The sequence below is a fragment of the Antedon mediterranea genome, chromosome 3 (assembly GCF_964355755.1).
Source record: "Antedon mediterranea chromosome 3, ecAntMedi1.1, whole genome shotgun sequence".
In the NCBI taxonomy this organism is placed as follows: Eukaryota; Metazoa; Echinodermata; class Crinoidea; order Comatulida; family Antedonidae; genus Antedon; species Antedon mediterranea.
In genome coordinates this window covers 20,042,956-20,187,134 of record NC_092672.1, presented here as the reverse complement: position 1 = coordinate 20,187,134, position 144,179 = coordinate 20,042,956, and the positions used below count along the sequence as shown (strand labels likewise).

Genomic DNA, 144,179 nt, shown 5'->3' with positions numbered 1-144,179 from the left:
GAGCACCTGCTGAAGAAAATCCGAAGAAAGAGCCTCGTTCATTCGGTATGTCGTGAACCCCCTCGATGCAAGTTGATTATTACATATCAAACTTAAATCATAATTTTTACTATGATGAAATCTTCACAAATTTTAAACAGTTACATATTATGAAAGTGCATACTTTCAAGTTTTATATATTAACATGTAAAGAAAAAAGATAAGCGTTATGTTTATTGTTTTGCTCTTTGAATATGTTTATGTTAGTTTGATGATAATTATTTCAAAAATTACATTTAATATGCAAATAATGTAGCTATCAAACACTTTTTAACATTCAAGACTATAATAAATTAGACCTATGATTAATACACTGCAAGAAAATAAAATAAAAAATGGGGGTAACCTTGCATTCTGATGAACTGTTTCATTTTTAAAAGTAGACATATTTTGCAACATTTTCACAATTTGTTGACGTTTTCGTGCGCAACCTGTCATGTTTAACGTGCTCGTAGAACGCCATTTCAAGTTGAAAAGTGAATAAAATAACGTAAAATTGTTAACCGAAGATTTAAAAACACAAAACGTGCAAAAGAAATGTTCATACGTGTTCCCTGCGTCGTGCGCGCGTAAAAATGATACAGTTCATCAGAATGCAAGGTTACCCCTATTTTTTATTTTATTTTCTTGCAGTGTATGAATCATAGGTCTGATTTATTATAGTCTTGAATGTTAAAAAGTGTTTGATGGCTACATTATTTGCATATTAAATGTTATGTTTGAAATAATTATCATCAAATAAACATAAACTTATTCAAAGAGCAAAACAAAAAACATAACGTTTATCTTTTTTCTTTACATGTTAATATATAAAACTTGAAAGTATGCACTTTCATAATATGTAACTGTTTAAAATTTGTGAAGCTTTCATCATAGTAAAAATTATGATTTAAGTTCATTATGCAATAATCAACTTGCATCGAGGGGGGTTCACGACATACCGAATGAACGAAGACTCTTTCTTCGGATTTTCTTCAGCAGGTGCTCATATGGATCGATGTGTAGTGCAACCGACTTTGGTATCAGAGGTACCGGGTTCGAATCCCATCACGGGAAAACAATTCATTAAAAGGATTTATTTGGTTATTACACTTAAAGGGCAGTTTTAATTTTGAATAGGCTACTTTTTTTGGAAAAGTCATAACTTAGAAGTACTTGAATACGCAAGATACGTTTTATTGCTGGCGGATAACAAAACTCGTCCTCAAGTGACGAGTTTAAGTTCTAGTTGTAAGAGTTTTTTAAATATGCTCTATTTTTCTCAGATTTTGTGTTCAGCCTTTCTCTGCAACGTGTTAACATAACAGGTTGTAACTTGGTCAACATATAGACATTTAACTGAAGATGTGCAGCCAAGCTTTTGGACGCTGTCAGATCCGCGTAGCGTAAGTCACGCGCGATTTTCTGAAAATCTTAAATCGGTCATAACTTCGAAACCGATAAATATTTGTTAACGAAATTTTCAGCCACGTTTTCTTCACATCAATGGCTATCTTTTGGAATGTTTTTTGAAAGGGCAGTTTTATTTTTGAATAGCCTACTTTTTTTGGAAAAATCATAACTTAGAAGTACTTGAATACGCAAGATACGTTTTGTTGCTGGCGGATAACCAAACTCGTCCTCAAGTGACGAGTTTAAATCTAGTTATTCTTCTTTCTTTCCGCCACTTTTGTACGCGACGTTTCTCTGCAACGTGTTAACATAACATGTTGTAACTTGGTAAACCTTTAGACATTTAATTGAAGATGTGCAGCCAAGCTTTTGGACGCTGTCAGAGCCGCGTAGCGTAAGTTACGCGCGATTTTCTGAAAATCTTAAATTGATCATAACTTCGAAACCGATAAATATTTTTTAACGTAACTTGCAACCACGTTTTCTTCACATCAATGGCTAACTTTTTCAATCTTTAGAACATTTTTGGACACTAGAAAGTTTGCGCGTAAATTGCGTTTGAAATTTTTAAAATGCTCCAAATTTGTACACGCTGTTTCTCTGCAACGCGTTAACATAACATGTTGTAACTTGGTCAACATATAGACATTTAATTGAATATGTGCAGCCAAGCTTTTGGACGCTGTCAGAGGCACGTATCGTAAGTTACGCGCGATTTTCTGAAAATCTTAAATTGATCATAACTTTGAAACAGATAAATATTTTTGAACGTCATTTTCAGCCACGTTTGCTTTACATTAATTGTTAACTTTTTTATCCCTACCGAATTTTGTAACATTAGAAAGTGCGTGCGTAAACGGTGTTTGAAATTTTAAAATGCTTCAAATCAATTTCTGATTAAATTAGAGCACGTTTCAGGTCATTTTAAGGGTTTAAAAATTGCCACTGGTGCACACATTTTTACGCGCGCACGGCGCAGGGAACGCGTATAAGCTTTTCTTTTACATGCATTGTGTTTTTCAAACTTAGGTTAACAATTTTACGTTATCTTATTCACTTTTCAACTTGAAATGGCGTTCTACGAGCACGTTAAACATGACTGGTTGCGCACGAAAACGTCAACAGATTGTGAAAATGTTGCAAAATATGTCTACTTTTAAAAGTGATACAGTTCATCAGAATGCAAGGTTACCCCCATTTTTTTTATTTTATTTTCTTGCAGTGTATGAATCATAGGTCTGATTTATTATAGTGTCGAATGTTAAAACGTGTTTGGTGGCTACATTATTTGCATATTAAATATAATTTTCGAAATTGTTATCATCAAACAAACAATAACATATTCAAAGAGTAAAACAATAAACATAACGTTTATCTTTTTTCTTTACATGTTAATATATAAAACTTGAAAGTATGCACTTTTCTAATATGACACTGTTTAAAATTTGTGAAGATTTCATCATAGTAAAATTTATGATTTAAGTTCAATATGTAATAATCAACTTGCATCGACGGGAATCTATGTTGCGAAAAGTACGAAAGAACGGAAATAACAAAGTAATGTAGTGATTTTTTGCAAAAAAAAGGAACCAGGTGCGTAGAGATATCAAACGTGCAAAAGCAGAGTATTTTAGAAAACAACTAGAGAATAACAAAGACAACCCAAAAAAGTTATGGGCACATCTAAAAACAGTTGGCTATGACGAGAAAACTTAAAAAATCGCCCCAAATTCTATTGAACATAGACAACAAGGTCTGCTCTAATAATAAAAAAAATGCTAACCATTTTAATACTATTTTGACTAACGTATCTAAAAATCTGAACAGTAAAACTTCTTAAAGGAAATGCAGAAGTTTTTAAGAACTTTTATGAAAGTAAAGGAGTGGCCAAAAAATGTATTCGTCAATAAATAATTATCTAACTCAACTTAATTAGTAGGCCTAATGGTTTTCAATTGCTGGTAAAATTTATTACGAAAAGTATGAACCCACTTTCTAAAGCATTGAGAAAAAGGTCATGCGTGATTTACTGAAATGTCCTTAATACGAATACGAATAAAACTAAAATACGTCCTATAAAAACCTACATCATTAGTAAATGTATTCATACGCGGTTGCAATTGCCCAGATGGCTCTCGAATACAGGAACTTTGTCGTTAATAACTGGAAATTATAAAAATGAACATAGAGAGAATACAGTTAAACATGATGTAATATGTAACCAAATATAATTGCCATCTTGAGATACTTTAAAATGAAAACAAAATAAACTTTAGACTTGAATTGTCTGTAGGCCTATTGCATGGTATCTGCCTGCCTGCTATATTTCTATCTCATTATTTTATGATGGAGTGGTATCTTCATATTTATAAATTCGTATCAAACATGGATTGTTTTCATACGATGACGTCTTACAATATTATATATAATATATATTGTTTGTACACTACTGTACATCTACTGGTATTAGCATTTTCAGTGTTACTTTATAATTATATATTTTAACTGTCAATAGAAATAAGAAGTACTGGCTTTACAACGCTACTCATGACATTAAGGAGGAGGGGTGGTGGTTGAACTGCAACGTTCAGTTGATGTACAGATATTCCACCTCTGCTGCCAAGATTAAACAAAAGAAATGACATACTGTTACAACGATCAACGTCAAGTGATACGTGTCTGTAAATAAAGAGTTGCGAATGAGTTGCCTATTTTCACCTGAAAAATAAACACATTTTGGTCCCTGGATGTAACATGATATTGACGTGTGTATCGTACTCATACAGCGAGCTTGGCCACGAACTATTTGTACAAAAGACACCGCGAGACAACCACGTAGGCCTACCGTCAAAATGGAACACCGTGTGGCTATATAGTATAGTGTATCATCATCATAGAGGATATGTTAATAATAATAATACACTAACTATGGTAACTGTGTACTGTAGTTTACATTAGCTACCAATTTTGTTTTCTAGGCCACCCACCGATACATACTCAACTGTATCAACACCTATTTATATTGATATATTTAATTTCCCCAACAAATTTATGTAAAAAAATATTGAGCTATAATAAGCATTGCATTTTGAGCTTTTTTCGGGGCTTAATACCTCTAGATGCACAAAATACTGAGTGAATGAAATCGGCCAAAAAATGTTATCCTCCTTTAATTAGTTACGTGTGTTTATTGGAGGGAAAAAGTATGATCGTTTTGCTCATTGGAAGCATGCTAGCTACATGAGAGTGCCATTTCTGACCATCTAGAGGTGTTATATTTTCAAATGTTTGTGTGGACACTCTACAGTTTGGCCACAACACCACACCCCCGTCCCACCCCCCTTCACAAAATCCTGGATCTTCCCCTGCCTTTTATGATAATTTTTTTTAATAGCTGAAAACCGCTCGAGTACAGCATCAAAATGTTGAAGGCTGATTTTCTTTAAAAAATACTATTTTGATAGATTTAATATACGTTTATATAAATGTATTGATTTGCCAAGAAGGGAACATTCCAATATAACTATTTAGTTCAACACGTTAAAGTACCTGTAGGTAAATTTATGGGCCTTTGTGTTATAAACCCAAAAACCTTTAGATATAGTATTGCAATACATTACTGTAAATACGTATTAACCATTTTTGGTCGTCCTTTGAATCGCAATTGTTTTTACTGTGTTTTCCTTTTTTCGCTCTATTTTATCATTTTTATACTTTTTAAATATATTAAAAAAAATAATGAATGAATGTGCTAAGTACCTTTATTTGGTGATTTGAATTAGCTCCTTTTTTAATAAGGGCCAAGCAGACTTCCTGTAAACCTGTATATGCAGCTTCAGTCAGAGGTGTTGATCCATTCTAAAAATAATAATTTCATACAAATACTTTCAAATAAACTTTTTTTAAGTGGTATTTAATATCAATTTGCAGATTGATTTTTTTTAAATGACACGTTGTAAATACATCTTGCATTGAAAATTCACCCTGCTGACTTCTCATTTTCATTATCAAACCTCATTAGGCATATTGCAATCAATATCATTAAATTAATTCAAATTAACTTTATATTTGTATTATTTTTAATATTTATTTTGAAAAGTACAGTAACACCATATTCAGTTAACATTAACTGTTAACATGAATGCTCTATAATTGTTGACAACACTCGATTCATGTATTATTGTATCAATGATTTAAAAAAATCCAGATACAATTTTAAGTATTACTACATCATATATTTAATTATTACAAAGTTCCACACCTATTGTTAGAAAATTATACAAATATGAGAAAATTATTAAATACATTATCTAATCAATATATTTATGATTAATTATTAGATATACTTAAGCAACCTTGTACTGAAAAAAATGAAGGATACTTGAACCTTTGATATAAGTATACTGATAATGCACTAGAATTGCATAGCTAGTAATTAATATACTGTACAGTATTATTCAGAGACAAAGAAGATAAATAGTGTGGTTCAGAACAGATTAAGTATGCAACATATTTTTCAGTATTAAACAACAGTCATTAGGCCTAGATGGATACATGAAAAAAGGAAAAAGCCAGCAACAACAAAAATATGTAATGAATGATTTTTTATGCAAAGTTTCATTAACATACTTATTAGTGGTGAGTGAAATGTGTACAGAAATAGATTTAAATTGCCTGTGAAGTAATATTAAAAGCACTAAAATGAAGTGAATGTACAGTATGGTAGTTGTAGTGTAATGTGTATAATATGTGTGTACTCTAAATTATTTTTAATCCTACATTTGCTTAATAAAAAAAGCATCTTATTAGGGTTTGATCAGGGCATTGCTAAATAAGACCCAGTCTTGCCGCACAAACTCAGAGGGACCTAAGGTCTACTGTACTGGAGGTAGTGTTACTTTGTCGTGTCTCAGCAACCCAAAATAGCTTTCATGTCAGAGATTACATTGAAAAATAACTGCTTTTAATTTTGTTTTAAATATAAGTTTATATTGTTGGTTTATTTTTTTTTTCAAATAATTTAAAATGGTCTGTAAAAAATAAGAAAAATGGTGAAATACCAAACTAAAGCAATTTACCGGATTTTATAGCAAAATACTCTTTATGTCAACATAAAACTACTTACATAAAAAGACATACAGGGACCAAAATAGGACAAAGTCACGGACTATCAGAATTGTTGATTAACATTTGGTTTCCAAATAATGAGTTGTAATGAGTAGGCCTAAATGTAATTTTTAAAATTGCCAATGAATGCAATCACCATTAAGTTGTTTTGGTAGGACTAAGTTTTGAATAGTTTTTATTACAGTTACATGGCTTAGGCAATTTGTTTAAATAACATGGCTGACCATCTATGTCTACGATCGTTGTCAATGCACTAGATTGATCTGGACTCAGGAAATTGAGAATTGAAAATTGAGTAAAAACCAACGTTTCACCAATATAAACTGTGAATGGAGAGGAAGATCATAACTATTATAATATCCATTTTTGTTAACATTAATAACAATATATATGGATATAATATTTTGGTCTTTTTTGTTGGTTTTGCGATGGAAAAAATGAGATACAGTTCATGTATAGTAAGTCGGTAAAATAACTTGTGTGTCAAGGCAGTTTTGTCAAGCTGTCAGCTAGACTTTGTCAGTTGTGTGTTACGATGCAGATTGGAGACCAGTCATAAATATGACAGTTGGTTGGCGCCCTCTGTTCATCGTTTTATCCGGTTTCCTTTTAATAATAATAATAATAACTGGTACTTGATATAGCGCATTATGCTGAAAGCCTCAATGCGCTTTACAAAGACAGAAAATTTAGAAAAAATTACAAATTAAAAAGGTGGGTTTTGAGGAGAGATTTGAAGACACTGGTGGAAGTAGCCTGACGGATTTCAATAGGCAACGCATACCATAGAGAAACGGATGCCGAAGAAAATGAACGATTTCCATAAAACTTAGTGGAATGATGAAATATATGGGCAAGAAGAGACTCAGATCTAGATCTCAGAGACCGCTTAGGAACATAAGGTTGAATAAGTTCAGAAATGAACTTAGATGAAGAATTATGAAGAGCTTTGAAAACAAATAGCAGGATCTTGAAGGTAATTCTTTGTGTTACTGGAAGCCAATGAAGCTGTCTCAGCACAGGTGGGATATGTTGCCTTATGGGGCTTTGAACGACCAATCGGGCAGCTGTGTTCTGGACTCGCTGAATTTTAGAGATATCCTTTGCTGGTAAGCCATAAAGTAATGAGTCACAACAGTCTAGTCTTGATGTAACAAAGGCGTGAACAAGAATCTCTGTTGATCTTGAATCCAGGTACTTCCAGCTTTTAAATGCTAATTGATTCTTTTGGTGTTGTCATCAATGTGTTATATTCTTTTATTCTTGTTTTGAGTGCTCCTACTCGTTTCTTTAATGCAAACTATTTTACAATTGGTACATCCTGCTCTATATACTACTCTATATTTCTTCTGCATGATTTATCTTTAGTTCGGACAATTACGTTTTAAATTTTATAAAATGGTTTAAATTATGTGCATACGCTGTAGTTTTTTAGTGTTTTCCTGCGTCTCCAATAGGCCATAAACATATGCGATGGTTACTGACCCTCTCATGTCTTCCTCTTTTTCGAAGTTTTAGTGAAGTTTGTATTGTAGTAGGCATGTTAAGGTGCATATTTTAGGCAAATCCTTCAAATTGTGATAATATTTTGAAACTTTGCACAGTTATTCATTGGGGTGTCAAAAACGTGAAATGGAAGGGTTGCACAAAATTTGTCAGGAGAAAGCAGCCATTTTGGATTTCAAAATGGCGGACCCCAAATGTTCACTTTTCAGGTACGGTATATCTCTGTTAAAAAGGCACAGAGTTCTGATTTTAGGTGCAAATTATATGGTAATGGGGTCACCAAACATATTGGTATAACTAACATTTTGATTGCATGGCGGCCATGTTGGATTTCAAAATTGCGGACTTCAAATTTTCACTTTTTAGGTATATCTCTGCCGGCTAAAAGGGCACCCAGAGTTCTGATTTTAGGTGAAAATTATATGGTAGTGGGGTCACCAAACATATTGGTATAACTATCATTTTGATTGCATGGCGGCCATATTGGATTTCAAAATGGCAGACTTCAAATTTTCACTTTTTAGGTATATCTCTGCCGGCTAAAAAAGCACCCAGAGTTCAGATTTTAGGTGCAAATTATATGGTAATGGGGTCACCAAAAATATTGGTATAACTAACATTTTGATTGCATGATGGCCATTTTGGATTTCAAAATGGCGGACCCCAAATTTTCACTTTTCAGGTATATCTCCGCTAAAAAGGCACATAGAGTTCTGAATCTAGATGCAAATTATATGGTAATGGGTCACCAAACATAATTATTGGTATTTAACTAACATTTTTTCTGGCGGCCATTTTGAATTTCAAAATGGCGAACTCAAAATGTTTCAGTAGGGTACCTACTGTTAATTTTAGGTACAAAGTATAATATGGTATTGAGGTCAACAAACATATTGGTATAACGTCTTTGATTGCATGGCGGCCATTTTGAATGTTCAAACCGTACTGGCTTTACACTATTTGTTTATGTTTATAGTTACATGCATTTAACACGGACACAATTATTGTAGGTCACATTTTTCCTGCCAACCACACAGCTCTGTACATCGTAAATCACTCTTTCTGCATTTACAGCATCCAAGATCACAGTGAATTAAAACCTGTCGTTCCGGCAATAAACTCCAAACTGGACTAAATTTGTTGCCGTCCTTCCTCCATCCCCAGTTCACTGGGCCCTGTTCAACCCTGAAGGCATCTAGACAGTTGTACCACTTCCTGGCTTGTAGAACAAGCACATGTTCTCTTAATGCCGCAGATGTTGGGGGGATATTTTCAATAGTCTTTCCTCTTGTTGTAAAAAGATATCGTTTTGCATCATTTACCTTCTTTCCATTAAATGTTCTGCAGTACATAGTTACAACAAACTGTTCTAGATAATCTGTGTCTGTTTTACTAATATCCCCTACAGACAATGACATCCTCTTGAAAATTGGAGTCATACATGGCAGTCTTGTTAAATGTAGCTTTCCTTGAACAGATGAAGTTGTATCACAACCGCTAAAGGAATTAAAGAAAAGGTAAGCGGCTGATGCTTGTGGTCCAAGAGAAGAAGCAATCTCGTGTATTGGGATGTACTTCAAGTGCTTCCCCACTTCAAACTCCATCCAAAGCTTGTCCTAATTCCAACATTTGAAATGAATACAAACAGTAACATAGTAACCACACAACAAGTATTTATTTTAAAAAGGGTAAATATTAAATAAATCAATAGTCCTCCTACAGAATAGAGAATAGTGCATACAAATTCAGTTTTATCTGCTATATACTGACTGTACATAAAGGAACAGGTCTCCTTTGCAAATAATTGTCTTGATTTTTGTTATCTTTCAGACTGATTCTCGGAGAAGAATAATGCAAAAGTAGAAGCGAGTTGCTTGAACAACAAATAAAAAATAAATAAAAGTTTGAATAGATGAACTTATAAACAATTAATTAAACACGGTAGGGTATGTGGGACATAAGATCTTAGCGAGGTAACATCCTTACCCCCCATTAGATGATAAATGAAGCATCTTATTAATATATCAAAACAATTAAAGTAAAAAAGGGTTGTACTTTTTGTACGAATATTGTGTTGAATTGCCTTTTATTTTAGGTTCTAGTTTAACATCATAACATACTGTACAGTAGTCTGATGAGAGTTTTAACTTGTTTTGTTGCAATCCTGAATTCCTATTACAATACTGTAGCGTAATGCTATGTAGCATTTCCCTGCTAACATGTAATTTGCTCACTAGTTTGCATAGTATTAGTGTAGCATTCACCCACTAGCATTCCAATGCTAGTGTAGCATTCACCCACTACCATTCGAATGCTAGTGTAGAATTCACCCACTAGCTTTCGAATGCTAGTGTAGCATTCACCCACTAGCATTCGAATGCTAGTGTAGCATTCACCCACTAGCATTCGAATGCTAGTGCTAACCATTCGCATGCAAGCTCATTTAAATAATTCGGCTCCCTGGAAGGCTTAGCGAATGCTAAGAAGCATTAGAAGGCTAAATTCAGTTATTGAATGCTTATATACCACTAGTATTCAAATGCTAAGTATTAGCCCTTCGAATGCCAATAATAGCATTCCAGGAGTAGCATTCGAATGCTTTGTGAATGGTAAGCGAAGGCATTCAGCTTTGGTAAGGGATAGTATTATGCGCTGTTTAAACACTGTAATCATGTTGGATAAGGTATTCAGATTAAAGTGTAGTAAATAATGCTGTATTCAGGTTGATAAGGTATTCAGATTAAAGTGTAGTATAATAATGCTGTATTCATGTTGATATGGTATTCAGATTAAAGTGTAGTATAATAATGCTGTATTCAGGTTGATAAGGTATTCAGATTAAAGTGTAGTATAATAATGCTGTATTCATGTTGATAAGGTATTCAGATTAAAGTGTAGTATAATAATGCTGTATTCAGGTTGATAAGGTATTCAGATTAAAGTGTAGTATAATCAGGGAGTAATGCTGTATTCAGGTTGATAAGGTATTCAGATTAAAGTATAGTATAATAATGCTGTATTCATGTTGATAAGGTATTCAGATTAAAGTGTAGTATAATAATGCTGTATTCATGTTGATAAGGTATTCAGATTAAAGTGTAGTATAATAATGCTGTATTCATGTTAAATAAGGTATTCAGATTAAAGTGTAGTATAATAATGCTGTATTCAGGTTGGATAAGGTATTCAGATTAAAGTGTAGTATAATAATGCTGTATTCAGGTTGGATAAGGTATTCAGATTAAGGTGTTTGACATTCAGATGGGTAGTGTAAATCCCAAATTATTTGTTAAAGCAATTTATAATTATAGAAACTACTAATTCATTTTTTTTTCAATTTTATTTATAAATATATGTTTGATGTTCTTCTGAATTCAGTTTTGTGAGCATAAACTAATATCATGACTTGTTTTTGTATGCAATGTGTGACAATGCTCTATTAACACACGTACCCAATTAATGAAAAGGGCGTTGCAAACTACAGAAAACCACTAATCACTTCTCTGTATTGACATCATGCTCTTTAGTCTGGGTTCCAGACGGAGTTTTGTCTTAATATTAGTAAAAAGATAAATAGTTTGGCACATATGGCGTTTCATACGTATACTACTTGATTTTGGATACTCCGTCTGGGGAAACACGCACAAGTCACGTGGTTTGACACCAAGAATTCTTGGTGCATACGATTATCCAGTTGACTAGTTTCAGCTGCATGCGATTGGCTACTCACTCGTACTCCGTTTTAATATTCATATTTCAGAATTTCAAAGACTCAACAACTAAGATGATGCGCATGCGCTATGTTACGTTTAGACAATGTGTACTTGGGTACATTTATGAAAGTTTCTGAAGGCTGGAAATTGTTTATATGCCTAGCAGCCTAGTAGTCTGGTAAACATTTTATGGAATTTTTCCCAAGAACATGAAAACTAGTCTTGATGATAGGCTAGCAAATCCGCAAATCAAACATTGAATGGATCATTTATTACGCGGAGATAATTTTGATTTAATTCCCACCCAGACCCTGTCCTGCTGTGTGGTGGTGTGTAGACCTGTTGTGTGCTGGTGGTGGTATGTAGGACTACTTTATTGGCGTTTTATTAGGCAGGTCATACGTGCGAATTCAGAAGGACCTACGAAAGAGGCCTAGGCCAAGGACTAAACAATTAATAAACAAAACAACTTGGCATTACGATTTTATATTTCAACAGTCTCGATCGTACATTCAGCACTGCACGTACTCGATCTTTTTCATTTTGAAACAAAATGATCATTGGTTGATTCGAAATCCATATTTACATACCGCCCGCCCCATATAGCCAAATACGGTATGATAACTTACGTCATTCTTATCGGATGTTTGCGATGTCTGCAAATCGATTTCTATACGTGTTTCACAAGTCTGTATTTTCAGACAAAAATTGCGGTCGAAATAAAAACAAATAGATAAAAAAAAAGATAATACAGACTTGGGGAAAGTCTACATGCTCTTATACTCTTTCATGGTTTTATACTTTATGCACTTTGTCATTCTCTTATACACGATGCACCAGGGTTCTAGCACTGGTTTTTTTTTCTCTTTTGTGGCTTGAACCAGCACTTTTGTTCATTCATTCAATGACATGATTAATACAAGTTAATCAGTAATATGTAATACAGTAGTTGTTTTAAATCTACAATCTTCATAATCTATTTGATCATTGTTGTCAAATATAATCTTCCTTTTTTTGTCATTGTTGTATATCGTTATCCATATAATATTTTAAAAAAGAGACACAATTCAATCCGCAATATTTGTTGTTGTTCTAAATATTGCATCTTTATAATCTGTTTAAATTGTTATTATCCAATATAATTCTTCCCTTTTCTTTCTTTTTTTGTGTATTCTTTAACCTTTTTATCCATGTATAATAATGTGTATCCAAAACATTGAAAACAGCTGTAATTATTTAAAAAAAGCATTGTATAATATAAACATTAAAAAGGCGTTAGCATATAGGAATGCTAAATTGTGTAAGTCATTGATAATCGACTTAAATAGTATCCAGAAGTTTTTGCACACTGGCTGAATATTTAATTCAGATGGTATCGTAATATCATGTATAGTATGTCCTGTATGAAGAACAAAAGGGTATTTTGTGTTCTTCATAAGTAAGCTTTTCTCGAGCAATTATATGCAGAGCGTTGTCTCCATTCTTGAAAAAAATGAAAAAAAACCAAGTGCATAAGCTGTACTAATACTGTGAATATTATATTTTGATTGTACATACAACCCTTTAGTAAAAACTCTCCAATTTCATTTACGAAACATGGATTATTTACAAATGATATAATCAAAACCTATTGAATGTTTACCATTAATTATCTATCATTTGATTGATTATATTGATTGATTATATTTACTGAATACAAAAAGAGCATATTTATTTAGCAAGATATCTGGAGAGAAAAAACCTTTTCATTTAAAGGACAAAGTTCTTTAGTGAAATTTCAATATACTTTGCAGACGATATAAATGGTATACTTGGATATCAGTTATAATACTTTATGATTGATTCACCTTACAATTTTATTCATTATAATGCTAATATAAAAGCTTCTTGTCAGCTTTTTAAACTATTTTACATCAAATCTTTTTGAATCAAAAGATAAAATATTTGGTTTTATCTCAATATCTCTATGGTTTTATATATTTTTTGCTTTAAGATTCAATAAATAGGTTGGTGAATTTACAGTGGAATCAATAATACCTACAATAATATCATGGCACCAGCCAGGTACAGATATAGGAAGTTTGCATAGAGTGTGGTACACAAATAGAATGCACTAATTTGAGGATAACAAATATAGGCCTAAAGAACATTTAACATTCAGGATTGAATGGTGGTAGCTGATCAACTTGGATTATAATATGGTTAAAAAAATCCAGATTATTCTGTCCTAGTGATGGAGCGAAATGGTGAGGGGGTAGGTGCAGCAAATAGTATAATCCTCAGAGTATTGTAAAAAATATACCTGCATACACTGTGATATTTACAATACGATGCAATAATACATGCATAATTATATGAAATTACTAGATATACTGTGTATACAACTTACTTTGTTTTGTTGGTTCACATTACAACCAGCATCAACTAATGTCATACAGGAAGCAGTGTGACCATTGCCTGCAGCTAACAAGAGTGGTGAATATCCATTCTAAAAAAAATAGATTATAATACTGTATGTCATACAACAAACCTCTTTAGCAAAGCACAGTAGAAGCATGACCATTAATAATTGTGGTATAATTAAAAATAGTTTTTAATATATATATATTGTTGATTATTTAATTCAATCATGATCTTAATAAAAGGTGTACACAGTGAAGATATACTATTGAATATTTTGAATGTTAAATGTTCTTTAGGCCTATATTTATTATTTTTTATCAATATTTTAATGTTTATTGTGCAAACATGATGTTTTTCACCGCTATTATATTGTAACTATCTATATATTTTGGTATTAATATGTTATAAGTAGTAGTATAAATAATCAAAACACATATGACCATTGTAAAACTTTTGATGAAGTTTTATAAATTGCATTTACACACAACACAAATAGGTTAAGGTTTCCAAGTTTATTCACAGTATACATATTTAACAATACATAATATTTATTACTACTGATACTGTACAAGCAATGCTAAACTACTAAAGCTTAATAATAAACTACATTTTGGCCTCTTGGGGGCCACCACTCATATGACATCACTGTATTAAAGGTCCATTGTGTTGTCACAGGAGCCAGTAAATCAAATGGTTGTTATTAAGTATATTGGTAAGGATGTCAGTGACATCCGTTAGGGAAATTGTGGAATTTGGGGGAAAAATAATTCCCCAGAATTATACCAGCCAAATGAGCGAATAAAATGAGTAGGCCCCCAAAGACAGTATTTTAGTTATAATAATGTATTTTATTTATTGTTGCTATTATGGATGAGACCGGAGACATGGAGGGTATTCGTGGAACATGCGCTCCCCTAGGGAGACCCAGATAATTGGATGAAGATCCAATGGAAAGGAAAGCGCACCCCTAGCCGAACATGTGTATTTGGATGAAGATCCATTTTTTTTCCAAAATGAAGCACCAGCAGGGAGGCCAGGATAATTGGATGAAGATGAAGCATGACCATTAATAAATGTGGTATAATTAAAATTATTTTTAATATATATATTGTTAGATTATTTAATTCAATCATGATCATAATAAAAAGTTTACACAGTGAAGATATACTATTGAATATTTTTAATGTTAAATGTTCTTTAGGCCTATATTTATTATTTTTTCAAAAATAAACATATTTTAATGTTTATTGTGCAAACATGATGTTTTTCACCGCTATTATATTGTAACTATCTATATATTTTGGTATAAATATGTTATAAGTAATATAACTAAGTATTAAATAGGCTGTGTACATCATAAGTTAACAGTTTTTAGTCTCATTGAGCTTTATACTGTAGCGCCATGATTTGGTAGACTGCAATTGTATTTTAAGAACAGCACAAAAATATAAATACAATTGAACGTTTTTAATGTAAATGATTTTAATTAAGATAATTTACATTGTCAGATCTCACTCTGAATACATTTAACCATTTCACATAAACATCAGTGTGGTAAAAGACCTACTTGACAAACAATAAATTATATGGACACATTTAATATTAAAAACTCATTATAATCCAGCATTTGAGCAGAGAAATGTTATTGAGAAAGGTTTTCATTTAATTTTCTCCCTGTCACCTTATTCAAGCTGTGAAAATTGTATTTATTTTTTAAATAAAAACGATCTGATCCTATCACAATGCACTTTTATATGATGATCTACCGAACTCAATAGAATAATATAGGTGGTTTCTTGTGTCTAGTTTGAATGGAATGAAACTATGTTATGGAATGAATCTATAAAGGCATAGTATTATTCGCTGTTTAAACACTGTATTCATGTTGGATAAGGTATTCAGATTAAGGTGTATGTATATTCAGATAGTAGTGTAAATCCCATATTATTTTTTTTTAAGCAATTTAATAATTATAGAAACTACTAATTCATTTTGTTTCAGTTTTATTTAGAAATATATGTTTGATGTTCTTCTGAATTCAGTTTTGTGAGCATAAAATAATATCATGACTTGTTTTTGTATGCAATGTGTGACAATGCTCTATTATCACATAAAATAAAATTTCAATTGAAAACTTTGCTCTACAAAACATTTTTCACCATCTCAAGAGTTTATTCTACCCTATTTCCTATCCAGAGGATTTTATCTCATTTAAAAATAAAAGATAGCACCTTGATAATACAATAATTTCTTAATAGTTAATAGTAATTTATTCATTCATTTCAAGTAACATTTATTATTTCTTCTTTCAAATAAAACGTTAACATTTGACAAAAATAAAGAATTAAAATGAATAATTATATGTCTGCTTAAAAAAATAAACATGAAATTTTAAAAAATGCTAAAAAGAAGAGGCTAGAGCACTATAAGTTATTCATCAATTGGATTACTCCAAGTGACACTTGTGGCGGGCAACCAGGGACAATAAATGTAAAAAATTGTGTGAGGTCCTAGTATCGTAACAGTGGATTTCCGAGTTTGTTAAGAAAATTTAAGAAGTTTGGTTTTTTGTTAGTGACATGTTTAAAAACGAAAATACACTGTTGGAGTTTATAAATATTATCATAAACAGTTAAAAGTTTAGAGTTAAAATAACAGACACACATAACACCAATACAATATTAAAAACAGTAAAAGCCTAAAGAAACATTTGAGTACAGAGATTTTGATTGTTCACCAGATGGTGCAACAACATAAGTACACAGTGGCGCAGTTTGGTTTTTTGTTAGTGACATGTTTAAAAACGAAAATACACTGTTAGAGTTTATTAATATTATCATAAACAGTTAAACGTTTAGAGTTAAAATAACAGACACACATAACACCAATACAATATTAAAAACAGTAAAAGCCTAAAGAAACATTTGAGTACAGAGATTTTGATTGTTTACCAGATGGTGCAACAACATAAGTACACAGTGGCGGATCTAGGTGAATAGGGTGGCTAGCCAACACACTTAATTCTCAAAAAAAAAAAAAAAAAAAGATGCAACCTACTCGAGATTGACCGTCGCTAGACGTGCATTAATCTTTTAATTAAGAAGAGTAGGCCTAGCTAGGCCCTACTAGAGGTAGGGTTAGCAATAATTGCTGTGTGTAAATAGGCCTACACAGTGAAAGAGCTAAGAGTTCAAATACTATTATGAATTCAAGAGTTTAAAAAGAAAACACGATTTACAATCTTCGGAAAATACCCATTTTCAAAACACACGCACTCCAAAAACTACCAGCGTCACGTCATCACTCTCCGAAATACACCATTTTCCATTGCAGTTAATTTCCGCCGCCATGGTCCGTGTGTGCAAGCGTTAGCGTGGTATATTTACACCCCTGAGTGGAGTGTAATATCGGGAACTTTTTTCTTGCGCATTAAGGTTTTTTTTGTATAATATTATGGTATGCAGTATAAAACGATAAATATAAACGAGAAACATGGTGTTCTTTTATTATTTTATAGGCACAAAATAAACATGAAATGTCTTGTATGTACACGGGACAGCTGAAAAAAGTATGTATTATAGACACGGCAATTACTGCAATCATTGTATACCAAATTACATTGAGTTATTCACCCGGCTGTAGGGTATATATCTGAGGTTAACAGACCACCAAAACATGGTACACAACCAAAGAATATATATCACAAGAATGAGTATTCCGCGATTTTTGCATGAGAAATTTGTAACAGAGAGCTCCAGTGAGTGTTGCCCGCCCTCATAAGGGCGGATGTATACATACTAAATAAGACTTGATTTAATAGATATTATACATGTCACATTAAATAGAATTATGATAATAGTTTTTGAAATTGTAAACTATTTTATAATACATATTAATTAATAAACTAGTTTGCATTCACTTTTAAAAACAATTATTTACTATCATGATAAGTTAGTTCACAAAAAAGGCCTAACACAGCAACACCAAGAATCAACGAATCGTTACTCACACGGCCTATTCTTTACCATTGCCGTGTACTACTCTACGCCCGGTAAATTAAGTATTGTTTTTATGATATAAATTAAAATAAAATACATGTTATTAATAGGACAAAATGTTAAATGTCATTAACATTTATTTGTTTTACCAGAAACAAGTTAAATATAGGAATATTATTAAACTATCCTTTGTGAAAACGCGTAAACACCAACACGCCCGGTCACGCTATCGTAGCGCCCGGTTGATAAAGCAAACTGTTTATACGGCAGTTTTTACTAAATAAATTGCATAAAACGAACAATTAAATATCCAAATAGTATTTAACATGATGTTGGCATGTAGTTGATAACATTTTTTATCATGAAAATACTACCGGTGGTGCAGCCTTTGATTAGTGAAACCGTCACAAAAAGTTGTATACATCCCAGATACATCCACACTTATGGCGGCGCCCTACCACATGGACAATATTACTGTAACAGGGAAAATCGCGGATTACTCATTCTTGTGATATATATTCTTTGACACAACACATGCACTATGGAAACCCCATATAAACTGCATCTCAAATAAAATCGCTAAATCCATTGGTATCATCTACAAGGTAAAACACGTCTTTCCTAAACATATTCTTTTAAATTTGTACAATGCGTTTAGCTTACCACACCTCTATTACTGCAATATAATATGGGGAAATGAATATCCAACAAACTTAGAAAAAAATACATAAATTACAAAAACGTATAGCTAGAATGATTACAAACTCACCGATGAGAACAGCCTCCAAACCACTTTTAATACAAAGTTTAAAAATGTTAAATATATACGATATAAATAAAATTCAAATTGCATGCTTTATGTTCAAATATCATCTCCAGGAACTTCCCATCCCTATAAACAACTTGATTGATTTAAACCCTAAAACTGATCGCTTAAAGACATTAAGAAACGCAAATAAGTTATATATTCCACACAGTAGACTAGAAATTAATAAAAGATCAATTTTTATTGAAGGACCAACATACTGGAATAAACTCCAGTCTACCCTTTAGAACAAAATCACATGACCTCACTCCCTATGCTAAAGTACAATATTAAAAAGATGATATTTGAAACATATTGCTAGCTACTATTGCTACTGCAAAATTGGGGTTGTAAATATTTAGCTTAATATCACTTTGTTGTGTTTGTGTTTTTTTTTTGTTTTTTTTGTTTTTTTTCTTTTTCTGTCTCAAAATGTCATTTTTTGTAAATGTAATGCGTCCGTATAATATGTTTTATGTTTATGCTTAGGACTACAAAGACAAGCCACTTTGGCTTCTGTGTATCTTAACCCATAAACTTTGTAAAATATTGAATATTGAATAAATGTTGTTGCACTTAAAAAAAAAAAAAAAAAAACTATCGAGACATTTTTGGAGTAACGCATTACCAAATGTTAATTTTGTTTGAAAGTTTTTCGATCAAAGTTTGTTACTAGTTCGTCGAAAAAGATCCGTACAGTATTTAGGAAGGATTTATTTAAATTTACATTATGTAATATTTGTTATTAAGTCTGATGGAAGCAGTTTCTCTAGCCTATTAAACAGTGTGTAAGCATCTATTTTTTCAAACATTTTCGGAGCCTCGGGAGGGAGACACTTCCTCCAAAACCCTCCCCCGCTCGGTGCTACGCACCTGGTTTGCCACTTTTATTACAAAATATTATCAGAGTTATTATTGAAAAAAGAACTACTGTATATGTGATTCGCTTTTTATAAATCAATAAAACAAACTATAATTGGCTTTATTTACAAGTCAACAATAACACGGAACATTTTGCTGTTATTATAAATTAATTGTTTTCAAGATTTAAATCATAAAGATTTTGTAATATTGTGGGAGAATTTACTATTGTTTTAATCAAATTTAATAAGCATAATTAGTAATTATTTTTTATCAACTATTGTACGTTTTTCCCTACGACTGATGACAATTAAAAAAAAAAATGCAGAACTTATTGATTATTTTTACACAAACCATAGGCCTACCAATTTTGATATTTATCGGGTATTACAATTCAGACATCTCTGATCATTTACCTATTTAAAAAATAATAGAAAATGAATGCATTTTTTGTTTGGCTAGCAACCATGCAGCGCCCTCTATCATTGTGACGTCACACCATGATACTCTATAGGCCTACAAATTTTGATATTTTATCAGGTATTACAATTCAGACATCTCTGATCATTTACCTATTTAAAAAATAATTGATTAACTTTCAATAAGGTTGACGTTCTTGACCATTGATACTGAATTACAGATATAGGTGCATTTTGCTTTAATCTTTCTCAAACTGATTTGTCTAAACTGTACAGTTAATCCTAATGTTGGATACATTTTTTTATATACTTTTTGAAGTTAAAAAAAAACCAAAACACTAAAACAACTATTGATGACACCCTCTACCCACTCCACCTAAATAAATTTAGTAAACATTAGCATAAACTTTTAAAAATTCATAAAAGTTCAAATATTTCAAGATATAAAAAGTATAGCCACATTTGTAAAACTCTGTAATTCTATAATATTCTAAAATGGCAAAGACATAATCTCTTAATTACCACCTCCCATATAGCCTCTCATTTATATCTGAAACAGAAGTGCTTAATATAATTAATAATTTGAATTCTAGTAAAGGTTCAGAGCATGATTCTTAAAAAGGTTGCTCCATTAATTATAAGCCATCTCACATACGCCATTAGTTAATTAATCATTCATGATGGGTTCTGTACCTAATCATATTAAATGTAAATCCTGTATTTAAAAACGGATACTTTTATACCAATCTTAATTTTACCCATTTTTTCCAAAAAATAATGAAAAATGTATGCATACAATACCACTTGTCATGCTTTTCTTGAACTCACTAATTCTGTTAATACTGCATTTGAAAGTACTTTTCTAAATTTATCAAAAACATTTGATGTTGTTAACCATGATATTTTCAAGTTGTTTTGTTATGGTATTTCTTTCTTAGGTTGGTTTAAAAGATATTTTACAGATCGAAATCATTATTTCAAATTAATAATTAGTAAATCTTTCAGACAAATTTTTTTATGCAGATAATACAACTTTATATTTTAATAACAATATTGTCTTGTTGAACTTTTTAAATTTAAAGTTAAGTAAGTTAGTAAATTGTTCACTACAAACTAATTATTAATTAATACGACTAAAACTAATTGTATTAGTGAACTTACACACAACAATTGATATATTTTTTTAATGGAAAATTAATTGAAAAAAGTGAAGTATCATTCCTTGGTCTTTTAATTAGATTATTGGCTGCCAAAAATTTTTATCAAATAAAATATCTAAATACATTAGTATTGTAAAGAAACTAAAATAAAATGTTTTACTTATACATTATTGTAACATTGTTTGGGGCGGTGAAGGTTTAGCAATATTGTTTTTAAACCAAAAAATGATACTTAACCACAAAATTAAGTATTTAACAAAAATATATTTAAATTTGTTAATTGACAAACCAAGTGAGTTGTACACTACTGATTCTATCACTTTTATGTTGGTTAAATGAGGTTTGCTATGTTTTTTGGATGATTGCAGAGTTTGGCAATTATTTTAAACAAAAAATAATGTTTTACCCCAAATATAGGTGGAATTGTCTTGATTCAACCCTTTTTTCTAATCAGAAAGACTTTTGTATAATAATTGAAAATCATTATCTCTCCAACTACTTTTCTGATAAAATAATATGCTATTGTCTATATTTCTTTTGATTTTATTTATTTATTTTAAGTTTTGGTTCCTGTATAGTTACCTTTATTCATGTATTTTATTTTATGTTTTCATGTTACTTTTTAAAGAAATTAATGTAACCTAAATATATTTTCTGTTTTGTATTCATTTGACCATTACAAAAAAAAATTGTTTTGAACTTTAACTTGATAATATTGTTATTTGATTTTAAACTCATCACAAGCCCTCAAAATGAGTGCTTATGTTTTTCATATGTACATTTGGATAAAAAGAAAAAGCCAGTATACAATCTAAATTAATAGTTGTGCATTAAATCAGGGTAATTATTAAATAAGTCAATGTACATTTTATTTTGATTTCAAATCTCAGGGAATAATTAATTTATGTGTGAAATTATAGGACAATTCTCAATAAAAAAACATTATAACAATACTGCTTGAACATTAGATGAAGGAGAAACTTCAATCACTGAATGTCAGTAATTCTTAAATAATTGACAGAAGGTGAAAAGGTGTAAAACTAATCATTTAACATTACAAGAAATAATTCAGAAACAGAAGGACTTGATTGTTCCATAGTTTTGTACAACAATACTGTAAATGAAATTCTGTATTTACCTAAATTAATACAAGGAATAGGTAAAAGGAAAATCAACATTTAGTGCATATTTTATTAATTTTTTAACAAAAATACTACATAGTGTAAATTTTAGTTTATTTAAAACATTAAATAATTCAGTGTTTGAACTATCAAGAACTATTGGTGGTTGGACATTATTGTTGGACACAGATACCTGGGTCTTTATACATGCTGATATAGAGAGTAGAAGGCATGGAACCACATTAGCACTATTTAGTCCGTGAAATCAACTAGTAGCCACATGCTAGAAAGATAACCTATTCACGCTGCCGTGCTGTTCAAGGATATTTTACGAAGATGTGGGTACAATAAGTATCTATTAATTGGACTGCATAGCATTCGCTGGGTTGGTGTTACCTTAGCCGCTAACGCAGGGGTTTAAGGTAGGTTGTTAAAAAGCATGTTTAAGGTTTCCCAATTGTTGGGCTTATAGTAATGTTGTTATATGCATTCAGCCATATGTGTACTGTGAATAAAGTGTATGTAGACAAGCAATTTTATGTCTCTTGTCTGTTATTTAACATTCTTGATACGGTGCTCTACTACAGGGGAAGGGAAGTTGAACTATTCTGTCTTAAAAAGGGTGGAAATGGGAAGATAAATTTAGTTTACTACTAAACTATAGCACAAAAATAAAAATTTGAAGTTGCACAAAAACACCAGAAATGTATTAAAACGTTATATTACATATATTTAGTCATCTGATAATGTTTTTTCCCGCACCGTTTATTTTTCCTTTATTGTAACACAATAAAATCCAAAACAATTATGAAACATAAATTATTAGAATGTATGATCAATAGAAATGTATTGCCAATTAGGACTTTATATTGGTACCATGAGAGAATTCAACTAGTTAAAGCCATAAAAAAAGTAAATAACTGAATTACTTAATGAGGTATTGTAGTTGTAAAATAAACATTTTCTATGCATATTATTAGTTAAAAAATGAAAAAAATATTGCTAAATGTGTATGAAATTGGTCTGAATCAAATCAATAAACTAAGAATAATTCCATCTATTTATTCATAGGAAAATTGTTATTGGATATAGTTTTATTGAATTTAATTTTAAAGGAGATAAATCTTAATTTACTCTGTGAACATGAATGTAATTCTATTGAAAAGATAGGACCATCAACTGAAACAAGGATGAACCAAGGTCAATATTAGTTTTAAAAAAAGGTTGTACTGAAATAGAATCTACAACAATTAAAGGGGGATTCTGGGTTTAAATTTGCTTTTAAATATCGTTTATTTATTAAATAAAAAACATCATAACAATATAGACATGTCAGAATGAAGAAGTAATAACGAGAAATTAAAAAATTTAATTTCATATACATTTTAGGGTAAATTCATGGAAAGTCTGTTTTTCAGCAGCTTAGGGAAGGTCATTAATATTCATGAGATATTCACAAAATCACGTCATCAGTGGATTCCAAACTTGCGACGTCATGTACGTTGTGTTTGTTAACTAATTTCCCCTGTCAAACGACGACCGCCCGATCATTGTGAAATACATTTTTTGTAGATTTTCTAAGCTAGGCCTAAAGTGTAATAATAACAGCAGTAGCATATATTTATTTGACATTTAGTAATATAAAAAAGGTTACGGAGTCTTAAATTATATACTATTTTTATACCTCGAATAGTACAGATCGTATTATCGGCTTCACATACTACTAGGCTAGGCCTAGCCTAAATCATTTTTTTTTTCATGGGTGTTGAGAGCCATTCTGACTTGGGATTCCATGCCACAATGGCTACGTTAAAACATTGGGGCCCATCATGGGCCTAGCTAGCCTACTAAACGATTGGCCCATAAATAACACAACTCAGTGGATTCCAAACCTATCCTATCAACCAAACTCCTAAAACAATCTAAACCTAAAACATTCTACAAAATCGGCTGTAAATATTGAGGCAAAACAAGGTCCGATCGCCGTCCGCACGTATGGTGTCCCGATCGTCTACTAAGTAGGCCTAAAATAGGCCTAGTTTACTCTCCAAAAAAGCAGATACTGCATCAAGCAAGTAGACCAGGTAGTAGGAAGGAGACCTAGCCGATTCGGCCCAGTTAAAAATTGAGCTAGCTAGTGTAGAGTAGACCCTATGCGAATTGATACTACCAGGCCTTTTACTATAGGCTACACTTGTTAAAATTAGCAATATATATTCCAACTCTCTCATTCGAGCTATATTATCTATACCATTCCGGTAGGTCAAGTCGACCTTCAACCAAATACTGTACATCGTTCATGTTGTGATTATAGACGGGGTATACTCGACCGACCAGTTTGGTATTGTATACTGTATCTGCTTATCACCTGACGATGCCAGGCATGGGCAGAGAGAGCACGTGTATCGTCGTCTCGCTCTCCTAGCTCAGCTAGCAGGAATGTATACGTTACGCTTCATTGATTTTGAAGGCTTTCCCTAAGTCAGTGCGAAAATCGGCAAACGTAAAGTGCAAACATAACTAATTTTTCACTGTTTTGATGAATTTTCATAGAAAATTGACTTTATAAATGGGAAGACCGACTAAAATTACATTAGATAAGTATAATTTTACAAAAGTAATTGATATGGTTAATGATAACCAGTCGTCGGAAGATTGACCATTTCACGAATTTCCTATTCTGTAACACAGTGTCATATCGCCGTAGCTGCACTTGTAATCTGGCCTCATTTCACAGCCTTCGTTCTGCTTCACTGGGCGCTTATATAAATTGAAACTTTTACCGTTCAAGAGACAAACAAATATATTTTACATTTTTTACTATTCATTTTAAACCCGGAACCTCCTTTAAGAGTTTATAAACAATTGTAATACATTTATATAATGCAAAGTCATTTACATCCATTGATTAAAATATAAAGTTATGCTACAATAACTTGGCATATATTTTTTTTAAATTGTTAAATAGCTTAATGTACTGAAAATTGAAATTATAATATAAGTTCTTTTAAAAGTAATCTTTTAACATTAATGTTAGAAAATGTTAAACTTTTTAAAATTATTAAAGTTGAACCTTACATATAGCTACTGTATGTTATCCTAAAAAAATAAATATCAATGAATAAAACATGATATAAAGTGCAACTGAAGAGTTTGCGAAGCACTGGTGATCACCATTGTCAGTGGTCTAAAATATGTCATAATGTTAAATGTTGGATACACTCTGAACTTGTTACAGTTGTGTAGAACATTTAAGAGCCATTGTCTGTAAAAATCAAAGATTTGGTGGCAGATGTAAAAAAATGGATTTCTCTCAAATTTTTACCATGAATAGACATTTCAATAAAAAGCATATCTACAACATTCATTTCAATTTTTAGCCTCCGTTGCCATGACAACGGTCAATTATCCAAATTTTGATGTTTTTGCCATTTTTCACAGATTTTCTATAGTGAAAAAGTACAAACTTGTATACTTATTTTAACCAAAAATACTTACAGTATACAGTTTTTGTTTATAGCAGTGTAAACAACATGTATTGAGTTCCATTTAATGTAGAAAAAAAATAAATTACAAAATGGAGTTTGGTTGATACCATTATTTTAAAAAGGGGTGTTTTTAAAAAATATTTTTTTTATAAAAGTATACCTCAAAAACGTACCAATAACTTCCAAAGTGGTGTTTTTAAATCAATGAGGTTTTTTAATTTGATAGTCAATAGGTTTGTCAACAATAATCACAAAAAAAACACTGGGGTAATTTTTGTACATAGGTTTTGTGTTGCCAGGAAAATAAGAAAAATACAAAAAATATAACAAAAAATCAACAAACAAAACACATGAAACACAATTTAAATATGGCTAATCCAATAATAAAATGTATATGTGGCTTGTCATAATGCTACTAGAGTCATACGAATATTTTAGATAAAATAGGAGAATATGTTGCCAGGTTTATTTCAATTAATTGCCAGAAAAACAGTATTTTGCATTGAAATATGAAGTTGATGGAAAATAATGTTTAAAAACTTGGAAATAATTGCGTCAATGGTTTTTATAAATTTTTAAATATATTTTGTGTAAAGAGATACAGAAAGACCTCCCAAAAAAATCTGACCTTGTAAATAGGTCATTTGAGGTCAAAAGGGGTCAGAATGCAAAACAGGACAGGTCCCCACTTTACTATAACTATTAATGTTTGATCAAAATTTACAAGATAGTTCATAACAATTCTCAAAAATTTTCTTATTTTACCTATAGTGTTACCTTAGCAACCATTTCTATGTGTAACTAAGGAAAGTAATTTTTTTTTAAACGTAAAAAATGGCGTTTTTATAAATACAAAGAATTGATTGCATTTGGAATTTTTCTAAATTTTACTTCTACTGCATTCCATTAATGACAAACTTGACCTTGTAAATTCATTCATTTTGAGGTCAACATTTTACTTTAAATACTGAATCCTAATAATCTCAGAAAGAAAGTATTGACGAATCTGAATAAAGGTAAAAAAATGACCTTTAGTGTTATCTTAAACCTGTTTACGTAACAAATGATATTTAAAAAAAAAAATTAAATATGGAGTTTCATGAAAAAAAAAATGTTTACATATTGAGGTCAAATGACATCAACATTTTACCTATAGTGTATTGTAGCAACTGTTTCTATACGTAACTAAGTACAATATTTTTAATAATAATATGGGGTTTCATGACTACAAACAATTGATTACATAGCTTTACTACCTTTTCCCAAATTTACTTATCTACTGAATCCCAGAAAATGTCTGACCTTGTGAAAGGGTCATTTGTTGGGTCAAGTTATGTCAAAATGTATTATTTATGTTATCTTAGAACCTGTTTCTATGCATAACTAAGGATAATTGTTTTTTTAAATACAGTTGAACCTCCCGTAATTGGCCACCCTCGGGACCTGGAAAAGTGGCCGCTTACGGGCGGTGACCCCTTACGGGAGGTTCTGCCGATAAAGGGCCAAAATCACTTATTATGGCTATATACGATATTCTTAACGAAACGAGCCTCTCAATTTTCCAGCTAATTGTAGGCCTATTATTATTTATAATCAAGTGGTTTAGTATTTTTTAGCATTTTCAGACAAATTAAAAAAACTTTTATTATATGAAAAATTGTCGGTCAAAATCTGTGTAGTTTTCTCATCTCTTCACAGTAATGTTTTTAAAACCTCTTCAAAATGAAGCTAATATATAAAGAAATACAATAAACATGCACCTCTAATTCCATGCAATAAGTATCGCATTTTTTGATTGGCCGCTTACAAAAAATCTCATTGTTAGTATAAAAAGGTGCCCGCAGCTGCTTACGGTAAGCACCAAATGCACTAATTAGATAGGAAGAACAAACAGGCTTTTCAAAGTGCGTCCGTTAAGGGAGGTGGCCGCTGTAAATAAAATATGGGGTTTTCATGAATAAAATTAATCACAGAAGAAAGTGCTTACGAATATGACCTTGTGAAACGGTAATTTGAAAATGCAAATAAGGCATGCCTGCTAATAATCTACAAATTTAAATTTGTATGAGATAAATATGCAAAATCTAAAGAATATCTCATTTGTAGTTACCATAGTAACTGTTGCTATGCATAACTAAGGGAAATTAAATAATTATCAGATAATTATTAATTAATAATTAATACTGAATCCAACCATCACAGTAAAAAAAATATAGAATTTAAAACCAATATTTAATAATAAAGTGTGATATTTTACATGCTGACCTTAAATGAAATGAAATTTCAAATCAGGGCTTCAATATTTGTTATAATGTAGCATTAACATACCTGAGTATGTTAATGCTACATTATAACAAATATTGAAGCCCTGATTTGAAGCCCTGATTTGAAATATATCATTGACTTTTGATTGGTTCTATTTTGGGGATGGGAAAGTGGTGGATCCAGGACTTTTAAATAGTTAGGGGGTTGAAGGCGAGGGTCTAAAAACTTAACTTTATGTCCTATCTTTTGCATTGCAATTTTTAACTTGGGGTGGGTGGGGCTTGGAGAAAGGGGGAGGGGATGGGATGGAGGAGTTTGAATCCGTCTATTCATTGGGGCGATAGTAGCGGCAGTGTGGGTGGTGCTTGAATGCATGCATTTGACACTCTATAATGGATGATCGACCAAAGTGTTGCAGTTTATCTTTTTGTGGTTATAGTTGGTCGGGGTGGGTAGGCCGAAAGTGGTGGTGGATGGGCATGCGGGATCTGCTTAGGTTAGCAAATAAAAGAAGTAAACAAATGAAAGAGGAGCTTCAAAATAAGAGAGGAGTAATCTGTTGCAAAGATTAAAATTCACAACGATCTGATAATTTATTCAAATTTCCAGAGGATATAACCTATAAAATGACATTAAAACTGGGAATTACAGAATCTATAATAAAAATTAATTTTTTTTTCTCACAACACAACTAGAACTATATAAAACATTAAGAATTTTTCTGACCAATGAGTTTCAAATCAAATAATCAAAGAAAATAAAATGTTTTTACTAATACACCATGTTTTTTTTTTTATAAAAATGCCTATGTTTCTCGCAACACTGCCTGTAGATTTTAAATTTACCCCAGTATTTTATTTTAGAAATAAATTATTAAACATTAGAGCTACCTATTTGTAATAAATCAGCTAAAAAAATACACCACTTTGGGCGTTATGGTGAAGTAAAGTTTAGTTGCATTGAACAATTTAAAAAAAGTGAAAAACACCCCTTTTTAAATAAATGGTATCTCCCAAGGTATGAAATAAAAAAAAATAAAAAATTTGAAACAGGTACACAATGCATTCTTATTATGCATACACTAATTATTTTTTATAATTAAATGAACAACACAAAAATATCGTTCATCAAAGTAGTACCAATATCCATTTTAAAGACCCCTTCCCTGCAATTTTGGACGTTTTTTGGAAAATAATACATATATATCACTTTAAAAACATTAAACCATGTCGTTTCTTGTCTTAAATGTACGTTTTATGGTAAATTATGATAAAAAGTGAGAAACAATGCACTACCTAAGTAGCTCGCGGCGATCGACCTCTCGTGGACGGTCTTAGGCCTAGCCTAGCTAGGCTTAGTTTTGTAGGCCTAGCTGGTAAACATCGGTAACGTACGAACATCGTACGCGAGCTATATACCTAGCCTGACGTTGTATAGTTGCTGCATTAATTGTCTTTCTATTTTTGCCAGACTCAGTTGATACAAATTGGGGAAAACCCGGTATTTTCGCTGAAAAGTTAGGAGTCTTCCATTTGTTTTGGCCTCACGATCGATCGAAAAGTGGGCGAATTACAGGTGAAAAACAAAAATATCAATCCGCGCGCAATGCATTTTGGGATTTATAGCGGGCCACTATAATTATTAGAATCGACTTATTTTTCACATTTTTAACCGTTTAAAGACGAAAAAAGTTATCGCAATAGGACGATATAGTATTATTTTTACATTAAATATAGTTTGTGATCTTAAATTAGATCAAAAAACGTAAGGAATGGGGCTTTAAAAAACCTTAAAAAAGGACAAAATTTGTCAAAAACACAAATTTGGCCGTTGCCATGGAAATATACGTGTGAAATAAAAAATACTTCATATTTGATTTCTCTCAACACATATATAGCCATGTGTAAAATTTGAAAGAAATCCATTTTTTTGAGTCTGCCACTCTTTTTGATATTTCTTTGATTCTTACAGACAATGGCTCTTAAGTCTAAGTTCAGCTTTCTTGTGTTTCTTAGTGGTATTTCACCTCTAATGTAGGTTGTTTAGTGTTAAACAATTTCCATTTATTTTTTGTTTACTATAATTTACTATGTGTGTATGTATATCTAAATAAATTTTAAGAAATAAACATTTTTTTAAATAGACTAAAAATATTGCTATGGATCAATCATCACCTAGTTATGCTAATGATGATTTGTTTATTTTAAATTACATTTTGTATGACATTGTAATGGTGGTTTGATACTGTAATTATTATGTAAGGTGATTTGTTAAAAACTAGGTACGGTAAATAACTTACTAAATTATATTTGTGCCGCTATTTCAGTTTTATTTATGTTTGTTAATCCTGAGTATAAAGAAAGAATAAATGTGGCAGATATACTATCTGTATCTTATATTGTATATGGAAAAAATAATTACAACCTAATAACAAAGAACTATAATTGTGGTGTGTATTAAAAGATCACTTTAGCTCTCAACCAAATTCTGCATCATCATTCTTGGGATTGGTGGTGGTGACTATAACCAGGAGGTGGTTGGAGTTGGTGGTGATGTTGTTGAAAGGAATAAAGGAGAGTATGGCGGAGAGTATGGCAAATGAGTATGATAATAATTATAAAATAAATGAATACAGTCTATATGTCTATCAACTAGCATCTTTGATCATTTGTACCTCTGTGATATATAGGTAGAATCATAGTGTTTCAAAAGTTATTAAACAGTTTTGTGAAAATGAACTAAAAAAAATTGAAATTTTGTGTAATAGAAGTGTACATAATTCCGACTTAATTACTGTATATCTACACTTTGGAATAAGGATTATATTTCAATAGTATGTTGCTGTAGTTTTCATTGTTTTATAAAGAGTTCAATGGAAATGTTTAAACATAACAAAATGTATAGTGTCATAGCAATTTTTATGACTAAATATCAGAGAAAAAAATATATTGAAAAACTTCAAATAATGCCAATTCTAGCATCAATACAGTTAAATAAAAACATTAAATAGCATTATAACATGCAGATATTGTTACTCAAAAGATCATTATATTTAAAATACAAAATATCAAAAAATATGACTATGAAAGAATGTATAACTTACTCTGTCTTGGATATTGATGTCTGACCCTGCATCAACCAGCAGGTTACAGCAGTCTGAGTGACCTCCCGTAGCTGCCACATGCAAAGCTGAGCGTCCAACCTAAAATATTAAATCATACAAGTTACATCTTTTACATATTTATTAGTTAATTAATATTTTATATAATTATACATCCATTAAGTGTCAATTTTCAAATTCAATTTGTAACTTGTATTTGCTGTGTGATCATCTATATATAAATTTACGTAAGGGCAAAATTCGGTAAAACGCGCGTTATTTCTAGAATGTTTACTCGATGGTATATAAAGTTGGTTCGTACTTTTGGTACTGATTTTAACCACCTGATGTAACCCTGTTTACTAATTAAATTGAGTTCGATAATTAGTTATTGACGATTAAAACGAATTTAGGTTCAACGATTTGCCCCAAATAGGGGTGTTTTTCGATCGTGGTATACACTGTCTAATGGATGTCCGTCTTGATAAATACCTGCAGACAATAATGCGAGGATGCTTCGCATTTTCCTATCTCCTCCTACGATAATTGTTTTTAATGGCTGAAAACCGGTTGAACAGCTCGAGTACAGCATCATAATGTTGAAGACAGGCCGATTTTCTTTAAAAAATACTATTTTGATAGAATTAATATACGTTTATACAAATGTATTGATTTGCGATGAATGGAACATTCCAATCTCTGTTCCACAAGCGTCTATTCCCTCAGGCGTCGTAAAGGCAAGTACTGTATACTCATAACAGAATTTTTTTTTTTCAATCTGTGCTGCAGAGGTTGGATATAATTTTTTTTTAACGGATAATGAGCTAGCGTTTTCACTCGCCGTATATTATGTACACATCTTTATTATTGCAGTTAAACCACCCACATCATCACCCTTCCCTCACTGGCATGAGTAGCGTTGTAAAACCAGTAGAGGATAGGCCTACGGTACATCACATTCCCTAAACGCAGAACAACTTTGGTGGGTAGGGTAGGAACCAACTTAAGTATGAATTGGCTCTAGGAAACAATTGAAAACCTTTAGGCCTACTAATTAAGTTGAGTTAGATAATTTAATATTTATAAATAAAAATAAATAAATACTGTACTATTTCAATCGACTAGGACGGTGATAGTTTCAACAAAGTATTAAATCGCAATGTTTTACTGTGTGTAGTGGTATATTATTTGTAAAACATGAAAACAATTAATATTTCGTTACTAAATGGATAAAGAATATATTTAAAAAGTGTTCCTCTTTGCACCCATCCTCTTCCCCATCCCTCAACCCTAATTTTACATACAAAACACAAATAAGTTTGTTTAAATTTGACTTAAACAATTGGTCTCATTTTGTGACAAGTTTCTCTTTCAGAAATAATTCCCAGGGTGCTAATTTTAGTTGAGTACATAAATCAGTGTCTATTTATTCGTTCCTGTAAACGACATGTATTATTGTCCTGCGGTACGTACATTTGAAATCGCCAGTTTTTTAACGCTGAAATTATTATGTATTCGAGAACCATCTGTGGGCACGACCTAGATGGTACGCGAGCGAAGCGAGCGTACCATCTAGTATACACAATGCAAATGCTATCAAATTAGCTTTTTAAAATTTTATTTCTACTTTTGTATACATTTTTATTATTATTCCAGTTTTTAAATAAAAATGCTGTTGCCTTGTATTTTAATTATTTAACTTTTTTTTAAATTTAATATTGTTTAAATATTAAATTACTAGATTGGTTTAGTGTACCAACTTTTACTTTCAGGAGCATGTTTAAAACTTCATATTTAAATTATTTTTTGTGCGATCATAGAGCAAAGAAATAGTTCATTGCTCTATGGTGTGATGGTGGCATTAGCTAGTACAAGTTATTGTGAGTGTAGCATATCCTATTTATCGATTGCTTTTGTACTTTCATTTCAATTGGAAGCCTTGCACATGGTTATTATTTTGTATGTAATGCAAATCTATTATTTTATATTATCAGAGATAATGGCCTGCACTATTCTAAAGAAAGATTTGTTAGTGTACCAACAAAAAATTGTCCGTCTTGAGAGGTTTGACATACACACATTAGTTTAAATATTGATTGTAACAATATTAATGTTGAGTTTAATCTGATAAAAAACAAGGCCATATACATGGCTGCAGTCGTGTGCGCAAATTTGAGTTAGTGTTTACCGACCGACCAACATAGTGAGCTGTAGAGTCACGTTGCACACGACTAAAATAGATAAACAAGTTAATTGTAGACATCTTTTTGAACCACATAATAACAGATATATGTATAAACATGTTTTCATTTTTTAAATTTGTTAGATCAAATGGACAGTTTTTAGAAATACCATGACCATTTTCATACCTCCCTGGATAGCTCAAGCCTGTCTTTAAAATGGGTGAAGATTTGGCTGATGCCAGAATACTACCAAGAACCAAACAAATCATATCAATGTAAAACATATTAAAATTTATACATTTTAATAGATTTTATAACATCTTTATTATTAGTGTTTTATATTTATTGAATTGACTTATTAAAATTATTAAAATTTACACCAAAAAAAATGTTATATTCTTTTTATTTCAAGGATATAACAAAAACAATCACTGGAAATAAGACATTATACAGTAATTATAAAAGAAATAATAAACATTATTTATTCATATGTATACATACTGACATTTCAAACAAATTTAATGCAACTAACAATTATCTAATAAAAAATTATATAAATCCTATATAACTAATTTAAAACAAAAATAAATAATCTGATATTAATATATTATTTTGATGAACATTGAAGACAAAAAGTTCAATATATTGTGTATAGGATGTGAATAATATTCACTGAGGCTAAAACTTTCATAGTAGACCATGCTCACCAGGAGTATACCAATAAACAAATAAAGTGCTGTATGTTCCATAAACATTGCTTATCCCATCAACATTTTTTATACTTCAGTAAATAAAATAAATAAAAAAAGTTAATTTTCAAAAGTAAGCAATAATTTTCGCACCAGTCCTTTAGGCAGTTACATTCAAGAGAACGGAAGCATTAGCCATGCACAAGCTTATAATAGATTACTAAGGCTGAAAAAATGGGTATTTAGAAACACAAACTGGGCATAAGCACACCCCAAAGCACGTCTGGTAAGAAAGTCTAAATGGGAATTTGTAAACTCAAACTGGGCATGTGCACAGAGGGTCTTTGAGATATGTACAGTATGCAGACATTAGTTTGTAAGACCTATGTTCAATAACAATGACTTTGTTTTGGCTGTCAACATAGAGGCCATGTAATAATTACCGTCAGATATATCATTGAATAATGGTCAAAACGATCCTTCCTCTATGATAAATATTTTTGCCAAATGGGGTGTATATAGATGAAAATTGTTTGATTAGTGTGTATGTTTGTCGGCTGCTGCTGTACAACGAAGGCTCATGGAAAATTAGAAATGTTTTGTTTACTTTTTTGTTTGGGGATAAGCGGGTCACTTCAACCTTAGAGGTTAATGCCTCTAACTCAGAATATGCATAGTACTATAGTCTATAGTAATTCAAACTATATTTATGTTACACAAAATGTTTAATACTGATTTTTAAACAAAAATAATTGATAATAAATCTTTATTTCTTAAATTATTAGGAGAGCCAGTCACTAAAAATCAAACATTAGGTGGCAAGGGTCAAAACTTCGAATTGGCACATAGTTTTCACATATGGTAGACCTTGATGTAAGTAAACCTGATGTGTAGTTTTTTGGTAAAATATCGCTTAGTTTTCGAGAAAATCGAAAAATAACGATTTTCGGCCAATTTTGTTAATTTTTGGTGTATAATTTACATTAAGTTTAACAGCCTCTGGAAGCCAAATATTTTAGACTTACATTAACTAGCATCTTGATAATAATTTATTACAAACAATCACTGGAAATAAGACCTTATACAGTAATTATAAAAGAAATAATAAACATTATTTATTCATATGTATACATACTGACATTTCAAAACAAATTTAATGCAACTAACAATTATCTAATAAAAAATTATATAAATCCTATATAACTAATGATTTTAAAACAAAAATAAATAATCTGATATTAATATATTATTTTGATGAACATTGAAGACAAAAAGTTCAATACATTGTGTATAGGATGTGAATAATATTCACTGAGGCTAAAACTTTCATAGTAGACCATGCTCACCAGGAGTATACCAATAAACAAATAAAGTGCTGTATGTTCCATAATCATTGCTTATCCCATCAACATTTTTTATACTTCAGTAAATAAAATAAATAAAAAAAGTTAATTTTCAAAAGTAAACAATAATTTTCGCACCAGTCCTTTAGGCAGTTACATTCAAGAGAACGGAAGCATTAGCCATGCACAAGCTTATAATAGATTACTAAGGCTGAAAAAATGGGTATTTAGAAACACAAACTGGGCATGAGCACACCCCAAAGCACGTCTGGTAAGAAAGTCTAAATGGGAATTTGTAAACTCAAACTGGGCATGTGCACAGAGGGTCTTTGAGATATGTACAGTATGCAGACATTAGTTTGTAAGACCTATTTTCAATAACAATGACTTTGTTTTGGCTGTCAACATAGAGGCCATGTAATAATTACCGTCAGATAATCATTGAATAATGGTCAAAACGATCCTTCCTCATATAGATGACAATTGTTTGATTAGTGTGTATGTTTGTCGGCTGCTGCTGTACAACGAATGCTCATGGAAAATTAGAAATGTTTTGTTTACTTTTTTGTTTGGGGATAAGTGGGTTACTTCAACCTTAGAGGTTAATGCCTCTAACTCATAATATGCATAGTACTATAGTCTATAGTAATTCAAACTATATTTATGTTACACAAAATGTTTAATACTGATTTGGCAAGGGTCACAATTTTGAATTGGCACATAGTTTCCACATATGGTAGACCTTGATGTAAGTAAACCTGATGTGTAGTTTTTTGGTAAAATATCGCTTAGTTTTCGAGAAAATCGAAAAATAACGATTTTCGGCCAATTTTGTTAATTTTTGGTGTATAATTTACATTAAGTTTAACAGCCTCTGGAAGCCAAATATTTTAGACTTACATTAACTAGCAATGTTGATAATAATTTATTAAAGTTTCAAAAAATTTGATGAAATTCTAAGATTTTTATTAATTAATTACTAAATAGCATATATAAAACTCTTAAAAAGTAGGGTAAAAACAAACAAGTTTTTTTTCATGTGCGACAAATTTTTTTAAATAAAAAATCATCAATTTGAAGTATAGATACTAATATTTATGAATCAAGTAAAACAAAATTGGGGAAACCATTATGCGCTCCGCACCAGAGCCACAAAGTTGTAAAGAATTCAAAGATTTTATCTGTCGGCAAGATCAATTAAATCTACCTATTGTTCTCTATTTAGGAATCTAAGTCGCTTTGAGCCAAACTTTTATTACGAGAAACAAACTTGAAAGATAAACTGAAAGTTCATGAACTAATTTTGAATTAAGTTTCAATTTAAACACAAACTAAAATACGTTTCTTTTAAAATTTCAATTACTAACCAATATACAAAATTAAGCAATTAACTAAAAATCACTGGCTTATGCTTTGTCAAACCATATTATTATAAATCAATCCATCCTCTCGTAGTTTATAGCATAAAACTGAAAAACACATTTGTTTTAACTTGTTATCGTTTTCCTGTTTGTCGAACCTGGTCGAACTTACTCAACAAGAATGTTTCAAAACATTAACCACAGTAGACAAAACACTTTACTGCGTATATTCGATAGACAACGATATCTTCATTGACGTTGACAAAGGAACTGATTTGTTTTCCATTTTAGTTTATGTCTTACAATGTAAAGACGTGTTGAAAATAATTCTTATATATATAATTATTGTCTGATGGGTTTAAGTTCAAACAACATGGAGATTTCATGTTCTTTTAAATCGGTTGTTGGCGGAGCTTGTGGATTTGATAGAAAAGACCGCAAACAGAGCACTGAAGTCCTACCTTTACAAGCATGCCAGAAGGAAATCGCTGCACACAGATCCATGTTTAGGTTTACGGGCATCGATAGTGAGGTAGACCTAATTCTTAGTCGAGCAGCCATATTTTAGATCCATTAACCAAGACGCTGCACGACATGATATTTTAGGAGATTTGACGTTTAGGCGATGAAGTTTGTACCACGTAAATATCGCGAAAGCCAAAGAGACTGGTTTGGAAAGCGTGGACTTCCGTGGCACATAACAGTCTTGACGAAAAAGAATAAAGATAGAGAGGTACAGATGCTTACGTTTGTGCATATATTTAAATCTTGCAGTCAAGAAAGTACTACTGTTGTGTCAATCATCAACGATGTGTTGAGGCAGCTTCCATCTATAGCACCCTAGATAATGCAGGATGCTACCACTCTGCCCTAACATTACTCTCGTTACCAAAGATAGCGAAAGAAACTAAGATCAAAATCCGACGTATTGATTTTTTTTGGGGGGGGGGGGAGGGGGGGGAGGGTGCATGTGACCGCAAGGCAGCCAGTATAAAAAATCACATGAATAAATATCTTAATTCAGGAAAGATAATCCAGAGCAGATGAAGGCAGCAATTGAGTCCTTTGGAGGCATTCCTGGAGTGAAAGTCATAGTTTGTGCTTTACCTACTGGTACTATTTGTGCAGCAGGGAAATGTAAAGGCGTGAGTCACATCAACAACATAGAGTATGGAAGCAGGTCCATGAAGGTGTGGATGGCGTATGGTATTGGTGCAAGTCAAAATCTACTTTTGAGTAAATTCTGTGTTCCCTCGAAACTACCCAATTTAATTAATAACAAGGATACAACGTCTGATCAAAATCAAGTATCATTTATTACAGTAAAAGCAAGAATACAAGCCAAGACATCTCACGAAGAACAAGCTAATATAAATGACGACGACCAAATAGAAAGTGAAGAAAGTCCTGGCACCTCCATCAAACTGTTCTTTTGTCGCGAACAAGGTTGCATTAGGTCATATCAGAGGTACTCTTCCCTAGAGAAACACTTCAGACAGGACAGAAACCTGATCCATGTGATGTCTTACGAGAGATGAGATCGACCAGACACAGCAAGAGTGAATTTTTAACTGCATAGCAGATAGCAAGTTTTTTTCTCACGCTTGGCTAAAAAAAAAGGACAGATGCAGCCGTTCATGATGAAGATGACGATGATTACGATAGTCATGAAGATGGTGACGAAGTCGAAGAAAATGGAGACGATTTAAAAACGGAAAAAGAAAGAGAAATTCAACTTTTGTCGCAAAAACCGTACTGGACACAATAGGCAGGGAAAGCTGGTTTCCACGTGCAGTTGCTCGATTGATTGAGGTAGCAACGAAGGTAAAACTGTGTCTGTGAGAATTCTTTAAAATAACAATTTAATATGTGGGCCGATTCTGTTGTCTAAATTTTTAGTATTTTAAATCGCGTTCTGTAAATTTTTAATAAAGCGGAGGGGTGAAAGAATGGTAAAACAATGACGTCAACATTCTACTCATTTGCATAACAACGGAGTTCAGCGAAGAGTTGCGTTAACGTACTTGCTCGTTTTGATTTCGCGCTTCGACGGGAAGTGTAGCGCATGCAACATACGCCACTCTTATTAAAACAAATCATGGAATACCTTGGGTTTAGAGACTAAGCCTAGGTATGTTTAATCATGTTTCGGTTAACGTTTTTCATTGACGCTATTTTTCAGAAATAAGGTTCTCGATGCACGTAACTAAAGTTTTTCGTAATACTTGCGCACACACAGATCAAGTTGTTAACAAAGTGGGTGGAGCTTGGAAAATAGCGTTATGTTTAACGTTTACGTGCTCGTGCGAAAACTTCCTATATGAGAAGATAAGAACATTATGTTGTAAAGCCTTCTTTCCACTAGGCGAAATTATTATTATTATTATTACTTGTATAGCGCACATTTATACAACATTTAATTATAATCAGCGGCGCTTCACATCAATTAGTATCGTAACATTCTTTGAAATATAGTGCTTTTAAATGTTTTTTAAACTGATTATAGTCGTCTAAGTGCTTAATGTGACTTGGTAATCTGTTCCAAATTTTGGGTCCTGCTACGGCGAACGAACGGTCAGCAAATGTCTTTCGTTTAGTTTGTGGGATTGACTAGAAATTATTCCCACAAATCAAACATTTTCGCGTATACGCACGCCCTATGGAAAACTTTATTAACAAAAATAAACTGCGCATGCGCGCGTATACGCAAAAATGTTCAATTCGCGCGAATAAATTCACCTTGTGAAAAACATAACAGGCTCGATGAAGCTAAGCTATATTGTTGAGCTCAGATAGTAATTGCTTAATTTCATCATGCGTTAGTCGTTAAAATTTGACTAGAAATTTACTTTTAGTTTGTATTTATATTAAATCATAATTCCAAATTATTCATGACCTTTCAGTTTACCTTTAAATTTTGTTCTTTGTAGTAAAGTTTGCCTTAAATCCGTAAATAGAGAACAATAGGTACATCTGATTTGATCTTGTCGACAGATAAAATCTTTGAATTTCTTACAACTTTGAGGATCTGGCGCGGAGCGTAAAATAGTTTCCCCATTTTTCTTTTACTTGATTCATAGATATTAGTATCTATACTTTAGATTAATGATTTTTTTATTTAAAAAAAAAATTCGTCGCACATGAAAAAAAAACGAGTTTATCTTTACCATACTTTTTAAGAGTTTTATATGCTAATCAGTAATTAAAATCTTAGAATTTCATCAAATTTTTTGAAACTATACTAAATTGTTGACAAGATGCTAGTTAACGTAAGTGTAAAATATTAAAACGCTAGGTTGCTACGTTTGGCTTCCAGAGGCTGTAAAACTTAATGTAAATTATACACCAAAAATTAACAAAATTGACGGAAAATCGATATTTTTCGATTTTCTCGAAACCTAAGCGATATTTTACCAAACAAACTACATATCTGTTTTCCTTACATTAAGGTCTACCAATGTACAAAATATGAGCAAATTCGAAATTTTGGCCCTTGCCACTAAATTACGAATATGTCTGATTTTTGGTGACAAGCACTCTTAAATAGAATATCAATTTAAAAAATAGCATTTAATGAAGAAAGAACAATAATTAAAACTGTTATCTCAGAAAGTCTTTTTTATGGTAAAAATTTGATGTTTTTTTTTTTTATTTGTATTCATTGTTGTCTGTATTATTGGAATTGATAAAGTTATTAGCAGCAGCAGTTACTGACAGTACCAGTATAATGTAGTGAAACAGAAAGATGTGGGCCAGTATGCGTACCAATTTGTCTGGCCAATTTATCTATATTTTATTTTATTGTGGTTATCAACCACATGTGTATTCATACTTTATAGGGTATTTAGATACGCAAAGAAAAAATAATGTAAAGTTTATTAATGCTTACTGTACATTATACAAATGGAACATATTTTTGTTGAGTAGATAATATTTAAAAATTACATTCAATCAACTGCTGATGTGAACGATGAATTAAAGTATGACATCTCAACTTGAACAAATGAAATATTGAGAGGTTTTATGATAGTATGTCCACACTATAGCGTGCACTATAACATTTTGGAAAATATCAAAACATAGAGGGCACTATTTAAAAAGAAAAGATATTAATGTATATAACAGTATAAACATGGTTATTGCAAAGACCGAAAATGCGGTGGTAACGGTATAAAAAACAATTATGTACAAAATGTGTACAAAGAGTCTTAATTTCTTATATTTTAGTATATACTTTTAAAACTATAAGATAATATTGAACAATTTGTGATATTATTACAGTAATTAGGCATACAACTAAAATGATTCACAGCCTACTGTGTTAATTAAATCATTAAAAATACTACATATTAAACTAATATTTTTTAGTACAAATACTTTTAAAACAATATAAACAAGAAATAACTATTATTACAAAGAAACTAAAAAGATTCACAGACTAATAATAAGCAGAACAAATTTCTGTTGTGTATTGGTATAATAAAAACTTAAAATAATAAATTCATTACTTTTTGGTATTTTAGTTAGTATAACTATGATTATTTATAAAAGCATAATATTATTAAACAATAAACTTTTTTTGATATTAGTCAAATGATTATCCAACATGTTTGGTATTAATTGAAAACTAAACTGTTTATATAATTAATACACAGCCATACTAGCCATAATTAAGTCTATAAAATGTAATAAACCATTATCATGAAAATTTAGTTTTACAACTATACTGTTTAAAACAAAGCAGTGTACAGCCTACAGAGGCTCTCATTTTAATCATTTTTTCATTTCTTTCAACCAAATATTCATTTTTAAATTTCAAGACCTAAAATTAGGCAAGTGATCAAAAAAACAAACGAAAAAAACACTACACTATCTAGAAGAACCTTGTTAATTCATTTTGAGAAGAGTTAACAAACTAGATAAGATAGATAAGGGTTAAGATACTTCGGTTGTATCAATGATTATAGGTCTATCCCCTGGAAATTATAATCAAGAACATTTAACTGATACATTAAATCAACTGCCAACTTTAATGCTATTCACCTGATACTATGCACCACAAATGGCAAAATGTATGTAAGCTAAACAGGCAGAAAGCACTCAACATGTTTGGTTTTAATTAATCAATTCAAGAATGTAATAGTGGCAACAGTAGAACTATATTATTGAGTAAACTTCCATAGCAATTCTGCTAAACAAACTATTTTACTAGCTATACTTAAATTATTATTATTTATTTTTTTACCCCATTGCCATCCCCAGATTAAATTAACAAAATGCTTTATATTTTGATATCAATTTTTAAATAAATTAAATAAATTGTCATTGTTTGAAATTAATTAAATTTATTTTATTCAAATCACTAAATCAAATTCCATGAGTGTTTCAGTCACTCAAGCTCAACTTCGGTGACAAACATTTTAGATTGTGTTCCATATCAAATGCCCATTCGCTGGGTTGTTAATGAAGGTGGGGGTCTTTTTACTAGAAAATGTACTGAACCTGTGTGGTTGTGGTGCTGATAGGTTTCAGAGATGGGGACCTGGTAGGGTGCATGGATGACAATTTGATTAAACACCCTCTTTTGAATAATCCCCCACGAATATTACGTCCCTATAGAACATCATTTGGACTATTTCCTTGAGTAAACGCCCCACCACATGCATTGCATGCCCACAATATTGCATTTACAACATATTTCTATTTGTAGTAGAATTCATTGATTGACTAATAGTAATTTCCTCGCATAAAAATTAAATAATTCAAATTCTGGACATGAAACGAACAGTCCTTAACAATTTTACTTATTCAGTCTTTTCTTAACCATGGTGATAAGGGTTGCCAATGACAATCCCTTTGTTTTATTATCAAATCTATCAAAACAAAGTTTTATCTCAGATAGATATTATCAGGAAAACTAGGTTGTAGACTAAGTTCCATTTACTGTAGCTCTTAAGAAATGTACATGTTTTATAGCCTATGATATTATTACAGTACACCTAATCAAAACTAAACAAATTACTGGTTATTGGTCAACTAACTTGCACTGCAACCAAAGCTTTTAATATATATGCACAAATTTACGGATTTTAGTAGACCAAGTTTTATTTTTTATTTGTGTTTGTTAATATCTTTCTTTTAATAAAAAGCAAAATAATCACTGTCAAGTACATTGGTTTTTGTTGAACAGTACACTGGTACTGAAAGTGCGAACAAAAAAAGAAATTTTAAAAGTAAAATAAATGATGAGTGAGGGCACTGTGTAATATAAAATGTATAGGCCCTTGTAATGTATTATGGAAAACTAAAAATGGGTCTAAAATGGGTGTATATTACATCCTTTATTATCATTGCTCTTCACTATTTAATGAGGAGGAGGTGGTGGACAAAGTTGGTAGTGTATTGACAATAAAAAAGAATATAGCAAAATTCATTAATAAAGATGATGAATAAAACATCATACTAAAATATTCAGTACAACTAGCATCTTTGATCATTATAATGCACAGGGATCATAGGGCATTTAAGTGACTTGTCTAAAAAACAATTTGTAAAAATTGCACTTCATATACAAAAATACAAAATCATATGTAAGAACAATTGAAGGTTTGTGAAATGTTAAGTGTTTTTGTTAAAGATGTCCCCCTGAAAAAAAAAACTCTTAACATTTTTGTTGAATGTGCCATTTGAATGTAACATAATAGTTATCCATTTTGACCAACAATTTGATCCTAAAAAATGTATTTACCTGAAAAAAATTCAAATTAAATATTTTAATGAAAAAATGTTCAATGTGACTGGTGGCAGCTAATTGGTTTTTGGTTATATTTAACCATTTATTTGTCATTTTATAAGTGAAAACATTTTTATTTTTTATTTTTTTTCTACGAAAGTGATTAACTTTATTAAAACCCTACAAAATAACATATTTAAAATCTGATTTACGGTAATTAATCTTCATTTTTCATGATTTTGAGGACAATACACCTTCAACTATTGATTAAATACTGTTTAAAAAAATGTATATTAATTTAATAAAATGGTCAAGGCACTATTGTTTTTAATGTTTTATAAATTTTTCAAAGAGAAATGTATGACCATAGCGTGAAAAAACATAATGTATATCATTATGTATTGATAATAATACACATTAAAGATTATATTTTAAATTAGAGCATATAACTGTACACTGTTGCCACAAAAAACTGATATTGTTTTGCACACAGTAACAACTATATTTAAGCCTAATTGTCAAAAAGCACTAAAGTGGAACACCAACAATATTAAAACATAGCAATGCTATAAAACAATAAAGTATATACAACGATTAGTGAACAATAGAAACAAAATGTGTTTTCAAATATTCCATGTGTTTGTTATACAAAATGAATAGCAAACTTCTTCTTAATGTGCACAAAATTTAGATAAACTAGTGAATGTCGCCCTCCATAAATTTTACATTTGTGGAATTTATTTTAATTAACCACAAATATTTTTGATCAATTAATTAGGAACATTGGGTACAACTAGATTGGTACACAGACAGCGTTGGACAATTATCATTTTGTGGTTTATATATTGTTGTAACCACTATAACACTAATGCAAAATGAAAGTTGAAAAACAGCTTTAAAGGTGTATCTTCACTATCAGATCAAGGAGTTGTTATTACTCCCTGTTCTATGTATGATATACTGTAATTATGAATGTTTTACCATATTTTTCTATCGAGGAAAACAATTTTTCCATGTACAATTTAGTATATATGGAACGAATAAAGATTTGATTTGATTTGATTTGATTTATTACAAAGTGTGACAGTATATATCTTCTTGATATAATACTTCATAATTGTTTTCATCATCATTGTGTTCATTACTATACATGTGGTACATTTTAATTCATAGAAACAATTCTGCTTTGCTATGTAATAAATTTGTTATCTATTGTTTGATAACAAATTGACTGCTTGAATTATATGTAATTAGCATTGGTTATTGACAGATTTGTACAATTGCAATCTTGTAGACAATCAATTGATTGTGCTAAGTGCTGCTTATTATCTAGCCTACTATGCACATAAACAAAAATACATAATAGATGTATGTAATTATTTGTTTAATAATTCATGGGATTAAAAATAAATGAATTAATGAAAACTACTATATAAGAAATTTTCCTTTCATTTATAGACCAAACAATTTAGTATAATTCAAACTAATATTGAAGAGCGAGGTTCAGTCGTAAATTTAGAACTATAGAGCAATGCATTATGTAGAAATTAAAATGTAGCTTACTCAAGAATTGTTGGCTACACTTGTTTGTACCTTTTTCAGTGTAAACTAATTTAATTGCCTTGAAATTTGCAATTTCTTGATTATAACCACAATACTGTTACGCTTCAAGTAAGGCAATTTTTTCTCATAAACTGTTTAACACCAAAAAATAAAAATTACAAGTTTTTTTTTGGTTATGTGATCTTTTAGCAATTTACAATCCGTTTTAAATAAACCAAGATTAGCTAGAATACTGTAGATTTCGAAAATTCAAATAATAATAATACTGCATTTTAATTAGCCCATAAAAATTAGAATGCTGTAGATTGTTGAAAGGCCTAATGGCTAAATTTAATCAAAAAATTACGAAGATACATGAGTAGCAAGCCAATAGAATTTAATAGGCTTGGATTTGGTTCATAAACCGACAGATTTCAAATTATAACAATGGTTCCAACTAACATTTAACACAAGGCTGTAGGAGCAACTCAATTTTAAATATGATATGCTGCCATTTGTTACATTTAAAGAACTTAGAATCTTCAAAATTATACAGAACAATATACCACCAAAAATATGAAATTTTGTATAATATATGTGTGCGATATGTAATAAAAATCAAGGTGGAGGTTGATGATAGACATGATTCATATTCACAACCTTTTTTTAAAATGTACATTTTTTTTTAAAACTTATATTAACAAATGTTATTCCTGTTGTCTAACCTGCCTAATACTAAAATACAGTTAAATATTCAAAAGAATAAAGTTTGTGTTATGAGCATTCTATTGAATGTTATCAATTTATAAAAACATACTGACTATACCATTTAACTGTACAAACTTTGATGATTAGGTGAATGCTATCAGCATTTTTTATTTTATAGTATAGTAGTTAAATTATAATAATCAATAGCAAAAATATTTAAAAACTGTGCTGTAAAATTCATTTCACACTTTATTTCTAAAGCAGCATTCGGCAACGAATTATGGAAAATAAATGTGTATATTATTGAATACACATATTAATGTTGTACACAAGTAACTTGAAGTATACATTTTCTTAATACAAAAATTTGATTGCAAGTTTAAACAGAATATTTTGAGAATTTGTAAAATGTTTTATGTGAGAAGAAAATAAGTTATTACATCATTTCTATATTGACCTATATACAGTACACACACCAGTATTGTGTTATTATAGGGTGCAACGATTTTATCTCTTAGTGTACACATTATAAGCAATTGGACAAGAGACTGGTTCATATTCGATGGTTGAAATCACAACTACGCATGCGCTCAACGACAAAAATACAATACATAAACGCCGCGCGCGTAGAAACATCAAACAGGTAATACGGGATATATTACCCTTCTGATCCACTTGACTGAGTAAATGGGCGTAATACGGAATTATATCTCATATATTGACCAATCGTATTACAGAATTCACGTACACTAAGAGATAATATATGATTTTCCTAAAGTTATAGTGGTGGTAGCATATAAATTCTAAAACAATAGTTTCAATTCATTGATTTGTTTCACTGAAGGTTCAATAATTTTATTTAAAAAATGTGTGTATTACTTACCTTATTCTGTAGGTTAATATCAGCTCCACCATCAATAAGTTGATGGAAGATGGCTGCATTACCTACAAAAGCAGCATACATCAACGCTGTAACGCCATCCTATTGAAAATATTAAATAATAAACAAAGTTACAAAACATGTACATCTTATTCCTTAATATCTAAACAAAAAAATGACTAATAATCTTGTAAATAAATATCCTTAATTGATAACAGTTTATTACTTTGTTTTCAATGTTGAAAGATATTTTTCTAATAACTAATAATCAACTTTAAATGATTATTTCTATAAAGCATTGTAAAATGTATTGTTTGTATAAACTATGCTTATGCTCATGATCAAGGTATAGTTGAATTCTGAAATATTAAACAGATAATACTAACTATATCATCTATAATCAATTTTATTTTGAAATAGTTGGGCAGAATGTAAAAGCTATTTTAAAATAAACCTTCATCCTACATATTTTGAATAATTTTATAGTATTATTTTACAGTGCAATTATAAATCTGGAAAATTTATTTTAAATTTCAAATTGTGTTGTAGCTGTTAATAACAGGTTTTCACTATTCAATTACACAACTCCAACGTGTCATAGCCATACTTGTTGATATTCATTTAGGCCTACTGATTAGTGTGTGTTTGTGTGTAGGCATTTCTATTTTATACACAATTGACAGTGTAATTATAACATCACCTTTTTACAATCATATTATTTTGCTGTGTCAAAAATATATCTAATAAAATTAATCAATTAAAACTTAATATCTGTATAACAAAAACAATACGGTATAATACTAATTTTCAGCATTGCTTTGATATACATTTAGGATCTATGAAATAATAACAGACAGTATGTTCACATTCATTGAAAGAATAACATGAATTATTGCTATTATACTATGTTATACCGACTGTAGTCAAGTACGGTACTAAAGAAAATTAGATAAATTAGGCCTGAACATAACATACTAATTATGTGCCAGTCAAATGAGCAAACATTTTTTAAGCTTTTATTGTGAGTATTTGCCATCATTTATACAAGTTTAATTTGTTGATTCAGTTTACTATTTATTATTTTTGTAATGTATACCATCTACCAGCCATAACCCAAATCTAATCTTAAAGACCGTGTTCGTACGGCGATTGAAATACACGTTTATTTGGTTTTTACCCTTGGGGTAAAACCCATACGACGTTCGTACAAATAAACAAAGTACCGGTAAGCTGACACGAATTCTTAGGTCAAAAAGCGCCCTCTGTGCGTCGACCCATATCAATTGACATGGCGTGTTGACAAATTCAACTGGATATTGCATGTCGTTTCGCGCGCTAATCGTTCGATTATTATTTTTCAATCGACAACCAGACCTATATATTCATAATACATCGAATACAATTTACTTTTTAAATAAATAATGATCGAAAATCCTGCTAACGTATGTTGTTTGTTGACCACGTGTATTTATCGTGCGAGCCGAACTATTGTTGTGGAAATTCCATTTAATGTACACGCACTGTACCCCTCTTGTAAAAATCACCACGTGTATTTATCGTGCGAGCCGAACTATTGTTGTGGAAATTCCATTTAATGTACACGCACTGTACCCCTCTTGTAAAAATCACCACGTGTATTTATCGTGCGAGCCGAACTATTGTTGTGAAAATTCCATTTAATGTACACGCACTGTACCCCTCTTGTAAAAATTACCACGTGTATTCATCGTGCGAGCCGAACTATTGTTGTAAAAATTCCATTTAACACGCACTGTACCCCTCTTATCGTGCGAGCCGAACGGTTGATGTGGTAGTTCACAGACACCAGGCTACCACAATACAGAACTCCCTGCCGTTACATGTACATTATAAGCCACCGATTCGAAAGTTCAGGTCACCGGAAAAAAACCAACGAGTTGATTATTTATATATAATTTTACAAAACAATAGAAGAACATTTTAAACAATAATTGTTAAACAATCAGAAAGCTTATTTGAGGTCGCGATTTGACATGACCCCGTTAACGCTTGATTAATTATACCCCGAGGCAGCGTGTAATTGGAATGGGATTGAAATAACCAGTAAAGTTGGTGAATTTTTTGTCCAGATGGTTTTCTAATTTTTTATAGCCAGAGGCGTAAGTTAATTGCCACACGCGACCTCACAGTTGGAAGTACACGGTAGTTTCAGTCCCGTCCGAACGGGCCCAATGATTTCATTCACAACATTTTCTTCTTGTGAACATGGTTTGTTTATTTTCACAATGCTAACACATTTTTAAAATAATCCCATAATGAGGATTATTGAGGACATCCATCCACAAAATCCCTCTTGATTCTCTAAAAGAAAGAGGATAAACATAGTTCTTGGTATCAATTTCTATAGCTTATTTACAATGTGCCTACTGTGTACAGTTCACCAATAACTTTAAATATTTCAGAATTAGAAAAACAAAGACACAAACATGTAGTAAAATAAATATAGAACAAAGTGATAGTAGAGTAAAACAACATTATATTAAATATTATTCTTATAGAATTTTTAAAATGTTGAGAGGATTTGAATGTTTTAAGATTTGAGTGTCATAAGGACTAAATGTCAATTTATTTGTAATTTAAATATTCTTATGTTTCCTCATCTTTATTGTTTCAAATTAATTAATCAAATTTCAGTATATAATCAGGCGGTTTAAAACTCATGTTCTGTGCCTGTTATATAGTAAAAACAGTTCTTTCTGTCATGTTGCTCAACTTCAGCTATGTCTACACTATCACTAGACTAGATTTACAAAAAAATGTGTGATGTGCCCAAATATGGTGGTGAATTGCCCAAATATGGTGGTGATGTGGCATCATTTTGTCCATATATGGGCACATCACATTTTTTTGTCACATAAAGTTTGATAGTGTAAACAGAGCTTTATAATGATCTAGTTAAATTTTTCCTAACATTGATATTTTTAGTTGTAATACTTACACATTAATACTTATACAGCATTTAATGTCATTTTAAATAACTTGAATAATTAAATCTGTTGAATTGTTAATGTTTAATGAATAGTTTCTTAATTATGTAAATATTTTTATCATGTAAATATGTTATATTGTACTTTTATTTTGATCCTGTATTGGTGTTTTGATACACTGTTGGGTCTTGAATAATTGAATACAATAATAAAATAGTAATACTGTAGTAATAAAACAGTCACTAGTCTGGTGGTTAAATCTGTATACAACACAGAGCTTGAGCTGATAGGGTTGGATGTCAGCCTCAAGAAGCAGTGGGTAGTGCACCAACATGTTGATAACTACTACAAGTACAAGTACTTTGTGTCAATATCTATATTAATTTGCATGATTGGTTCATGACGTATATTTTAAATAGGGAAAATGTTACAAGTCAATCATTAACATTGATGACTGTCATTTGCCTCAGATGGACATGATGTTCTTATTCAATGCAGTAACATGGAAAATTAATGTTCAAATTATTTCTATATCACATGATAAACATCTCATCACATATTTTTATCAGAAGAATGGTTGTATCTTTGAGAAAACACAAACTAATCTCGGTGTCAAAATAGCATCAGACCTATGTTGGGATGATCATATAAATGATCATATAAAGTTTGAACAATCAGCCACAGGAACTGGTGGTGGAAGGGGAAACAAAAGGCCTCCAGTGTTCTACCATGTTTTAGGTGTTTTTTTTTTTTAATGGTTAGGTTTTGTTAATTTGTTAATGTTATGGTACATTTTATAAATGGAAAATTGAATTGTTTGTTTCAAACTGCTGTGTGAAATCCAGGTTGTAAATGAAGGCATGTTGCATGCTTTATATATGAAACTTAAAATAGAATCATTTCAGCTATTTTTATATCTTAAATGTTTGTGTTTTTATGTTTTGTTATTTGTACAAGGGGTCCAATGTGGATAGAAGTGTTTGACACCTGTTCATCACTTTTTTCACTGCCTTGTGCCTTGTATTTTTCTTTCAGTGATAAAGTTTAATAAATGAAACTGCTGTGTGAAATTTGTTCATAAAACAAAAATACAAAAGTTGATGAGCTAAATTATGTGCCTTTAAAAAGTAATCTATATTCAAAAGAGAGAGAGAAAACAATAGGCATTATTTGTTAATATAAGCATGAATGACAATGTAGGAAAGCACAAAAGCAGCCTTAGCCACTGTCACCAATTAGGTGTGTACCTCCATTATGCTTGTTGTGGCCAGGTCGTAAATGTTGGTATGTTGCGTCTGTGTGCTTTATATATGAAATTGAAAATAGTACCATTTCAGCTATTGGTGTATCCTAAATGTTTGTGTTTTTATGTTTTGTTATTTGTACAAGGGGTCCAATGTGGATATTTTGTATTTTTTTTTTTTTATATTTTGTATTAATATTTGTCCTCAGTGAGGAAATTCGGATTAGGCCCTCCACGGACCCACGGCAGCCAGCAGTGCAGCGCCTACCAGATTAGGCAATGAGAGTAAAGCATCTTTCCTAAGGATGCAATTAGTATGGTACAGATAACCTCGAACCCATGCCTATCACATGCTAGTCCGATATTACCATTACACCATCACTCTCCAGTATATACAGCACCCGCCACGATTTCTAGACGGTCTCCCATCCAGAACGCAACCGGGCCCAACGTTGCTTAACTTCGGTGATCTGACGAGAACCGGTGTTTCAACGCATTATGGCCGTATAGATAGAAGTGTTTGACACATGTTCATCCTTTTTTTCACTGCCTTGTGCGTTGTATTTTTTTTCAGTGATGTATATTTCTTATGAAGTTAGTTTAGTTATTTGTTCAACAGATGAATAATTATATCATTGTTCAGATTCTAAAATTAATTACAATTACAGGGGATTGAGTTACCAAGCCATTATTCAAATCCGGTATTAGCCAATCAAATTGTCTAAGCAAATTGTACTGAAAGACTAATGTACTAAATTATATTGACAAACCATCTAACATACAGCTAAGATAAGATATAAACACACAATATACAAACCATCTAACATACAGCTAATATAAGATATAAACACACAATATACAAACCATCTAACATACAGCTAAGATAAGATATAAACACACAATATACAAACCATCTAACATACAGCTAATATAAGCTATAAACACACAATATACTTTTTAACACTAAAAAATACTCAAGAAGTGAAACAAATATGATGCTTTTAACAATCAGTGTGAATGTTAACTACAAATATGCAACCAGAGAACACTTACAGTATAAAAGATCTTAAAAACAAATTAGTATTGATGCACTTTAAATAGTGTCAAGTAATTTAAGGTTTGTATTATCAAATTCATTACAAAGGAAAACAAATTGATGTATACCTGGTTCTTGATATTGACAGCATTGTTGCTGACAATGAAATGGAAAATTTCTTCAGCAGTTCTTTCTCTTGCAATCTATGAAATAAAACATATAGATCAATATGCAATCAGTTACATTTTTCATTAAAATACATACTATAGTAAACATAGACAACATACATTCCATGTTGTATTAAATTACAGCCATTATATTATAATATTATCATAAAATATTAGATTGCCCAAATAAATAAGTTTTTTTTCTTCTTGTTCTAAATTTTGTAGACATTTTTATAGAAAAATTTGAAATTTGAATTTAATTATTTTTTAAATATTTATTTTTGTATGAAGGGTAGCTGGCTTGTTTGATTTACAGCAATGTATTTTGCTTAAGCTGCCCCTGCCCAGCATTTTTCATCTTTCATATATTTTATTGCATGTATTGTATTGATGTCATGCTGATCAAATAAATAAACAAAACAATCCCATCAAATGAGCCACGAGTATTTATAAGCACTACAATGATCATTGTGATCCATTATGGCACTGTAAGTTGAAGTTGTTGTGACCCTATTTTATACTGCCATATTGTGACTTTTAATTCATTTAGTTACTTGCTTTATATCTCTTCCATTTCCAGCGCATTAGCTAATAGAACAATTTATTAAGTTGCTAATGAGCTAGTATTGCTAGTTAATTGTTGCTGGTTAAATTGTATTATACTAAAACAGTGTAAACTTGCCTACCTGAATGCCATTGAATGCACAAAGATCAAGAAGTTCTTGTTTGATGAAATCCATTGCAATTCTGCTAAATTAAAAAAAGGCAGAAACAATGTATAATGTTTAAAATGAATTAAAATAAAAACAATTTGTCAATTCAAAATTTGTAGAGTTTAAATTAAAGTAACACACACATTACAAAATAGATGATTACGAGTTACTTGAATATTAAAGGTAGATACTTAGTGATAACAGCTCATGACAACAGCAAAGTTGATGAAGCAACATATCATTAGAATCATCTATAGACTGTTGTGGCATTAAATTACCCTTTTCCTAAATAAAAGCATCCCTCCCTCTAATTTTGAAAGTAACAAATATAAATACGGTACAAGTACTGAACATGATGTTGAAATAGAGTAAATATATAATACAATGTCTCTTCTATCAACAATTTCCTCAACCAATGCTTTCTCTATCAAATAATGTTATAACATGATGTTGAAATAGAGTAAATATATAATCCAATGTCTCCTCTATCAACAATTTCCTCAATCAATGCTTTCTCTATCAAATAATGTTATAACATTATTTAGACCTACAAGTACTATGTACACTTACAGTGGTAATGCTAAAATAAAATAAATCCAAAATATGCAACGTTTCCTCTTCAAAAGTTGAATGCAAGTGGTTGTTGTACAGAAGACCAAACACTTTTATATCATTATTTATATAGTGATAACCAGTGCAATTCAATGGATTCTATACAAATTACAACATAGCGTGACTTAGTGTTTGCTTTGTTCTTATCATATAGTTGATTAGAACTACAAACCAACGTGAATTACCATTTTAGGTAAAGCAAACAAGGTGTATCAAGGTACCTCAGGTAAACTCTAATAATGACTGATTAAGGTCTTGTGAAAATTATGCAATATATTTTTACTTGAAATTAGACAAAATACTATAATAAAATAAATGAGACGAGGTTCATACAAGGTTTTAGTAAATAAACATTATTAATGATATTAGTAGTAACAGGAACTGAGTGTTTCCATTGTTTAGTTTTACATTTAACCGATTATTGTTAAACTCATGACAATGGTTACAACATGGAGGCATGAGCGGCACAATTTTGACTGCACTGAGAAGGAAAGCAAAATAACACTACTCTGGCTTCAGCAATACTGAAGACAGTTATTGGTCAAATATAATAATAAATTCAGCAATCAGGCATAATAATAAATTAGCTTGTTTTAAAATAAAAATACGGAGTTGAAATTTAAAAAAAAAATGCTAATAAGACATTGTGATAAAAGACTTATTATTTAAACAACTTTGGATTTAAATAATAATAAAGTAAATTATATACTATTTTGTAATTTGGTTAATAATAATATTTAAACAAAATTGTATAAAGACAGAAGACAAACTGAAAAAAGTGTACTGTGAATTTCAGAGTGTTTAAAAAAGTATATAAATAAACCCACTATATTTAATGCTACAATAGTGCAACAAAGCCTGGTTTAATATTTGCTATAAGTTTATCAGATATGATATTACTAAGGAGAATAATAGGGTGACAAACAAACAGTAAACTAAGGCAAAGGTTATTAGATTAATGTAGTCTAAGTTCAAACAACAGCCAGGGGCAACAGATGAACCAAACAAAAGTTACTTTACATCATGTTTGACACAGTTTATTAAAATAGATAGTCCAACCAACATAATATAAGAGTTAAAAACAATACTGTATTACACACACTTTAATAAATAGAAAGCCACAGATAAACCAACATGATATAACAGGTATAAAACAATACTGTATTACACTTTATTAAATAGAAAGGCACACATAAACCAACATGATATAACAGGTATAAAACAATACTGTATTACACTTTATTAAATAGAAAGCTATAGATAAACCAACATGATATAAAAGGTATTAAACAATACTGTATTACACTTTATTAAATAGAAAGCCACAGATAAACCAACATGAAGTAACAGGTATAAAACAATACTGTATTACACTTTATTAAACAGAAAGCCACAGATAAACCAACATGATATAACAGGTATAAAACAATACTGTATTACACACACTTTATTAAATAGAAAGCCACACATAAACCAACATGATATAACAGGTATAAAACAATACTGTATTACACTTTATTAAATAGAAAGGCACACATAAACCAACATGATATAACAGGTATAAAACAATACTGTATTACACTTTATTAAATAGAAAGGCACACATAAACCAACATGATATAACAGGTATAAAACAATACTGTATTACACTTTATTAAATAGAAAGCTATAGATAAACCAACATGATATAACAGGTATTAAACAATACTGTATTACACTTTATTAAATAGAAAGCCACAGATAAACCAACATGATGTAACCGGTATAAAACAATACTGTATTACACTTTATTAAACAGAAAGCCACAGATAAACCAACATGATATAACAGGTATAAAACAATACTGTATTACACACACTTTATTAAATAGAAAGCCACACATAAACCAACATGATATAACAGGTATAAAACAATACTGTATTACACTTTATTAAATAGAAAGGCACACATAAACCAACATGATATAACAGGTATAAAACAATACTGTATTACACTTTATTAAATAGAAAGCTATAGATAAACCAACATGATATAACAGGTATTAAACAATACTGTATTACACTTTATTAAATAGAAAGCCACAGATAAACCAACATGATATAACAGGTATAAAACAATACTGTATTACACTTTATTAAATAGAAAGGCACACATAAACCAACATGATATAACAGGTATAAGACAATACTGTATTACACTTTATTAAACAGAAAGCCACAGATAAACCAACATGATATAACAGGTATAAAACAATACTGTATTACACTTTATTAAATAGAAAGGCACACATAAACCAACATGATATAACAGGTATAAAACAATACTGTATTACACTTTATTAAATAGAAAGGCACACATAAACCAACATGATATAACAGGTATAAAACAATACTGTATTACACTTTATTAAATAGAAAGCTATAGATAAACCAACATGATATAACAGGTATTAAACAATACTGTATTTGATACACTTTATTAAATAGAAAGCCACAGATAAACCAACATGATATAACAGGTATAAAACAATACTGTATTACACTTTATTAAATAGAAAGCCACAGATAAACCAACATGATATAACAGGTATAAAACAATACTGTATTACACTTTATTAAATAGAAAGCTATAGATAAACCAACATGATATAACAGGTATTAAACAATACTGTATTACACTTTATTAAATAGAAAGCCACAGATAAACCAACATGATGTAACAGGTATAAAACAATACTGTATTACACTTTATTAAATAGAAAGCCACAGATAAACCAACATGATATAACAGGTATTAAACAATACTGTATTACACTTTATTAAATAGAAAGGCACAGATAAACCAACATGATATAACAGGTATAAAACAATACTGTATTACACTTTATTAAATAGAAAGCCACAGATAAACCAACATGATATAACAGGTATAAAACAATACTGTATTACACTTTATTAAACAGAAAGCCACAGATAAACCAACATGATATAACAGGTATAAAACAATACTGTATTACACTTTATTAAATAGAAAGCCACAGATAAACCAACATGATATAACAGGTATAAAACAATACTGTATTACACTTTATTAAATAGAAAGGCACACATAAACCAACATGATATAACAGGTATAAAACAATACTGTATTACACTTTATTAAACAGAAAGCCACACATAAACCAACATGATATAACAGGTATAAAACAATACTGTATTACACTTTATTAAATAGAAAGCCATAGATAAACCAACATGATATAACAGGTATTAAACAATACTGTATTACACTTTATTAAATAGAAAGCCACAGATAAACCAACATGATGTAACAGGTATTAAACAATACTGTATTTGATACACTTTATTAAACAGAAAGGCACAGATAAACCAACATGATATAACAGGTATAAAACAATACTGTATTACACTTTATTAAATAGAAAGCCATAGATAAACCAACATGATATAACAGGTATAAAACAATACTGTATTTGATACACTTTATTAAACAGAAAGGCACAGATAAACCAACATGATATAACAGGTATAAAACAATACTGTATTACACTTTATTAAATAGAAAGCCATAGATAAACCAACATGATATAACAGGTATAAAACAATACTGTATTTGATACACTTTATTAAATAGAAAGGCACAGATAAACCAACATGATATAACAGGTATAAAACAATACTGTATTTGATACACTTTATTAAATAGAAAGCCATAGATAAACCAACATGATATAACAGGTATAAAACAATACTGTATTTGATACACTTTATTAAACAGAAAGGCACAGATAAACCAACATGATATAACAGGTATAAAACAATACTGTATTTGATACACTTTATTAAATAGAAAGGCACAGATAAACCAACATGATATAACAGGTATAAGACAATACTGTATTACACTTTATTAAATAGAAAGGCACAGATAAACCAACATGATATAACAGGTATAAAACAATACTGTATTTGATACACTTTATTAAATAGAAAGGCACAGATAAACCAACATGATATAACAGGTATAAGACAATACTGTATTACACTTTATTAAATAGAAAGCCACAGATAAACCAACATGATATAACAGGTATAAAACAATACTGTATTACACTTTATTAAATAGAAAGCCATAGATAAACCAACATGATATAACAGGTATAAAACAATACTGTATTACACTTTATTAAATAGAAAGCCACAGATAAACCAACATGATATAACAGGTATAAAACAATACTGTATTACACTTTATTAAATAGAAAGCCACAGATAAACCAACATGATATAACAGGTATAAAACAATACTGTATTTGATACACTTTATTAAACAGAAAGGCACAGATAAACCAACATGATATAACAGGTATAAGACAATACTGTATTACACTTTATTAAACAGAAAGGCACAGATAAACCAACATGATATAACATGTATAAAACAATACTGTATTTGATACACTTTATTAAATAGAAAGGCATAGATAAACCAACATGATATAACAGGTATAAAACAATACTGTATTTGATACACTTTATTAAATAGAAAGGCATAGATAAACCAACATGATATAACAGGTATAAAACAATACTGTATTTGATACACTTTATTAAACAGAAAGGCACAGATAAACCAACATGATATAACAGGTATAAAACAATACTGTATTTGATACACTTTATTAAATAGAAAGCCACAGATAAACCAACATGATATAACAGGTATAAAACAATACTGTATTACACTTTATTAAATAGAAAGCCACAGATAAACCAACATGATATAACAGGTATAAAACAATACTGTATTACACTTTATTAAACAGAAAGGCACAGATAAACCAACATGATATAACAGGTATAAAACAATACTGTATTTGATACACTTTATTAAATAGAAAGGCATAGATAAACCAACATGATATAACAGGTATAAAACAATACTGTATTTGATACACTTTATTAAATAGAAAGCCATAGATAAACCAACATGATATAACAGGTATTAAACAATACTGTATTTGATACACTTTATTAAACAGAAAGGCACAGATAAACCAACATGATATAACAGGTATAAAACAATACTGTATTACACTTTATTAAATAGAAATCCACAGATAAACCAACATGATATAACAGGTATAAAACAATACTGTATTTGATACACTTTATTAAACAGAAAGGCACAGATAAACCAACATGATATAACAGGTATAAAACAATACTGTATTTGATACACTTTATTAAATAGAAAGGCATAGATAAGCCAACATGATATAACAGGTATAAAACAATACTGTATTTGATACACTTTATTAAACAGAAAGGCACAGATAAACCAACATGATATAACAGGTATAAAACAATACTGTATTACACTTTATTAAATAGAAAGGCACAGATAAACCAACATGATATAACAGGTATAAAACAATACTGTATTTGATACACTTTATTAAACAGAAAGGCACAGATAAACCAACATGATATAACAGGTATAAAACAATACTGTATTTGATACACTTTATTAAATAGAAAGGCATAGATAAACCAACATGATATAACAGGTTTAAAACAATACTGTATTTGATACACTTTATTAAATAGAAAGGCATAGATAAACCAACATGATATAACAGGTATAAAACAATACTGTATTACACTTTATTAAATAGAAAGGCACAGATAAACCAACATGATATAACAGGTATAAAACAATACTGTATTTGATACACTTTATTAAACAGAAAGGCACAGATAAACCAACATGATATAACAGGTATAAAACAATACTGTATTTGATACACTTTATTAAAAAGAAAGCCACAGATAAACCAACATGATATAACAGGTATAAAACAATACTGTATTACACTTTATTAAATAGAAAGCCACAGATAAACCAACATGATATAACAGGTATAAAACAATACTGTATTACACTTTATTAAATAGAAAGGCATAGATAAACCAACATGATATAACAGGTATAAAACAATACTGTATTTGATACACTTTATTAAACAGAAAGGCACAGATAAACCAACATGATATAACAGGTATAAAACAATACTGTATTTGATACACTTTATTAAATAGAAAGCCACAGATAAACCAACATGATATAACAGGTATAAAACAATACTGTATTACACTTTATTAAATAGAAAGCCACAGATAAACCAACATGATATAACAGGTATAAAACAATACTGTATTACACTTTATTAAACAGAAAGGCACAGATAAACCAACATGATATAACAGGTATAAAACAATACTGTATTTGATACACTTTATTAAATAGAAAGGCATAGATAAACCAACATGATATAACAGGTATAAAACAATACTGTATTTGATACACTTTATTAAATAGAAAGCCATAGATAAACCAACATGATATAACAGGTATTAAACAATACTGTATTTGATACACTTTATTAAACAGAAAGGCACAGATAAACCAACATGATATAACAGGTATAAAACAATACTGTATTACACTTTATTAAATAGAAATCCACAGATAAACCAACATGATATAACAGGTATAAAACAATACTGTATTTGATACACTTTATTAAACAGAAAGGCACAGATAAACCAACATGATATAACAGGTATAAAACAATACTGTATTTGATACACTTTATTAAATAGAAAGGCATAGATAAGCCAACATGATATAACAGGTATAAAACAATACTGTATTTGATACACTTTATTAAACAGAAAGGCACAGATAAACCAACATGATATAACAGGTATAAAACAATACTGTATTACACTTTATTAAATAGAAAGGCACAGATAAACCAACATGATATAACAGGTATAAAACAATACTGTATTTGATACACTTTATTAAACAGAAAGGCACAGATAAACCAACATGATATAACAGGTATAAAACAATACTGTATTTGATACACTTTATTAAATAGAAAGGCATAGATAAACCAACATGATATAACAGGTTTAAAACAATACTGTATTTGATACACTTTATTAAATAGAAAGGCATAGATAAACCAACATGATATAACAGGTATAAAACAATACTGTATTACACTTTATTAAATAGAAAGGCACAGATAAACCAACATGATATAACAGGTATAAAACAATACTGTATTTGATACACTTTATTAAACAGAAAGGCACAGATAAACCAACATGATATAACAGGTATAAAACAATACTGTATTTGATACACTTTATTAAAAAGAAAGCCACAGATAAACCAACATGATATAACAGGTATAAAACAATACTGTATTACACTTTATTAAATAGAAAGCCACAGATAAACCAACATGATATAACAGGTATAAAACAATACTGTATTACACTTTATTAAATAGAAAGGCATAGATAAACCAACATGATATAACAGGTATAAAACAATACTGTATTTGATACACTTTATTAAACAGAAAGGCACAGATAAACCAACATGATATAACAGGTATAAAACAATACTGTATTTGATACACTTTATTAAATAGAAAGCCACAGATAAACCAACATGATATAACAGGTATAAAACAATACTGTATTACACTTTATTAAATAGAAAGCCACAGATAAACCAACATGATATAACAGGTATAAAACAATACTGTATTACACTTTATTAAACAGAAAGGCACAGATAAACCAACATGATATAACAGGTATAAAACAATACTGTATTTGATACACTTTATTAAATAGAAAGCCACAGATAAACCAACATGATATAACATGTATAAAACAATACTGTATTTGATACACTTTATTAAATAGAAAGGCACAGATAAACCAACATGATATAACAGGTATAAAACAATACTGTATTTGATACACTTTATTAAATAGAAAGGCACAGATAAACCAACATGATATAACAGGTATAAAACAATACTGTATTACACTTTATTAAACAGAAAGGCACAGATAAACCAACATGATATAACAGGTATAAAACAATACTGTATTTGATACACTTTATTAAATAGAAAGCCACAGATAAACCAACATGATATAACATGTATAAAACAATACTGTATTTGATACACTTTATTAAATAGAAAGGCACAGATAAACCAACATGATATAACAGGTATAAAACAATACTGTATTTGATACACTTTATTAAATAGAAAGGCACAGATAAACCAACATGATATAACAGGTATAAAACAATACTGTATTTGATACACTTTATTAAATAGAAAGCCACAGATAAACCAACATGATATAACAAACAGGTATAAAACAATACTGTAGAATGTATTTGATACTTTATTAATTAGAAATGAACAAATAAATTCACTAAAAAATGTATAAGAAGTTTAGAAGTTTAAAAGTTTAATGTTCAATTTGTTCATTTAATTACTTTTGTTGTTTTTTTTGTTTATTCTTTTTGGATGCACTGTGTGACACCAGTACCACTGATATTAAGGTATCATTTTCAATAAAGACAAGAAACAACTGGGTAAAATGTACAACTTAACTCTTGACTGTACAAAATGTTTAACATACTAATAGATTGTAAAGATAAGCAGGTAAACCAACATGACAAACAGCTACAACAAATACCCTATAATGAACATTTTACTTTTAAAGATATGAAATAATGAAGACCAATACTGGACAAGAATTGTTAAACAGCTACATACAAATACTCTACAGTGAACATTTTACTTTTAAAGACATGAAATAGTGAAAACCAATACTGGACAAGAATTGTTATAAATTGTCTGTGTCAATCAAGTATTCAAAGTCGCATGATTTAATGTTTGCTTTCATTTTATCATTGCCCTACAATTTCAAATGTAATATTGGTTAAAGACAAGGTAAAATAAATAGAAAATCCAAAGGTCATAATATAAAGATAATGTCAATGTCAAATAAATTTTTATCCTGATTTGTTAAATTTGTATAGATTTTTCATTTTGTATGATTTACCATTTCAACTATTTTTTACTATTGTGAAACATTACTTCCAATTCTGCCGTGTGCTATAATGACATTTTAATAAAAGCATCTTATACTACAGATGCATATTGATTTTTCTTTTTGATCATGTCACGCGGTGAATAAATTAATCAAATAAAATGTTTAAAAATGAATTTAATGATGACAGCAAAGCTCAAAATGTGCAAATTATATAATAGTCAATTGTTTACAAGCTACCTATATTGAAAGAAGTTCAATAACATTGTACTTTGTGTCATACAGTAGCTACACTCACTCACACCCTGTAAAATAAATATGAACAGTACAAAGTAATCTTTTAAAATGTTTGAACAATTAACAACACAATTCTTAAAAACGCCCTCTAGGCTAAAACACAAAATAATGAAACATTTTGGTCTGTAATACTTTATTAATCAAAGAAGAGATTTCCCCACTTTCTGTATCCCTTTTTTCCATTGTAACTCTCTTAAATATTCTTTTTAAATGTCATTCCAGCCATTTGGAACAATCACTCAATTCACATTCGTAACTTTGTTAAATCAATTTAAATTTGCAACCTATCAATTCTTTCAGCAAAACTGTAAGTAACAATTGAATTGAAAAACTTCCGTCTAATTTAGACATGTGAATAAGCTTTAAGAAGCCTTTGTACAATTTAAGTAAAACAGTATTAGATTAGGCTCAACACTGTAGGAAGAGAATTCATAAAAAGGTAATATTTACACTTTAACCTTTGTATTGATTACAAATATAGAACAGCAAAGATAACAAATAAGCTTACATTGGTGGCAGTATTTATAAGGGTCTGTTTCTGCTGCATAACGCAATTTAACCGGTTATTTTTAAATAGATTAAAAATAGATAACAATAACAAAGACCGCGTTTCTGCTCAATTTGTGCAACGAAATAACCGATTAAATCTACAATGGGTGGTCGTCGAGCAAAACATCATCATTACCCAAAATGCAATACACTCAGACGGAAGTAGTAAGTTGGCTGTTTGTTTACATCGACGCTCAGTACACACGTGTATATCGCCGAACATGTTAAAATAATAAAATGTTGTCTCCAGGTCTACAAATTTTGTTTTTTGTAAAGCCTACTTACCATCGCTAATTTACATTAATTCTCATGGCACCTTCAATAACATGGGGAGGGTCGTGCAGCGCCCGATCGCCTAGGATAATTATTATCTTGCCTAATTCCCTTCCCACCTGAGCTGAACACTTGTTGTCTTTCGCGAGCGCGGTCCTACTAAACATCAAACGGAAACAAAAACAAGACTCAGAATGTTGCAATACCTACCAAACCAAACGAGTTTAGCCACAAAAACTGAAATCAAACGAGAGTATCCAAGTCATAGAATATCGCACGCACATAGTGCCTTTTAATAGAACAATGAGTATTGAACATTATTTCGTATATTTATGTACTAAAATAAATAATAACACATTTCTATGCTTAATAAAATTATATTTAATATATTATCAAAGGCTCTGATAACCTTTTTCTAAAAAATTATATTATGTAAAACAATCAAATTGTTCATTGTTCTCCTATTAAAGGCACTAATGGCGTGCCATAAATACGCTTGTTTGGTTTCAGTTTTTGTTGCTAAATTCATTGTTTTTAACATAAATTCGGACGATTTTTGCTATAAAATTTGGGTTTTCATAATTAATTAACCATTATCTATTCTTGTTTGGTAGGTATTTGCAACATTCTGAGTCCCTTTTGTTTCCGTTTGGTGTTTATAGGACCATAGGCCTACCCTTCGCGAGCGTGAAGCCTCAAATTGTTTAGCTTGGGTAGTTCGGAACTCCACCCCGAATTCCTCTTTTACTTTCGCAAAAATGCTCTTATATATCTGTGAATCTTTTCTATTGCCTGCCATACTTCCCCGCACTTTCTCTTCCCCCCCACATCTTCCCCCCACATCTTCCCCCCACATCTTTCCCCCACAACTGAATAACATAATGTTGTGATTTTCATTCATCCACGTTCACTTCTTCGTTCGACTGTCAAAACCACAAGGAAAACACACATGGTACGCGACGGTATCTGACCCGGGGTCACAACTGTCAATCAAATAACCGTTATTTCGTGTTGCAGCTAAGAATTGCTCAGCGATAACCGGTTAAACGGCGTTCTAACACCGATTTAAATTGGTGTTTTTAACCGGTGATTTTGCGCTGCGTTTTAACCGGTTACCACAAATTTGTCCTGTTTCTGCTGCCAAGAAAATGGAGTTAATTTATTCACACCGATTTTAATTTATTCACACCGATTTTAACCGGTTATTTTTATGCAGCAGAAACAGGCCCCAAGAAAGAAGTGATCTCAAATGTTGGGACACTGGTGGCAGTATTTGTAATCTGAGTTTAAATTTATTGATTTAATTTATTTAATTAAGTGAATTTTATTACATTAATTTGTTTCACTTCACAAAGTGCATTTTATCAATTCATTTACAGTGAAAGAGGCAAAATCTATATGATAAAGTTACAAATTTAAACTGTTATGATCATTAATGATGTATAAAAAAAAGGTAATGTATACAAATATTTATCATGTTTGGATAACAAACAATCACAACAAATATGACACAATTACTGTATTGACTTATTTACTATGTTAATAAATATTTATATAAAATTTGACAAATTCTATACATGTTGAGTGTTTATAATAATTTTTTTATTTTTTGGGATTTAAAAGTTGAAAGTGCCATGATTTTCTAGATAGAGAATAAAAGAGAAAAACAAATATTATTAAAATCAGTCCAGATGACATGATCAATAAGCTGACAAAGGCTATGAAATGATGATGATGTACACATTGTGACTTACTTTTTTATGTTGTTTTTCTTGATTTACAGTTTTTAATATTTTTTTTAACCATATTTAATGAGGGTGATCCATCCAGCAATTGCTGATCATTGCAGGACACACATGGTAACATTTCTTGGACATCCACACCAATTCGGATATTAGGTATCTATGTTGGACATGATAAGGAATATTGTTATCAAAAGAACTGGAAAGAAAAAATAGACGCATTAGAAAATACCCTAAAAACATGGGAGAAAAGACACCTCACTTTTTTTGGAAGAATTACTATTGTAAAAACATTAGCGCTCTCAAAAATTATATACAATTCCAGCATTTTTCTAGTACCAGAAAAAGTAATAAAAGAGGTGGATAAATTAATTTTTTAATTCATTTGGGAAACTAAGAAAGAGAAAATAAAAAGAAAAACCATGTGTGCCAATTACAGTCAAGGTGGTCTAAAAATGGTAGAATTCAGATCTCAGGTAATATCTTTCCAAGTTAAATGGTACAGGAGACTGTATGAAAACGATGATGCCAAATGGAAATATTTACCTACATTTTATATAGAAAAAATAGGCCCAAAATCATTAACCTCAAATTTATCAAAAGTTCCGTGTAATATATCCGTACCACCATTTTACCTCTCAGCTGAGTTATTAAGTCTATAGCAGTAGCTAATGCTTGTAATAATAGATTAAATAAGGAACCAATAAGCTATGATGACATTATTAATCAATCATTATGGGGTAATGAGTTTATATGTATTAAAAAGAAGCCGTTATATAACTGTAACTGGATTAGATCAGGGTTTTTAAAAAGATATGATGTAATAAATAATAATGTGTTTAAGCCTGCGATAGAGATAACAAGAAGGTTAAGATGTACACAAAATTGGATCAGTGAATATTCATGTACATTGAAATCCATTCCAAAAGAATGGAAATGTATTTTAAAATCAACCCATGACATTAATGTAAATGATATACCTATTACAAACAATAAGGTCTTAAATATGACGTCTAGACAATTATATAGATTCATAATAGATGCTCAATATATTACGCCTACGGCACAGGTTAAGTGGGAATCCATATTTGGTAATATGCCATGGACAAAAATATGGGTTAAGAAAGTTTCTGGTCTTAAAGAAAAAAAACTAGCACATTTTAATTTTAAATTGTTGCACAGAATATTGCCAACAAATGAAAGATTACATAGGTGGAGACTTGTAAATTCACCATGTTGTGACACATGCAATGTTATTGAGAATGATAAACATATGTTAGTAGAGTGCATAACAGTAAAATGTTTATGGAGAGAGATAAACGAAATAATTAGAGCAGTAAGCATACATATTCCTGTTTTTTCTTTCAAAAGACTTTTATTTGAAACTGACAATAATTACGTAAATAAATTATACACTTTAGGAGCATTTTGTATTTATAAAGTAAAGATATTAAGTTTATTGGAAAAAGAAAAAAAATCAATCTCCTACAAATGTTTAAATCTGAAAAAAAGATAAGAAATATGTAAATCTGCAGGTATACTGTATATGCTCAACCAGATTAAGGAAGAAAATATGTAAATGAGATACCATGAATGATGAATCTATTATGTTTTTTTTTTTTCTTGCTACTATATTGTATGTTTTGTAAATATGTATACCTTGATGATTTGAAAACAAAAAGACAAAATGTGAAAAGCTTTTTATAGATTGATGATAAAAAAATGATATATAGGTATATATATGTGTAATTTGCACATTCTTACTGCATGTGGAATTTTGAAATGATAAAATGGTTAAAAAGAAAAAAAAATGTCTAATTTTTTTAATGGATCATTAAACATAAATGTTGTTAAATGATAATGTATGTATAAAAAAATAATAGAATATTAAATAATAAGTAAAAAAAAAATTGAATGAACCCACATAAGAAAAAAAAAGTTAAATGAAACTTTGATGGGTTATACTGTAGATGTAAAAAAGGATAATCTGTTGGAAATAAATTTTGTAAACATTTAAAGATCAAAAAATCAATGTTAAAGGACGAGGAAAATATAATGTTAACAGTAAAAAGTTAGTAAGTAATTAGTATAACAGAGAATATGCATTGTTTAAATGAAAATATGTTTGCATAGATAAATCCAAAGAAAAATAAAATGGGACAAACCCATGGGATGGATTTATTAAACATAAACGTATTATAATTGTATGAAATAAATATGCATGTAGATGAAAAAAAAACAAAAACAACTATGTAAGAAAAAATAAGCTTTGTTAATGAAAATGTGTTATAGATAATATGTATAAAAAGAGGAAACTATGTAATCAATGTGGTTAAATGATAATGTATGTATAAACAAAATAATATATGGAAATAGTTTTTTTTTAAAGAAAATAAGTAAAAACAAAGTGGAATGAATCCACATAAGAGAAGAAAGTAAAAAAGTTAAATGAAAATTTAAGAAGTTATAGATGCAAAAAAAGGATAATCTGCCGGAAATAAAAGTTTTGTAAACAAAAATATTAATATTAATGTTAAAGGATGAGAACAATATTATGTTAACAGTAAACATTTAGTAAGTAATGAGTATAACAGAGAATATGCATTGTTAAATGAAAATGTGGTAGATGAAAAAATCAAAAACAACTATGTAAGAAAAAAATAAGCTTGTTAATGAAAATGTGTTACAGATAATATGTTTAAAAAGAGGAAGCTCTGTAATCAATGTGATAATATGTAAACAAATGAATAAAACTCTTTAAATAAGTATATGTAAACAGATGATTAAACAAACATTGTAAATATAATGATATGTATTAGTGTATAGTGAAAAATATATGTAAAGAGAACAGTTGTATGGAAATAAAAGTGGGATGAACCCACATAAGATTAAAACAAAAAAATTGCTGATCATTAGGGACCCTCAGAGCTAGGTTCACAAGACAAACATATACACAAGATGCTCTACATAAACAAAGTCTTATTACAAGTGTTTGGGAGTGGAGTTGTAATTGTGTCCTTAGAAAAGTAGAAATGTGAGTGTGTGTTTAGGTCAAGTTCAATATTGAATATCGAAACGTGGCAGGTTGAAGGCGCTTGACCTTTGACAAGATCGCCTAAATTTTTAATATATTAACTTTACAATACTTAGTGTTGTATATTCTGGTACAGCCGCTCCATAATCTCTTTGCTTTTCTTCCTTATATCTATATTTTTAATTTATACTAACAAATATATTAAATAATATTTATTGCATAATATGCAATCTACGATAATTGAATTAATTGATATAACAAATTTATTAAATACTAACATCATTTGAATAAAAAGAACAAATCACACATCTACACGTACGTAATCAAACATCGTATACTCTATCTCTAACAATTTTTTCAAACTTCTGTCGACTAAAGCCGAAGTATAGTCGTTATCGCGGAACCGTTCTATGGTTACCACCAGGTAGGCTTACTTCATCAAAGCTTCTATGAATGGATGTACTGGTTGGGAACAGAAAAACTAGTAGACTATACCCAGTACCGTTTTGATTTCGATCAATCGGGAAATTAACCTCACGAATATTATTAAATACATAACATCATTTGAATAAAAAGAACAAATCACACATCTACACGTACGTAATCAAACATCGTATACTCTATCTCTAACAATTTTTTCAAACTTCTGTCGACTAAGCCGAAGTATAGTCGTTATCTCGGAACCGTTCTATGGTTACCACCAGGTAGGCTTACTTCATCAAAGCTTCTATGAATGGATGTACTGGTTGGGAGCAGAAAAACTAGTAGACCATACCCAGTACCGTTTTGATTTCGATCAATCGGGAAATTAACCTCACGAAACGGGTATGCTTTCCCATTCTGCCTGTGATGTTGATTTGATTTAATAGCTAATTTGGACAGAGAGTAAAGTATTACAATTAGCTTTCTTAACAAGAGCTAACTATTCTGTGCCACCATTCATTAACGCTGTGAATTTAATCAATTTTGATACAAAGATATTTAATGAACACTAACCAATGAATTTACTTCCTTTATTTATAATACTAGAGGGTTAGCTCGCTTCGCTCGCTCCCCCTCTAGGAAGTGTAGACGATGGTTCTCGGAATGATAATGTTCTCCTTATACATTTTCTGTCGGTTACCATTATTGAAAATGCTTGACATTCGTAAAACTAAACTACTTTGTTTCACAGTGTTTTAGATGATTAATAACATTTTAAAGTATAGTTTTTATTGTTTGGTAGGGCCCTTTGGGGAGGCGGAGGTCATTTGAGGGAGGTGCTTATTCGAGGGATATAATATGTTAAATTTTTTAGTTTTAATAATATGGTAACATTTATAATCAAATGAAATCCTCTAATACAGTAGATATGAAAAGTGGTAAAAAAGAATAACAAATGCTTGGTAAATTTTGTAGATAACAGTGCGGTAAATTCTACTACAAATAGTATAACTGTGTTATTATAAATATGTGGATGGATGTTTATTAGATAGTTGGGTTGGGGGGGGGGGGGTTTATTATTCAAAGTGATGTTTTATTGGAGAGGCGTTTATTCAAATGAATACCATCCTAATAATTATTAATACATTATTTAATTTAATCATCTTTTGAAACTGCCGTAACAGAGTGGGCCCAAGAAAGAAGACATTACGGCTTGCAACATGGGCAGACATCTCGGTCCTAACGGGACACAGGAAGATAGCCTACAGTTATTCCTGCAAGCTTACTCAATAAAACTCAGCTATCGGGATTTCACTCGAAAAATGTCTTATCATCAAATCTCCCTATGTAATTTATAATACTATTCCCCACAATATATTCTGATTCTTTATGATGTATATTTAATTTGATCTTTATTAATTTGCAGTATAATTTAACTACTGTACCTTCACACACGCGTGGTATGTTTTAAAATAAACAAAAAACTGAAATGGCTATGACTCCTACTATCTGATTTTTTTTCGTCTTCCAAAGGGACACTGTATTGATTGATGGAAAGTGCCTGTTTCCAGTCACCTTTAGGGTCAAATCTATTATTTTAACTGCTCCCTTGTGTTTAAAAGAGGGTAGTAACAAAGTGCGAGGCAGCGAGGCACGCGAGGCAGGGAAGGCATGCGAGGCAAGTCAGAAATTTATGCGAGGCATCGTTTTACCATCATCAAAAAATGCGAGGCATCATTTTATCATTTCTCAAAATTGCAAGGCAGGAAATCACCGAAATTGAAGTAGCCTAGGCCTAGGCCCGCTAGGCTAGTTTTCTTTTGCACCTGCCTTGTACGTATTTTAACCAACTTTATCCTGAATACCACAGCTTAGAATTAGTAGGCCTACTTTAATGAAGAAAAATCACATAAAAGTAACAATAAATCCATTAAATTGGTGATTTTACAGACGTTGTTTTTCTCGCATTTCGCACACTCAATGTTCAATATTTTGGTTTCTATGGAACGCCAAAAGAGCAAAATTAATTAGAGGGCTAAAAACTCTGTGGAATCCATTTATATTTAACGCATTATTTGGTGAAAATCAAGTACAATTTCAATAGATTTTGTCACTGTCAGTAAGGAAAAATGTTACTGTTGATAATGTACACGGTTTCGTTAACATTTTAAAGAAACCTATTGAATATTTTTGACTTGTATGAAAAGTACACTGCTGTATTTATGTTTCAATTCCGTATGGGCAATTTACCAGTTTCATTTAACTCTTTTTTTACAAAAATGGAATCTGTACATGAGTATGGTACGCGGAAGAAGAGTGATTTCCGTATTCCTCTAAAAAGAACAAATATAGGACAAAGAAGTATTGCCTATAGAGGGGCAAATATTTGGAACCGTTTACCTGAAAACATAAAGTGTGAAACTAAAATCGGAAAATTTAAAAAGGAAATACAACAACTATTAATAAATAAATACTCACTCATGTAGAGTTCACTTTTGTTACTTTTACTTTTTATTTCTATTTGTACTTTTATTGTTTTATTTGCTAATTAGATATCTGTATTATAGGGTAATGCGTTTAAGAGCTTCGGCTCATTGCATACCCGTTTTGTATCAAATAAGTTTATAGAAATATTCTTGTGAAAGAAATACTGTATTATTTTGTTGTTGATACAAATAAATGGTACGTATATAGTACCGCGAATGATGATGATGATGAATAAAATAGAAAAATTCATCATAATATCCTTAGTAGGATGTCCTAGGTCTAGACTAGGTAGTGATGTTGATTTAGGATCGATTATTATTCTTTGAAAACAGAACAGTATCAGCAGTAACATATTACAACATTTTTATTGACAAATTAACAAATATATTGAAATAAAACGTGTTTTTCACCAATAAATGCATGAGAAATTGACGCATTCCACTGAGTTTTAGTCCTCTATTATCGTTGCTCTTTTGGGGCTCCATAGAAACAAAAATATTGAACATTGAATAAGTGAAATTCGCGAACAGTGTGCGAGAAACACGCCTGTAAAATCATTAATTTAAGGATTTATTTGTTACTTTTTATGTGATTCTTTCATTAAAGTACTCATGAGGTATACTTCTAAGGTGTGGTATTCACACGATAAAGTTAGTTATTTATCAAATTTGGAGTAAAAATACAAGCGAAGGAAACTAGCGCCAGGTTTATTAGTACGTACATGGACAACAATAAATAAAAATCGTTCGTAATATACCTAGCTTACTAAAACAGGAATAGTGTATCATTATTAAATATTACACCAATTATTATTTTATCAAAATTGATTAAATTATTTTCTACATAGGCCTCTTATCTAGGTTAGGGCTAAGCATATTAGCTAAAGTTTAATTTTAGGCCTAGTATTACAAGTCTTTTTTCACACGCGCTCCAGAATTCTGTCGCAATTTTTTTCTTTGCGGCATGTTATTGGATCGGCATATCAGTTAACTTTTATTCACCGCCAGTTATTGAACTTGTCCTGGCAATCGCTGTTCACCTTATTTGCGAGAGAGGTACACGTGTTGTTCCTAGAGAATGGAATGTCAAAAATGTCTTTGGCACGCCGCTCAGAGAGAAGTCTGTGCGTTGCTGCTGAAACCACGTGCTATAGGAGGGGAATGCACCACAATCCTCTGAGCTGAGGGCTGAATCATTCCGCTACCTGATAAATATTAAAGAGGGATTTTCCATCTCTCGGGTCTACCGGATCTAGGCGCAGGGGTGTGACAAAATATTATTTTCACTCTGCAATGTTCGAGAGACATGTGAGTGAACACGCTCGAAATGCCAACAAACATTGCAGTCATTTGATGAGTGTGTCGCTATAACAATTATTGTTTATCGAAAGTTGAAGACTGTCGTTCAGATTTTTGAACCGTAGTTTGGGCACTTTTGTAAAAGTAAAATTTGACACGATATGACTTGAATGAAAAAACAATCGTTACATAAAAATAAACAACATGATGAGTGTATACACGAATCTATTTAGATACGCTTGTATCGATTGATTATTAGGCCTATAATATAGCATAATAGCACGTTAAGATATGCCTCGCACCTTTTTGAAATTGTAAACTATATGTCTTGCATGCCTCGCACTTTTGGAAATGATAAAATGATGCCTCGCATAAATATTTGGCATGCCGCACAAATATTTGGCATGCCTCGCTTGCCTTGCTGCCTCGCACTTTGTCAACACTCTTTAAAAGAGAAGGTGAACTTATCTTAAACCCGGAAATTACTTTGACCGGGAAGAATTGAAATTGAGAGGAAAATCCAATGTTGAAATCATAAATGTTGTTAAAAAACTCTTTATAATATCTTCCTAAGATATAAATATGGAACAATAGCGTCGGCGTGCACACTAATGTTATCAAATCTACGTTTCGCGGTACATCTCGGATAGATAAGGTAGGTATCCAAGGCGGAGATTTGTACCGAAGTTTTTGCATTGTGCTCGCCTATGTCAGAATTATCCATAATTTATATATAGATAAATATTATATGGTTTAACCCTAGGCCTAAAACCATCTTGAAACCTTTAACCTTTTTCCGTAATTCCAGTATGAAAACTGCTATTATGATGATCCTAGTAGGCTATGCCTAAACAGTATCTAGCTAGCTATAAGCCTAACTTGTACTAGGCCTGGTCCAGCCTTACCTGTTCCTCCTCCTATGTATTACTCTAGCACCCTTTTTGTCTAGATAGTATAGCCTTACTTAGGCCTACATCAACTTACATAAGTACTAGTAGGCCTAGGCCTATAGACAGACACTAGGCCTAGTTAGTAGTATTTAGTATTTAGGCCTAGGCCTAGAGAAAGTAGTTAGTAGTATAGCCTTAGGCCTACATCACCCTACATAAGTAGGCCTACAGACACTTAGGCCTAGCTAGGCCTAGGGCTAGGCCTAGCTAGTACGTAGTATTTAGCCTAGGCCTAGGCTAGGCCTAATAATAGACCTAATTATAGTTTAGTAGCTGAGTGTACCCTTACATTTATTTCGCCATTTTTTCCTAACATTCACTGTTCTATAAATTATTAATTACCATAAAATATAACCGGTAACAAACGTAACAACATGTTCACCCCATATAAATACATGTTTCATTTTGAGAACTTTTTTTGATGAGCCATCATGCCATCACACACGTGTACTGTGCTGTTGCTGAAGAAGGGTGGGTGGGCGACTCTACATTCTATGACCTGGATCTTGAGAAGTACGTACCTGGGAAATGACTGCAATGACTTATATTAATTAATCCAATTTTTAACATTGTTTTATTGTAGCCCTACATTTTAATCTTTTTATTAATGCCTCCTTGCCATTTTTATGCCATTATTATGTTTTGTTGTCGTTTTGAGGGCCCCATAAACAATATGACAACAATTTTAAAAAAAACCTTAACAACTAATATATTTTTATATTATTTTTTACACAGACTACCTATTTTTATTGAAAAATTTTGTGTATTTTTACCCAAATTGCATGCTTAGAAAAATAAGTTGTATGCCTATTTTACTTCTGATTTTACGCCTGTTATCGATTTATAGAAAATAGTGCATACGTTAGTTGTGGGGGTGAGCACATTCCTTTCGTTGTTTTAACCAATTAAAACTAAATATTAAATGACAATTAAATTAAATTAAATGACAAGCGAAAGTTTGAATAATCAATCGCTTAATGCTCATACAATCAAAATAAACTTTATTGCGACCATATATACTAGGCCTACTAAATTGATTAAACCTAGGAAATTTAGTTTAAAGATGTATTGTCCCCCCTGAAAAATAATTTTTAACTTTAACTTTTTCAATATGCCATTTAATGTCACATGATAGTTATCCACTTTTGGATAAATTGGAAAAAATGTATTTAAGCAAAAATGGTCAAATTGGCTGCCAGCCAATGGATTTTTGGTTGAATTTAACTATTTATTATGTTATTTTATAAGTGAAAACATTTTTTTTCCTACGGAATTGATTAACTTTATTAGTCTGATTTAATTAATCTTCATTTTTCATGTTTTTGTGGGACAATACATCTTTGAGTACAACTACTAGTACTAGCAACATCTTTTAGCAAGACAAACATTACCAATGATTTTAGTTAAAGTAGGCCTACTAGTATAACAGAACAGACATAAAGTTTGCATTTGTTTCCTAAAATAGCATTTACACAATCATAGGCCATCTTTACAGGCCTACTGTAAACTCACTATCACTTCTAAATACACTTTGCTAACAAATAGTATATCAACACTTAAATAAACGGAGAGTGTTTGACTGTCTGATAACTGTTATCACTTACGTTCCAATATTGGTGGCGTACTTGCCGCTTTGTTGTGTGCCATGACAAGTTCAGTTTTGAAATTAAGGGCTTAAATAATGAGGCAGACCTGTTAAGTGAAGTTGTTTATTAATATATTTGTAAGTTGCTTTTCTTTGACATGAATGTTTTTCAATTGTAGTTGCTGGTTATGATATTTTTGGACTAAATGTGATTTATGAACTTGTATGTGATATCTATATCTATATGTACTAAAATATAAAACGATCAGTGACTGTTGTTGAGGTTAATGCGTACTGTGAATGACTGCATAGTGTAGGCCACAATCACATTGGCCCGTATTCATGACTATCTTTTGCCGATTTTAATACTGGTTTAGTCCAGGACTAAAGATTGTCCAGACTAAATCCAGAGATAGTCCAGTCATTAATACGGACCTTACGGGTCTTAGAGTAGACGTAGCAAATATTAGAATTATTATATCAAATCAAATAAACAATTATTACTTCTAATAAAAGTAAAAGTTTAGTTGTCTGCGTCTCTTTATGTGCGTACGTTAAATTATATCAAATAATAATGTCAAATATATTTTATTTTTATTTTGTCCAATATAGGCCTACAAATTAAATAATCATCAATTGGTCATTACAAAATATAAAAAATATATATGGTTATTAAAAATTGTATTATATAAAAATGTTTCGAAATATACTATTTAAAAAATGTGTTCCGGTGTGCTCTGAATAAATAAATTATCAAGAAACAATGGACTGTGGAACAAACGACACAGCGTTAGGCTCGTTATCTAACGCCACGAACGTGGCGTAGTAAGTGCCTTCACACGCAAGGCGTAGGCTACGCAATGCGTACGCCATGGCTTACGCCCATACGACGTGTAAACAGGCTCTAACCTACGGTAATCCGTGGCGAGTCAAGGACCGACATTCCAATGTTGTATGGCCTACATTTATGACAAATGTGCTTGTAGATTAATGCTTACGGTATGAATGATTACTATAGCCTAAAATCTCACTTTGTCTGTGATTATAATTAACAAAAATTAGAATCATATCAAATCCAATATTTAATTCTTCTAATCAAAGTAAAAGTTTACATGTCAGTTGTCTGCGTCTTTGTATGTAGGCCTACGTGTGTCAAATTATATACAAATAATTAAAATCATATTGTAAATATATTTCTTTTATATATTTTTTCCAATATACATAACAAATACATTATTTTCATTAATACCAAATAATTATATAGAAAAAAATATAAAACCTGGTTAAACATTGCATTATTTTAAACTGTTTCAAAATATACTACTGTATAAGAAGTAATGAAGTGTTTCGGAGTGCTCTCCATGAATAATAATATAGCAACAATGAACTGCGTAAATAATGAAGTGATCCGGGAGTGCTCTCCATGAATAATAATATAGCAACAATGAACTGTGTAAATAATGAAGTGATCCGGGAGTGCTCTCTATGAATAATAATATAGCAACAATGAACTGTGTAAATAATGAAGTGATCCGGGAGTGCTCTCTATGAATAATAATATAGCAACAATGAACTGCGTAAATAATGAAGTGATCCGGGAGTGCTCTCTACGAATAATAATATAGCAACAATGAACTGTGTAAATAATGAAGTGATCCGGGAGTGCTCTCTATGAATAATAATATAGCAACAATGAACTGCGTAAATATGAAGTGATCCGGGAGTGCTCTCCATGAATAATAAAATAGTAACAATGAACTGTGTATAACAAACGACTTATTAAAGATGTAGGTAACCTGTACGGATTATGGATGGAATAACGCTATCTTCTTTGTGAAGCAGATGATACATTTTGCAGATTTCGTTTTACCAAGAGAACACATGCATCCTGTTTAAATTCAAGTACAGACATCAATTCAAATCCTACGCCCTGCCCTTCTTGTGATTTTCCAAATATAGGCCTAGTAGCTTCTCGACAAAAGAAATAACACTAACTTATTGTCAAGAGATCGGTAATTTGTAATTAGCTCACAAGAACTGTATAGGCCTACAGTTGTTTTGATTTAACCGTGATCTCCATTGTATTTTAAATTACAGTTGAGTTTTATCCCTTTGTTTTTGTTTCAAGCTGTACCGTTTATCTATTTATTTATTTGTCTGTATTGTACAGGCCACATACAGCGAACATGGGACATCAAAGAACTGCCCTAGTAGTTCTATTAATATCTGTAATTTGTAAAAGGGGGAAGGCAGAATATTTGTTAAAGTCAACTGATACCGTGGAATCAATACAAATAATAACACGCTTCCCAAGACTTGCCAGCCTATACATAGATTCTTTATTCGTCACTCCGAAGTTTAAAATAAACCATACTAGCATAATATACTGATCTAATATAAAATAATCTATTCAAAGTCTGATTTAATTAATCTTTATTTTTCATGTTATTGGGGGACAATACATCTTTAAGTACTAGCAAGACAAAGTTTGCATTTGTTTCCTAAAATAGCATTTACACAATCATAGACCATCTTTACAGGCCTACTGTAATTTTCAACTCACTATCACTTCTAAATACACTTTGCTAACAAATAGTATATCAACACTTAAATAAACGGAGAGTGTTTGAATGTCTGATAACTGTTATCACTTACGTTCCAAAATATTGGTGGCGTACTTGCCGCTTTGTTGTGTGACATGACAAGTTCAGTTTTGAAATTAAGGGCTTAAATAATGAGGCAGACCTGTTAAGTGTAGGCCACAATCACATTGGCCCGTATTCATGACTATCTTTTGCCGATTTTAATACTGGTTTAGTCCAGGACTAAAGATTGTCCAGACTAAATCCAGAGATAGTCCAGTCATTAATACGGACCTTACGGGTCTTAGAGTAGACGTAGCAAATATTAGAATTATTATATCAAATCAAATAAACAATTATTACTTCTAATCAAAGTAAAAGTTTAGTTGTCTGCGTCTCTTTATGTGCGTACGTTAAATTATATCAAATAATAATATGTCAAATATATTTTATTTTTATTTTGTCCAATATAGGCCTACAAATTAAATAATCATCAATTGGTCATTACAAAATATAAAAATATATAATCTGGTTATTAAAAATTGTATTATATAAAAATGTTTAGAAATATACTATTTAAAAAAATGTGTTCCGGTGTTCTCTGAATAAATAAATTATCAAGAAACAATGGACTGTGGAACAAACGACACAGCGTTAGGCTTGTTATCTAACGCCACGAACGTGGCGTAGTAAATGCCTTCACACGCAAGGCGTAGGCTACGCAATGCCCACGCCATGGCTTACGCCCATACGTGTAAACAGGCTGCTCTAACCTACGGTAATCCGTAGCGAGTCAAGGACCGACATTCCAATGTTGTATGGCCTACATTTATGACAAATGTGCTTACGGTATTATGAATGATTACTATAGCCTAAAATCTCATTTTGTCTGTGATTATAATTAACAAAAATTAGAATTATTATATATCAAATCCAATATTTAATTCTTCTAATCAAAGAAAAAGTTTACCCATCAGTTGTCTGCGTCTTTGTATGTGCGTGTGTCAATTTATAAACAGTACAAATAATTTAAATAATATTGTAAATCATATTTCTTTTTATATATTTTTTCCAATATACATAACAAATACATTATTTTCATTAATACCAAATATATAGAAACAATATAAAACCTGGTTAAACATTGTATTATTTAAAATTGTTTCAAAATATACTATAAGAAATAATGAAGTGATCCGGGAGTGCTCTCCATGAATAATAATATAGCAACAATGAACTGTGTATAACAAACGACTTATTAAAGATGTAGGTAACGTGTACGGATTATGGATGGAATAACGCTATCTTCTTTGTGAAGCATATGATACATTTTGCAGAGAACACATGCATCCTGACAGCCTTCAACGACTCGATTTGGTAGCATTCTCCAAGCAAATATTTGCATGCTGTTTACGTGAGCAATTATCTTTTGCCGTTTCATGGTCCATTTTATAGATGAACGTTCGGCTACATACTGTCCACACAACATCGGCTGACAGATTTCGCTGCCGTAAATCACTCCCTGGCACGATAACAGGTGTTTAGCAAACGCGTTGACTTAACTTCAAATTTCTTGGTGTATCCATCATTTCACCTGTTTGTAAAGTGCTCTTCAAAGTCGTCTGTAAAGTAACAACGTACATGGTGACGTCCTTGAAGGCAAATACCAGTCTACCATCACTCTCGGCAAACATGAAAATCCGTTAGGCTTCATGAATCGAAACTGGTACTTGGATACTCATTACACGATCTTAATCGTCGGGACGAAACTCTTGAAATCTGTTCCAGCTCTTTACCATCCCACATTGCTTAGTACATTGAAAAAGACTCTGTTCTGTCGAATACTATCGACATTCATCTTCTGTCATTATGATGATTTTGAAAGCCATTAATGAAACAAAAATTATAAAAAACTATTATTAGGTATATGTTTATTATATATGTGAGAAAGCACGCAAGCTATGTTTCAACAATGCTGAAGTACAAATTAAAAAAAAACCCGGAAAACGCTGGCTCCTCCTCAAGTCGGTTATGTTCCTCATCCCAGCATATAAAGGGATTTTCACGTTCTGTCGAATGTCAAAGTCGACCGAATAACAAGAAAAGAATGGCTGTCTTTAGACAGAACCTTTCAGAAATGCGTATGTCGTTCAGAATGTCTGATTGAGTGAATGTAGCATAGGCCTATAATTCTTGTATGAGCTCCGGTGTCACGTGGGGATGTAATTTCTTCATGGTAGATTTATATTCCTTTTGCATAGCCATCTGTGTGGCTGCTATAAAAGACCTTGGAAGACACAAGAGTCCCTGTGGCACATTAATGTTCTCTATGACATCGAACAGAGTGTTTGGTAGGAAACTGTCTTTTCTATTCATTTCACGTTTAATACCACCCAGTACGTTATGATACATGGTTAAGACGTTAATGTTTGCGTTTTCTCTAAATTCGCCAAAATCAACCTTAAAGTCTACGCTCTTGATGCACTGCCAAGTGGTCCTTTTCAGTTTCAATATCGGTTTTCTCAACAAATCTTCTGGCTGTGCTATAGTTTGATGCATGAAACTCAATACTTTTCGAAATCCGTAAATCTGCTCTGGGAACAACGTGCCATTGATTTGATTATCGTATACAGATGTATACGATAAATATTTGTAAAACGATGAGTGCCTGGCTCTATGCAATTCATAGCCTCTGGTCAACACAACTCTTTTGCAAATCTCTTCAAAGTATTCTATGCTTTGAGTTTTCTGCTTTTCCTTTTCGTATCTTAGCAACATTATTCCTGTTTGGGATCAATGTTCTAACACTGTTTTACTACCGTTTCCATATCGCTTCCCCAGGCATAACGAGAAAGACCATCGATTTGTTAATAGTTTAGCTATGTTAATTTAATGTTTGTTTCATTATCAAGAACAGTATTGCACGCACCATTGTCAATAATATTATTATGACCGATGTCTAATACATTTGCATGCTTGCATCAATCAAGGCGCTTTCATGAATTTCAATTTAACATTATCCCCATCTTTGTAAGAAATCAAAAAAAGATAACAAATAATTGAAAAAATTAAAATACGATTTTTAGTTTGTTATTACAGAAATATTAAAACATTGTAAACATACGATAAGAGACACACATCTGCATACGACAAATTTTTTTATTTTTTGGCTAGAAAGTTTTATTTAGAAAACAAAATAAGAATACGATGTATCACAAACATACGATAACAGGCACACATCTGTATACGATATTCAAATCATGTCGCATACGACAAGATTTCTACCGACATAGGCTCACATACTGCCACGTCTTTACATCGTTGAAAGCACTCATCCGATACGGGAATTGTTTCTGGATAACCAAAATAGAGTTGGAACGCACCTTCCTATACGTTTCCACCCACTGAGAAAAAGCAATGAGAACCAAACAGGCTGCATCCATCATTGTCAGGTACAAGAGGCCACTGATCATTGATATCAGATCTGTTTAAGTTTCACGTTTCTAAACAATATTTATTTATATTCTATTCTATAAGTTCGTATAGGCGCCCTCTACAATGAACAGAGCGCCTAACAACACTAGTACGCCTATTATTTAGTGCAACGAAAAGTCGGGTGGGATCAATTAGAGGAGAGAAGTCGAATTTAAATGAAAGCGGATCACGGTTAAATAAAAAAAGGTATAACGGAAACAGAGTAAATACATTTATGAACAAAAACAATAATTTTGTACACAATTCTTTTTTTTATATGAAGCCAATCGAGGTATTTCAATATAAACCATCCGAAGGCTGATATCGTCCACACGCAAACACAGCCTTGTTTCTGCAATCGCTGTAATCGTTTAAGATCAACTTCGCGAGCACGGGCGTGAGCACCAAGCAAGAGCGAGTTAGCATAGTCAAGGCGGGACAGGATTTTGGCATGCATCCTTAAGCGTGGTTCCCACTAGAACGCAACGCATAGACGTATCGACGCAATGTGCTGTATTGCGTAATCATAAGTGGGAACCGACGACGCAATAGTGCTGCAAACATCGTATGTTTGATTTCACGCAGGCGGGGGCAAACACAGTGACTGGAAGGGCATTTTCTTACGTTGCGTAGATTGCGTCGCTAGTGAAAACCAAGCCTTAGTAATATATTTACGACAAATTACGGAGTTGGTAATTCAATGACTTGCATAAAGCAATTACTTGAGAGGACATATTCAAAGTGCTATCAAACATCACACCTGGAGTTTTTAATAACATTTTGAAGGACGAATAATAATATTGTTATCTAATTTTAATTCAAGATCTGGTAGCGCGACACGATTACTTCCAAAACAAAAGAACTCAGTTTTCTCCTGATTTAACTGTAACATATTAGCCTACTAATCATCCATTCATTAATTTTGGATATGCAGGAAGTCAAATGTTTAAGTGCATTTTGATAATCATTAACAATTTTTGGGTTAGTATATCATCGGCATATTCATGAATAAGGACGTTATGATTACGAATGATATCACAGATAGGAGATGTATATAAGATAAAACCCAACGGTCCAACAATTGTTATTAAGTACTTTGGTGCTACGATCTATAAAGCATGTACTGTACCACGATTTAACCGAACCATATATTATACCAACACGTTGATGATCTAACCTTTGCAAAAATAAATCATACCGTCCCATCGATCGCATTCATCACAACACGTCACAATTTGAGTACCGTCTTCAATGATTTAATGCACGCCTATTTTTCGTTTTCTCTGATGCATGCGTCGTGATATGATAGAAAACGGCCATACACCGTCAACGTACACGGATCCAATTCCGATTCACATTTCGCAAAGGTACAGTAGTGAAAGAGTTGTTTCAACAGTTTTGTTGTTTCCATGCGTCACAATCGGTTCTAATAACCAAGAAAACCAATATCTTGTCGCATCATAAACTACACGAGACATGCAGACGTCGGTGATGAAAATGTTTTTGAAAATCCACTTTGTATAGACGCTTCTATGATATATGGCGAAGTAAGGACTTGATTTAATAGATATTATACATGTCACATTAAATAGAATTATGATAATATATTTTGCAATTGTAAACTATTTTATAATACATATTTATTAACAAACTAGTGTACATTCACTTTTACAGACAATTATTTACTAACATGCTAAATTAGTTCACAAAAAAGGCCTAACACAGCAACACCAAAAATCAACGAATCGTTACTCAACACGGCCTATTCTTTACCATTGCTGCGTACTACTCTACTCCCGGTAAATTAAGTATTGCTTTTATGATATAAATTAGTATAAAATACATGTTATTAACAGGATAAAATGTTAAATTTCATTAACATTTATTTGTTTTACCAGAAACAAGTTAAATATAGGAATATTATTAAACTATCCTTCGTGAACGCGTAAACACCAACACGCCCGGTCACGCTATCGTAGCGCCCGGTTGATAAAGCAAACTGTTTATACGGCAGTTTTTAATAAATAAATTGCATAAAACGAACAATTAAATATCCAAATAGTATTTAACATGATGTTGGCATGTAGTTGATAACATTTTTTATCATGAAAATACTACCGGTGGTCTAGCCTTTGATTATTGAAACCGTCACAAAAAGTTGTATACATCACAGATACATCCACACTTATGGCGGCGCCCTACCACATGGACAATATTACTGTTACAGGGAAAATCGCGGATTACTCATTCTTGTGATATATATTCTTTGGTACTTCGTAAAGAAAAGGATCCTTTACTCGTCACGTGAATCGTTCTTTTGCTTTATCCACAAGCTTTGTTTTTTAAATCTGTAAAAATACTGACTGTTGACCAGTACTGTTTTGTGTAATCGAGGTAGCTTTGTCCAATAGTTTATTGTCTGTTCTGTCAAAATATCAACGAAACGAGTCGGAGGTATTCTGTTCGGAATGTCAACGTCGGCGACCATCAGTTGATTTGAGATTATTGAGATTTTAGTAAGAACAAAGATTATATATCACAAGAATGAGTATTCCGCGATTTTTGCATGATAAATTTGTAACAGAGAGTGATGCTCGCCCTCAGATGGGATGCGAATGTATACAGACTAAATAAGACTTGATTTAATAGATATTATACATGTCACATTATGATTAAATAGAATTATGATAATATATTTTGCAATTGTAAAACATTTTATAATGCATATATAATACCAAAGTAGTGTACATTCACTTCTACAGAAAATTATTTACTACCATACTAAATTAGTTCACAAAAAAGCCTAACAGCAACTCCAAAAATCAACGAAGCGTTAGTCAGCACGGCCTATTCTTTACCATTGCCGCGTACTAATCTACGCCCGGTAAATTAAGTATTGTTTTTAAGATATAAATTAGTATAAAATACATGTTATTAATAGGATACAATGTTAAATTTCATTAACATTTATTTGTTATACCAGAAACAAGTTAAATATAGAAATATTATTAAACTATCCTTCGTGAAAACGCGTAAACATCAATTCACGCCCGGTTGATGAAGCGAACTGTTTATTCGGCAGTTTTTACTACATAAATTGCATGAAACGAACAATTAAATATCCAAACAGCATTTAACATGATGTTGGCATGTAGTTGATAACATTTTTTATCATGAAAATACTATCGGTGGTGCAGGCTTAGATTAGTGTAACCGTCACAAAAAGTTGTATACATCCTTTACTTATGGCGGCGCCCTACCACATGGACAATATTACTGTTACAGGGAAAATCGCGGATTACTCATTCTTGTGACATATATTCTTTGGTAAGAACCATTTTCGGCTCAGCTTTTGTTGTTTCCCCCAATGGACTGTCAATAATGGGCCTAATAATTACAATAACAACAACCCTTGTACCACAGACTGGTAATACATTAAATCCCTTAGTTTGCATCATTTGCTGAGCCATAAACTGCATTTCTCATAATGCACAAAATAAATTAATATAGTGATTTTCTGATGATTTTTTTTAAACATAGCAATCCATTATAACAAACATAGCTGATGCACTACACATTATGAATAATTCATAATGTTTGCATAACCTACCTACAGAAAAATAAACATACAAAAACTATTATATTAGATTGGTATTCTTCTTTCAATTTATTGGATTTTTAAACTTCATATAAAAATTGCTTCAAAATTGCCGATAATTTCCATCTTAAAATACCAAATGTAATTAACCTAATATTGTGGCAGCAGGTAAAAGTTGTGTAAACAATTTAATGACTATCAGCCTGTACACAGCCAGCACTCACACTCTTTAGGTGAACATGTCCTCATTATATAAGTAAATTATATAATAATATTTATATATTTTATTTGTTTATATGAGTGACTACATTGTTATCAGTATTGTAACTGTGCATTATTATTGCTACTATCACTATTGTTATCTGTTAACACACATCCACCTAAAAATCCCACATCATATAAACACACAATATTAAATGTGTTCATTTTTACAATTGTCTATATACAAAAATAAATCATCTTATTCACATTTTATTTCATAACGTATATAATATAATGTACAAAGCTTTAACAATAAATCATCTTATTCACATTTTATTTCATAATGTATATAATATAATGTACAAAGCTTTAACACTTACAATAATATTTAAGTATTTAAAATAAACTCACAATGATTGATTGTAAAAAAAACATACACAAATATAAATTGGAAAAAAAAAAAAGCACCTGAAATAAACAACATTGAAATAATTATTCCTATCACATGCTATTTATTGTACATTAATGAGTCTAGTCTAGTGGGTAGATAAAGAGGTTACAAAAACATAGAGATTTAAAATGGTGTATGTCAGTTGTTTGTTGCCTTCCATATCTACATGATCCATCACATGTTATATATTGTACATTAATGAGTCTATTCTAGTGGGTAGATAAAGAGGCTACAAAAACATAGATATTTAAAATGATGTATGTCAGTTGTTTGTTGACTTCCATATCTACATGATCCATCACATGTTATATATTGTACATTAATGAGTCTAGTCTAGTGGGTAGATAAAGAGGCTACAAAAACATAGAGATTTAAAATGGTGTATGTCAGTTGTTTGTTGTCTTCCATATCTACATGGTCCATCAGATGCTATATATTGTACATTAATGAGTCTAGTCTAGTAGATAGATAAAGAGGCTACAAATACAGAGAGATATGGTTTGCAAAAAAAGGTTAGACTTGTGACAGTAAGCTACATTTCATCTTTAAACTTCAGCTGTCTGTATACTTCTTAAGGACAGAGAAGCTGTATTGTCCATCAAGAGCTATTAAATCTGAATCACTACTGTATGAATTTTTGCAAGATTAAATATTTGTCTTGAAACATTATTACAATAACCAATAAATAATTTAATAATACAGTCAACTTTCCAAAACAGGACAGCCTTGGGCTGAGCTAATATATCTGGTATTCTGAACAATTTGGGACATTAAAAAGGTATGGTTTTGGATGAACTGACTGTATTTAATAAAACTTTACAGGTTCTTTACAATCAAATTCAGATTTTGATTGGTTGTAATTAGTTTATTTAAAAAAAAAAATCCAAACAACTGTTATTAAATTGTAGTCACTTTTTAGTAATTCTGATTCTAATAGTTATATTGTCACATTTAAATTCCATTCTATTCCAATAATGTAGCAAGGCTATCCATGTCATTGTCCTTAAGTAGTAGAATGTTAATTCAGTGTTATGTTGTCACATGTTATGTATTGTTATCTTGTATTCTATCTATTCCAATAATGTAGCAAGGCTATCCATGTCATTGTCTTTAAGTAGTAGAATGTTAATTCAGTGTTATGTTGTCACATGTTATGTATTGTTATCTTGTATTCTATCTATTCCAATAATGTAGCAAGGCTATCCATGTCATTGTCCTTAAGTAGTAGAATGTTAATTCAGTGTTATGTTGTCACATGTTATGTATTGTTATCTTGTATTCTATCTATTCCAATAATGTAGCAAGGCTATCCATGTCATTGTCTTTAAGTAGTAGAATGTTAATTCAGTGTTATGTTGTCACATGTTATGTATTGTTATCTTGTATTCTATCTATTCCAATAATGTAGCAAGGCTATCCATGTCATTGTCCTTAAGTAGTAGAATGTTAATTCAGTGTTATGTTGTCACATGTTATGTATTGTTATCTTGTATTTTATCTATTCCAATAATGTAGCAAGGCTATCCATGTCATTGTCCTTAAGTAGTCGAACGAATTCTGTGCTCTTTTTAGTGAATGTATCTTTCATTACTAACTTAAATATTAAAATCCAAACATCATCCCATTCCTTAACCTTCAGGCCACGCAACTGTCCAATTTTTACTTTATCTGCGTTACTTATCTTAAGACCAAATCTGATCACCTTTCGTACATCATTCCAGCGTTCAGAGATGATTAATTTCTCAAATCCAGCAAAGGTTGGTATCAAGTGCTTGATGCTTTCATACACACCCTCTATTCCTCCTATTGCAATGATTTCAATGAGAACATCGATATTTGATTGGCTAATGATTCCAGGACCTTCAAGTAACTTAAACAGCTCAAATGGATCATTGCTTCTTTCTATTTCGACAACAGAAAATTGTTCACACTTGCAAAGTATAACTTTCAATAGGTTGACTTTCTCTGATTCCTTGAACCACGATGACACTTTGCTGAGCAGTTCCCGATAGTTATCGTCAGATAGTTCACCTAAAAAACCAACAGTGTAATATATGTCACTGGGTCGTTTTTTTTGTAGACACAATAAAAGGCCGAGATAGCTGATTTGAAAAAATTTCAGTACCAACATTTTGAATAATGAATATATTTTAAAAAAATAAAAAGTTTGAAGGTCAACAAAACAGGAAATCTTTTAAATCATTAAAACATTCTTTCCATTCAACTTATATTCTTTGTGACCATACTATTGTAATTTGCCAAAAGAAATTAAGGTTTAAAATCCACATCATAAATGATGCATAGAAGACACATGGTAGACAATCATCACACCATAGACAACACTTTACTAATAAATCAGTGATTTACTAACTAGATAACCATTAAAAAAACTATCAATGTGGATAATTACATTCTCACGTTATTATCTTTAAGGCCAGGTGCGGGCAAACAATTTCTATTGATCATACACTCCAATAATTATCGATCTATAGTTTCCCCTTTGTTTCATAATTTTTGGGATTTTATTTGTGTTACACAAGTTTGTTGAAAATAAGCACTTTCTTATCAGTGGGATCATAGTTCAAATTACACAGTAAAATCTCTAAATTCAAATTTTGTAAATAGAGAGGCATTTTAAAAAGCTATGAAAAATAAACGGTGTAGTAAAAAATGTTATCAGATCACTAAATATAGGTAATGTAAGTTGAATTTTACATTTCTGGTATTTTTATTCAACTTTAGATTTTCTTATTTTCATGCTATAGCAAAAATTATCCACGGTATATCCACCATCTTTTTTTCACCTTCTAGGGAGTCACCAGACATGTTATTACATTAGGTTAAACTACCAAACTACTGAAAAAAAGTCTTCCTGGTTTTGATGGCAGAATTTTGCCAAATTTTGTATTAGACCATATTAAGGGAAAATTAATGTTTTTTCGTCTTGATTTCTGCTACAAATATTTGATTTATGTACAATTAACCAGATATTATGTTTAAAATTCATGCCTGTACCTGGCTGGCTTTTGTTTGTTTGCCCAGAGTTTAATTTGATGCTATACTCTGACCTATTATACAAGCAACACACAATTAATTCATCTGATTCTATCTATTGTACATTAATGAGTCTAGTGTAGTGGGGAGATAAAGAGGTTACAAAAACATAGAGATCTAAAATGGTGTATGTCAGTTGTTTGTTGCCTTCCATATCTACATGATTCATCAGATGCTATATATTGTACATTAATGAGTCTAGTCTAGTGGGTAGATAAAGAGGTTACAAAAACATAGAGATTTAAAATGGTGTATGTCAGTTGTTTGTTGCCTTCCATATCTATATGATGTATCAGATGCTATCTATTGTACATTAATGAGTCTAGTCTAGTGGGTAGATAAAGAGGTTACAAAAACATAGAGATTTAAAATGGTGTATGTCAGTTGTTTGTTGCCTTTCATATCTATATGATGTATCAGATGCTATCTATTGTACATTAATGAGTCTAGTCTAGTGGGTAGATAAAGAGGCTACAAAAACATAGAGATTTAAAATGGTCTATGTCAGTTGTTTGTTGCCTTCCATATCTACATGATCCATCACATGTTATATATTGTACATTAATGAGTCTATTCTAGTGGGTAGATAAAGAGGCTACAAAAACATAGATATTTAAAATGGTCTATGTCATTTTCAACTCTTTGATGTCATCTACTATTTCTATGCATAGAACTTGTAGCCTTTTAAGGAGACCACGATCATCAAACCATTTTGCAAAGTCTGCAATCAACTGTTTAAAATTATCCTCTGACAACTCTAAATAGTTGAAGACAAGTTTCCAAAATTATGATATAAATTGAGAATAATTATCATAATTATCATAGTTGTTGAAAATCATTGTTTGAATATGTCTGTATGTATGAATATAAATTCCTAAAACACCATAACTTTCCATAAATCAGGTCACAATATATATTGCTGCATAGGGAATAATTAATATCCCCAAAACACAGACATGGTAGTTGAAAGTGATTAATACAGAATCTCCTTAGTTGTTATCCTTATGTATTACCAACTTTATATTACATTTAACTTCACATAATGTATCTATCCTTCACGTTTCTTGATGTAGTTCCAAACAGTAGTTTCAGCATAGTTGTGAAGCATTTTCTCACCTTAGCTGGTACAATTACATATGAGCAATTTGTTATTTCTAAATTTAGCTATTGCTATTTCTACATTAGTGGTTGTAACACTACCCTATCTAAGGATCTCTAATGATCTAATGATAATCAACTTACCTGTCCGTAATGAGCTTGTAGCCAGAGGAGTAGTAGTTAGTGTATCTATACAAAATAAACATATTAGGATCTCTAATGATCTAATGATAATCAACTTACCTGTCCGTAATGAGCTTGTAGCCAGAGGAGTAGTAGTTAGTGTATCTATACAAAATAAACATATTCATTAGTCATAATAACAAAAACAGTATCACAATTTATTCAATACACATTTAAAAGTTAGTTTTTATTAAATAAACTATTCTGTTAACAACACTAGGATACACTGTTTCATGCAATTCAAATTAGACCTTATTCATGTATTTTGAAATCATGAGATTTGTCAGAAACCACCATCTTTGACATGTTCCTTATCAAAAATTGTTTTAAAATACTAACATTTTCCAAACTTTACATATCAAGTACCATATAACATATTTTTTACTGTTAATGTTTCTACATTAGCTGGTGTTTTCTGAATTAGCTATTGCCATTTCTAAATTGTATGTAATGTATAATGTAATTTATAATTAGCAATCAACTGACTTGAAAGATATATATCATACATGTATTAGTCATAAATATCACAAATGCATGCTTTCACAGAAAACCAAAAAATCTGATTTTAGAACGCCTCTATTCTGGGAATGGTTCAGCCTAAATTTGTATCAAGTAATAATTAACAATTTGACTAAATGGTCAACTGATTTTCATTAATAGTCATTATCAAGAATAGCACACATTTATTCAATATATATTTTAGGGTTATTCAGGTCTCACAAAAATCAGAATAAACAGATAGCAATCCTTAATACGTTTTTACAAAGGTTTTTTACATAGATGTATATGGCAGATTCTAAAACACCTCTGTTTGAGGCAAATGGTTTAGCATAAATTTGTTTTGATTGTCAATAGCAAATTACCAAATGCCAATTACTTAGTTAAGTGATTCTCATTAGGTTGTAAAAAAAGTACTTAAATATGTACAAAGTTCATGACTGTTGAGTAAATAATATAGGAGGTTTTCTTGACTTAGTTTATTGATATCATTTTTGTGGTAATTGTTGACAACATCAATTACTGAACTAAAAGCCTGTTCACACGTATGGCGTAAGCAGTGGCGTACGCCTTGCGTAGCCTACGCCTTGCGTGTGAACTAGGCAGTGGCGTTATTAACGCAACTCACTAAGCCACGTCCGTGGCGTTATTAACGACAGCTACACACCCCAAATTAACTAACGCCACGGAGCAAACTCCAGCGACGCTTGAATGATTTTAACCTTATTTCATGATATTTACCAATTAATTCTTGTTTTTTACTGTAAATGTTATTGCGGATATAAAAACCACCTATTTAGCTACTATCTGCTCTTCGATTAACCGCGCATGAATGGTTTAGGGTGAAATAAAAGTAAATTATGGCCAAAAGCAGAGTGTTTTTTGTCGGGAATGAATTGATTTAGCAATCAAGTGCTGACTATATTTCAAGCTGGTTAAGAAAAAAAAAATTAAAAGATTACCATCAAGACAGTGTAAAATCTAAAAAGGAAACAAGGGTTTAACCTTTAAAACGTAATGATAGTTGGACTTCTTTGTTTAATTCCATTCATTAATATACCGAACGCCGTACGTGTGAACACCTGAGCATTTTAATCCGTGGATTACCTTACCGCTTGCGTAAGCCACGCCATTCTTAAGCCGTACGTGTGAAGGCTGTTAAAACATCACACCAGCAACTGTTTATCAAATTTAAAGGATTATCGCAGATATTTCTGGACATTTCTAACATGTGGTACAAAATAATAAACAAACTCATGTTCCTCTGTCATCAAACATTGATTTACATTTGTTATGTTTACATGTTTGTTCAAATAAAATAAATGATATGATATCTTTATTGTTTCTATCTTAGCAGTAGTTTTTATTATAGCTGGTACTACATAAGTGGTTGTAACAATGCCCTAATGATCTAATGTTACTCACCTATACCTGTCGCTAATGATCTAATGTTACTCACCTATACCTGTCCTTAATGATCTAATGTTACTCACCTATACTTGTCCCTAATGATCTAATGTTACTCACCTATACTTGTCCCTAATGATCTAATGTTACTCACCTATACCTGTCCCTAATGATCTAATGTTACTCACCTATACTTGTCCCTAATGATCTAATGTTACTCACCTATACCTGTCCCTAATTATCTAATGTTACTCACCTATACTTGTCCCTAATGATCTAATGTTACTCACCTATACCTGTCCCTAATGATCTAATGTTACTCACCTATACCTGTCGCTAATGATCTAATGTTACTCACCTATACCTGTCCCTAATGATCTAATGTTACTCACCTATACCTGTCCCTAATGATCTAATGTTACTCACCTATACCTGTCCCTAATGATCTAATGTTACTCACCTATACCTGTCCCTAATGATCTAATGTTACTCACCTATACCTGTCCTTAATGATCTAATGTTACTCACCTATACCTGTCCTTAATGATCTAATGTTACTCACCTATACCTGTCCCTAATGATCTACTGTTACTCACCTATACCTGTCCTTAATGATCTAATGTTACTCACCTATACCTGTCCCTAATGATCTATTGTTACTCACCTATACCTGTCCCTAATGATCTAATGTTACTCACCTATACCTGTCCCTAATGATCTAATGTTACTCACCTATACCTGTCCATAATGATCTAATGTTACTCACCTATACCTGTCCTTAATGATCTAATGTTACTCACCTATACCTGTCCCTAATGATCTACTGTTACTCACCTATACCTGTCCCTAATTATCTAATGTTACTCACCTATACCTGTCCCTAATGATCTAATGTTACTCACCTATACCTGTCCCTAATGATCTAATGTTACTCACCTATACCTGTCCCTAATGATCTAATGTTACTCACCTATACCTGTCCATAATGATCTAATGTTACTCACCTATACCTGTCCCTAATGATATAATGTTACTCACCTATACCTGTCCCTAATGATCTAATGTTACTCACCTATACATGTCCCTAATGATCTAATGTTACTCACCTATACCTGTCCCTAATGAGCTTGTAGCCAAAGGAGCAGCAATAGGTGCATCTATGCAAAATAAACATATACATTAGTCATAATCAAGAATACCAGTATTAAATCAACTATTCTGCTCATAGATGTTATGCTATTATATTCATGTATTTTCAGACAAACTGTCCATATGATACATAATGATCTAATGATAACCACTAACCTGTCTCTAATGAGCTTGTAGACAGAGGAGTAGCAGTCTGTGTATCTATGCAAAATAAACATATTAGTTATAATAACAAAAACAGTATCACGTACAATTTATGCAATACAGATTTTAAAGTTAGTTTTTATTAAATAAACCATTCTTTTAACACTAGGATACACTGTTTTATTATGCCATTCACATTGGACCTTATTCATGTATTTTGTGTCATGAGATTTGTCTCATTAAATAGAGTAGAACATTTGTGATTTAATACTTTGTTAAAACTGTCACTGTCATAGTCGACTGAAATAGTAAAGTACATGTAACGATACACCACTACGACGTTTATATTTTTTGTGGGAAAATTAGCTTGTGTGTCAGTGTTAGTTAATACTTGTATGTTTTTGTTAATCTCAGATAACATAAAAATTTAGCCCTAAAATAATAGCTCACACAGTTTTGTTTAAAAACAGATATTTCCATTTCCCCGCACATGAGTACAGATTGGGCATATCCATTGTGGCTGAGTAGAGGCAGTTGCTATTCTAATTAAATTATCAGTTATTCGTTTCCAGGTACGTTGTAAAAATTAACATCGTTTAATCCAGGTATAGATGTGGTTATCACTTGTTATATATAATAGATAATAATGTAATACTGATGTGATGTGTATGTATTGTACTAAAGATAACGTAATGAGTATAACAATGGTTATCAATTGTTCATATGTGGATTATTATTATGTATGTTTGTCTGTTGTATTTATAGGGTTTTTTTTTCAAGAGATGGCTGATTGTAGTTTATGTGATAAATGCCAGTGAATATGAATCTGATTGTAGTTTATGTGATAAATGCCAGTGAATATGAATGTGAATATGAATAAATGAAATACTGATGGAAATCAATGCTGCCTTCATATGATTGTGTCCGACTGATCTCGAACTACCACACCTAGCCAACACATCTTTCATGATTTTTGTTTAAATTCCATTTAGAATTTGTTGAACTTGAGACATGATGATTTTTAGAAATACATTATTTATAATGCTCGTTTAATTTGGGGTAAGTGTTAAAACTGTCATCCTGTGTTATATCTCATCCTTATATTAATACAAAAAACAATCTGACAAAATCTACAATGAAAATGTATTGTATAACAAAACAACAAAATATTATATTCTTTCCTTGATGATTTGTTTTATCTTATGTGGATACTGATAGTTTCATGTTATCATTTTATTTCATCTTATGTGGATACTGATAGTTTCATGTTATCATTTTTTTTATCTTATGTGGATACTGATAGTTTCATGTTATCATTTTTTTTTATCTTATGTGGATACTGATAGTTTCATGTTATCATTTTTTTAAATCTTAGGTGGATACTGATAGTTTCATGTTATCATTTTTTTTTATCTTATGTGGATACTGATAGTTTCATGTTATCATTTTTTTTATCTTATGTGGATACTGATAGTTTCATGTTATCATTTGTTTTATCTTATGTGGATACTGATAGTTTCATGTTATCATTTTATTTCATCTTAGGTGGATACTGATAGTTTCATGTTATCATTTTATTTCATCTTAGGTGGATACTGATAGTTTCATGTTATCATTTGTTTTATCTTATGTGGATACTGATAGTTTCATGTTATCATTTTTTTTATCTTATGTGGATACTGATAGTTTCATGTTATCATTTTATTTCATCTTAGGTGGATACTGATAGTTTCATGTTATCATTTTATTTCATCTTAGGTGGATACTGATAGTTTCATGTTATCATTTTATTTCATCTTAGGTGGATACTGATAGTTTCATGTTATCATTTTATTTCATCTTAGGTGGATACTGATAGTTTCATGTTATCATTTGTTTTATCTTATGTGGATACTGATAGTTTCATGTTATCATTTTTTTTAATCTTATGTGTATACTGATAGTGTCATGTTATCATTTTTCTACCATTAGCAAGGACTAGTAATTACATAAAAGACATTTTTATTATCTGGTATTATCATCAACAAACCTGTGACTGATGAGCTTGTTTCCCTTTTTTCTGCAGAGGAAACTCATAGAATACCAATCAATTAGTCAACTGATTTTCATTATATTGTAAAAAAAAGTATTTAACCATGTATTACTTTAACAATAAAACCAATCTATAATTAAAACGGCCTTCGTAGATGTCTCTGGACTAAAGGACATATATCTTTGTACATTGTATTGTTAAATGTTGTATCAAATAAAAAATACTGCAATTGAAGAAAATTGTGATTATAATCAAAAATTTCAACTAACCTTCCAAAAATAGCCACTTTAAATGATTGGTCATCATGCGTTCATTGCCACATTTAACACTATTAGTATCTAGTTTCAAGCACTTTTTGAAATCATGTAAATGAGGCTTCTCTGCTGGATTACAAGCAGTACACAACACACATAGATTGTAGCCAACTCCTTCTCTAGTGACAAGTACAGTTTCTAGTTGATGCATTAGATAACTTAACACCTACAAACCAAGTAAAATGTAGAACATAAGTTTTAAATATAATAGGTTGAAAGTTTGAACCAACCCATATAGGCAAAAGTGCTTGACGCAATTAAGCAGAGCAGAATAGATTATGCAAAGTGACTCAATGACTCTGAGTGTTACATGATAACAAAGATTACATAGAAGGTGCAAGCTGTTTATATATAGTATTTAGCCAGTTTGCCAAATTCCAATTTGGGGCATCAAGTTTTCCTGGGATACATACGCCTAGGACTAGGTGGTCCAGCGTGCCATGAATTTACATAGTTTTTGGGTGAATAAACAAGACATTATATACATATCGTAGAATAAAATATTATAAGTATGTCTTTTGTAATTTTTATTAGAGTCAGCAATTTGAGTTTCGTACATGGCGACTTAAACGTTTATATGATCATTTCCATTGTTTATTGGCAATCATTACATTCAAGTGCTGGTGTTGAATATGTTATTAATAACACATAGGCATATCATGCTAATCTTTACCTCTATGCAGAAACTTGGCTGCGGTTCTTTCATTTGGCCTCTAGCATTACCATCAACTTCAGTCAGATGAGTTATTTCAAGCTGATGAGGAAATTGTCTTTGTTAATTTAAAATGAGCTAAATAATAAATGCAAAACATTACCATTGTATTCATCATAATATGTAGCCTTCAATTTATTTATAAAATTGAAAATGTAATAGTGTAATAGTAGTAAGATTGATTGAAATCATTTAAAACATTGTTTGATATCTACAATTTTGTCTTTAAATATATTTAATTGAAACATTAAATAAATAAAATGAATAATTTCCAAACCTTTAATGCATGCTTGTTTTCAATTTTCACTGTGCCTAGATTGACCCCATGATCCTTAAAGTCAAATTCACTGCGGTTTTGAGACACACGTTGGTCGCCATCTTTATTTTTTTCCTCCATCAAGTCCAGAAATGCAACAATCAATGTATTGTAGACAGCATTAGGAAGAAAGTCTACAGGTGTAAGATAGATTGAAACCATATTTTTTTTGTCCGTTTCAACTTCAAGACTCTCTTTCTCGGTTTTCATTCGAGATGGAACAAAGAATACCCGGTTACCTTCAGTTACCTGCAGATGTAAGCAAAGTGTTGTAAATTAAAATATTACAAGTATAACATTTAAGCTAATTTAAGTGACAGCCAATCTAAAATAAGATGTTTAAAACAATTTTAAATGTAAATATGTATATGTTTGTATGATGTAGTATGTTTAAGTGGATATTAGCCCTTGATGGCATTTGCAGCAATAAGGAAATTGAATTGAAATAACTTACCTTCAATTTCTCAAAGAGCAAACCAAATGTCTTCATCACTTCAGTAAAGATTTCAAAGCGATGTGGATCTTCCTCTAATTCCTGTTCCCATAAATACCGTAGCAGTCTTTCCTCCAGTATTCCTTCCTCATCAAGGCTTTTCCACAACACCCTCATTTGCTTTTATATTAAAAAAAAAACAGTTTATTCTTACTTTATACAGTACAGTCACATGATCAATACAATTATACTGTTTCACATCAAGTTACTAAGAACAGATTATTAACATCGCCTATACATCCACATTTTTGACAATCTAATATCATAATAAAATACATTATCTACCTACCACTTTAATAGACGGTTTAACTACTGTGATCACTTTTGTAACCATTTGAATCATCATTTGAAGATCTGTTATCACAGTGTTTTTCAGTTTTTTGTTAGAACTTGAATGTAAAATGATCCCAATGTCATTCATATACTTTATGGCAGTGTCGAGCCTCTCTTCGGAAATTTCACATTCAGTGCCAATCCTGAAAACCTAATACAGAATTTAATTCAAACAAATAACTTAACTTAGTACATTACTTGTAGAGCCTGGAGAAAAGCTAATGGAAAATGCAATGATAGGCCAGGACTATAAATATTAGTAGTCTCTATAGGAATAAAAACAAAGTAACAATAAATAATCATATTATATAATTACATTGGAATCCACAATCAAAACTTTACCTCCTCAAACGTAATACACAATTTTGTTTCACCAATTCTTTGCAAACTTTCCTGTAAATTAACCCACTTTACTGGAACTTCTCTCACCATTTCCATCATGTATCTACCAACGTTTCGCTTAAGTTTTGTAATACCTTCAGGTGATTTCATGGTGTTATCAACCATGTACATTTCACGATCTACATGGTGAGCATATGGCATTCCTTCCATTTTATCGAACATTTTCTTGTACATCTTCATAACCTTCAATTAATAAATACATTCATATTGCTACTATCGCTGATAACTTATCACAATAATTACTGATCACGCTGATATACTGTATAGTATATTTCATTTAATATTTTTACTTTGTATTCAATGTGTGTGGTAAATTAAAAAAAACAAACATGTTTAAAAAGGACATTTAATAGGCATTATAAATACAATTTAGATCAAACGGGCAGTCATTTTGGATTTTTGTCGCCATCTTGGATTTTGTTTGCGCCTCCAGGCATATTTTCAAGCTAAGTGTAGACAATGATATATCCACTGAGAATACTCACATGATCAGCGAGATCAATCTGCGTGATCTCAGTGATCATCATGATCAGTGGTTTACAAGACAATATGTCACAACCTAATGTACACAATCTTCCATAACTGTTACAGGCTGTTTTATTTGATTCATACTGTAATTCAAAATGACAAAATCTCAAACAATGTTTCTACTTTAATGTGCTTTCTTTAATGAATTCTTTTGTAATGCATGTAATGTGTATAGCTTAAATGTTCCATTTTCATGTTATATTATTTGATTGTATAAACATGTACATTAGACCTCAAACTGCTTTTTTGTTCTAATTGTACTGATGGGTTGTTAAATACAGTCAACCTTTTTGTAGGCAAAATATTAATTCTAAAGAGCCTATTAATTTACCTTACTACACGCACAACGCAATTAATAGTTGTATAGGAACCAGTATATACAAACCAATCGCGACTGGTCGCCGTTACCCATATCACCCGTGTGACACGTTTAAAACTTTTCAGTTTCACTCAGTTACAGTAAAAATAGAACATGGGCAACTATACATGAAACTAAGCTTATGTCTACATTGTTGTGCACCTGTCAGTTGCAGTCAGTTGAGGTTTATAGTTACATTCAGTTGTGTTCAGTTGCTAGGAGCACTTATGTTGACATAGTTAAGAAAAAGACAAGATATAAATATCTAATATTTATATACTATTTACCTCCTCCTCTTTTTCTGATGCTGTCCCTGACAATTTGTCCACATGAGTTGCAACCAAACAGATGGGAGGTGACTCTATGTTCTTGCCATCAATTGAAATAGTGTTTCCTGAACCATGTTGTACAGTATGTTCATAAATGGACCTTATCCAGAAGAAATTCATGTCCAAATTAGTCATTCCTAGCTGACCCTAAAATGACAATGACAATATATTTTTAAACTAATATTGAAATTAAATTACATTATAGCATTTGTAGTTCACAAGATTGTCTAAAGTACTAAAGTTTAACTTACTATTTTTGAATCCCGTGGTTTAGCTGGCTCATCCAAGTTGTCCATGACATTGAAAGCAACACAGTATGATACTGTATTTGTCAGGAAAAACTGGAAATTAACAAGGATTATGTTTTCATGGTTAATTATAATATAATATTACAATATTTTATATAGATAAAGTTTAATGACTCAAGTTTAAACTTCAACATTCTATTTGCACACTACATACTGTACTGTTTCATCAAGGTGATAAAATAGCTCTTCTTTTTATCACTTTTATGAAACAATCTAGTGCGCAAATAAATAGTCATTTATTTATCTATTTTGCTCTGCTTTTGTTACGAGCACTTTGTTCATGCCTCATCAAGTCAAACATGCAGATTAATGCAGACTGTAAAATCAACTTTCACCATTTTTACACTGTGATACCAGACCCTTACCAGGACTGTGGTTCCTATGTTGTGGGAACTAACTTGACATAATGTGTATTACTATGTATGTTTTGTTATGTTGTCATGATCATTTCAAAACCATTGGCTAGGTCTAACCTACTTGTTTAGACGTTTAAAAACAAGCTACATGCTGTCACCCAGACAGTGAGCAAATCCTGTCAATGTCTAAATATAGCGCAATTTCATTGTTGGTATATACATGAGTCTGTTGTATTGTCGTCATTGTCTAGGCCAGAGTGATACATAACAATAAATTGGAACAGATACCATCAATGCAGGCAGGAACACATGGTTTCTTGTAAGAGGGATGTATGTATGTCAAATTAAATTGTTTTTCCACCATCGTTCAGCTCGCATTGATACACGTGGTAATTTCTTACAAGAGAGGTGCGTGTACTACGTCAAATGGCATTTCCACAACCATTGTTTAGCTCGCCTTGATACACGTGGTAATTTCTTACCATCAAAGTCATACAATTGTTGATATTATTTCAAAAGTGGTACCTCTCTGTTTACTTTTCCATTTGGATAGTGATTTGCTTTTATTATGAGTCTTAATATGACCTTCTTTCTTTTTAGATCAGGAATAGTATTTGTTGTAATTAGATTGTGAATAGTATGTGTAAAGTATTTATTTTAGCATTGTTTATTGTAGATCACCTATTGATCTTTATTCAACATCGCATTATTGCATGAAATATAAAGAACAAAAGAGAAAGAAAGAAAGGCCTGGTATAATTGGTGGAGGTATGGTTTTCTGAGGTTTTGAGGTTGTTTAATGCTTACTGACGATGCTTAAATAATATATTAAACCTTCTCATTCCCACATCTACTCCACTCCGCCCCTCCACCCTATCATTTTACTGTTGATAATATTGACAGGTACAAATGCCCTGTGGTCCTCTCCCCTGGATCAGCCCCTGGTGATGTTTCATATGAAAACTAGAAAAACCAACAAAAACATAGCATCTAGTCTAAAAAAATGTTGCACATTGATAAATAACCCTGTTAAAAATGTTCTTGGCAAAATACAGTCAGTAATATAGTAAGTACACATCATGTAAAAAGAAAGTAAAGCTCTATTAGTATTTAAGAGCTTCTAATTGATTTATTTCTGAACCCAATAAAAATAATATTTGTTTTAAATATGACTCTTAGAATACAAGTGATATTCATAATAGAATAATGAAAACATACCCTGTGCGTTATATAGTAGTCTAGTTGACCAGCATAGTCCCATATACTAGTTATGTCACTCACATTTTCTTTTCTTCTTACCATCTTATACATAGCATTCTTAAATTTAGCCCAGGTTCCAACATTGCCTTCTACAAAAAATTACAGAAACAAAACCAATATAACAGTGTTACTGATCGATATCATTATACATCTTTTATGCAGATTTAAATGTTATAAAAGCTTTATTAGTCTGTACCTACCTTCTTGTAACCTTTTATCAACCTTTTCTCCTAAAGCATGTGAACGAATTTGCTCTGATAGCTCAATATCTATACAAAGCAAGAAATGGACAATTAGATTAGGAAACCAATCTGTTGTATGGGATGAGAGGAATACAATGATAAGCAATATTTTGAACATTGACAGTAATTTTCCAATTCTTGGTATCTGAGGTGATTTCAATCACCTCATTGAAAATGTAAGACCAAGACGTAATGGTTGCATAGCCAAATGAATTTTGAATTGTTATTTGTTGTATAACCAATGTGTAAATGGCATTATATTATACATTTAAGAATGTTTTTATTTAAATATTAGTATTATTTTATCAAAAATAAATTAATGTTAAATTTATAGCAAAATAATGAATATGTAAAATTTAACATTTTCAGTTGCTTTTCTCACCATTTACATCTTTTATCTTTTTCCATTGACTACAATCCTTCTTTGCTTGAAACACTGTGGTTGTAACGATTCCATCTGTGGATTGTTCTGCAGAATTGAATCTATTATAACATTGTATAGTAAAGTTAAAATTTATTGTACATTTTAGAAACATACATAGTATGTATAAAATGATTAAATCATGAAAGGGTTTGCATTTAAATATTCCAATCATAAAACAACTGATACATTTTTAATGAATAGAACATTAGTAAGTTTAAAAGTAAATTAAAGTGTATAAAATTAATGTTTTTAATATTTTATAAGAATCACAATATTCAACATACTGCAATGTCACCCTTAGTGTATAATAATTCAAATTAAATAAAACCTTTCCTTTAGCAGTTCACAAGATAATGTTTGCACACAACTATTGATGGTCAATACAGCTTAAGATACCGTACAGTAATATATACTCGATAAACATTATACCAATTTTACTTTTTACCTTTCTCCAACCATAGCCTTTACACAGCTAGTCTTCCCAGCACCTTCTTTTCCTAGAAACATACATCTTGAATTCACAACAGACATGCTACCAGTTTTAAGTTCTTCTTTATATATTTTAATAGCTTGTTTACCCCTGGCACGTATCTCTGCAGGAACTAATTCTATTATGACAACAAATTAATTGTTATCTCATTCTGCCTCTATAAGCCTTAAAAATGCTTGATATTATCAGTATTTTGTTATTAAACAGTAAAATAAATGTCATCCCATATACAGTACAATAGTTCTCATCAACTTTAATAATACCTCCGGTAAACTTGAACCATGGGAAATAAGAATATTAAATTATGTTCGAGTACCAGCAATACAATAATATTAAAGATGTATTGTCCCCCAAAAACATGAAAAATGAAGATTAATTAAATCAGACTTTGAATATGTTATTTTGTAGTTTTAATAAAGATAATCACTTCCGTAGAAAAAAAAATGAAAAAAAATAATGTTTTCACTTATAAATTGACAAAATAAATGGTTAAATTCAACCAAAAACCCATTGGCTGGCAGCCAATTTGAACATTTTTTGCTTTAAATTAAAGTTTTTTTTTCCGATCCAATTTTTGGTCAAAGTGGATAACTATTATGTTACATTAAAATGGCATATTCAACAAACATTTTGTTAAGAATTATTTTTTCAGGGGGACACATCTTTAATACAAATATATTAAACCAACTCTCAATTAATATAATAAAATAGTGGCAACCATGTACATAAATATCAATTATGCTATTGATTGGGCTGATCCAGAGAATGTAGTTTCATTCATTTGTAATGAACCAGAAAAATAAGGTCTACCAGCTTATATAAAAATATTCACCTTACAGTTTGTTTCTGTAGTACAATTTTGTAAAATTTATAGTAGTAGCATTGATAATTTCAAATGACCACCTGTACCACACTAAAGCTTTTGCACTGTGTTTACCTATCTTAGATTAATGCATAATTTATATTTATAAACTTTACTTACTGTCAAAATAGTTTAAAATCACAGTTTTTTCTTTTTTCGTTATGTACACATTTGTTTCTACAACAGATTCGGGCGTCTTTCCTTCCTAAAAACAAAAATATTTACTTAAACAAGCTATTTACAAAGACATATTAATTGATAGACACCCAGATCCAAAACACTACCTCTGTTCTGTAGTAGGCAAGATCTATAAATCCAAACGTAAATAGTAATAATATACTAACAATGAGAAAAACTGCTGGCAGATAAACCAACTTTGATCTATTTATTATGTAGAAGCAAGAATAGCATTCTCTCCTGTGTTTAATTTTCACCACATACTACACTATCCCCATAATGGGAAGTAGGCCTCTTTATCCCATAATATGAGTGAGCTTTCCTGTGTTTAATTTTCACCACATACTACACTATCCCCATAATGGGAAGTAGGCCTCTTTATCCCATAATATGAGTGAGCTTTTAAATGTTTGGATTTGATAAATAAATAAAAGTGCACTGTTAATCAATTGTTTTGACAGAAAACCCCTACAATTGTATATTTGGATCACCATGAACCTACCTTTTGTGGTGGTTGAAGTTGTCCCTTAAGAGAGAGGTTGTGGTCCCTTGAAAGAGGTGGTCACTTAAGAGAGGTGTGTTCTTTAAGAGAGGTGGTCGTTTACAAGAGGTGTTCGATTATAAGAAGTAGTCCTTTATGAGAGGAGGTGATCCCTTACAAGAGGTAGTCAATTATGAAAAGCGCTCTCTTAAGAGAAATGTTTGCTTACAATGTATGGTCGTTTTAGAAAATTGGTCGTTTACAAAAGTGGATAGACTGATAGCTAAATAAAAAAATGCATTTGCACAGATTTAAACAGGTTTGTAAAAATATATATTTTCTATATTAGCTGGCGATAGTGTGAGGCAATTTTTGTTACTACATTAGTTGTTGACCGTTCTACATTAGCTGGTGTTGACTTTTTATTTACTACATAAGCTGTTAGTGTTTCTACATTAGCTGGAGGTTTTACTACATTAACAGTTGTTAGCTATATTAGTATAAACAAGCATTCTTGTAAGCACCTTTAAGGTTTTGATTCGGTGTTTTTAGTTCATCCTCTTTAATTGGCTACCTAAAGACCTAGACTTTCTAATGCAGAAACTTCTCAAACATGCCCACTAATCTGCGAAAGAAGCCGACTTTTGTCTGTGTACGTCTCAAAACAGAGTCAAGCTCTGTTAATGACCGTCCCCATGAGATTATTGTTATGCATTTTACATCTATTTATGAAAAGCAACTTCAATTTTCTGCATATTACCTTATTTAGCAATGTCAATAATGCACTATCCTTTTTAATGAGAAATTTTACAATTTCTGAAGCAGGGTTGAGACTTTGAATCAGGTATTCATATAGTGGAGGATTTCCATCCTGTGGAAAAAAAACCAATCATGAAGTTAAAAATTATTTTTTTTTGTGAAAGAAGGATGTCAAGTGTGACGCTGTATTTATCTTATCCTTAAAAATAATTCCATAATTCACATGTTATAACATAATTTGTTTTAACTATCTTAAAATGGTAACGATGTTAATCTCTTTCCAACACAATCACTTGAATGCAAATAAAATATAAAACCCATGTTTTCACATATCCTAAACTAATAGTCCATTCATTACAATTTTTGTGGCAAACCCTATGTTTTCATACACTAATGGCAACATTTAAAGCATTTTAGTGATCAAATTTCATGTATTACCATGTGAAAAACACAAGTCACGCTTGAGTGATTTTGGTCCAAAAATAGTCACCCTTTTTTCTGGAAATTTTGGGTGCGGCAAAGACGCCAACAACAACAACAATAATATTAGGGAATTCATGATTCAACATTTCAATCTTTATCGAATCATTGTTTAATGTGTATTGTCTTTATGAAATAAGCAAAAGGCCTATAACTGACAATACACTACAGTAAAGTAAAATACATTGTTATTCAGTTTATATAATCGGCTGTTATAAGTTTGTCACCTCTCAACAAATCAAATGATACATTGGGAGGTTTTATGAAATCATGTCCAAACTATACAGGGCGCTATAATATTTTGAAAAATACATTAGACCATAAAGGGCGCTACTAGAAATGTAAAGGTTTTGGTATTTATCATAGTAAATATGCCAAATGGTGGAAAATACAATATTTCAATTATTAAACAATACATGAATTTATTACAAACGTTGTGCGGATATTTAGCATATTTTCTTTTTATTCTTATCTAGAGTCTTAATAGAGATTAGAAATATCAGAATATTTTTCTGTATATTCAAAATTGCTTTCGCCATTATCAGCATAGTTGGGAGGTCTGCTTTTGTAAGTTATTTCACTGAATGATTTAGATTTCAATGTCCATTAGGCGCAGGAGCCCCGGATAGCGTTACGTTTGAAAACCCCAAAAAGTGAGGTTTTCAACCATTAGCGGCATGACTGATGTGAGTGATTAATGTGTTTTACGGACGGTTTCAAGGACTATCCTACCAGTGGGCTGAGCTGTTCACTGGTCAAATGATTGACACTTTGTATCACCGTTTGTAACTGGAGCTGTGACGACCTTTGTAACTGGAGCTGTGACGACCTTGCAAGAATACTAGGCCAGAATTTTTAATTGAAAAGTGCCTTGGTATTAACATTACAATAACATGGAGATGGAAACAAATTTGTCTATCTTTCTTTCTAAAATAAATGGTCACTATAGTTTCAAACTAGGCTTAGTCCACCACATTAGTAATTACGAATCGAAACCTAAATTAAAATTGTTGGTATTCTTTGGCCGTTGTTTGATTAATTACATCTTCATGCCATGTTTTTTTTTTCTCTAATGATTTGGCGATAAGCTCCTATATTAATTAGGCCTACTAGCAGAGGGTTCGATGAGTTTTGAAAAGTTATGGAAATGTGGTCTAACATATAGCAATTCAGTTTTTTAAGGCCCTTCTTCCTTGTCCGAGCCTTTGGAAATATTAAAAAGTTATATTAATATAATATATTCTGTGTTTTCATGTTTTGAGAAATTGTAGCCTATATCATTTCAGATGTTTCGCGCTGCGCTTTTATTTGTTTCGCGCTTCGTCTTGTTCGAGCTTCCTCCGTACATACCGATAATTAATATGATTTTTCATTTCATTTTTTGTACATTATTAAAAAATAGCATACAAAACCCCATACAGAACATACCCTTCTCTGAGAAAACACTTGTGGGCGATTCCCCGAATACGGCATGATGGAATAGCTTTGGAGATTTTGACTTTGGAGTAGGCCTAAATCGAAAAACGTCAAGCAACTCAACAGTTCTTTTCAGAACTAATATAGGCCTACGTGGTGTACCGCAAATTTATATCAACAAATATGTAACTTGTTTAGCACGTTTAAAATGGATAGCAAAACATATTAAAAAAAAAAAACCTGAATTATTTCAAACAGACAGCACATTAGTTCAAACGGATAGCACAATAGATAGCTCAATCAAATGGATATAACTATGATATAACTGTACTGTGCATTCTATACGGATTATCGGATAGCACATTCTTTCAAATGGATAGCACATTCTTTCAAATGGATAGCACATTCTTTCAAATGGATAGCACATTATTTCAAATGGATAGCACATTATTTCAAATGGATAGCACATTATTTCAAATGGATAGCACATTGGGTAGCACAATCAAATAGATATAGTACCTGGGGCGGATCCAGACATTTTTGAGAGGGGGGGTCCGTCGATAAAAAGGGCACATCAGATATTGAGTATTTGAGCCACAGCCCCCCCATGGTGGGGGTTGTGGCGAAGCGAATTTTGTTACAGAACACACTTAGATGGCCGGAAATGGCACTCTCGCACGCAAAATCCATGATAAATGGCACCTTTCTAGTTCGCCGGAAATGACACTTTATTAGCAGGGATAACGATGCAAAATTAAAAGTTGTTATTTTTCAACCAATTTAAACATTATCTGTTGGTATTTTGTTTCAATATTCCAATAAAGAAAGAATTACGAAAATCTGACTTGTTGTAGTTTTCGAAATATAGGGTCTAAAACATTGCCGAAAATGATCGTTTTTAGCCACGAACGTTGTAAATAAATTGCGCCATTTTTCGCTAAAATAATTACATATAATTACGTTTTATAGTAATTTCTTTTATATATCAACATTGGAAATATCAATAAAATATGTTATTAAATGTTTATAAAATATATAGAGTTGTTTATTTTACGGAATTCGTACAAATTCATTGCTCTAAATTTGTGTCGTACCGTTCAGTACAGAGAGATCACGTGACTTCTTGGCACACGCGAGAGAGAAAACATTCCGCTGTGGGTGATTCGCGTCCACCAATCAAATAGCCAGAATCCAAAATCATTCAACCGTGAGTTCTGCCGAACGCGGGAAGCGTTCGCGGGAAAGCTCAGCTTTGATTGGCTTACGATGACATTATATCACAAAATGGTGGTTTTGTAGTTGAGCCTCACGTAATTTTCACAAATATTGTTTAAAAAATGAAATAAATGAACCTTCTTTATGGTATGTGTGATTTTTCTTTAAAAGATTTGAATAATAAAGGCTTCATATCGATTTTTTTGGCACTTATAATAAATATTTCTCAGAGAAAAAAGCACATGGCTTGTAGAACTATATTATCTTGACAAACAAATCCCAGGTCATGAGAGGCTCAACAACAAAAACAAGGTTGAATAGTGCAGGGAGTTGATTTTACAACTCCCTGAATAGTGTAAGGACCGTTCGATGATTTTTGAGTAAACAATCTACCGCGTATGGTCGTACGCGCTAGATAGTACGATATTTTAACTACATTTTTTACATGTTTGGTTGGATGTAATGGAAATAAAAAATAGTTGATCTGATGGAATGATATGTAAATAAACAAATACTCAAAAGAATTATGTTTACAGTTCAATTATTTTCAGAATAATAATACATAAAAATGTGTTTACCAATGGACAAATAATCGCGTCAATGACATAGCGCACATGGTAACGTACGCGGAGTTGAAACGTAAAAAGTTTACATGCGCCCTCTGTAGTATGTGAAACGATCTATTTTTAGAAGTTTAAGTAGAGATCATCACGCGTCACCTCCTCTCACGATGCTCTTTGATCGGCCGCCGTAACTTTAACATCGCGCTCATTGTGATAAATTTCTGTTTTTATTTTTGGGGTTAGTGTAGCCTACTCTGTGCATACTAATATACACACAAATATGTCACACGAATACAATATTGAACCTCTAAAAAAAGGGCACCCTTAAAATTTAGGGGGGGTCCGGACCCCGTGGACCCCCCCTCTGGATCCGCCCCAGAGTACTGTACATTATTCTACAAGGATTATCGGGTAGCACAATATTTCAAATGGATAGCACATTAGGTAGCACAGTCAAATGGATATAGTACTGTACATTATTCTATACGGATTATCGGGTAGCACATTCTTTCAAATGGATAGCAAATTATTTCAAATGGATAGCACATTATTTCAAATGGATAGCACATTAGGTAGCACAATCAAATGGATATAGTACTGTACATTATTCTATGATTATCGGGTAGCACATTCTTTCAAATGGATAGCACATTAGGCCTATTTCAAATGGATAGCACATTATTTCAAATGGATAGCACATTATTTCAAATGGATAGCACATTATTTCAAATGGATAGCACATTGGGTAGCACAATCAAATAGATATAGTACTGTACATTATTCTATAAGGATTATATCGGGTAGCACAATATTTCAAATGGATAGCACATTAGGTAGCACAGTCAAATGGATATAGTACTGTACATTATTCTATACGGATTATCGGGTAGCACATTCTTTCAAATGGATAGCAAATTATTTCAAATGGATAGCACATTAGGTAGCACAATCAAATGGATATAATTGTACTGTACATTATTCTATAGCCTACAGATTATCGGGTAGCACATTCTTTCAAATGGATAGCACATTAGGTAGCACAGTCAAATGGATATAGTACTGTACATTATTCTATAAGGATTATCGGGTAGCACATTCTTTCAAATGGATAGCACATTAGGTAGCACAATCAAATGGATATAGTACTGTACATTATTCTATACGGATTATCGGGTAGCACATTCTTTCAAATGGATAGCACGTTCTTTCAAATGGATAGCACATTGGGTAGCACAATCAAATGGATATAGTACTGTACTGTACATTATTCTATACGGATTATCGGGTAGCACATTCTTTCAAATGGATAGCACATTATTTCAAATGGATAGCACATTAGGTAGCACAATCAAATGGATATATGTAATTGTACTGTACATTATTCTATACGGATTATCGGGTAGCACATTCTTTCAAATGGATAGCACATTCTTTCAAATGGATAGCACATTGGGTAGCACAATCAAATGGATATAGTACTGTACTGTACATTATTCTATACGGATTATCGGGTAGCACATTCTTTCAAATGGATAGCACATTCTTTAAATGGATAGCACATTATTTCAAATGGATAGCACATTAGGTAGCACAATCAAATGGATATATGTAATTGTACTGTACATTATTCTATACGGATTATCGGGTAGCACATTCTTTCAAATGGATAGCAAATTATTTCAAATGGATAGCATGGATTTGGGTAGCACAATCAAATTGAGCACATTGGGTAACACATTGCATCAAATGGGAGCCTACTGTACAGTTATTCTATTGAATTGAATTGAAATATATATTTATACTGGGTAACCTCTTCAGTCAAAGACTGGTCTCCCAGAGGGCCCAGTTGGTGATCAGTGGCTGTGATAATACACCGGGGTAACCCCCCACTCGTCTCGAAAGATGTACTAGGTTCTTTAAAGTACACACGAGCTAGATGTGTATTCTATTATCGGGTGTAGCACATTAAAATTGAGAGGATAAGATGGACATCATAATTTATTATTAAGGGGCAAAACAGCAAATCTTTACTGAGGGGACACTCCTATAAAGCGGACATTAAGGGGACGGGGAACATTTAAGCTCAGTGCCAATGTTCACTCAATATATTTTCCATCACAAAATAACAAAAAAGACGAAATATTTATATCCATTTATCGTTATTAAATAAAAATGGATATCATGATAATTATGATACTTTGTTTGTCTTGAAAGTTTTCATTGGTGAAACGTTGCCTGCTACATTTTGAATTTCCGAGTCCAGATCAGTATTGGTATTGGTTTTCCGTGATCTATTCTAATCTAACTAATGAAACAATTTTTAGAAAATGATATATCTGATAGATATCATCTAAGTGATGTTTTACATATAAGTTATAACGTTTAACTTTTCATTCTCCATACATTCAATTCTTTTAATATAGTTCTTGTATAACACCATCAAGTAGTAGTAGAAATTATTGTAGGCTTTTCTTATTATTCAGTCAATTCAGTGTTTCTATACAGAAAAGAGTAGTCAGTGGCCTTAACATCAATTAATTGTATAATTTGCACCCAAGGTCGAATAGCAAGAAACTCAGGTCCAGTTACATTGGTGTTCATTGGTCAATAGGAAATGAACAGCACACTTATGGGTGGTGACAAAGTTTAGTTATTGATAAGTTGTCCTTGGGAAAAACACATTAGTTGGGTTGACCATGGGCTGACAGAGTTAACGACTTCGTAACGCTATCCGGGGCTCCTGCGCCTAATGCAATTTCTAGATTGAATTGCAAATTGAGAATAATCCCGACATCTGTTCAAAAAATAAAATTTACTTATGAAACAAAGCAAAGTTAAAAAATTATATGGTTCATTGGATAACAAATTATGGAAAATATTCTTTCTTTCATTTAATTCAGATTCGAGCTGTGCGCATGTGTAGATCAGTATTGAAATACAGATGGCTACAGAGTATAATAATGAAGCATAGGTTATAAAATTAAACGCCCATATTAAATAACTTATATGAAGCACGGGTGGGTGTGGACGGCTACCCACTACCAGTACTTCATGATGTCAAAATATCCGATAAGGTCAAATCTCAGCATAAATTATACAACCCATAATCTTCCAATTTCGTTTCGTTTCGTTTCGTTTCGTTTATTTATTTTTTCCACTCACTTATATATATATATATATATATCATTTACATTTACATAACATATATTAAATGTGGGTGGATGGAAGTCACAGTAAGTTCACTGAACTTTAAGTCGTGACTCCCGTGTGCCTAAGTATACTAACATTGCTACAGAGTAGACTAAAATATGAATATATAATAGTGAAAGTACATAAAATAGAGAAATAAAAAAAATTTTAAATTATAGAAGTTAAGATAAGCCAGGCAATTATATAATATATGATAAAAGGGATAATGATAACAATTAGAGTACAATATGAAATATAATTAAATATGGTATAATAACAAGTATAACGATACAATGTAGCGGAGATTATTGAATACCAGGGTGAAGGATTTAATGCCATGTATCACCACCAAATAAATAAGGATAAAAGATCGGCGAAAAATTATGTAGCATATTCTGACACCATTTTGTGTTTGAAATTAGATTTAAAACTAGAAAAGGAAGATTTCTGTTTAAGTTCATTTGAGAGTGAAGTCCAAAGTTTGGGACCAAAATAATACATAGAAAATCGTCGAGCCTTAACATTTAAATTATCAAGGATATAATTGTTAACAGAGGATCGGGTTTTATAGGAATGGCGTTCGTCAATTCTTGTAAATAAAGCATTAAAATGTGAAGGCAGTAAATTGTTAGATAAACGGTACATAAATGAGGCAACTTGTAATTTATTTAAATCATAGATGTTTAAAACGTTAAATCTTTTAAAAAGTAATTTTGTATGGGCTCTAAATGATTCTCCCGCGCAAATCCGAAGTGCACGTTTTTGTAGTTTAAAAAGGCGGTCAATTTGAGTTTTCTCTAGACTTGTCCAGGGGCATAACGTATTAAATTTATCTAGAGTAATTGCCCAACATAAATTGGCATAAGAAAGGTAAGGCAAAACTAAAGTATTATAAAGGGTTAATAAGGTTTTTTGAGGGAAGATATGTTTTAATTTGTTCAATATTCCAACATTTCTAGAAACTAGATTACTGATTTTATTTATATGTAGTTTCCAAGTCAGAGAGGCATCTATGGTTACTCCTAAAAATTGTGTTAGAATTTGAAATTTTACGTTTAGAAAATATTATATAGTTCGTTTTGAATGTATTAAGAGTTAATTTATTGTGTTTGAGCCAATTTGAAACTTTAAGTAACTCATCATTGACAATTTTAAACAAGGTATTTAATTTAGGATGAGAGAAAAAAATATTTGTGTCGTCAGCAAATAAGATAAAATTTAGTAATTTAGAGCTGTTTGGTATATCGTTAACAAAAATCAGGAATAAGAGTGGTCCAAGAATCGATCCTTGGGGAACACCACAGGTTAAACGGGAATAGGAAGAGTTAAAATTATTTAAGGAAGTAAACTGAACACGATTGGAAAGGTAGCTTTTAATTAGTTTTAAAGGAAGGCCTCTGATACCGTAATTTGAAAGTTTATGAATTAAAATATCGTGGTTAATAGTATCGAAGGCCTTAGATAAATCAAGGAAAATGCCAACAGAAAACTCATTTTTACTCAGGGCAATTGTAATTTTGTCAAAAATATCTAATAAAGCAAGATCTGTTGAATACTTTTTCCTGAAACCATATTGGCCTTTAAATAAAATGTTATGTTTAGTTAAAAAGGAAGAAATTCGATTATGCATTATTTTTTCAATTAATTTTGAGAAACAAGGAAGTAGGGAGATTGGTCTGTAGTTATTGAAATGATGAGGATCTTCTTTCTTGTAGATAGGGATGACTTTAGCTATTTTAAAAGAATCAGGAAAAATACCGGTTTGAAAATAAGTATTAAAAATGTGAGTTAAGGGTTTACATATAAAATTAGAAACACGTTTAATAATTTTATTGGAAAACCCATCAAACCCAGGAGATTTATTATCTTTGAGGGAAAGTATTATACTGACAACTTCATGTTCGGTTACAGGACTAAGAAAGAGAGAGTGCACACATGGACGAGGTAGGGTAGAAGTATAATTATCATTATCCGACACATGTATTTTGTTAACTAAATTTGGCCCTATACTAGTAAAATAATTATTGAATTCAGTTGCAATTTGTTGAGGATTATTTAATTCAATGTCATTGTTAATAAAGTGAGAAGGAAACGGTTTACGAGATTTCTTGCCAAAGACTCCATTTATTGTTTGCCAGGTTTTTTGGATGTTATTTTTATGGAATTCAAATTTGTCACTGAAGTAATTCTTTTGGGCAGTACGAAGGATTTTGGTAAGTACATTTCGATATTTAACATATTTATCTTTGTCCTTTTGCTTTTTAGATATAAGAAATGTTTTATATAATTTGTGTTTTTTGTCGATAGATTTAATTAAGCATTTAGTTATCCAAGGTTTTTTTTCTTTCCGAATATTTCGTCTGGAACGAGTGGTTTTAATGTTGTTATTATATAATGTACTAAATATGTCGTTGAATAAAGCGTATGCCTCATTGGGTTCATTGGAGTTATAAATACTAGTCCAGTCAACATTTGACAAATCATTACTTAAGGCAGAAATTGAAATATCATTGACTTTTTTTATGTATATATATTTTGATTTAGGTTTCAGGTGTTGGAGAGGTTCTGATTTATGTACTAACAAGAAAACAGGAAAGTGATCCGAGATGTCCGAATATAGAATTCCGGAAGAAATGTTATCGTATAGATTATTACAAAAAATATTGTCGATTAAAGTTGCAGAATTACGCGTAATTCTAGTTGGCCTAGTAATAAGAGGATAATAATTTGATTGAAATAAAGTATTAACAAAATCAGAAGTACCTTTATGTGTTTTGGAATTTAACAAGTTAATATTAAAGTCTCCTGAAATATATGCTGTTTTTTTCTCATTATTAATGGTGTCAATTAAATTAGAGATATCTTTATTAAATGTGTTAATGGATAATTCAGGCAAACGATATACTACTCCAAGGATTATGTTTTTGGGTTGTGCATCGATTTCAATGAAAAGAGATTCCGAACCATTAGTAATGATAAATGATAAATCAGGGCGAAGAATATATTTAAATCTCTGGTGTAGGTAAATGGCAACGCCTCCTCCTGGTCTATCAGCTCGTGAAACATGCAAGAGGTTATAATTGGGAATATTATAAAAGGAAAAAGGCGTATTATGATTAAAAAAAGTTTCGGTGAAGCATAGTGCTGAGAATTCATGGTTAATAGCACCTACGCATACATTGATATCGTTAAAATGTTTAACAAGACTGCGTGCGTTTAAATGAAAGATACTAAATGAATAATCTTGTGTTGAATATTTGTTGTTAAGACTATCGATATATTCATAGGCACAAGATTCAATATTTTCGGAAAATAATTGGGCATCGTTGTCATTAATAACATCTTTAAAATTAATATCAAAAAGGTTAAAAATTAAAGAATTAAATCTATCAAAGTCAATTCTATCGTCACAAAAGTAATAGTGAATGACATGCAAGAATTCATCATTATCAATAATGTGATTAAATGGGAATGCATCTATATTGTCAAAAGGGTCCATGAGAATATCTAACGATACATAATGTGATCAGTTTATTCAATAGTACTGTATGTAATAAAAGATGCCTGGTAATGTTACGTAAAAACAGAAAAGTACAAGAACGTAAATATAAAGAAACAAGTTAAGAATTGGGGGGTAACAATAAAACAAAGGTGAATAAATGGTTTTAAGTGGTTTAAACATCTTATGACAATGCAATTATGTGAGAACAGACTCCTGAAAACGCTATTGTAAAATTATTATGTAAAATCAATCAAGAGGCTTATACAAATTAAGCAAAGTATGCAGATGTAAGGAAAATAATGGATAAAAGATTCTTAGTCTGTTGTAAAATTTAATAATGGATTGAATTTGTAAAGAAGAAATGCTTCTTAGACAGTCCAAGTGTTTACAACAACATTCCGATCACTAGTATGGCAATGGAATTTCGAAAAGTTTACCGGAACTATTTCAATGGAATTTCGAAAAGTTTAAAAGATATTGTAGATATTGTCATCTTTGAAGGAATGGTTTTTTAAATAGGTCTACCAAAAATCACACAATTTAATAATAATTGTCATTATTATTAATTATATGATGAACCAGATATAAAAAAAGAAAAAAAAGAATAGAATAATTTACTAGAGTAGGTGAAAGATTGTTGCCATACAGTATTTCTGAAAATTGTGTGTATATTATATTACCTTATTTTGTGATGTCACTGATGCCCCCTTATTTATGAGACAGGTCACCATTTCTAATGTAGGATTCCTTCGAGCCAGATGTATATGAAGTGGAGTGTTTCCATTCTGGAAAGAGGTCATAATCATCAGGTGTTAAAATACTGATTTTAAAGAAAAAAATGTTACATTGGTATTCTGTCACATGACAATTTTATTCCTAACTCATTTATAGCAGAAAAAAAGAGTTACACTGACTAAGGCTAGTGCCACTCACTTTATAAATAAATATGTAAATTCCTTTTTTTCTTTTTATTTTGTAAATGTACGACCTCTGATGCATTTTACAAACTATATATTTATACCATGTGCATATTTACACTATGTTCGGACATACAATGTTGTTTTTTTTTTAATGATATTTTTTTATGAAAGTTGTAATTTACAAAAATATCCCAAAGTGAAAATAATTTTAGATCAGGAATATATGCCTTTCTCAGATCCAATAAAAAAAAAAACAATATATATATATTTTTGTTGATTTTTTAAAATACAATAGTGGACATTGCACTGATATGTTATACAGTATCATTAATTGATAACAAGTGTTACTGTGATAGTAGACCAAAATAATAAATATTTTGTCATTATCACTGGCAAGACCAATAAACTATACTGGCATGTGACCATTAACAAGTCAGAACTATATTTGATCTTGATCTACCTAAAAAAATAATTGATTTTAAATGAAGGTTGGTAGTAGACATTAGGATAACACAATTCAACAACATTTGTATTTATTAATAAATATTTCAGTGATACTCATTAATATCCTGAGCATTCTAAATCTGAGTTCTAACTTATGCATATTTGACCTTGATGAAAACAGTGTTTTCAGATGAGCTTCATATTCTATCTCTATTTATTATCTCTATCTATTTAAATTTTGAAAAGTTCTTTCTCTTTCCCCAACATAACCGCATCTCTATTTAGAGCGAGGCATGGTCTCTTTCTTGATAAAAATAGTTTCTATAATATTGAACTGAAAGGAGTTTATCTTCACTACACAATATAGAAACATTGTAAGATGTTTTATTCTTTACGACGACAACAACAAAATTACATCTAAAATTATAAATCAAATGATAATAGGGAAATGATGTGATCACATTAAATCAAACTGTACTTTAAAGCAGCAGATATCAAATGATCTGATCATATAAATTACTAGCACCTGTACCCGTCTTTGCTGGGTGTGAGACCCACTGACAAACAGATTTCAACCTCACCGACGTTGACGTAGTTAAACTTATATGCAAGAGTTGCAATTGAAGTCTCATTTTCTATGTTTTAATCCATTGATATACAAAGGATTGAAAGAAAGTTCAACATATACGTCTGGTAGGCTAAATGCTTATTATAAGTAGGCTATGCATGAATGTTTGCAGTCAGTAACATTCATTGTAACAAAAATAAATACAGAATATTTTACACTACTGTATATTTTAAATACACTTGTAAGTTTAGGTATCATCCTTAATCTGAAGTTCAAAAAGCAAGTACACTTTATTTATGAATTCAAAAGTATTGATAGAACATATTGAATTGAAAAGAATTTTGAAATTGATGGTACATCCGTAGATATGCAAATAATAAATATTATTATTTAAATTAATAATTACTGTACAGTACAAAAAAATGTTTCCTACAGTAGTAGCCGTTTATAACTGAAATACACAAAACAAATTAGATACAAAATGTGACGCTGTTATTATCTTTACATGTAATTAGGAAGCTTACGGAAGAATTATAAATTACTCCATGGGCTTATACTATATATACATTAAGAATAATATAATAGGCATGTTTGTGCGTATAGAGTACAAGGGAAAAAAACGTAAACATACATAAAACAGTGATGAAAAACAGGATGAACCAGGAGGTAAATTTATATTGAAATTTGTAAAGGTGATTAATGATTAAGGTTGTGGGAACTTGTACAATAAAAAGAAAAGTCAATGTGAAAGAGGGTTAAGAAGGCAATCAGCATGTATGAGTTATAGCCATAATGTTAAAATCAAAATCAGTAAGTCATTAAAATAAAAGTTGATATGGTTTAATTGACTTTTCAATTCTTTTAAGGCTTAAATAATGAAAAATTCAAGAGAATTAAGTTCACAAACTGAGAATACGAATTAAGTTACAGCAAGTGCAGGTGTTGGTTGTAAGAAATCTTGTGCGCGTAACTTTGTGAAACATGCCATTTTTAATCCATAGAAAGTTGACTCTTGATATGACTTAAATTTAAAAAGTGTCAATACAAAATGACGTTTGGTTTTTTGATATATGATCAATCATTTAAATTCATAAAATCGGGCGAAAGTCATGTTGCGTAACTCTGACGTTTTAAAAAAATAGTAGGTGCACAACTTTACGAAGTTATGAAATGTGGAATGAAAGAAGAATAATACAGATAAAAAAAGTTGATGATCATTTTATACAATCACAAGGAGTTATCCTCCAAGGTGTGGATAACTAATTATGCAGCCATTTAACAAAAAAAATAATTATGCTAAAAATGTTATCCTTTGAAATAGTGGTAGTTGACTTTATGACAGTATGGTAGACAAAGGTGGACGGTAGATGAAAGGATCACGGTAATCTACACAAAATATTAATCTGCGCATGCTTATGCACATTATACTGAGCATACTCTGTTCTGTTCATTATCAGGACTTATATTTGGTCGATTTAACATTCAATCCAATGGACGGAGTAAAGTTCATTGCATCATTTTGAAACCTTGCAACAATAAAAAATGGCTGATCAGTACGCAAAGGGAATACACATTGTAGTTTTTCATTTTTAGTTAAACTTAATTAAAACATCATATTTTGTCATTAATGTATATTATAATATGTGGTGGCTGTTAATTCAATTCAATTTAATTTCAATTCAATAACATTTATTCAATAATGGTAAGACAATTAAAACAAGCATCCTCGTAGCCTCTTTTTAAGGTTTTTATTAGGTGTTTTAATTCATCCTTTTGAACTTTGCTAACTAAACTTTAAATTTTAGTTAGTTATTTTAGTTAAAATAGTGTCAATGACCAACTTAAGGAACGATCAATGTTTTAAATTTTTTTCATTTTTGAAACAAGTTTATTTTTAATCTTTGCTATTTTGTGGATAAATAAAGAACAGTCTGTTAACAAATATTAAGCTTTACAAAATCATAAAAATAAAGTTGATCTATTTATATTGTGATCTTCAAATAGTATACTGTTGACATTATTGCTTATACTTGAATGAATGCTATAAAGTAAGCATTGATAATCTGTCATTGTTCTAAAGTATGAACAACTGTAGCAACACCAACATTACAGTGGGTAGATTTATATTTAAACGAGTTTGTTTGTTATTGTCTTATAATGAAGAAGAAGATGAATAAATATAACAATGATAGAAGATGGAATCATTTTAATTATACTACAGACTGTGCACAGCACTGGTGCTCACTGCTGTTACCTATTTAATAAAACATTCCATAATAATAACAATAATGCTTACATTTTGTAATCATTCCTGATGATGATAAAATAAAGATCGAAACGTTGAATCATGGCTTGCTTCTCGTTATTTGGAGTCAGTTTTATACTATGTTGTATTTATTATTATTTAAATAGATGATTAACAAGGCCATATACATGGCTGCAGTCACATGCGCAAATTTGAGTTAGAGTTTACCGACCGACCTACCGACCGACATAGTGAGCTATAGAGTCTCATTTGCACATGACTAAAAATGCCAAATTAGACTGAGACAACAAATATTAACGTATAGCTCAGTGATTAAGTTCACTAATTACTGTAGGTTGACCCTGGTCTCCCCAACTTCAGGTTTTTTTTATGCATATACTGAAATAGACCGAATAATGAAATGAAATCATCTTCTAGTTTAATGCTGGTAATTGTTTTTCTTTTATTTTAAATGCTATTTCAATTAAAATGTGTTTCGTAAAAAAGGTCTAAAAAATTTAATTTAATTAAATTTTTTACAGATTTGTTGGCCTTTATTGAACAGTACACTGGTACTAAAAGTGTGAACAAAAAAAGAAATAAATGATGAGTGAGGGCACTGTGTAATATAAAATGTATAGGCCCTTGTATTGTATTATGGAAAAAATAAGCACAAACTAAAAATGGGTCTATATTACATCCTTTAATATCATTGCTCTTCACTATTTAATGATGAGGAGGTGGTGGACGGAGTTGGTAGTGTGTTGACAATAAAAGAGAGTATGGCAAAATTTATTACTAAAAATGATGAATAAAACATGTCATTACTAAAATATTCAGTACAACTAGCATCTTTGATCAATATTATACACAGGGATCATTAGGGCATTTTTAAGTGACTTGTCTAAAAAACAAATTTGTGAAAATTGCACTTTTAAAATACAAAATCATATTTAAGAACAATTGAAGGTTTGTGAAATTTTAAGTGTTTTTGTTAAGAATGCAATGTCCCCCTGAAAAAAAAAAATTATTCTTAACAACATTTTTGTTGAAAGTGCCATTTAGACCAAAAATTTGATCCAAAAAAATGTATTTACCTGAAAAAATTTTAAATTAAATATTTTAATGAAAAAATGTTCAAATTGGCTTCCAGCCAATGGGTTTTTGGTTGAATTTAACCATGAAAACATTTTTTTTTTCTACGGAAGTGATTACAGTTACTTTATTAAAACCCTACAAAACAACATATTCAAAATCTGATTTAATAAATCTTCATTTTTCATGAATTTGGGACAATACACCATTTGATTAAATACTGTTTAAAAAAAAAATATTAATTAAATAATGGTCAAGGCACTATTGTAAATGTTTTATAAAGTATTTCAAATGGAAATTTATGACCATAGCGTGAAAAAACATAACGTATATATAGCAATATGTATTGATAATAATACACATTAAAGATTATATTTTAAATTAGAGCATATCTGTACACTGTTGCTACAAAAAAACTGATATTGTTTTGCACACAGTAACAACTATATTTAAGCCTAATTGTCAAAAAGCACTAAAGTGGAACACCAACAATATTAAAACATAGCAATGCTATAAAACAATAAAGTATACAACGATTAGTGAACAATAAAAACAAAATGTGTTTTAAAATATTCCATGTGTTTGTTATACAAAATGAATAGCAAACTTCTTTTTATTGTGCACACAATTTAGATAAACTTAAATGTCGCCCTCCATGATGAAGTAGCCTATATGCTTGGAATTGTACTAGGAAAAGTTACTATATTTGAACTGTCTAGGGGAGGAGTTAAGGTTTGTTGATTGTGGCTGGGGTGGTGAGAGGAGAAAGAAGGCTGGGGCCCCGCAGTATCTAAATTAGATATTTTAATTATCAGCCAATATGACACCTATTCATTTACACATTTTACAACGTACTTCAACCATTATTAGACCCATCATAGCTATGTATACTCCTCTCAATTTGAAGCTTACATTGAATTGAATTTGTCCATCACTGAGAAGAATTTGTTTTTAAAATAGAGTATGGGGACGTGGTATTGAAGAAGGGTGGAGATTGGTGAGTATATAGACAGATACTGGCGTCGGGTGTTGAGAAGGCTTTAAACTAATTTTGAAACCCGCCCTGGGGGGGGGGGGGTATAATTGCTAGTGGTTAATATTAGGAGAGTCTTTGCTGTATGGCTATGAAAACCTGAGTTATGATGTCATGTCCAAAAACATCAATATTTACATGTTGCATGACATGATATCCTGACATTTCTTACAAAATTTGAAGTATGAATGAAAAAATGTCTAAGCCACAGAAAAAAAAAATGAAATGATTTTACAGGACACCTAATGTAGTCAGAACTGTTGTATTTATGACTAATCCAAATGTCCAATTAGAAAAAGACAAAAGTATTTTTATTTATTTATTCTATTCACAAAAATATTGTCTGCTATGTATTATAAGCCTAGAGGCCTAGGCTAACTCTATGGGTTTAAAGAATACCTGTACTCACTATTAAACAATAGTTTCACTTTCATTTATGTAATGCCAGTTAATCAAAATGGTCATTTTAATTTCAAAACATGACACTAGCTTAGCTTACTCTAGTAATGCACATTAATTGTATTATTAGTCTTACTAGATATAAACCAACATTTGAACCAGTAGCCCAATGGTATTCGTATACAACATGTGAGTTGTTTACTAAGGCATTTTTAGCATATACACAAAATTATATTATGATTTGTTTTATTTGATTTGTTTAATCAATTTTCAATAAATATTCAATAAATGTTCTCCATACATATATTAAAAATACATAAAATAATAATTATATAAACACTTAATAATAACCAATAAAAAACATAGTATGTGTAGAAGGAAACCTATATAAGTTGAAAAACTTTACGCCTAGGCTCCCTGAAAAAAATAATAAAAAAGTTGGGAAGAAGATGAAAATACAATATATATCCAAATAAAAAGGAGAAGGAGATTTGAAAACACCAGACAGTTGAAGATTCAGGCAAGCTCATTGAAAAAAAGGTAATTTTCAAAGAATGCAATTAAATACCAAAGATGGAGTAAAAAAAATTAAAAATGTTTGGGTGCCAACCTATCAAGCAATACAATTATAAAATTATAAACAAACTCTCCTACTGTATTTTGAATGCTACAAATTGAAATGATTATCTATTTGTGATAATACTCCAGGAATATTAAATATTTTAAATTATATTGAACAATTTGAATTAATTAAATAAATTGTTCTATTTCTGATGATTATGATTTATTATTAAATTCCTTTTACATATCACTATTACATACTGTCATGTGAATAACCTTTAGTGTAGAGAACTCAAATTCTTATTTACTGTAAAATTAAAGTACTAGTAGTAGTAGAAGAGTATGGACATCTCTGAGTAAAGACATACTTAAATAGCTCTGCATAATATTTATTTGATTCAGAAATCAAAAAAACAAATCACCGTCTTTGTCATACGCATAATGTATTTAAATAAAAATGTTATTGTTGTTAGTTATAATTACGCACATTCCAGAACACAATTACTGTTTTTTTTTTATTACAAAATATTATCAGAGTTATTATTGAAAAAAGAACTATATGTGATTCGCTTTTTATAAATCAATAAAACAAACTATAATTGGCTTTATTTACAAGTCAACAATAACACGGAACATTTTGCTGTTATTATAAATTAATTGTTTTCAAGATTTAAATCATGAAGATTTTGTAATATTGTGGTAGAATTTACTATTGTTTTAAATAAAATTTAATAAGCATAATTAATAATTATTTTATATCATCTTATCAACTATTGTACGTTTTTCCCTACGACTGATGACAATTACAAAAAAAAAATGCAGAACTTATTGATTCATTTTTACACAAACCATACCTGTAGGCCTACCAATTTTGATATTTTATCGGGTATTACAATTCAGACATCTCTGATCATTTACCTATTTCAAAAATATTAGAAAATACAAATCTTTACAGTTTATCAACATAGTACCGTTGAACGCATTTTTTGTTTGGCTAGCAACCATGCAGCGCCCTCTATCATTGTGACGTCACACCATGATACTCTATAGGCCTACACATTTTGATATTTTATCAGGTATTTACAATTCAGACATCTCTGATCATTTACTATTTCAAAAATAATTGATTATGATTAACTTTCAATAAGGTTGACGTTCTTGACCATTGATACTGAATTACAGATATAGGTGCATTTTGCTTTGATTTTTCTCAAACTGATTCGTCTAAACTGTACAGTTAATCCTAATGTTGGATACATTTTTTTATATACTTTTTGAAGTTAAAAAAAACCAAAACACTAAAACAACTATTGATGACACCCTCTACACACCCCACCTAAATAAATTTAGTAAATATTAGCATAAACTTTTAAAAATTCATAAAAGTTCAAATATTTCAAGATATAAAAAGTATAGCCACATTTGTAAAAATCTGTAATTCTATATTCTAAAACCTAATCTGTTAATTACCACCTCCCATATAGCCTCTCATTTATATCTGAAACAGAAGTGCTTAATATAATTAATAATTTGAATTCTAGTAAAGGTTCAGAGCATGATTCTTAAAAAGGTTGCTCCATTAATTATAAGCCATCTCACATACGCCATTAATTAATCATTCATTATGGGTTCTGTACCTAATCATATCAAATGTAAATCCTGTATTTAAAAACGGATACTTTTATACCAATCTTAATTTTACCCATTTTTTCAAAAAAATAATAAAAAATGTATGCATACAATACCACTTGTCATGCTTTTCTTGAACTCACTAATTCTGTTAATACTGCTTTTGAAAGTACTTTTCTAGATTTATCAAAAACTTTTGATGTTGTTAACCATGATATTTTCAAGTTGTTTCGTTATGGTATTTTCTTAGATTGGTTTAAAAGATATTTTACAGATCGAAATCATTATTTCAAATTAATAATTAGTAAATCTTTCAGACAAATTTTTTAATGCAGATAATACAACTTTACATTTTAATAACAATATTGTCTTGTTGAACTTTTTAAATTTAAAGTTAAGTAAGTTAGTAAATTGTTCACTACAAACTAATTATTAATTAATACGACTAAAACTAATTGTATTAGTGAACTTACGGGACACAACAATTGTTATATTTTTTTAATGGAAAATTAATTGAAAAAAGTGAAGTATCATTCCTTGGTCTTTTAATTAGATTATTGGCTGGCAAAAATTTTTCTCAAATAAAATATCTAAATATATTAGTATTCTAAAGAAATTAAAATAAAATGTTTTACTTATACATTACTGTAACATTGTTTGGGGCGGTGAAGGTTTATCAATATTGTTTTTAAACGAAAAAATGATGTTTAACCACAAAATTAAGTATTTAACAAAAATATATTTAAATTTGTTAATTGACAAACCAAGTGAGTTGTACACTAATTCAATCACTTTTATGTTGGTTAAATGAGGTTTGCTATGTTTTTTGGATGATTGCAGAGTTTGGCAATTATTTTAAACAAAAAATAATGTTTTACCCCAAATATAGGTGGAATTGTCTTGATTCAACCCTTGTTTCTAATCAGAAAGACTTTTGTATAATAATTGAAAATCATTATCTGTCCAACTACTTTTCTGATGAAATAATATGCTATTGTCTATATTTCTGTTGATTTTATTTATTTGTTTTAAGTTTTGGTTCCTGTATAGTTATTACCTTTATTCATGTAATTTATTTTATGTTTTCATGCTACTTTTTAAAGAAATTAATGTAACCTAAATATATTTTCTGTTTTGTATTCATTTGACCATTACGAAAAAAATTGTATTGAACTTTAACTTGATTATATTGTTATTTGATTTTAAACTCATCACAAGCCCTCAAAATGAGTGCTTATGTTTTTCATATGTACATTTGGATAAAAAGAAAAAGCCAGTATACAATTTAAATTAATAGTTATGCATTAAATCAGGGCAATTATTAAATACATTCCTAAGTCAATGTACATTTTTTTTTTATTTCAAATAATAATAATAATTAATTGATGTGTGAAATTATAGGACAATTCTCAATAAAAAAACATTATAACAACTAGATGATAGACATAATGATTTATGTAGTCAACCAAAATTAGCACCTAGAAACTTGTCATTAGAGTTGAGCGTTGGGGATGAGGTACAAAGAGGAACAATTTTTTAATATATTCTTTATATTAAATTATTCTTTATATTTCTTTTATATCTACTCAGTAACGAAATATTTTTTTTATAGGCCTATAAATAATATACCACTAAATAGAGTAAAACATTTCCGATTTAATACTTTATTAAAACTGTCACTGTCTCATGGTCGTTTGAAATAGTGAAGTACATTTAAAGACCACTAATACGTTTATATTTTTGTAATTATTAATTAATACAAACGTTGAGAAACAACTGACAGTAATAAAGTATTATATTATTATGTGTTTATAATCTAAAAGTAGGGGCTACCCACACACTCACAGTGATAACGTTTATTAGTATATTTGTTTATATTATATCTAACAGTATACCAACACACTTTTGATTCAAATGGCGATCAAAAGTGGTTAATACCTATTTGCAGTATTGTATAGAATTACAATACTAGTTCTGTTTATTCTCCAAGGGTCTATAAATTTACCTACTTGTGTTAAACCATGGAGGTATGCAAGTATGGTTAAACGAAATAATTTGGAATGTTCCATTCATTGCAAATCAATACATTTGTATAAACGTATATTAAATCTATCAAAATAGTATTTTTTTAAAGAAAATCGGCCTGTCTTCAACATTATGATGCTGTACTCGAGCTGTTCAACCGGTTTTCAGCCATTAAAAACAGTTATCGTAGGAGGAGATAGGAAAATGCGAAGCATCCTCGTATTATTGTATGCGGGTATTTTTCACGATGGACATGCATTAGACAGTGTATACCACGATCGGAAAACACCCCTATTTGGGGCAAATCGTTGAACCTAAATTCGTTTTAATTGCCAATAACTAATTATCTGACTCAATTTAATTAGTAAACAGGGTTACATCAGGTGGTTAAAATCAGTACCGAAAGTACGAACCAACTTTATATACCATCGAGTAAACATTCTAGAAGTAACGCGCGATTTACCGAATTTTGCCCTTACGTAAATTTATATATAGACTAGATGGTACGCGAGCGAAGCGAGCGTACCATCTAGGTCATGCCCACAGATGGTTCTCAAATACATACTAATTTCATCTTTAAAATGTACATGCAGGACAATAATATTTGTCGTTTACAGGAACGAATAAATAGACACTGTGATTTATGTACTCAACTAAAATTAGCACCCTGGGAATTACTTCCGAAAGAAAAACTTGTCACAAAATAAGACCAATTGTTTTGAAACAAACTGAATTTGTGTTTTGTATGCAACATGAAGGTTGAGAGATAGGGAAGAGGATGGGTGCAAAGACGAACAATTTTTAAATATATTTTTTATCCATTTAGTAACGAAATATTAATTGTTTTCATGTTTTACAAATAATATACCATTAAACCATGGAGGTATTTATACCTCCATGACTAAACACAGTAAAACATTGCTATGTAATACTTTGCTGAAACTGTCACCATATAGTCGATTGAAATAGTACACTAATAATACGAAGTTTATATTTTTTGTACAGTAATTAGGTTATTAATTAATATTAACGTTCAGAAGGAACTGTCAGTAATAAAGTAGCCTAAACATCTCTATTCTGGGAATATCGTAAATTCGCTTTAATCGTCAATAAATAATTATCTAACTTAACTTAATTAGTAGGTCTTATGGTTTTGAATTGTTTCTTAGATTAGAGCCAATTCATATTTAAGTTGGTTTCTAACCACCAAAGTTGTTCTGCGTTTAGGGCATGTGATCCTTCATACCGTACCGTAGGCCTATCCCCTAATGGCTTTACAATGCTACTCATGCATGTGAGTGGGAGGGTGGTGGTGTGGGTGGTGGTTTAACTGCAATAATAAAGATGATTGTACATAATAGACGGCGACTGGAAAGGCTAGCTCATTATCCGTTTAAAAAAAATATCTATATCAAACCTCTGGAGCACAGATTGGATAAAATGGATCGAATTTCTGTTATGACGATACAGTACTTGTCTTTACGACGCCTGAGGGAATAGACACTTGTGGAACAGAGATTGGAATGTTTCATTTATCGCAGATCAAAACAGTTGTATAAGTGTATATTAAATCTATCAAAATAGTAGTTTTTTAAAGAAAATCGGCCTGTCTTCAACATTATGATGCTATACTCGAGCTGTTCAACCGGTTTTCAGCTATTAAAAACAATTATCGTAGGAGGAGATAGGAAAATGCGAAGCATACTCGTATTATTGTGTGCGGGTATTTTTCCATGGACATTCATTAGACAGTGTATACCACGATTGGAAAACACCCCTATTTGGGGCAAATCGTTGAACCTAAATTCGTTTTAATCGTCAATAACTAATTATCTAACTAAATTTAATTAGTAAACAGGGTTACATCAGATGGTTAAAATCAGTACCGAAAGTATGAACCAACTTTATATACCATCGAGTAAAAATTCTAGAAATAAACCGAGATTTATCGAATTTTGCCCTTACGTAAATTTATATATAGATACTGCTTGAACATTAGATGAAGGAGAAACTTCAATCACTGAATGTCAGTAATTCTTAAATAATTGACAGAAGGTGAAAAGGTGTAAAACTATCAAAGATTTAACATCTACAAGAAATAATTCAGAAACAGAAGGACTTGATTGTTCCATAGTTTTGTACAACAATACTGTAAATGAAATTCTGTATTTACCTAAAATAATACAAGGTTAGGTAAAAGGAAAATCAACATTAAGTTCATATTTTATTAATTTTTTACAAAAATACTACATAGTGTAAATTTTAGTTCATTTAAAATATTAAATAATTCAGTGTTTGAACTATCAAGAACTATTGGTGGTTGGACACTATTGTTGGACACAGATACCTGGGTCTAGGTCTTTATACATGCTGATATAGAGAGTAGAAGGCATGGAACCACATTAGCACTATTTAGTCAGTGAAATCAACTAGTAGCCACATGCTAGAAAGATGTCCTATTCACGCTGCCGTGCTGTTTAAGGATATTTTATGCTGTGGGTACAATGAGTATATTTGGACTGCATAGCATTCGCTGGGTTAGTGTTACCGCAGCCGCTAACGCAGGGGTTGAAGGTAGGTTGTTAAAAAGCATGACCAATGAAAGGTAAGCCACATGTTAAAGGTTTCCTAGTCGTTGTAGTACGGGTTATTATGTCTTCCAGTTCGATATTTGTGCCAAAATAGAATTTTTTAGCTAACTTTGTTATTCTTGAGATGCTGAATCCAAAAAAGTTAGGTGCCATTTTTTTCGACCACTCCTTCAGCCGCAATTTTGTATTTCAAAATGGCCGACGTTCCACACTAAAGCTGGTCATCCATGGTATCATTGGAAAGGGAATGTATTACTGATTATTTTATTCCATTACACCCATATCAATAAATGCATAGTTACATAGTAATTGCGAAATTAAACAAATCACGTGATCAATAAAGGTCAAAAGGTTAAAAGGCAATTTCACCAAAATACTGTACTGTTTGGTATCGTTGGATAGATTTTTTTATTCTGAATACAGTTTTATTGGGACAAAATCGAGCAAAGTTAGAATATGATATGGTTCATTGGATAACAAATTATGGAAAATATTCTTTCTTTCATTTAATTCAGATTCGAGCTGTGCGCATGTGTAGATCAGTATTGAAATACAGATGGTTACAGAGTATTTAATGAAGCATAGGTTATAGGATTAAACGCCCTTATTAAATAACTTATATGAAGCCGGGCACATTCCCTCTACCCACTGCCATTACTTCATGTCGTCAAAATATCCGATAGGTCCAATCTCAGCATAAATTATACAACCCACAATCTTCCTATCAGTTTAAAATCGCTGTGATAGTAGATATTGTCATCTTTGAAGGAATGGTTTTTTAAATAGGTCTACCAAAAATCACACAATTTAATAATAATTATCATTATTATTAATTATGATGAACCAGATATAAAAAAAGAAAAAAAAAGAATAGAAAAATATACTCGAGTAGGTGAAAGATTGTTGCATACAGTATTACTGAAAATTGTCTGTATATATATTACCTTATTTTGTGATGTCACCGATGCCCCCTTATTTATGAGACAGGTCACCATTTCTAATGTAGGATCCTTAAACATATTAGCCAGATGTGTATGTAGTGGAGTGTTTCCATTCTGGAAAGAGATTATAATCATCAGGTTTTAAAAAACTGATTAAAGAAAAAATGTTACATTGGTATTCTGTCACATGACAATTTTATTCCTAACTCATTTATAGCAGAAAAATAACAGAGTTACATTGACTAAGGCTATAGTGCCACTCACTCTTCTGTATAAAAATAAATATGTAAATTCCTTTTTTTCTTTTTATTTTGCAAATGTACAACCTCTGATGCATTTTACAAATTATATATTTATACCATGTGCATATTTATACTATGTTCAGACATACAATGTTGTCTTTTTTTTAATGATATTTTTTTTATGAAAGTTGTAATTTACAAAAATATCCCAAAGTGAAAATAATTTTAGATCAGGAATATATGCCTTTCTCAGTTCCAATATAAAAAAACAATATATATATATTTTTGTTGATTTTTTTAAAATACAATATTGGAGGTTGCACTGATATGTTATACAGTATCATTAATTGATAAAAAGTGTTACTGTAATAGTAGACCAAAATAATAAATATTTTGTCATTATCACTGGCAAGCCCAATAAACTATACTGTCATGTGACCATTAACAAGTCAGAACTATATTTGATCTTGATCTACCTAAAAAAATAATTGATTTTAAATGAAGGTTGGTAGTAGACATTAGGATAACACAATTCAACAACATTTGTATTTATTAATATTTCAGTGATACTCATTAATATCCTGAGCATTCTAATTCTGAGTTCTAACTTATGCATATTTGACCTTGATGAAAACAGTGTTTTTAGATGAGCTTCATCAATTTTGGAAAGTTCTCTCTCGGACTCCTTAACATAACCGCATCTCTATTTAGAGCGGGGCATGGTCTCTTTCTTGATAAAATAGTTTCTATAATATTGAACTGAAAAGAGTTTATCTTGACTGCACAACATAGAAACATTGTAAGATATTTTATTCTTTAATCCGTTCATCTTGTTTAGTTTCACAAATACTGTATAAACCACAACGACGACAACAACAAAATTAACAACTAAAATTATAAATCAAATGATAATAGGGAAATGATGTGATCACATTAAATCAAACTTTACTTTAAAGTGTATGAATCTCAACTGCAGCAACAGATATCAAATGGTCTGATCATATAAATTACTAGCATCAGCACCCGTCTTTGTGTGAGCCCTACAGACGAACAGATTTCAAGGTTGACGTAGTTAAACTTAAAAATGCAAGAGTTGTAATTGAAATCTCATTTTCTATGTTTAAAGTAGGCTATGCATGAATGTTTGCGGTCAGTAACTTTCATTGTAACAAAAATAAATACAGAATATTTTACACTTCTGTATATTTTAAATACACTTTAGGTATATCGTCCATAATCTGAAGTTAAAAAAGCAAGTACACATTATTTACAAATTCGAAAGTATTGCTAGAACATACTGAATTGAAAAGAATTTTGAAATTGATGGTACGTCCGTAGATATGCAAATAATAAATATTATTATTTAAATTAATAATTACTGTACAGTACAAAAAAAATGTTTCCTACAGTAGTAGCCGTTTATAACTGAAATACACAAAACAAATAAGATACAAAATGTGACGATGTTATTATCTTTACATGTAATTAGGAAGCTTACGGAAGAATTATAAATTACTCCATGGGCTTATACTATATATACATTAAGAATAATATAATAGGCAAAGTATGTTTGTGCGTATAGAGTACAAGGAGAAAAAACGTAAACATACATAAAACAGTGATGAAAAACAAGATGAACCAGGAGGTAAATCTATATTGAAATTTGTCAAGGTGATTATTGATGAAGGTTGTGGGAAGTGAATTAAGTAAACTTAAACATTTAGTAACTTGTACAATAAAAAGAATAGTCAATGTGAAAGAGGGTTAAGAAGGCAATCAGCATGTATGAGTAGCCATAATGCATTTAAAATAAAAAGAATAGTCAATGTGAAAGAGGGTTAAGAAGGTAATCAGCATGTATGAGTAGCCATAATGCATTTAAAATAATAAGAATAGTCAATGTGAAAGAGGGTTAAGAAGGTAATCAGCATGTATGAGTAGCCATAATGCATTTAAAATAATAAGAATAGTCAATGTGAAATAGGGTTAAGAATGCAATCAACATATGAGTAGCCATAATGCATTTAAAATCAAAATCAGTAAGTCATTAAAATAAAGTTGATATGGTTTAATTGACTTTTCAATTATTTTAAGGCTTAAATAATGAAAAATTCAAGAGAATTAAGTTCACAAACTGAGAATACGCATTAAGTTACAGCAAGTGCAGGTGTTGGTTGTAAGAAATCTTGTGCGCGTAACTTTGTGAAACATGCCATTTTTAATCCATAGAAAGTTGACTCTTGATATGACTTAAATTAAAAAAGTGTCAATACAAAATGACATTTGACAATCATTCAAATTCATAAAATCGCACGAAAGTCATGTTGCGCAACTCTGACGTTTAAAAAAAATAGTAGGTGCACAACTTTACGAAGTTATGAAATATTGAATGAAAGAAGAATAATACAGGTAAAAAAAGTTGATGATGATTTTATACAATCACAAGGAGTTATCCGCCAAGGTGTGGATAACTATATTATGCAGCCATTTTACAGAAAAAATATTTATGCTAAAAAATGTTATCTTTTGAAATAAAGTGTGGTAGTTGATTAACTTGGATTATGTAAAAGAAAAAAATCCAGATTATTCTGTCCTAGCGACGGATAGCGAATAGGTCGAATAGAAAAATGATTTGACCCCATGTGTATCATCACATACAGGGTAGATGTTTATTTTTGGGGTGTATATTAAAATCTTTTTCAAAAGAAAAAAAAGAGATGAATCTATTAAAATAAAGAAGATTTAATGTTATGACTATTTATTTGATGTTAAATTATGGTTTTATGGAATGAAACTACGAAACAGTATTCGCTGTATAAATACTGTATTCAGGTTGGATAAGGTATTCAGATTAAGGTGTAGTATAATTATTCAGATGGGTATTGTAAATACTATCTATACATGTTGGTAGTGTATTACTACAAAATGTGAACATATATTGTTATAGTAGTATAAACAATCAGAATACAACTGATATGACCATTCTATAACTTCTGGTGAAGTTTTATTAAGTTCTCTAAATAAATCAATGATTAAAAATGTCTAATAATGGCATTTCAACTAAGTATTAAATAGGCTGTGTACATCATAAGCACTGTAATACAGTAGTTGTCATGATAGTGTGTATGATCATACTGCTGTTACGCACACTCTAATAACCTTAAGATAATGAAGCCTAGTGTATAGCTACAAATGAATATCAATATATTATCTACAATTGTAACTCAAAGTATTGATATGGTTTGGCATGGTAAGGTCCTGGTCAAATCAATTTACACAATTATTATTTAAAGAACATTTTAAGGCACTGTAATCAATAACTATTTAAAAGAGTACCCATGGGACTACAGAGGTGATTACTGAGTAATACTTGCATGTAATAAGTTTGTTTGTCCCAAAATTTAGTCTGTCCATTTGTCTGTAGTCTATCCAATTTTTTTGGAAATTAAATCAAGCAAATTGACCAATCACAATGTGATGGATTATCCAAACTGTTGCTTGTTATTGGTCAACTCGCTTGCGTAGCGCCTACATTGTGTTGACAACCAAAGCTTAGTTTTTAGTAAACCAAGTTTTATTTCTGGTTGACTATTATTTACTTTTAACAAAAAAGCAAATAATCACCCTCAACTAGCACTGTATGTTTGGTAGGCTTTATAACAGTTTTATGTATCATCATCTACATCAAAGAAAAGAACTTATAGTAGTACTAGATGTACAGGGTTAAAAAGTCAAACTGGGCGAAGCCATTTCACAGCATGGAGCAGCTCCCCCTCCAAACTAGGAAGTCAAAACTATTAATTCCTATAGAGGGCTCAGTCAATTACTCTATCCCCCTATAGTATTAGCAGATCCCCTCTATGATTTTGACTTTCTAATTTGATGAGGGCGCGCTACTCCATGGCTCACAATGGCGCCACCCATTAGCTCTATTCTATCTCACAATGCCTTTCGAAATTGTTACACGCTTCGGACGAACAGGAGATTCTTGTGTTATAAGGTACAATAGTATAGAAATATACCAATTTATTTGTATTTTAGTTATTCTGTTTTTTGTTTTTTTAGGCTTCATCATTCAAATGTATTTATTCTGAATTAATTTGAATGTTAATGTAAGAGGCTGAATGTAATGACAAAGAGAGTATTATTGTTTTACAGTAGAAAGAAACTATACGAATGAAATTGTCAGTCATAAATGAATATATATGATGGAAAGAAAGACATTTTAAAAATCCCAAATTTTTGGTAAAGGGTGAATGAGTAGAATGTATGACTGACATGACTCAGAAGCCTGATTCTAAGAGGTCTCTGTTGACTATACATTTACAACAAAAATGAAAATACTGACAATGATTAGTACTACTGTATTAGCTGTTGCACGTAGTGTGCTATTAATTTACAATAAAACCTATTATATAACACCTATATAAATTCCTGTCATTTGATTGGACGAATGTGGGTCACATGGCGTGCAATAGTACGCACTATTCAACGATCGTTAAATAGTACTTTTTGAAACATTTTTGTGTACGAAAAAAAAAACGTCTCGCGAATGAAAAAAAATCTAGTACACAAATTATCCTATATGATATGGCTATGTACTGTGAAATACAACAGCGCCACCTGTCGTCTGGTCTCAGTTTCATTTGTAAACACCACCGCGAGATATGCAACAGCAGCAGATATTTGTGTACGATTTGGACATTATGTACTAATTTCATTCAAAATGGCATTTAAATTAGCTTTAGATCGTTTTTAGGATTTTGATTAATTAATGGGGACATCCCTACAAGACGTGGAATTGTTGGAAAAACCATAATTAGCTTAGATAAGTTCCAATTGTCTGTCGAAGTTTTGCCTTTCAGCCAAGCTAGTACTAGGCTACTAGACCTAGCCTAGGCCATGCTAGTATTTAGGCTAGGCCTAGCCTAGGCGTTTTAGCCTTGCTAGGCCTAGGATTGTTTGGTCGTTTGTTGACATAATTAACACAAAAGTAGGTGTGTTTACGAAATCCATATAAATATAACATTCAATATAACATTATTAAAAACCAAATGTTACTGTTTTTAATCAATGTGTGTGAATGAAATGTAGTAAGCTTTGGCTAGGGTAGGGCTACCTTTTATTTGATTCAAATAACTAGAATTTATTTAGATGTTATATAAAACAAATAATGAATGTTTTGTATTCGTGTAATGGTACAAATAATGGCACTTGGTGAATGATGAAAGGTTATATCAACTCGGCTTTGCCTCGTTGATATAACCTTTCATCATTCACCTCGTGCCATTATTTGTACCATTACACTCATAAACATTCATTATTTGTATACTAGTGACTTTATGACAGGATGGTAGACAAAGGGGACGGTAAATGAAAGGATACGGTAATCTACACAAAATATTAATCTGTGCATGCTTATGAGCATACTCTGTTCTGTTCATTATCAGGACTTATATTTGGTCAATTTAACATTCAATCCAATGGACAGAGTAAAGTTCATTGCGTCATTTTGAAACTTTGCAACAATAAAAAATGGATGTACAGTACGCATGGAATACACATTGTAGTTTTTCATTTTTAGTTAAACTTAATTAAAACATCATATTTTGTCATTAATGTATATTAAATATGTGGTGGTTGTGAATTCAATTCAATTTAATTTCAATTTAATAACATTTATTCAATAATGGTAAGACAAGAAAAACAAGCATCCTTGTAGCCTCTTTTTAAAGCCCCATTCCCTACGTTTTTTAGATCTAATTTAAGATCACAAACTATATTTAATGTAAAAATAATACTATATGGTCCTATTGCGATAACTTTTTTGGTCTCTAAACGGTTAAAAATGTGAAAAATAAGTCGATTCTAATAATTATAGCGGCCCGCTATAAATCCCAAAATGCATTGCGCGCGGATTGATATTTTTGTTTTTCACCTGTAATTCGCCCACTTTTCGATCGATCGTGAGGCCAAAACAAATGGAAGACTCCTAACTTTTCAGCGAAAATACCGGGTTTTCCCCAATTTGTATCAACGGAGTCTGGCAAAAATAGAAAGACAATTAATGCAGCAACTATAAAACGTTAGGCTAGGTATATAGCTCGCGTACGATGTTCGTACGTTACCGATGTTTACCAGCTAGGCCTACAAAACTAAGCCTAGCTAGGCTAGGCCTAAGACCGTCCACGAGAGGTCGATCGCCGCGAGCTACTTAGGTAGTGCATTGTTTCTCACTTTTTATCATAATTTACCATAAAACGTACATTTAAGACAAGGAATGACATGGTTTAATGTTTTTAAAGTGATATATATGTATTATTTTCCAAAAAACGTCCAAAATTGCAGGGAAGGGGTCTTTAAGGTTTTTAATAGGTGTTTTAATTCATCCTTTTGAACTTTGCTAACTAAACTTTAAGAGCCATTGTCTGTAAAAATCAAAGATTTGGTGCCAGATGTAAAAAAATGGATTTCTCTCAAATTTTTACCATGAATAGACATTTCAATAAAAAGCATATCTACAACATTCATTTATTTTTTAGCCTCCGTTGCCATGGCAACGGTCAATTATCCAAATTTTGATGTTTTTGCCATTTTCACATTAATTTATGTGTGAAATTATAGGAAAATTTTCAATAAAAAAAACATTATAACAATACAGCTTGAACATTAGATGAAGGCAGCGTTGCCAGCGATAAAATTTAAATTATGCCGTATCCTGTCTCAAATAATGCCAGATTGGGAAAAATAATGCCAGATCCCCAAAATCTGGCCCTAAACAGCGCCACCAACGGTTGTATGTCTAATAAACGTTTGTAAAACCCCAACTGACACAAAATAGGGCCTAAATTGTATCCCTATGTCGTTCAAAAATTGTATTTTTAGTTTTGTGAGTAATAACTAATAATTCTAAAAATATCTGGGGTGCGAAAATGGTAATTGCAAATGAAACAAACACCAACCCACGAACCCTTCTCCCCCGCCCCACCCCCCCCCCCCCAAAAAAAAACCTGTTACAGCCATGGAAATTTAGAATTTTTTAGCAGATATGAGAGCTGCTTGATCTTTGCACTTAATTTCAAATATGAAAGGATCTTAGCCCACCATAATTAGAAAATGGCAATTATAATTTAAAATAGGAAATAAAAATATATATTAAGTGTCTCCAGGACCTCAGCCCCACCATGGTTGATAAGAAAATTTTGAAAAATGCTGATGTCCGGAAATGCCACTTAATTTAAAATATGAAATAAAAATATATTTATTAGTGTCTCCAGAATCTTAGCCCACCATAGTTCGAAAATGGCAATTATAATTGAAAATAGGAAATCAAAATATATATTAAGTGTCTCCAGGACCCCAGCTTCACCATGGCTGGTGCTGAAGGAAGAAAATTGGGAAAAATAGAGCTGCTCAATGGGCGGAAATGGCACTTAATTTCAAATATGAAATAGAAATATATTTATTAGAACCTCCAGGATCTTAGCCCATTATAGTTTTGAAAATGGCAATTATAATTTAAAATAGAAAATAAAAATATATATCAAGTGTCTCCAGGACCTCAGCCCCACCATGGTTGAGGGTGAGGTAAAAAAAAATGGAAAAATAGAGCTGCTCGATGGGCGGAAATGGCACTTAATTTTAAATAAAAATTACCTCGCCCACATGGTCACTACTGGGGCTGAGAGGTGAAGAACATTTGGAAAAATAGGGTTGCTACGACGATGCAAATGGAACATAATTTGAAATATGGAAAACAAATTCTCCTAGAAGAAATTCTTTTTAAAATTAGAGCTTCTAATTAGTTACTGGAAATTGCCATTTTAAGGGTTGGGGTAGGGGTGCGGCCACTTATAATTATGAACTGAAACAACAAAGCCCCTTTCATAATGTTTTCGTTCAATTGTCTCTATATCTGGGGATCCAATAACCTGCATGGTCTCTGAAATAGAGCAACATAATTGGCCAATAGCTAGCCTCTTCGGATTTGTTGTGCTGCCTATATCGCAGACACGGTAGTTTTCGAGCAGCCTTCCTATCCGAAGAGTCTATTTAAGTCCGAAACAAAAGGATGGAAGAACTATTGTACGGAAAACCCGAACAGATCTGTTTTGTTTTGTTTTATGATATTGTGTAAGGTGATATGTATTAAATTGCAAGATTAAACAAAATATTTTATTTTTGTTCTGTGGTATATTATTTTTTTGGTTGTTCAAAAAACACAAAATTATGCCAGATTATGCTAAAAACGGCTAAATAATGCCGCGGCATTATGCCAGATGCCATGGGCCTCTAAATAATGCCAAAAAGCATAATAATGTCAGAAATGGCAACTATGGATGAAGGAGAAACTTCAATCACTGAATGTCAGTAATTCTTAAATAATTGACAGAAGGTGAAAAGGTGTAAAACTAATCAAAGATTTAACATTACAAGAAATAATTCAGAAACAGAAGGACTTGATTGTTCCATAGTTTTGTACCACAATACTGTAAATGAAATTCTGTATTTACCTAAAATAATACAAGGTTTAGGTAAAAGGAAAATTAACATTTAGTGCATATTTTATTTTTAATTTTTACAAAAATACTACATAGTGTAAATTTTAGTTTATTTAAAATATTAAATAATTCAGTGTTTGAACTATCAAGAACTATTGGTGGTTGGACATTATTGTTGGACACGATACCTGGGTCTTTATACATGCTGATATAGAGAGTAGAAGGCATGGAACTACATTAGCACTATTTAGTCAGTGAAATCGACTAGTAGCCACATGCCACTAGCAAGATGTCCTATTCACGCTGCCGTGCTGTTTAAGGATATTTTACGAAGATGTGGGTACAATAAGTATCTATTTGGACTGCATAGCATTCGCTGGGTTGGTGTTACCTTAGCCGCTAACGCAGGGGTTTAAGGTAGGTTGTTAAAAAAGCATGACCGATGAAAGGTAAGCCACGTGTTAAAGGTTTCCCAGTTGTTGGGCTTATAGTAATGTTGTTATATGCATTCAGCCAAATGTGTACTGTGAATAAAGTGTATGTAGACAAGCAATTTTATGTCTCTTGTCTGTTATTTAACATTCTTGATACGGTGCTCTACTACAGGGGAAGGGAAGTTGGACTATTCTGTCTTAGAGGGTGGAAATGGGAAGATAAATTTAGTTTACTACTAAAAACTATAGCACAAAAATAAAAATGTGAAGTTGCACAAAAACACCAGAAATGTATTAAAACGTTATATTACATATATTTAGTCATCTGATAATATTTTTTCCCACACTGTTTATTTTTCCTTTATTGTAACACAATAAAATCACAAAAATTATGAAACATTAACTATTAGAATGTATGATCAATAGAAATTTATTGCCAATTAAGACTTTATATTGGTACCATGAGAGAATTCAACTAGTTAAAGCCATAAAAAAGTAAATAAATGAATTACTATGAGGTATTGTAGTTGTAAAATAAACATTTTCTATGCATATTATTAGTTAAAAAATGAAAAAAATATTGCTAAATGTGTATGAAATTGGTCTGAATCAAATCAATAAACTAAGAATAATTCCATTTATTTATTCATAGGAAAATTGTTATGGGATATAGTTTTATTAAATTTAATTTTTAAAGGAGATAAATCTTAATTTACTCTCTGAACATGAATGTAATTCTATTGAAAAGGTAGGACCATCAAACTGAAACAAGGATGAACCAAGGTCAATATTAGTTTTAAAAAAAGGTTGTGCTGAAATAGAATCTACAACAATGAAGACAATTGTAATACATTTATATAATGCAAAGTCATTTACATCCATTGATTAAAATATAAAGTTATGCTACAATAACTTGGCATATATTTTTTTTAAATTGTTAAATAGCTTGTACTGAAAATTGAAATTATAATATAAGTTCTTTTAAAAGTAATCTTTTAACATTAATGTTAGAAAATGTTAAACTTTTTAAAATGATTAAAGTTGAACCTTAAATATAGCTACTGTATGTTTATCCTCAAAAAAGTTTTGTTTGATAAAGTTGGATGATGGAGATAAATATCAATGAATAAAACATGATATAAAGTGCAACTGCAGACTTTGCGAAGCACTGGTGATCACCATTGTCAGTGGTCTAAAATATGTCATAATGTTAAATGTTGGATACACTCTGAACTTGTTACAGTTGTGTAGAACATTTAAGTCTAAGTTCAGCTTTCTTGTGTTTCTTAGTGGTATTTCACCTCTAATGTAGGTTGTTTAGTGTTAAACAATTTCCATTTATTTTTTGTTTACTATAATTTACTATGTGTGTATGTATATCTAAATAAATTTTAAGAAATAAACATTTTTTTAAATAGACTAAAAATATTGCTATGGATCAATCATCACCTAGTTATGCTAATGATGATTTGTTTATTTTTTCATTTTGTATGACATTGTAATGGTGGTTTGATACTGTAATTATTATGTAAGGTGATTTGTTAAAAACTAGGTACGGTAAATAACTTACAAAAATTATATTTGTGCCGCTATTTCAGTTTTATTTATGTTTGTTAATCCTGAGTATAAAGAAAGAATAAATGTGGCAGATATACTATCTGTATCTTATATTGTATATGGAAAAAATAATTACAACCTAATAACAAAGAACTATAATTGTGGTGTGTATTAAAAGATCACTTTAGCTCTCAACCAAATTCTGCATCATCATTCTTGGGATTGGTGGTGGTTACTATAACCAGGAGGTGGTTGGAGTTGGTGGTGATGTTGTTGAAAGGAATAAAGGCAAATGAGTATGATAATAATTATAAAATAAATGAATACAGTCTATATGTCTATCAACTAGCATCTTTGATCATTTGTACCTCTATGTGATATATAGGTAGAATCATAGTGTTTCAAAAGTTATTAAACAGTTTTGTGAAAATGAACTAAAAAAAATTGAAATTTTGTGTAATAGAAGTGTACATAATTCCGACTTAATTATCTACACTTTGGAATAAGGATTATATTTCAATAGTATGTTGCTGTAGTTTTTATTGTTTATAAAGAGTTCAATGGAAATGTTTAAACATGACAAAATGTATAGTGTCATAGCAATTTTTATGACTAAATATCAGAGAAAAAAATATATTGAAAAACTTCAAATAATGCCAATTCTAGCATCAATACAGTTAAATAAAAACATTAAATAGCATTATAACATGCAGATATTATTATTCAAAAGATCATTATATTTAAAATACAAAATATCAAAAAATATGACTATGAAAGAATGTATAACTTACTATGTCTTGGATATTGATGTCTGACCCTGCATCAACCAGCAGGTTACAGCAGGCTGAGTGACCTGCCTTAGCTGCCCAATGCAAAGCTGATTCTCCACCCTAAAATATAAAATCATACAAGTTACATCTTTTACATATTTATTGGTTAATTAATATTTTATATAATTATACATCCATTAAGTGTCAATTTTCAAATTCAATTTGTAACTTGTATTTGCTGTGTGTGTGATCATATACGCAATGCACACAAATACTATCAAATTAGCTTTTTTAAATTTTATTTCTACTTTTGTATACATTTTTATTATTATTCCAGTTTTTACATAAAAATGTTGTTGCCTGGTATTTAAATTAATTAACTTTTTTTTTATTTAATATTGTTTAAATATTAAACTACTGGATTGGTTTGGTGTACAAACTTTTACTTTCAGGGGCATGTTTATTTTTATTTTTATTTTATTTTATTTTATTCAATCAAAACCAACAGCGATAAATACCGCCACTAACAGGTTTGAAACATAAAGCAATACAACATCAAAAACGGTTAACAATAAAATACAGATAAAATATATACTGTATATATATATATAAAACATAGATTGGCATGCCATAAATAATTTCAATTAAAACAGGTTATGCAGACTGTTCAAGAAGTGAACATATCATCGTCCTCTTAAAATAACCAAGTCTATCATTAAAAATATCGATATGATTGCTATTTAGATTATTAAATGTATAAGGTAGTCTATGGAAAAGTCCCCTCTTAGTACAGTCGACACGGCTAAAAGGAATATGCAATAAATGTCTATTTCGTGTACGACCAGGAACATTTAAACTAAATAGTGAAATTAATGAACAGTCATATTTAGAATTTAAAATATTATATAAAAAAACCATATCAGATATCGTTCGACGATTGCTGACAGAATCAATGGAAAAGGCAAAATTAACACAGTTATAAGACAGGAATCGAACAAACTTCCGTTGAACAGTGTCGATTCGACGGGCCTGACATGGAGAAATTGAATTGAAAATTGCGGAACAATATTCAAGGTGAGGACGTATAATAGATTTGTATAAAGATAAAAGTGCCCTGCCGTCGTTCATAAACCTACAATTTCTCCATATTAAGCCCATCATTCTATTAGCTTTTGACAACACATGATTAATATGTGAACAAAAATTTAATTTACTATCAATAAAAATACCTAAGTCTTTCCATACATAAACCATCTCAAGATCATGTCCACTCAGATTATAATTGAAGAGCACAGGCCTTTTTTTAAGTGTTATAGATAAATATTTGCATTTATTAGCATTAAGTTTTATCCCCCACTTCTCCGTCCATTCCACGAGACCATCCAGATCCTCCTGAAGTGAAAAAGCATCCTGTGGAGTGGTAATCACTTTAAACAATTTCAGATCGTCAGCAAATAAAAGAGACTCGGAATGATTAAATTTTAAAGGAAGATCGTTGATAAATAAATTAAACAAAAGCGGGCCCAGGATCGAGCCCTGCGGAACGCCCGATAACACAGGGAGCCAATCAGATGCCTCTCCCCCAATGACAACACGCTGTTGTCTATTAGTTAAATAGCTTTTAAACCAACTTAACAGTGAACCGGATAAACCAAATTTAGAAAGTTTAAAAATAAGCAAATCATGGGAAACGGAATCAAAAGCCTTAGAGAAATCAGTGTAAATCACATCGCACTGCTTCTTGCTGTTAATTGCATCGTATGATGTAGCAAGAAGCAGTGCGAGGTTGGTTTGACATGATCTCCCAGAGACAAAACCATGCTGCCTAGGACTTAAAGCATTAGCAACATGTGATGACAAACCATCATGCACAATGCGCTAAAAAATCTTAGACATAGTAGGCAATAACGAAATAGGACGATAGTTACAGATTAGTTTTTTGGGACCACTCTTGTGAATTGGGACAATATTAGCGTGTTTCCAAGATGAAGGAAAAACCCCAGAATTAATAGATAGCTGAAACAATTTGCAAAGCGGATAAGAGAGTGAGGAGGAGGCACCCTTTAAGACAACGTTACTAATCTGATCAATGCCAGTAGCTTTATTGATATCAATGTTACTAAGTGCCTTTTCCACAGAATGCTGATTCACAGACAGAGAACTTAAGTTATCCACCGCATAGTCAGGAAGACCTGGATAGTACCGGGGAACATCCGGAGAAGGCTCACTGAAAAAAGAATGAAAATAAGAATTAAATGTGGTAGCTTTATCATAATTAGACTGGAATGAAATGTTATCGTGACTCATGACAGAAGGAAGATTATTTGACTTGTATTTAGTTTTCATCCAGCTCCAGAATCTTTTACTGTTAGTGACAATTTGCTTAGCCAAAGAGTCCAAGTAATCTTTGTACTTTTTATTGCACATTTTTTTAAAAGACGCGCGAGCAAATTTGAAATTACTTTGGGCTAACCGATTATTATTTTTTTTCAGATATCTATAATACTTTTCTTTGAGTTGAAGCGCACTTCTCAACTCATTGTCAAACCACGGAGGAAGCTTTCTGCGCTTTCTAATTTTAGGCACTGTGTCATTGACGGCAGCATTTAACAAATTATAAAACATATCCAAAGCTTCATTTAAATCACCTTCAAAATCAATTAAGACACTCCATGGAACACAGTTAAGAGTATTACATAGATTATTGACATCAAGTGCTTTAAAATTGTAAATTATACTTTTACGATTCAAATTATCATTACTACATTTAACATCAAAATTTAAACGGAAATCAATTCTCAAAGATGAGTGGTCAGATAAAAAAATATCGTTGGCAGTATAGACTTTGTCGGAAATGTTTTTACTACAAATAACAAGATCAAGCATTTTATCCATTCTTGTACAGTACGTATTGCATTGAAATAGGCCACAGCTAGAAAGCAATACATCAAGTAAGTGTTCTCCCATGGACTGAGCTGGAGCAGAATAAGGGTTGCTACTCCAATTAATTTCGGGCAGGTTGAAATCTCCAAAAATGAGGAATTCAATATATTTAAATTATCCTTTGTGCGATCATAGAACAAAGAAATAGTTCATTGCTCTATGGTGTGATGGTGGCATTAGCTAGTACAAGTTATTGTGAGTGTAGCATATCCTATTTTATCGATTGCTTTGGTACTTTCATTTCAATTGGAAGCCTTGCACATGGTTATTATTTTGTATGTAATGCAAATCTATTATTTTATATTATCAGAGATAATGGCCTGCACTATTCTAAAGAAAGATTTGTTAGTGTACCAACAAAACATTGTCCGTTTTAAGAGGTTTGACGTACACACATTAGTCTAAACATTGATTGTTTCCAGGGAACATTTTCGCCAGTGTAGCATAGCAAAAAGCTATACAAAACAACCTTATTGCTACACATTTTGAAAATTGTGTAGCAAAAAATACTATACAAAACTATGTTTCTCGACTTAAAAATCAGTTTGATTAGCAATATTGCTAAACAAAATTTTTAAATGAAAATTTTCCCTGAACAATATTAATGTTGAGTTTAATCTGATAAAAAAACAAGGTCATATACATGGCTGCAGTCGTGTGCGCAAATTTGAGTTAGTGTTCACCGACCGACCAACATAGTGAGCTGTAGAGTCACGTTGCACAC

At 31.0% G+C, this 144,179-nt stretch overlaps 2 protein-coding genes and 1 long non-coding RNA gene across 3 annotated transcripts; all 3 read right to left on the bottom strand.

Annotated features, from left to right (window-relative positions):
- Positions 1-86,356: 86,356 nt before the first annotated feature.
- Positions 86,357-95,351, bottom strand: LOC140044129 (uncharacterized). The gene is made up of 5 exons (XM_072088608.1): positions 95,318-95,351; positions 93,029-93,073; positions 92,830-92,880; positions 89,780-89,923; positions 86,357-87,514 (listed from the first exon to the last, which is right to left on the bottom strand). The coding sequence occupies exons 1-5, from the start codon at positions 95,349-95,351 to the stop codon at positions 86,982-86,984; spliced, it is 807 nt and encodes a 268-aa protein (XP_071944709.1). The 3' UTR covers positions 86,357-86,981.
- A 111-nt stretch (positions 95,352-95,462) lies between these two features.
- Positions 95,463-96,433, bottom strand: LOC140043960 (uncharacterized). Its single transcript, XR_011844451.1, has 3 exons — positions 96,352-96,433; positions 96,036-96,116; positions 95,463-95,528 (listed from the first exon to the last, which is right to left on the bottom strand). It is a non-coding gene; the product is annotated as an uncharacterized lncRNA (long non-coding RNA).
- A 727-nt stretch (positions 96,434-97,160) lies between these two features.
- Positions 97,161-143,137, bottom strand: LOC140044127 (uncharacterized). The gene is made up of 14 exons (XM_072088607.1): positions 143,019-143,137; positions 142,586-142,739; positions 140,534-140,632; positions 115,238-115,342; positions 104,194-104,304; positions 102,896-102,980; positions 101,869-102,031; positions 101,382-101,482; positions 100,958-101,026; positions 100,716-100,846; positions 99,085-99,174; positions 98,792-98,980; positions 97,559-97,801; positions 97,161-97,367 (listed from the first exon to the last, which is right to left on the bottom strand). The coding sequence occupies exons 1-14, from the start codon at positions 143,135-143,137 to the stop codon at positions 97,161-97,163; spliced, it is 1,866 nt and encodes a 621-aa protein (XP_071944708.1).
- Positions 143,138-144,179: the final 1,042 nt, after the last annotated feature.

Coding starts and splice junctions, on each gene's coding strand:
- LOC140044129 (XM_072088608.1), bottom strand. CDS start 95,351: ATGACCAATCATTTAAAGTGGCTATTTTTGGAAG. Junction 93,074..95,317: donor AAAGTGGCTATTTTTGGAAG/GTTAGTTGAAAT, acceptor TATTTTGCATAG/ATACACAGACTGCTACTCCT. Junction 92,881..93,028: donor TACAAGCTCATTAGAGACAG/GTTAGTGGTTAT, acceptor TATTTTGCATAG/ATGCACCTATTGCTGCTCCT.
- LOC140044127 (XM_072088607.1), bottom strand. CDS start 143,137: ATGTTTTATAATTTGTTAAATGCTGCCGTCAATGACACAGTGCCTAAA. Junction 102,032..102,895: donor GATTTTAAACTATTTTGACA/GTAAGTAAAGTT, acceptor TTGTCATAATAG/AATTAGTTCCTGCAGAGATA. Junction 97,368..97,558: donor TGTGTATTACGTTTGAGGAG/GTAAAGTTTTGA, acceptor ATTCTGTATTAG/GTTTTCAGGATTGGCACTGA.